Source organism: Passer domesticus, chromosome 29, assembly GCF_036417665.1.
Source record: "Passer domesticus isolate bPasDom1 chromosome 29, bPasDom1.hap1, whole genome shotgun sequence".
Taxonomy (NCBI): Eukaryota; Metazoa; Chordata; class Aves; order Passeriformes; family Passeridae; genus Passer; species Passer domesticus.
In genome coordinates, this window is record NC_087502.1 from 379,230 (window position 1) to 483,800 (window position 104,571).

Consider the following 104,571-nt stretch of genomic DNA (forward strand, 5'->3'; position numbering starts at 1 on the left):
CTGTGCTGTGTCACTGATGTCACTGGGAGCACTGGGATGGACTGTGCTGTGTCACTGGTGTCACTGGGAGCACTGGGACATGCTGTGCTGTGTCACTGGTGTCACTGGTGTCACTGGGATGGACTGTGCTGTCACTGGTGTCACTGGGAGCACTGGGACATGCTGTGCTGTGTCACTGGTGTCACTGGGAGCACTGGGATGGAGTGTGCTGTCACTGGTGTCACTGGGAGCACTGGGATGTGCTGTGCTGTGTCACTGGTGTCACTGGGAGCACTGGGATGGACTGTGCTGTCACTGGTGTCACTGGTGTCACTGGGATGTGCTGTGCTGTGTCACTGGTGTCACTGGGAGCACTGGGATGGACTGTGCTGTCACTGGTGTCACTGGGAGCACTGGGACATGCTGTGCTGTGTCACTGGTGTCACTGGGAGCACTGGGATGGACTGTGCTGTGTCACTGGTGTCACTGGGAGCACTGGGACATGCTGTGCTGTGTCACTGGTGTCACTGGGAGCACTGGGATGGACTGTGCTGTGTCACTGGTGTCACTGGGACGTGCTGTGCTGTGTCACTGGTGTCACTGGGATGTGCTGTGCTGTGTCACTGGTGTCACTGGGAGCACTGGGATGGACTGTGCTGTGTCACTGGTGTCACTGGGAGCACTGGGATGGACCACACTGGGGTTCCTGCGAGCCGGGGGTCAGCCTGAGGCACGTTACTGGTGTCACTGGGAGCACTGGGAACCCTTCCCTCTCGGTTGTTTGGTTTCCATGGCGACTCCCCAAACACGGGCGGGGGCGGCTCCCCTGGGGGGGGCGGGGAGGGCGTGGCCCAGGCCCCGCCCCCGGCCCCGCCCCCCCCCCCGGGCCACCCCGCCCGACCCAGAGCGAGAGCGCGGCGGGACCGGCCGGAGGTGCTGGGGCGCCCGGGGGGGCTGGGGGGGCGCTGGGGGCACAGCAGGGTCCGGGGGAACTGGGGGAACTGGGGGGTAACTGGGCGGGGATGGGCAGGACTGGGGGCACGGAGAGAACTGGGGGAAACTGGGGGGGATTGAGGGCACTGGGAGGGACTGGGGGGCACTGGGAGAGCTGAGAGGGGCTGGGAGGGACTGGGAGGGACGGGGGGGAACTGGAGGCACTGCGGGAGCAGGGGGAACTGGGGGGAACCGGGGGGCCGCTGGGGGAAGTGGGGAGGGACTGGGAAGGTACTGGGGGAACTGGGGGGCACTGTGGGAGACTGGAGGAACTGGGTTGCACCGGGGGGCTCCATGGGCGGCTCTGGGGGAACCGTGGGAATTGGGGGACTGAGGGGGACTGGGAATCACCGGGAGTTACTGAGCGGGTCACTGGAGGTGACTGGAGAGTCACTGGGGGTTACTGGGAGGTGCTGTGGTTTGGGATGTCTGTGTGTCTGCAGGAATGTCCCCCGGGTGTCCCTCATGTCCCCCACAACTGTGCCTGTGTTGCCACGGGTCTCCCTGTGCCCCCCTCGTGTGTGTCGCCGTGTCCCTCAGGTGTCTCCAGAGATGTTCCTGTGTCCCCTGCTGGTGTGCATGTATCCCCGAGGATGTCCCCAGTGGTGTCCCCACTGTGTATGGGTGTCCCCTACGGATGTCTCTCTTCCCCCTCTGTGTCACTGGGGTGTCCTCCAAGATGTCCCTGTCCCCCTGCATCCCCCCACCGGTGTCCCCTGTGCTTCATGTGTGACCCCAGGGTGTCTCCCCCTCCTCCCCGTGGGTTGTTTCCCTCGGACGTCCCCGTCGCTATGTCCCTATGTCCTTTATTGGTGCCTGTGTGTCCCCACGGATGTCCCCATGGATGTCCCTCCCTGTGCCTGTGTGCCCTAGCTGCCTCCACAGGTGTCCCTGTGTCCCCCCAACGTGTGCCTGTGTCCCGCCATGGGTGTCCCCACAGCTGTCCCTGTGTCTCTCCACGGTGTCCGTGTTCCCTCTGGGTGTCCCCATGTCCCCCTGCTTTCCCCCAGGACGATGCCGGTGACCCTGGAACTGCGGCTCCTCCTGCTGGCACTGGCGCTGCGGGGGGAGGCAGTGTCCGCCTCCGTGTCCCCCCCCGAGTCGCCCTCCGTGTCCCCTGCCACGTCTCCCCCCGAGTCGCCCTCCGAGCCGTGCGGGGCGGCGCTGGCGGATGTGCTGAGGCGGCTGCGGGAGCTCGAGGGACACGTGCAGGCACTGAGGGGACACTGTGGGGACAAGGGCGGACCCCAGGCCGGGACAGGTAACAGGGGAAAGTGGGGAGAACACCGGGGAGCCCCAGGCTGGGACAGGGGAACACAGGGAGGGGGACACAGGGGACATGGGGGAACATGGGGCTCATGGGAACAGTGAGGGGACATGGCAGAACCCGAGGCTGGGACAGGTAACAGAGATTAGTGACATGGAGGGGACACAGGGGCAGGCGAGAATGAGGGACAGGCGGGACATGGGGGGTCACTGGGGAGTCATTGGGGGGTCCTTGGGGAGTCACTGAGGTGGTTATTGGTGGGGACATTGGGGTCATGATGGTCCTTGTGGTCATTGGGGGCATCAGTGGGGGTCCAGCTGGGGGTCAGTGGGTGTCACTGCTGGGGTCAGTGGGTGGTTACTGGGGTGGCACTGCTGGGGTCAGTGGGACGTTACTGGGGTGTCACTGCTGGGGTCGGGGGTGTCAGTGGGAGGGATCACTGGGGGGGGGTCACTGGGAGGTCACTGGTGGGTGATGGGGGGGGTCACTGCCAGGGTTAGCGGGGGTCACTGGGAGGTCACTAGGGGTGTAAAAGGGGGCCAGTGCAAGTCACTGGCAGCCATCAGGGTCACTGGGGGGGGTCACTGGGGGATCGGTGGGGGGTCACTGGGGGTGTCACTGCTGGGGTCAGTGGGAGGTGATTGGGGGTGTAGAAGGGGGCCGCTGTGAGTCGCTGGGGGTCGCTGGGGGTGTCACCGGGGTGTCATTGGGGGTCACTGGGGGTGTCACTGGGGGGTCGCTGGGGGTGTCACTGGGGGTCACTGGGGGGTCACTGGGGGTGTCACTGGGGTGTCATTGGGGGTCACTGGGGGGTCGCTGGGGGGTCACTGGGGTGTCGCTGGGGGGTCACTGGGGGGTCGCTGGGTGTCTTTGGGGTTTCACTGGGGGTCGCTGGGGAGGTCACTGGGGGGTCGTTGGGGGTCACCCCTGTGTCCGTGTCCCCCCAGGCCGCTCGGTGCAGCTCTGTGCGCCCCCTGCCGGCGGCGGCTGCGCCTGCCCCGCCCCCTCGGGCGAGGCCCCGCCCCCGGCCCCGCCCCCCGCGTGCCCGCGCGGCTGCAGCGACCAGGGCCGGTGCGAGCGCGGCCGCTGCCGCTGCTTCCCGGGCTTCGCCGGCCCCGACTGCGCCGTGCGCGCATGCGCGCCGGGATGGGGCGGCGCGCGCTGCGACATCGGTGCGTCCCGGTACCCCCGGTACACCCGGTACCCCCCGGTACCCCCAGTGGCCCCGGTACCCCCCGGTACCCCCGGTACCCCGGTACCCCTCGGTGCCCCTCGGTACCCCCGGTAACCCCCGGTAACCCCAGTGCCCCCGGTGCCCTCGGTACCCCCGGTAACCCCCGGTGCCCCCGGTACCTCCGGTATCCCCGGTACCCCCGATACCCCCGGTACCCCCAGTGCCCCTCGGTGACCTCCCGTCTTCCCCACCTCGTGCTCCCCCTGGGGCGCCCGCGCGTGCCCCTGGATGGGAGGGGTACCTGCTGTGCCGTCGGTGGCTGCCCAGTGCTCCCGGTGCCCCCCAGTGCTCCTCCAGTGACTTCCCAGTGCTGCCACCTCAGCGCTCCCAGTGTTCCCCCTCCTCCCCTCCTGCGTGCACCAATGCTGTGTGCAGCCCTGCTGTGGCACCAATGCATACTCAAGTGTTCGCCAGCGCCCTTCAGAGTTCCTGCAGTGCTCCCATCCCAGTGCTCCCAGTACACCCCCGCTGCTCTCCCCGTCCAGGCGGGCTCTCGTGCCACCTCAGTGTGTCCCCAAGTGTCCCTGTGTGCCACTCCCAGTGCCCCTCAGTGCCGCCTCGTGCCCCATCCCTGAGTGGCCCCATCCCGTTGTGTCCCCAGCGTGTCCTAGGGTGTTCCCAGCATGTGTCCATCCCCTACACGCCCCATCCCAGGGTGTCTCTGTGGTGTCCCCATCCCACGGGTGTCCCCATGGTGTCCCTGCACTGTCCCCTCAGAGGTGCCCTGGGTGACACCACGATTGGCCTCCCGCACCCCAACGTCCCTGCGCATCACCTGGCCCCAGCCCCTCATTCCTCCTGATGGCTACCGAGTGACACTTGTCCCCCTGGTGAGTAGGACACTGGAGACATGTGGGTGGGGGCACTGGGATGGGACAGGGACAGGAGGGGATACACAGGGGAACAGGGACATGGAAGGGGCAAGACCCCAGTGCCACCCGTGTCGCCACAATGGGAAGACCCCAGTATGTCCTGAAATCATCCCCATGTGTCCCCAAGGCGTCCTCAATGGTATCCCCTACGTGTTCCAAGTGTGTATAAGCCCCCACAATGTGTCCTAAACATGTGCCCAGTGCATCCCCCCAGCATGACCCCAACGTGACCCCAGTATGTCCCAGTGTGTCCCCAGTGTTCCCTGTTGTGTCTCCACCACGTTCCTGGTGTGTTCCCATGGCGTCCACAATGTATCCCTCAACACACTCCCAATGAGTCACCACACTGTCCTCACTGTGTCCCCAACAAGTCTCCAATGTGTCCCTCAAGTTCCCAACACGTTCCTAAGGTGTCCCCAGTGTGTCCTCAATGTGTCCCCAGTGTCTCCCCGTGGTGTCCCCGTGGTTTCCCCCCCATCCCCTCACACTGTCCCCGTCCCCAGGATGACCCTGTGGCCATGACAACGCACGAACTGCCCAGCTCTGCTGTTGCCTTCTCAGTGACAGGGCTGTCTCCAGGCCGCCCCTTCGAGCTGCTGGTCCAGGCCCGGCGGGGGCCGCACCTGGGGGCACCCGGGGTCCTGCGTCTGCGCACAGGTGGGGACACTTGGGGACACCACAGGGAACAGGGAAGGGGGTGGGGCGACAGGAACAGGGGTGAGGGTGGGAGTGGCATGGGGATGAGGATGGAGAGAGCCTGGGGTCCTGCACCTGTGCACAGGTGGGGACGCCTGGGAACAAGGCAGCGGGCACAGAGATGGAGTTAGGGACACAGCAGGGACAGGAATGGGAGTGGGGATGGAAGGAAAGGCATGGGGACGGTGGGTGGCATAGGGACAGGGACAGGGACATGGTGTACAGGCAGTGGGAATGGGGATGGCACAGGAATGGGGACAGTGATGACATGGGGTCACCATGGGGGCAGGGACAGCAAGAGGACAAGGATGGGGTGGGGACTGGCATGGGCATGGAGACAGTGGTAGCACAGTGTCATCGTTAAGGGGACAGCCTAGATGTGTGATCAGGAGCGTCACGGGGTGGTGACAGCATGGGGACAGTGTGACATTGAACAGAGATGGGCTGGCACAAGGATGGGGTTGGGGATGGTGATGGCAAAATCAAGGGGGTGGGGACAAGGATGGGAACAGGGATGCCAGGGAAAGAGGGATAGGGTTATAGCCATAGGCATGGATACAGGGGGTAAGATGGACATGGGGACAGGGGTGGAGATGACCCAGGGATTGGGACAGGGATGTCTCCCAGGGACTCTCTGTGACAGATTGGTGACATGGGTCCCCTTTGTTCCACAGCACTCATCCCGTCTGTGCCTCACTATGAGGGGTCCCCGGGGTCGCCTCAGGGCTCCCTGGGGTCCCCAGCAGTGGCACCATCAGTCCGAGGGCCCCCAGAGTCCCCAGGATCCCCAGGGTCACTGGGGTCCCCAGGGTCACACGTGTCACCCGTATCACCAGACTTGTCCTTGGGGTCACCCGGGTCTTTGGGGTCACCAGCACCCCACAAGGTTCCAGCATCTCCAGTAGCTCGAGGGTCCCTGGGATCCCCAGCACCTGCAAGGTCATCAGTGTCACCAGAATCCCCAGAGTCACCAGCATCACCAGAATTCCCAGGATCATCAGTGTCACCAGATTTCTCAGTGTCCCCAGAGTCCCCAGAGTCTCCATTGCCCCCAGAGTCCCCAGAGCTGCCATGGTCCCCAGAGTCCCCAGTTTTTCCAGGGTCTCCTCCACCCCCGTGGTCCCCAGTGTCCCCGTGGCCCCCACTGTCCCCAGGCATCCCCTCCCTGCAGGACCTGGTGGCCCGGCTCTCCACGTACAGTGGATCCCTGCTCCAGCGTCTCGAGAGCCACCTTCGGGCCACCAACTTCCCACTCCGTGGCAACCAGACAGTGCCAGGGGTGGCCCGTGCCATCCTGGCCTACATCCTGCGCCGGCACCCAACCCTTGGGAGAGGACAGGGACCCACAGGTGGATGTCACGGCGGGGACAGAGCCAGGGGGGTGTGGGGACACTGGGGAGGGAGAGCGGGGAAAGGATGCCTCAGGGATGGAGGGTACAAGGGGAGGGACATCCTGGAGAGAGGAACAGGGGGAATGGGGAGAAAGGAACATCACAGTGAGGGGAATGCAGGGAGGTGGTTGGGGAGATTGTGGGAGTGGGACAGGACAGGGAAGGAACATTCCAGGGAGGGTAGGATGGAAGGGATGGGAGAAGGGGAACAGGGAAGATGGGGAGGATGGGTGGAAGGGACATCCTGAGAAGGAGGAGGATACAGGAATCAGGGGGAAGGACATCCTGGGGAGGGAAATGAGAGAGATGGGGTGGCGGGGCTGTCCTGTAACACACTCTCTGGGGGCAGGGGAAGGTGGAAACCAGGAGCCAGTGCTGGAATGGGGGGACATGGATGGGATGAAGCTGATGGAGCCATGGACGGACGTGGGGAAAACAGGTACTGATGTGGGGGTGATGGATGGGATGAGCGCAGGTGTTGCACTTGATGACCCTTGTGGGTCCCATCCAATTCAGAAGATTCTGTGATTCTGTGATACCTGGGATGGAGAGAGGAGGAATGGATGGATGGATGGATGGATGGATGGATGGATGGATGGATGGATGGATGGATGGATGGATAGCACATGGATTGGAGAGATGGAGAGCCTGATGAATGGAGACATGAATGCAGGAGGGGATGGAGGGATAAGGGAGGGATACATGGAGGGAGGGCGGGAAACATGGATGGCCATGTGAATGGACAGACAGATGCCTGTGCCCACACTGTTCCCTCTCCATTGCAGTCAAAACCGAGCCAGAAGAGCTGCGTCCATCCCGGCCAGTCCTGGGTGACCTCAGTGTCACCAGCATCACCCCCAGCACCATGCAGCTGCAGTGGAATGTCCCTGAGGGCTCCTTTGACTCCTTCATGCTGCAGTACCGGGATGCCCAGGGCCAGCCCCAGGCCCTGCTCATCGATGGCAGGTCCCACTCAGTGACAGTGCCGGGGCTGTCCCCTTCTCACCGGTACCGCTTCCATCTCTATGGGCTGCGGGGTGAGAAGAGGATTGACCGTGTCTCCATTGATGTCATCACAGGTGAGGGTGGATGGATGAGTAGATGATGGATGGAGGGATCAATATATCCCATCCTATCCTCACCTGCTATCAAGAACCCACTGACATCATCATCACACATCATCATCCATCATCCATCACCCATCCGTCCACCCAAGCTGTCCCCAGTTTCCCCCAATCCCAAGTGCACCAGCTTGGGGATGGAGGACAGGTAACAGCACAATAGGGTGGATAGATGGCTGGAGGGAGGGAGGGAGGGAGGGAAGGAAGGAAGGAAGGAAGGAAGGAAGGAAGGAAGGAAGGAAGGAAGGAAGGAAGGAAGGAAGGAAGGAAGGAAGGAAGGATGGTGACTATGATGGGTAATGATGGATGGTGATGATGATGATGATCAATGGTGAATGGATGATGGGTGTTGGGGCAATTTGCTGGAGGTTTGATGTATCGAATCAGTGGTTAGGTTGCTGGATGATCCAAATGAGTGAGACGTTAAAGAATCAATTGAAAGGAAAGGTGCCTGCAAAGAACCGTGCTTAAATGGATGAGATGACGATGAAAGCCAGAATGAATGATCCAGGACATGAAAGTGTGGATGGGTGTTTGGATGGACACACCTATCACCATCCCCTCTCCATCACAGCTGCAGAAGAGCCAGAGGAGCTGTCCTTGCCCTCAGAGGAGCCCCAACATGAGAAATCCCAAACTGAGGCCCCTGCATCTGATGCATCCCCAGCACAGGCAGCACTGGGGGAGCTGAGAGTCACCAGCATCAGCCCCGACTCTGTGCAACTGCAGTGGAGCATCCTCGAGGGCTCCTTTGACTCCTTCATGCTGCAGTACCGGGATGCCCAGGGCCAGCCCCAGGCCCTGCCTGTTGATGGAGAGTCCCACTCAGTGACGGTGCCAGGGCTGTCCCCATCCCGCCGGTACCGCTTCCACCTCTATGGGCTGAGGGGCAGGAAGAAGATTGATCATGTCTCCACCGAGACCATGACAGGTAAGGGAGAATGGTCAGAGGGGGGAGGGTGGGTAGATGGATGGATGAAGAATGATGGGTAGGTGGAAAGATGGAGGGATCAAGGGATGGAGGATTGGGTGGGTTGAGGAAGACGTGGAGGAGGTGCAAGAGTGGATGGATGGATGGATGGATGGATGGATGGATGGATGGATGGAGCATCATAGTTGTTGGGGGCATTTTCTTGGTGGTTTGACATATCAGAGCAGTGACTGGGTGGTTGGATGACCCAGTACAAGGTGAGATTAAAGAACAAGTTGAAGGAAAAGGTGTATGGTATGTTTGTGAATGAATGGATGGGTTGGTTGGTGGGTGGTGGATGTTTGCATGGACACTGCCATTCCCACACCCATCACTATCCACTGTCCACCACAGCTGCAGCAGAGACAGAGGAGCAGCCCCTGCCCTCACAGAAGCCCCAACATAAAAAACCTCGAACTGAGTCCCCAGCATCTGAGGCACCCCTTCTGCAGGCGGTGCTGGGAGAGCTGAGAGTCTCCAGTGTCACACCCAGCTCTGTGCAGCTGCACTGGACTGTCCCCAGTGGCTCCTTTGACTCCTTCACGCTGCAGTACCGGGATGCCCAGGGCCAGCCCCAGGCCCTGCCCATCGACGGGAGGTCAGACTCAGTGATGGTGCCAGGGCTGTCCCCATCTCACCGGTACCGCTTCCACCTCTACGGGCTGCAGGGTAGGAAGAAGATTGACCATGTATCCACTGAGGCTGTGACAGGTGAGGGAGAAGGTCAGGGGGGTAAGGGTCCATAGAGGGAGGGATTAAGGGATGAGGGTATGGGTGGGTGAAGGAAGGGGTAGAGAGGTGCAGGAGTGGAAAGATGGAGGATGGATGGATGGATGGATGGATGGATGGATGGATGGATGGATGGATGGATGGATGGATGGTGTTTGGATGGATTGCATGGATAGATGCACAGTTAAGGTGAGACATGGATGCATTGATGGATGGATTGTTGAATGGACAGAGGAAGAGATGAGGAATGGGTGGATGATTGAAAATGAATGGTGGTTCCTGAGTGAGTTAGTTGGTTGGGTAGATTGAAGGGTAGGGGGATGGTGGGGAATGCATGGATAGTGATGGATGATATATCGATGGAGGGTGGCCTCCTGGGTGGATTGGATGGATGAATGCTGAAGGACACATGTCTGGACAGGTGCACATGCAGCTGAGCCCATGGCTGGTTTTTGCCCTGAGTGAGGGTGTGATTATAGGGGAACAGGGGTGTAAGACTGTATTCAAACCATATTCAAATAGGGTTGTATTCAAGGACTGACTGAAGGAAACAAGGTGGATGGATAAATGAATGGATGAAGATGGATAATGGATGATAGCTGTTGGAGCAGTTTGACCGTGGTTTTACATGTCAGATCAGTGGGGGGGGGTAGTTGGATGACCTAATGCATGGTGAGATTAAAGGAGTTGAAGGAAAATGTGCTTGGTATGAACTGTAGTTACATGGACGGATATATGATGAGTGCTGGAATGAATAGTCCTGCAGATAAAAGTGTAGATGGAAGGATGTATGCATTGATTGGTGGGCAGGGGGATGGATGATTGGAGGGCCACAGGGATTGCCATGCCATCATCCATTGCAGGCGCAGAAGAGCCCGAGGAGATACTCCTTCCCTCAGAAGAGCAAAAACATGAGAAACTTCAAACTGAGAAGCCCCCATCTGAGGCCCCCATGGTGCAGGCGGTGCTAGAGGAGCTGAGAGTTTCCAGTGTCACACCTGACTCTGTCCAGCTGCAGTGGAGTGTCCCTGAGGGCTCCTTTGACTCTTTCACACTACAGTACCGGGATGCCCAGGGCCAGCCCCAGGCCCTGCCCATTCATGGAGGGTCCCGATCGGTGACGGTGCCAGGGCTGTCCCCATCCCGCCGGTACCGCTTCCACCTCTATGGGCTGAGGGGCAGGAAGAAGACTGACCGTGTCTCTATTGACATTATCACAGGTGAGATGGGAGGTCAGTGACATGGATGGATGGATGGATGGATGGATGGATGGATGGATGGATGGATGGATGGATGGCAAGAGATCCCACTCCCATTCCATCCCCAAATGTCAGTGAGCATCCACTGACATGGGCATTGTCCAATCAACCATTGACCCTTCCACTGTCCTGCTGACCAACATTTGCCATCCACTATCATCACCATCATCATCATCATCATCATCATCCATTTATTATCTATCATTATAATCCATAATTTTTATCTACCATGTATGAGCACTACTGCCATCATCATAATTTATAAATCATTATCATCATTCATCAGTCATCTTCCATCCATCTGTTCTTCCATCCACTTCATCTGTCAATGATAGATGGACAAATGAACAGAAGATTGTCCATGGGAAATGGGGTCGGAAGGAACAGAGGTGTGGAGGGATGTAGGAAGCAAGAACGAGAGCTCAATGGATTTGGGTGGAGGTTGGGATGGATGGATGGATGGATGGATGGATGGATGGATGGATGGATGGATGGACGGTCTGGTAAGTAGTGGGATGGACATTTGGAGGGACACAGGCATTTCCACAGTCATCACCATCCCCTCTCCAAAGGAGCTACAGAAGAGCCAGAGGAACCGCCCCTGCCCACAGAGGAACCACAGCATGAGAAACCCCAAACTGAGGCCCCCCCATCTGAGGCCACTCCAGCAAAGGCAGTGCTGGAAGACCTGAGGGTCTTGAGCGTCACCCCCAGCTCTGTGCAGCTGCACTGGACTGTCCCCAGTGGCTCCTTTGACTCCTTCATGCTGCAGTACCGGGATGCCCAGGGCCAGCCCCAGGCCCTGCCTGTTGATGGGGGGTCTCGCTCGGTGACAGTGCCTGGCTTGTCCCCGTCCCATCGGTACCGCTTCCACCTCTATGGGCTGCGTGGAGGCAAAAGGATTGACCATGTCTCTACCGACACTGTCACAGGTGAGGCTGAAGGTCAAAGGGATGGGAGGATCACAAAATGGAGGCATCAAGGGATCCCATGCCCATCACATACTCACCAGCAAGCAGCCATTGACTCAGCACCATCTGATCAACCATCAACCCTTCCACCAACCTATTCACTTGCCCCTTCCATCATCCAACAATCCACCATCAGCAACAGCAACCATCAATTATCCCTTGTCACCCATCATCTTCCTCTACCATGTATCTCCATCACCATCATCCATCAATTATCATGCATCCATCTATCCTGCCATGCTTCCCTCATCCTCTATCCATGATGAATGGATTGAATGATGGATGAATGAAAGATTGTCCATGGGAAATGGGAGTGGGAAGGGTAAAGGCAAGGAGAGATGTGATTAGAAAGAGACAAAGAGATTGATATGGAATTGTCTAGGAGATAGTGTTGTATGTTGAGTGTGTGATGGGAAGAATGGATGGATGGATGGATGGATGGATGGATGGATGGATGGATGGATGGATGGATGGATGGATGGATGGATGGATGATCGAATGGATGGACAAATGGGTGAATGGATAGATTGGTTGGTGCGTGGTGGGATGGACATTTGGAGTGACATGTGGATGCCCTTGCTTTTTACAATTTCCTCTCCAATGCAGCCAGTGAAGAACCCTTGCCCTCAGAGGAGCCCCAGCAGGAGAAGCCCAAAACTGAGTCCCCAGCATCTGAGACACTCCCAGCAAGAGCTGTGCTGGGGGAGTTGAAGGTCACCAGTGTCACACCCGACTCTGTGCAGCTGCAGTGGAACGTCCCTGAGGGCTTCTTTGACTCTTTCACACTACAGTACCGGGATGCCCAGGGCCAGCCCCAGGCCCTGCCAATCGATGGAGAGTCCCGCTCAGTGATGGTGCCAGGGCTGTCCCCTTCCCAGCGGTACCACTTCCATCTCTATGGGCTGAGGGGCAGGAAGAAGATTGACCACATTTCCACCGAGGTCATGACAGGTAAGGGGGGAGGAAGTCTGGGTATAAGAATGGATGAAGAATATTGGATAAATGGAGACATAAAATGGTGATGAGCGGGAGGAATAGGTGTTTGGAGGAAGGAATGAGTGGTGGAGGAGTGGATGGATGGATAGATGGATGGATGGATGGATGGATGGATGGATGGATGGATGGATGGATGGAAGCCAGAATGAATGGTGAAGAATAAGGAAATGTGGAAGTGTGGATGGATGGATGTTTGGATGTAAGCAGCCATCAACATCCCTTCTCCATAGGAGCTGCAGAAGAGCCAGAGGAACTGCCCCTGCCCACAGAGGAACCGCGGCATGAGAAACCCCAAACTGAGGCCCCCCCATCTGAGGCCACTCCAGCAAAGGCAGTGCTGGAAGACCTGAGGGTCTTGAGCGTCACCCCCAGCTCTGTGCAGCTGCACTGGACTGTCCCCAGTGGCTCCTTTGACTCCTTCATGCTGCAGTACCGGGATGCCCAGGGCCAGCCCCGGGCCCTGCCTGTTGATGGGGGGTCTCGCTCGGTGACAGTGCCTGGCTTGTCCCCGTCCCATCGGTACCGCTTCCACCTCTATGGGCTGCGTGGAGGCAAAAGGATTGACCGTGTCTCTGCCGACACTGTCACAGGTGAGGCTGAAGGTCAAAGGGATGGGAGGATCACAAAATGGAGGCATCAAGAGATCCCATGCCCATCACATACTCACCAGTGAGCTGCCATTGACTCAGCGCCATCTGACCAACCATCAACCCTTCCACCAACCTATTCACTTGCCCCTTCCATCATCCATCCATCCATCCAGCATCAGCAGCACCACCCATCAATTATCCATTGTCAAGCATCATCTTCATCTACCATTTATCTCCATCTCCATCATCCTGCTATTGTCATGCATCCATCTATCCTGCCATGCTTCCCTCATCCTCTATCCATGAAGGATGGATTGAATAATGGATGAATGAAAGATTGTCCAGGAGAAATGGGGTGGGAAGGGTGAAGGCATCAAGCCATGTGATTAGAAAGAGACAAAGAGATTGATATGGAAGTGTCTAGGAGGTAGTGTTGTATGTTGAGTGTGTGATGGGAAGAAGGACGGACGGACGGACGGACGAATGGATGGATGGACCATCCAATGAGAGACACATGGGTGAATGGATGGATGGATTGGTTGGTGGGTGGTGGGATGGACATTTGGAGGGACACATGAATGCCAGTGCCCATTACCATCTCTCCAATGCAGCCAGTGAAGAACCCTTGCCCTCAGAGGAGCCCCAACAGGAGAAGCCCAAAACTGAGTCCCCTGCATCTGAGGCACTCCCAGCAAGAGCTGTGCTGGGGGAGCTGAGAGTCTCCGGTGTCACAGCCGACTCTGTGCAGCTGCAGTGGAACGTCCCAGAGGGCTCCTTTGACTCTTTCACACTACAGTACCGGGATGCCCAGGGCCAGCCCCAGGCCCTGCCAATCGATGGAGAGTCCCGCTCAGTGATGGTGCCAGGGCTGTCCCCTTCCCAGCGGTACCGCTTCCATCTCTATGGGCTGAGGGGCAGGAAGAAGATTGACCACATTTCCACCGAGGTCATGACAGGTAAGGGGGGAGGAAGTCTGGGTATAAGAATGGATGAAGAATATTGGATAAATGGAGACATAAAATGGTGATGAGAGGGAGGAATGGGTGTTTGGAGGAAGGAATGAGTGGTGGAGGAGTGGATGGATGGATGGATGGATGATGGAAGCCAGAATGAATGGTCAAGAATAAGAAAATGTGGAAGTGTGGATGGATGGATGTTTGGATGTAAGCAGCCATCAACATCCCTTCTCCATAGGAGCTGCAGAAGAGCCAGAGGAACTGCCCCTGCCCACAGCGGAACCGCGGCATGAGAAACCCCAAACTGAGGCCCCCCCATCTGAGGCCACTCCAGCAAAGGCAGTGCTGGAAGACCTGAGGGTCTTGAGCGTCACTCCCAGCTCTGTGCAGCTGCACTGGACTGTCCCCAGTGGCTCCTTTGACTCCTTCATGCTGCAGTACCGGGATGCCCAGGGCCAGCCCCGGGCCCTGCCTGTTGATGGGGGGTCTCGCTCGGTGACAGTGCCTGGCTTGTCCCCGTCCCATCGGTACCGCTTCCACCTCTATGGGCTGCGTGGAGGCAAAAGGATTGACCGTGTCTCTGCCGACACTGTCACAGGTGAGGCTGAAGGTCAAAGGGATGGGAGAATCACAAAATGGAGGCATCAAGGGATCCCATGCCCATCACATACTCACCAGCGAGCAGCCATTGACTCAGCACCATCTGATCAACCATCAACCCTTCCACCAACCTATTCACTTGCCCCTTCCATCATCCATCCATCCAGCATCAGCAGCACCAACCATCATTATCTACTGTCATTCATCATCTTCCTCTACCATGCATCACCATCACCATCATCCATCTATTGTCATGCAGCCATCTATCCTGCCATGCTTCCCTCATCCTCTGTCCATGAAGGATGGATTGAATAATGGATGAATGAAAGATTGTCCAGGGGAAATGGGGTGGGAAGGGTGAAGGCATCAAGCCATGTGATTAGAAAGAGACAAAGAGATTGATATGGAAGTGTCTAGGAGGTAGTGTTGTACGTTGAGTGTGTGATGGGAAGAAGGACGGACGGACGGATGGATGGATGGATGGATGGATGGATGGATGGATGGATGGACCATCCAATGAGAGACACATGGGTGAATGGATGGATGGATTGGTTGGTGGGTGGTGGGATGGACATTTGGAGGGACACATGAATGCCAGTGCCCATTACCATCTCTCCAATGCAGCCAGTGAAGAACCCTTGCCCTCAGAGGAGCCCCAACAGGAGAAGCCCAGAACTGAGTCCCCTGCATCTCAGGCACTCCCAGCACGAGCAGTGCTGGGGGAGTTGAAGGTCTCCAGTGTCACAGCCGACTCTGTGCAGCTGCAGTGGAATGTCCCAGAGGGCTCCTTTGACTCCTTCATGCTGCAGTACCGGGATGCCCAGGGCCAGCCCCAGGCCTTGCCCATCGATGGCGAGTCCCGCTCAGTGACAGTGTCAGGGCTGTCCCCTTCACAGTGGTACCGCTTCCACCTCTGTGGGTTGCAAGGCAGGAAGAAAATTGATCGTGTGTCCACGGAGGTCATGACAGGTAACGGGAGAGGAAGGCTGGGTAGATCTGTGGATGAAGAATATTGGATATGTAGAGGGTTGAAGGAATGAAGGGATGGAGGAATGGGTGGCTGCAGGAAGGGGTGGAGTGGTGGAGGAATACAGGGAAGGGTGGAATGATGGATGGATGATGAAAGCCAAAATGAATGGTCCAGAATATGGAAATGTTGAAGTGTGGATGGAGAGGTTGGTTGGTAGGTGCTGGTTGGATGTTTGGATGGAAGCAGCCATCACCATGCCCTCTCCATAGGAGCTGCAGAAGAGCCAGAGGAACTGCCCCTGCCCACAGAGGAACCGCAGCATGAGAAACCCCAAACTGAGGCCCCCCCATCTGAGGCCACTCCAGCAAAGGCGGTGCTGGAAGACCTGAGGGTCTCGAGCATCACCCCCAACTCTGTGGAGCTGCACTGGACTGTCCCCAGTGGCTCCTTTGACTCCTTCATGCTGCAGTACCGGGATGCCCAGGGCCAGCCCCAGGCCCTGCCTGTTGAAGGGGGGTCTCGCATGGTGACAGTGCCTGGCTTGTCCTTGTCCCACCGGTACCGCTTTCACCTTTATGGGCTGAGAGGCAGGAAGAAGATTGACCACATTTCCACCGAGGTGGTGACAGGTACGGGGGAAGGTCTAGAGGAGGAAGTGTGGGTGGGTGTATGGATGAAGAATAATGGATATATGGAGAGATGGAGGGATGACGGGACTGCGAAATGGATGATTGGAGGAAGGGATGGAGTGGTGGAGGGATGGAGGAATACAGGAATGAATGGAAGGATGGATGGATGGATGGATGGATGGATGGATGGATGGATGGATGGATGGATGGATGGATGCATGCATGCATGCATGCATGGATGGATGGATGCTAGAATGAATGCTCCAGAATATGGAAGTGTGGATGAATGAGTGGGTTGGTATCAGTGGTGCATGGATGTTTCAGTAGAAGCTGCCATTAGCATCCCTTCTCCATAGGAGCTGCAGAAGAGCCAGAGGAACTGCCCCTGCCCACAGCGGAACCGCGGCATGAGAAACCCCAAACTGAGGCCCCCCAATCTGAGGCCACTCCAGCAAAGGCAGTGCTGGAAGACCTGAGGGTCTTGAGCGTCACCCCCAGCTCTGTGCAGCTGCACTGGACTGTCCCCAGTGGCTCCTTTGACTCCTTCATGCTGCAGTACCGGGATGCCCAGGGCCAGCCCCAGGCCCTGCCTGTTGATGGGGGGTCTCGCTCGGTGACAGTGCCTGGCTTGTCCCCGTCCCATCGGTACCGCTTCCACCTCTATGGGCTGCGTGGAGGCAAAAGGATTGACCGTGTCTCTGCCGACACTGTCACAGGTGAGGCTGAAGGTCAAAGGGATGGGAGAATCACAAAATGGAGGCATCAAGGGATCCCATGCCCATCACATACTCACCAGCGAGCAGCCATTGACTCAGCACCATCTGACCAACCATCAACCCTTCCACCAACCTATTCACTTGCCCCTTCCATCATCCATCCATCCTTCCATCCATCCATCCATCCATCCATCCATCCATCCATCCATCCATGCATCCATCCATCCATCCATCCATCCATCCATCCATCCATCCATCCATCCATCCATCCATCCAGCATCAGCAGCACCAACCATCAATTATCCATTGTCACCCATAATTTTCCTCTACCATGTATCTCCATCACCATCATCCATCAATTATCATGCATCCACCTATCCTGCCATGCTTCTCTCATCCTCTATCCATGAAGGATGGGTTGAATGATGGATGAATGAAAGATTGTCCATGGGAAATAGTGGTGGGAGGCATGAAGGCATCAAGCCATGTGATTAGAAAGAGTCAGAGAGATTGATGTGGAACTGTCTAGGGGGTTGTGTTGTATGTTGGGTGACTGATTGGAAGAATGGATGGATGGACGGATGGACGGATGTATGAACAGATGGACAGATGGATGAACAGATCGATGGACAGATGAGTGGATGGATGGATGGATGGATGGATGGATGGATGGATGGATGGATGGATGATCCAATGACGGACACCTGGGTGAATGAATGGATGGATTGGTTGGTGGGTGGTGGGATGGACATTTGGAGGGACATGTGGATTCCCTTGTTTTTTTCAATTTCCTCTCCAATGCAGCCAGTGAAGAACCCTTGCCCTCAGAGGAGCCCCAGCAGGAGAAGCCCAAAACTGAGTCCCCAGCATCTGAGACACTCCCAGCACGAGCAGTGCTGGGGGAGTTGAAGGTCTCCAGTGTCACAGCCGACTCTGTGCAGCTGCAGTGGAATGTCCCTGAGGGCTCCTTTGACTCCTTCATGCTGCAGTACCGGGATGCCCAGGGCCAGCCCCAGGCCCTGCCCGTTGATGGACAGTCCCGCTTAGTGATGGTGCCAGGGCTGTCCCCTTCCCATCGGTACCGCTTCCATCTCTATGGGCTGAGGGGCAGGAAGAAGATTGACCATGTGTCCACTGAGGTTGTAACAGGTGAGGGAGAAGGTCAAGGGGAGGAAGGGTAGGTGGGTATATGGATGAAGAATATTAGATATATGGAGAGATGGAGGGATAAAAGAATAGAGGGACGGTTAAGTGGAAGAAGGCATGGAGTGGTGGAGGGATGGAGCAATAGAAGAATAGATGGAATGATGGATGGATGGATGGATGGATGGATGGATGGATGGATGGATGGATGGATGGATGGATGGAGGGATGGATGGATGGATGGATGGATGGATGGATGGATGGATGGATGGATGGATGGATGAATGGATGGTTGCTAGAATGAATGGTCCAGAATATGGTAGTGTAGATGATTGAGTGGGTTGATATCGGTGGTGGATGGCTATTTGGATGTAAGCTCCCATCAACATCCCTTCTCCATAGGAGCTGCAGAAGAGCCAGAGGAACTGCCCCTGCCCACAGAGCAACCGCAGCATGAGAAACCCCAAACTGAGGCCCCCCCATCTGAGGCCACTCCAGCAAAGGCGGTGCTGGAAGACCTGAGGGTCTTGAGTGTCACCCCCAGCTCTGTGCAGCTGCACTGGACTGTCCCCAGTGGCTCCTTTGACTCCTTCATGCTGCAGTACCGGGATGCCCAGGGCCAGCCCCAGGCCCTGCCTGTTGATGGGGGGTCTCGCTCGGTGACAGTGCCTGGCTTGTCCCCGTCCCATCGGTACCGCTTCCACCTCTATGGGCTGCGTGGAGGCAAAAGGATTGACCGTGTCTCTGCCGACACTGTCACAGGTGAGGCTGAAGGTCAAAGGGATGGGAGGATCACAAAATGGAGGCATCAAGAGATCCCATGCCCATCACATACTCACCAGCGAGCAGCCATTGACTCAGCACCATCTGATCAACCATCAACCCTTCCACCAAGCTATTGACTAGCCCCTTCCATCATCCAACAATCCACCATCAGCACCAGCAATCATCAATTATCCATTGTCATCCATCATCTTCATTTACCATTTATCCCCATCACCATCATCCATCAATTATCATGCATCCATCTTTCCTGCCATTCTTTTTTCATCATCTATCCAACAAAAATGGATTCAGTGATGGATGAATGGAAGATTGCCCATAGGAAATGGAGGAGGGAGATATGAAGGCATGGAGAGATATGATACGAACGAGGCAGAGAAGTTGATATGGAACTGTCTAGGGGGTTGTGTTGTATGGTGGATGGTGTGAAGAATGGATGGATGGATGGGTGGATGGATGGATGGATGGATGGATGGATGGATGGATGGATGGACACATGGGAGAATGGATAGCTTTCTTGGTGGATGGTGGGATGGACATTTAGAGGGACACATGGATGCCAATGCCCTTTACAATACCCTCTCCTATTCAGCCAGAGAAGAGCCCCTGCCCTCAGAGGAGCCCCAACAGGAGAAGCCCAAAACTGAGTCTCCAGCATCTGAGGCACTCCCAGCAAGAGCAGTGCTGGGGGAGCTGAGAGTCTCCGGTGTCACAGCCGACTCTGTGCAGCTGCAGTGGAATGTCCCTGAGGGCTCCTTTGACTCCTTCATGCTGCAGTACCGGGATGCCCAGGGCCAGCCCCAGGCCCTGCCTGTTGATGGGGGGTCTCGCTCAGTGATGGTGCCAGGGCTGTCCCCGTCCCAGCGGTACCGCTTCCACCTCTATGGGCTGAGGGGCAGGAAGAAGATTGACCACGTTTCCACCGAGGTTGTGACAGGTAAGGGAGAATGCCAAGAGGAGGAAGTGTGGGTGTATGTATGGATGAAGAATATTGGATATATGGACAGGTGAAGGGATTAAGGGATGGAGGGATGAACGGATGGAGGAATGGGTGATTGGTGGAAGGGATGGAGTGGTGGAGGGATGGAGGAATACAAGGATGGATGGATGGATGGATGGATGGATGGATGGATGGATGGATGGACGGACAGCAGATTTATGGCTGACCATTTTGCTGGTTTGTGCCCTGGGTTTGGGAGGTGCATGGCAATAAGAGTGTGTATGGTGGATTGGATTCAAGGACGGACTGAAGGAAACAGGCTTGTTGAAGACAGATATTGCATGATGGTTTGTAGGGCAGATTCACGGTTGCTTGACAGATCAGATCAGATGGCTGTTTGGGTGCTTGGATGATCAAATGGAGGGTGAGATTAAAGAAGGTGTTGAAAAAAAACATGTGTGAAAAGAAATATTACTGGATGGATGGATGGATGGATGGATGGATGGATGGATGGGTTGATGGATGGTTGCTAGAATGAATGGTCCAGAATATGGTAGTGTAGATGATTGAGTGGGTTGATATAGGTGGTGGATGGCTATTTAGATGTAAGCTCCCATCAACATCCCTTCTCCATAGGAGCTGCAGAAGAGCCAGAGGAACCGCCCCTGCCCACAGAGGAACCGCAGCATGAGAAACCCCAAACTGAGGCCCCCCCATCTGAGGCCACTCCAGCAAAGGCGGTGCTGGAAGACCTGAGGGTCTTGAGTGTCACCCCCAGCTCTGTGCAGCTGCACTGGACTGTCCCCAGTGGCTCCTTTGACTCCTTCATGCTGCAGTACCGGGATGCCCAGGGCCAGCCCCAGGCCCTGCCTGTTGATGGGGGGTCTCGCTCGGTGACAGTGCCTGGCTTGTCCCCGTCCCATCGGTACCGCTTCCACCTCTATGGGCTGCGTGGAGGCAAAAGGATTGACCGTGTCTCTGCCGACACTGTCACAGGTGAGGCTGAAGGTCAAAGGGATGGGAGGATCACAAAATGGAGGCATCAAGAGATCCCATGCCCATCACATACTCACCAGTGAGCAGCCATTGACTCAGCGCCATCTGATCAACCATCAACCCTTCCACCAACCTATTCACTTGCCCCTTCCATCATCCATCCATCCATCCAGCATCAGCAGCACCAACCATCAATTATCTACTGTCATTCATCATCTTCCTCTACCATGCATCTCCATCACCATCATCCATCAATTATCATGCATCCACCTATCCTGCCATGCTTCCCTCATCCTCTATCCATGAAGGATGGGTTGAATGATGGATGAATGAAAGATTGTCCATGGGAAATGGGGGTGGGAAGGGTGAAGGTCTGGATAGATGTGATAAAATAGAGACAGAGAGATTGATGTGGAACTGTCTAGGGGGTTGTGTTGTATGTTGGGTGACTGATTGGAAGAATGGATGGATGGATGGATGGATGGATGGATGGATGGATGGATGGATGGATGGATGGATGGATGGATGGATGGATGGATGGATGGAGGGATGGATGGATGGATGGACGATCCAATGAAGGACCCATGGGTGAATGGATAGATTGGTTGCTGTGTGGTGGGATGGACACTTGGAGGGGCACATGTGTTGTCATGCCCTTTACTATCTTTTCTCCAATGCAGCCAGTGAAGAACCCTTGCCCTCAGAGGAGCCCCAGCAGGAGAAGCCCAAAACTGAGTCCCCAGCATCTGAGACACTCCCAGCAAGAGCTGTGCTGGGGGAGTTGAAGGTCACCAGTGTCACACCCGACTCTGTGCAGCTGCAGTGGAACGTCCCTGAGGGCTTCTTTGACTCTTTCACACTACAGTACCGGGATGCCCAGGGCCAGCCCCAGGCCCTGCCAATCGATGGAGAGTCCCGCTCAGTGATGGTGCCAGGGCTGTCCCCTTCCCAGCGGTACCACTTCCATCTCTATGGGCTGAGGGGCAGGAAGAAGATTGACCATGTGTCCGCCGAGGTTGTAACAGGTGAGGGAGAAGGTCAAGGGGAGGAAGGGTAGGTGGGTATATGGATGAAGAAGAATGGATAGATGGACAGATGGCGGGGTAAAAGAATGAAGGGATGGTTAAGTGGAAGAAGGCGTGGAGTGGTGGAGGGATGGAGCATTAGAGGAATAGATGGAATGATGGATGGATGGATGGATGGATGGATGGATGGATGGATGGATGGATGGACTCAGTGGTGTGTTGCATGTTTGGAGAGACAGAGGGATTCCTATGCCCATCACCCTCCCCTCTTCATTGCAGCTGCAGAAGAGCCAGTGTAGCTGCCCCTTTTCTAAAAGTAGCTCTGAGCTGGGAACCCCCCGTTTGACGCTTCACCACCTAAGACACCTCTTGTCCGTGAGGTTCTAGGAGTTCTAAGATTTTCCGGTGTCACCCCCCAGCTCTGTGGAGCTGTTGTGGAGTGTCCTTGAGGACCTGTTTGACTCCTTTATGCTGTAATACTGGGATGCCCAGGGCCAGCCCCAAACCCTGCTGGTCAGTGGTGAGTCCCACTCAGTTACAGTGCTGGGGCTGTCTCCCTCTCGTCTGTACCACTTCCACCTGTGTGGGCTGCATGGAGGCAAAATGATTGACCATGTCTCCACTCATGTCATAAGAGGTGACAGGAAATCTTAGAGGGGAGACCCGTTGGAGAGATGTTTGTAAAGGTGGAGAGATTGACATGGAGATGGATGGAGAGATTGATGATGGATGCATTTGTGTAGTGTTGGGTGGAATCATGGGGAGAAGGATGGACAGATGAACACAAGGATCATTGGGTGCCTGGAGAACTGGGTGGTGATGGGACCAGTGGAGGGTTGGGTGGATAGATAAATGGTAACTGAACACACTGATGAATAGGCGGGTAGCTGAAGAAGTCTTCATGGATGGACTTTGAGATTCCACTCTGAACACTGGGTTTGAGATTGATGCATGGATGTGTGGATGTATACAAGGATGATGGGGGTTGTTGGTCAACAGGCAGGTAGGAAGTATCAATCATTAAGTGGATGTTTTCTGGGACTTGTGACTGTTAGGTGATGGATGGTAATGTGGAGGGGAAGGAGCAATGGGTAGAATTGGGCAGGGAAGCTAGAGACAACTTGGAGATGAAGAGATGGCTGGGACCATGGGAGGGTGGTGCGATGAAGACATTGATGTTGTTTGGATGGATGGATGGATGGATGGATGGATGGATGGATGGATGGATGGATGGATGGATGATGGTGGATATTGGATGAATCAAGATGATGGTTCATGTTGATTATGACAATGATGAAGATGGTGGATGATGGCAGATGCTAATCAGTGAGTCCATGGAAGAGTCAGTGATTGATTGAATGGGGCTGGGGTAAATGGGTGCTCAGTGATGGGTGAGGAGGGAATGGTGAGAAGGGACTGGGATGAAATGTTGGATGATGGATTCTGGATAGTTGGGTGGATGATGGATGAATGTTTGGATGGACCTACCGATGCCCACACCCATCATTGTCCTCTCTCTGTTGTTTCTGCAGGCAACCCAGAGGATCTGCCCCCATCCTCAAAGGACCCCACAGATGAGGCATCCACAACTGAGGCCCCTACAGCTCAGGACCACAAACCTGAGCATTCCCAAACTGAGGCCCCCTCAGCACAGGCAGTGTTGGGAGAGCTGAAGGTGTCCAGTATCACACCTGACTCTGTGCAGCTGCAGTGGAGCGTCCCAGAGGGCTCCTTTGACTCCTTCATGCTGCAGTACCGGGACGCCCAGGGCCAGCCCCAGGCTCTGCCAATCGATGGCGGGTTGCACTCAGTGACAGTGCCAGGGCTGTCCCCTTCCCACCGGTACCACTTCCACCTCTATGGGCTGTACAGAGGGAAAAGGATTGACCACGTTTCCATCAACGTCAACACAGGTGAGAGGGAAAGTCAGAGGAAAGATGGGAGGAGAAATAGATGCAGGGATCGAGAGGTAGAGACATCAAGGGATGGATGAATCAAGGGTTTCCATTCCCATCCCATCCCCATCCCACATCAAGCACTTTTCTAGTCTGTCATCATCCAGTCAACCATCAATCCTTCCACTGACCTATTGAACAACATCTGCCATCATCCATCATTGTCATCGTCATCCATCATCATGATTCATCATCAGCTATCAACTATGCATGACCACCAGTAATATCCATTATCACCATCCTTCTTCATCATCATCATCATCATCATAATCATCGTGATTTGCCATCCATGAAGGAGAACTGAATGGTTTTACAGATTCCAGTCTGGATGTTGGGTGGGTTCCTGTCCAAATTGAAGGAAGTAGGTGAATGGGTTGATGGGTGTTCGGGAAGGTGGGATGGATGGATGCATGGATGGAGGGAGGGAGGGTTCCTGCTGTCCAGATATGTGTCTTGATGGACAGAAGATTGTCAATGGGAAGTGGGGACTGGGAGGGGTGGAGTCAATGTGGGAATGTGGAGGAAAACAAACAGAGATTAATGTAGTATTGGGTGCAGGGTTGGCTTGGCTGTTGGGTGGGTGGTTGGATGGATGAATGATGGATGGATGGTAGTGATTGACGTGGTGGGGGGATGGTTGGATAGATGATGGATGGACATATGGATGAACATGTGGACAGCCACAGCCATTGCTGTCCCCTCTGCATGGCAGCCACAGACAAGCAAGAGGAGCCACCCTCCCCCTCAGAGGAGCCCCAAACTGAAGCCCCACCAACTGAGGACAACCAACCTGAGCACCCCCAAACTGAGGTCCCCCCGGTGCAGGTGGTGCTGGGGGAGCTGAAGGTCTCCAGTATCACACCTGACTCTGTGCAGCTGCAGTGGAGTGTCCCTGAGGGCTCCTTTGACTCCTTCATGCTGCAGTACCGGGATGCCCAGGGCCAGCCCCAGGCCCTGCCCATCGATGGCGGGTCTCGTTCGGTGACAGTGCCAGGGCTGTCCCCTTCCCGCCGGTACCGCTTCCACCTCTATGGGCTGCAGGGCAGGAAGAGGACAGACCGTGTCTCCACCGACATTATCACAGGTGAGGGGGAAGGTCAGAAAGTGAAAGGGTTGGAGAGGTGGCTGTAAGGATGGAGAGATGGAGAGATCAAAGGATCCCATGCCAATCCCATCCCTACCTGCCATTCAGTACCTACTGACACCAGCATCATCCAATGAACCATTGACCCTTCCACTGGCCTATTAGCCAACTCAGCATCATCCATCATCATCATCATTATTTAATTGGATGGATCCATTATCTGTCTATCACCAATCACTGATCCCTCCATTCCTAGGTGGCTCCACTTCTCCCCAGTTTCCCAGACTGGTAGTGGAGGAAGTGTGGGAGTGTTAGCAAGGTAGAGGGATGGATGGATAGATGAATGATTATGTTGATGATGCTGATGATTGTGATGATAAATAGATGATGATTATGGGTGATGGAAGATGGATAAACAATGGATAGTGCATGGACAATGGAATGGATGGACAATGGATGGATGGATGGATGGATGGATGGATGGATGGATGGATGGATGGATGGATGGAAGTGATGGATGATGGATGGATGGGTGGTTGGATGGATGATAGATGGACTTGCTGATGGACAAGCAGATGCCCAGGACCATCAGTATCCCCTCTCCATCACATCTGCAGCCAAGACAAAGGAGCTGCCCCTGACCTCAGAGGAGCCACCCCTGACCTCAGAGGAGCCCAAAACTGAGGCCATCTCATCTGATGCCCTGCCAGCACGGGCAGTGCTGGGGGAGCTGGAGGTCTCCAGTGTCACACCTGACTCTGTGCAGCTGCAGTGGAGCGTCCCAGAGGGCTCCTTTGACTCCTTCATGCTGCAGTTCCGGGATGCCCAGGGCCAGCCCCAGGCCCTGCCCATCGATGGCGGGTCTCGTTCGGTGACAGTGCCAGGGCTGTCCCCATCCCGGCAGTACCGCTTCCACCTCTACGGCTTGAAAGGTGGAAAAAGGATTGACCACATGTCCACTGATGTTGTGACAGGTGAGGGGGGCTCAGGCTCCATCTGCACCCATGGTGCATCGAAGCTCTCATATGGTCTTTCAAGCTTTGGGAGTCTGGGAAGTGCTTCTGGGGCTTGAGATGGCAGTGGGAATGTGGAGGCCAGAGGGATGGAGAATACAGGGATGTGTGGAGCCATGGAGAGATGGGGGATGATGGTTGATCATGGATGATTGATGATCAGTTATGGATAATGGTGGGTTGTTGGTCAATAGGTAGGTGGAAAGATCATTGAACGGATGCTTCTGGGACCACTGGGATACATCCATCCATCCATCCATCCATCCATCCATCCATCCATCCCCCCATCCATTTATTTTGTCTACCCAAACATTCCTCTGTCCATCCATTCATCACCCTTTCTAGTGTTCAACCATCACCCACAGCATCCATCTTCTGGTACATATTTGGATACCCCTTCCTTCCTTCCTTCCTTCCTTCCTTCCTTCCTTCCTGCCTTCCTGCCTTCCTGCCTTCCTTCTTTCCTTCCTTCCGCCACTTCCGCCACTTCCGCCACTTCCTTCCGCCACTTCCTTCCTTCCTTCCTTCCTTCCTTCCTTCCTTCCTTCCTTCCTTCCTTCCTTCCTTCCTTCCTTCCTTCCTTCCTTCCTTCCTTCCTTCCTTCCTTCCTTCCGCCACTTCCTTCCTTCCGCCACTTCCTTCCTTCCGCCACTTCCTTCCTTCCGCCACTTCCTTCCTTCCGCCACTTCCTTCCTTCCGCCACTTCCTTCCGCCACTTCCTTCCGCCACTTCCTTCCGCCACTTCCTTCCGCCACTTCCTTCCGCCACTTCCTTCCTTCCGCCACTTCCTTCCGCCACTTCCTTACTTCCTTCCGCCACTTCCTTCCACCACTTCCTTCCTTCCGCCACTTCCTTCCGCCACTTCCTTCCTTCGCCAATTCTGCCATTTCTGCCACTTCCTTCCTTCCACCACTTCCTTCTGCCACTTCCTTCCCCCATCCCTGTCTTCCTCATTCCCTCCATCCACACACCTTGTCCCCATCCCACTTTGATCCTTCCTCCATTCCAGCTCCATCCATACTTCCCCACATTTCCCTGCATGGTTGCACCAATTGCACCTTTCTACCATCCCATTCCCATCTGCCATTGAGTAAACGCTGACACTGGCACCATCAAATCAAACACTGACCCTTCTAATGACACAGAGACTGTCATCCTCCATCATCACCATCCATCATCCATCTGTCATCTGTCTAACATCCATCATCCATCTTTCCTCCCCCCCAAACTCCCCCCATCCTACACCCCAGCACTGGGGAGCTGGAAACAGCTCAGGGTTGGAGTGATGGCAGATTGGTAGATGATGAGGATGGAGGGGTGATGGATCAGTGGATGGGGGCTCCTGGCTGGTTTGGATGATTGATGCTGAATGCACAGGTGGCCAGATGGGAGCATGTGTGGTTGAGCCTGTGGCTGGTTTGTGCCCTGGGTAAGGGCAGGGTGTTGGGGTGGGGGTTGGGAGGTGAGGGCAGTTAAGGGGGATGGAGGAACAGAGTTTAGGACTGACTGAAGAAAAGGGAATCGGTGAAGGATGGAAGAATAATTGATGATGAATGGATGGATGGATGGATGGATGGATGGATGGATGGATGGATGATGATGATGGTTGTTGGGGCAGGCGGTTTCATGGATCCAGTCTACTGTTTGATTATTGAGTGATTCAATGGAGGAAGAAGCTAAAGAATCAGTTGTAGGAAAAGCCACACTGAAAGCCACGTGGTTGGATTGAGGGGTGGTGGATGATGGATACTGGAATGAATGGTCTAGGAGATGGAAGTGTGGATGGATGGATGGATGGATGGATGGATGGATGGATGGATGGATGGATGGTTCAATGAACATGTCAATTCTCAGGCCTGTCGTCATTCCTTCTCCATCACAGATGCAGCAGTGCCAAAGCAGCTGCCCCTACCCTCACAGGAGCCCCAACCCGAAGACACACAACCTGAGCAGCCCCAAACTGAGGCCAGCCAGGGACATGTGGTGCTGGGGAAGTTGAGGGTCTCCAGTGTCACCCCCAACTCTGTGCAGCTGCAGTGGAGTGTCCCTGAGGGCTCCTTTGACTCCTTCACGCTGCAGTATCGGGATGCCCAGGGCCAGCCCCAGGCCCTGCCCGTTGATGGCGGGTCTCGCTCTGTGACAGTGCCAGGGCTGTCCCCTTCCCGGCGGTACCGCTTCCACCTCTATGGGCTGCGGGACAGGAGGAGGATTGACCGCGTCACCACCGATGTTGTCACAGGTGAGGAGGAAGGTCAGAGGGTGGAAGGATTGGGGAGATGGAAGTAGGGATGGAGAAATTAATGGAATGATGGAGAAAAAGGTGGATTATGGATGGATGCCTGGAGGGTTGGATGGGCTCATGAGTAGAAGGATGGACATGAACATCGTTGGATGCCTGTAGAAATGGATAGTGCAAGGGTGGATGGAGGGCTGGGTACATGGGTGATGGATGACGCGGGTTGTTTGTCTGTAGGCAGATGGGACAATCATCAATCATTGAGCAGATGGTTTTTGGGACTTGTGACTGCTAGGTGATGGATGGTGATGTGGAGGGGAAGGAGCAATGGGTGGAATTGGGCAGGGAAGCTAGAGACAACTTGGAGATGAAGAGATGGCTGGGACCATGGGAGGGTGGTGTGATGAAGACATTGATGTTGTTTGGATGGATGGATGGATGGATGGATGGATGGATGGATGGATGGATGGATGGATGATGGTGGATATTGGATGAATCAAGATGATGGTTCATGTTGATTATGACAATGATGAAGATGGTGGATGATGGCAGATGCTAATCAGTGAGTCCATGGAAGAGTCAGTGGTTGATTGAATGGGGCTGGGGTAAATGGGTGCTCAGTGATGGGTGAGGAGGGAATGGTGAGAAGGGTCTGGGATGAAATGTTGCATGATGGATTCTGGATAGTTGGGTGGATGATGGATGAATGTTTGGATGGAACTACCGATGCCCACACCCGTCATTTTCCCCTTTCTGTCATTGTTGTAGCTGACCCAGAGGATCTGTCCCTACCCTCGATGGACACCCCAACTTGGGGCCCCCCAGCTGAGGATCATGAAACTTCACATCCCGAAGCCGAGGCCCCTCCATCTGCGGCCCCCTTGGCACGGGGAGTGTTGGGAGAGCTGAGAGTCTCCAGTGTCACACCCAGCTCTGTGGGGCTGCAATGGAGTGTCCCAGAGGGCCGATTTGACTCCTTCATGCTGCAGTACCGGGATGCCCAGGGCCAGCCCCAGGCCCTGCCCATTGATGGCGGGTTGCACTCAGTGACAGTGCCAGGGCTGTCGCCTTCCCGGCGGTACCGCTTCCACCTCTATGGGCTGCGGGGTGGGAAGAAGACTGACCATGTCTCCACTGACATCATCACAGCTGATGGGGAAGGTCAGAGGATTGAGGGCAGGTGGATGGATGGATGGATGGATGGATGGATGGATGGATGGATGGATGGATCTTTGGATGCCCATGTCCATCATTATCCCCTTTCCATTGCAGCTGCAGCTGTGCCAGAGGAGCTGCCAGTGCCCTCAGAGGAGCCCCAAAATGAACAACACCAAACTAAGGCCCCATCTGCAACCACTCCAGCACGGGCAGTGGTGAAGGAACTGAGAGTCTCCAGTGTCACACCCAACTCTGTGCAGCTGCAGTGGAGAGTCCCCGAGGGCTCCTTTGACTCCTTCATGCTGCAGTATCGGGATGCCCAGGGCCAGCCCCAGGCCATGCCAATCGATGGAGAGTCCCGCTCAGTGACAGTTCCGGGGCTGTCCCCTTCCCATCGGTACCGCTTCCACCTCTATGGGCTGAGGGGCAGGAAGAGGGTCTACCATACCTCCACTGAAGCTGTTACCGGTGAGGGGAATGGTCAGAGGAGCAGATGGATCACAGTATGAATGGATTAAGAGATCATGGCCATCTCATCTCTACCTGCCATCTATTACCACAGACCCCAGCACAAGCCAATCAATCATCAACCCTTCTACCAACCTATTGACCAGCACCTGCCATCCTCCACCATCATTTTCATCATCCTCTTTATCTATCATCCATCATCATCACCATCATTATTATCATCTTCCATCATGATCATGATGATTGAAGAACTGAATGGTTGAATGGATTCTGGACTGGATTGTGAGTGGATTTCTTCCCAGGTTGATGGAAGAAGGTCAGAGATGGATGAATGTTTGGATGGAACTGGGAAGTAGAGATGGATGGTGCATTCTTGGTGGGTGGTTAGATGTCCTGAAGGATGGAAGATTGCCCATGGGAAATGGATGATGGAAGAGGTGAAAGCTTGAGTGGATATAGAGAGAGTTGGAGAGATGATCGCAGGATTGTTTAGGGCATTGGGTTGGATGTTGGGTGAGATGGATGGAGACATGGATGGATGGATGGATGGATGGATGGATGGATGGATGGATGGATGGATGGATGGATGGATGGATAATGAATGATGGCTCATTTTGTGGATGATGAATGCAGTTTTGGATGGACATGTGGATACCCATCACCATCTCCTCTTCATTGCAGCTGAAACAAACTTGGATGAGCTACCCACGCCTTCAGAGGAGTTCCAACCTGAGGACCCCCAACCTAAAGATCCTCCAGTTGAGTCCCCATCAACTGACACCCCCTCTGCACGGGCAGTGCTGGGGGAGCTGAAGGTCTCCAGTGTCACACCCAGCTCTGTGCAGCTGCAGTGGAGCGTCCCTGAGGGCTCCTTTGATTCCTTCATGCTGCAGTACCGGGATGCCCAGGGCCAGCCCCAGGCTCTGCCCATTGATGGAGAGTCCCGCTCAGTGACGGTGCCAGGGCTGTCCCCTTCTCACCGGTACCGCTTCCACCTCTATGGGCTGAGGGGAGGGGAAAGGATTGACCGTGCCTCTACTGACATCGTCACAGGTGAGGGGGAAGGTCAGAGGGGTGAGGGTGGGTGAATGAAGGGGTGAAGGATGATAGATGGAGGGAGAGATGGAGGGAGCAAGTGATGGAGGAACATGTTGGTGAATGAAGGATATAGAGAGGTACAGGAGTGAGTGGATGGAGGATTGATCAATTGATGGATGGATGATGGATGGAGGGCTCCTGAATTGGTTGGTTGGTTGCTCAGTGGATGGATGGATGGATGGATGGATGGATGGATGGATGACTGGCTGAGCCTATGGCTGGTTTGTGCCCTGGGTGAAGGAGTGGTTGAGTGGAGGGGGGAAGGGGTAGATGGAGGAATGGATTCAAGGACTGACTGAAGTTACAAAGATGGATGATGGATGGATGTTAGATTGGTGATGGATAATGGACAGATAAAGATGGATGATGCATGATGAGTGTTGGGGAAATTTATTGGCGGTTTGATGTATCAGGTCAGCAGTTGGATGATTGGATGAGCCAATGGAAGAAAAGGTTAAAGAATCAGTTGATGTAAAAAAAAAACAAGGGGGTTTTTATTGGTGGAAATCTTAAATCTGAGAGATCCGATGAAGATTATATTTACAGGCTGGAGCAAGTGAATGTATTTTTATGTGATTCTATTGGTTTTGGCAGCAAATTGTTACTTGAACCTTAACACTTGACCTTCACAATTTGAATGAATTACTGTATAAAAATCTTTTGATTAACAAAGCATTCATGTTATCACAACCTTGTGCCATCTTGCTGATAAGGGCAAGAGTTCTGATTTAGGTACTGATTGAGAAACGACCCTTGAACTAGATTTGCATTTTCATTAATTCAGTAGTTAATATTTTTAATTTCATTTCAGATATTATAGAGGCTTCTCAATACAGTTGCCTTTTTAACAAGCTGATAAATGCCTGTTTTGAGAACAAGAATGAAATGTGCATGGAATGAAACATGATTGGATGGATGGATGGATGGATGGATGGATGGATGGATGGATGGATGGATGGATTCTCACACGTATCATCATCCTATGTCCATTGCAGCCACAGCCAAGACAGAGGAGCTGCCCCTGCCCTCAGAGGAACCCCAACCTGAAGACCCCAAAGGAAAAGACCCCCCAGCTGAGGCCACTCCATCTGTGGACCCCCTGGCACGGGCAGTGCTGGGAGAGCTGAAGGTCTCCAGTGTGACACCCAGCTCTGTGGAGCTGCAGTGGAATGTCCCTGAGGGCTCCTTTGACTCCTTCACGCTGCAGTACCGGGATGCCCAGGGCCAGCCCCAGGCCCTGCCCATCGATGGCGGGTCCCGATTGGTGACGGTGCCAGGGCTGTCCCCTTCCCAGCGGTACCGCTTCCACCTCTATGGGCTAAGAGGAGGGAAAAGGATTGACCATGTCTCCACTGAGGCCATCACTGGTAAGGGGCTGCAAGGACTCCCCCAGAGCCCCTCAGGGAATGGAGCTGGAGTGGAGACAGGGCTGGAAGTGGGGCACAGGGGGAGCTAGGAGGAACTGCGGAATGGGGCTGTACTGGGAGAGCCAGAGAAATGAGGGGGTCTAGGGAGCTCGGGGGGCACTGAGGACTGGGAAATTTAGAGGAAAGTGGGAACTGGAGGCAACCAGGGATTGGAGGGAACTGGAGATTAGGGGGAGTGCCACACCTGGAGGGACTCTGATCAGCTGGGGGCTGAGGAACTGGGAACAGCTAGGGGGACTGGTTAGAACTGGGGCCTGGGGCAATTTCGGGCCTGGATGAAACTGTGTGGAACTGGGGAATGGGGGAAACTGGGGTGAACTGGGGCTGGGGTGGAGCTGAGGGCTGGCAAAGACTGAGGGAATCTGGGCACTGGGAAGAATTTTGGGGGTATTGCATGTCTGTGGGAATCTGTGAACTGGGAGGGACTGGGGACCTGGGGGAACTGGAGGAATATGGGGGATTAGTTATTGGGGTGGCTGAGGGCAATTTGAGAGTTGGGGGCATTGGGACAGCTCAGTGGGGACCAGGGAGAACAGTGGGGAACTGAGACTAGAGGGGGATTGGGAGCAGCTGGGACTGAGGGTACTTGGGAGAACTGGGGGAAACTGGGAGCTGGGGATAGCCAGAGGACTGCAGGGAACTGGAGATTAGAAGCAATGTAGCACTGGGAACAACTGGCAGGAGAACTGGGGACTGGGGGAACTGGAGGAACTGGGGACAACTTGGGACAACTGGGGCGTGTGGGGAACTGGGGGAAACAGGAGACTGGGGTGAACTGGGGACTCAGAGGCCTGGGGGCAACTGGGAGGGGATTGTGAGGCACTGGGGGAACTGGGTCTGGGAGGAAGTGAAGGGAACTGTGGACTGAAGGGACTGGGGGAAACAGGTCTGAGGGAGATTGAGGGAAGCTGGGAATGGGGGTGACTGGACAATGAGGGGAAACTGGGTCCGGTGGGGACTGGAGACTAGAGTGGAGCTGGGGACTGGTGAGTACTGGGGGAAACTGGGCACTGGGAAGAACTCGGAGAACTGGGGGAATCTGGGGACTGGAAGTACTGAAGGAAACAGGTCTGGCAGGCATTGGGGGAAACTGGGGCCTGAGGGTGACTGGGGGAGGACTGGGAGAAATGAGGGGTAACTGGGGCATCTCCATTGGGTACGGTGTGTGGGCAGGACTGGGGGGCCTGTGGGAGGGTTTGGGGTATCAGTGGATTGGGGAGGGTTGTAGTGGCAACAGTGGCTTTTGGGGTATCAGTAGGAGATTTGGGGATGTCAGCTGGGCCATCTGAGGTGACAGCATTGTGACCTTCCCCAGGTGCCCCAGGGACCCTCTGGGTGGGCTCTGTGTGGCCCCGCAGTGCCTGGCTGCACTGGGACACCCTGCAGGCCCCCCCTGATGGCTATGAGCTGGAGTATGGCCCCCCCGGCGGACCCCAGCAGGTAACGGTCCCCCAAAGGATCCTAAAAACCCCTAAACACCCAGGGTGTCCCCCCAGTATCTCCTTGGGGGACCCCATAATCCCCTGGATTCCTTCAAGTATCCCAATAACACCCCTGGGGACCCCAATAACACCTAAGGGTATCCCATTACCCTCCTTTGGCAATGGCACCCCAATACACCTCCAGGGGACCCCAATAATGCCTTTGGGCATGTCCGTACCTCCCCGGGGACTCCATTATCCCCCTGGGATACCCCAATACCCCTTGTGCCCCCAGAGCCTGTGGCTGCCTCCCGAGGCTACATCACAGCAGGTGTGGGGGCTGGAGCCGGCAGGACACTATGGGGTGCAGTTGTGGGCCCGAGGGGGAGACCCCCAGACAGCCCCCCTCGAGGCCACCTTTGACACTCGTGAGTGGGGGGAGCCAGGGGGTGTGGAGGGGTCATTAGGGGGGTGCCCCTGGACCCCCGGGTCCTTTTGTGGGGGGTGGGGTTATTGGAGGGGGAAGCTATGTCACCTGGGGGGAGGGCTGGAACTTTGGGGGGGTATCTGGACCCCCGGGTGCTTTTGGGGGAGTGGGGGGGTTCATGGGAGGGGGACACCTGGGGGAGGGGTTGGGTTATGGTGGAGGGGCACCCAAACACCTGAGTCCTTTTGGAAGAAGGGGATTTTTTGGGGGATTGGGGGGGTACACAACCAGACACTTGGGTCTTTTGGGTGTTGTGTCCTGGAGTGAGGGGGGTCCCAGGAATCTGGGTCCTTTGGGGGGGTTACCTGGGGGGTGCCCGGGTCCTTTGTGGGGAGGGGTTGGGTTGGTGGGCAAGGGTGGGTCCTTGAGAGAGGCACCCAGTTACCTGGGTGCTTTTGGGGGGACTGGGTCCTTGGGAAGGGGGTGTGTATCATTTTGGGGGGCTGGAACAAGGACAGCTGGGTCACTGGAGAGGGGAAAACCCATTGCAGGGACACCTGTACCCCTGGGTCTTTTTTTGAGGGGGAACTTTGGCGGGACAGCTGGATCATCTGGGGGCGGCTGAGATCCTGGGGGTGGCACCCAGACACCCGAGTTCCTCAGGGAGGCATTGGGGGGCAGCCTGAGTCCTTTTGGGAGGGTTGGGTCCTTTGTGGGGGGTGAATACTGGGGGTTCGGCTGGGTCCTGGGGGGGGGGGGGCGGTTATTGGGTGGGGAACACCCGACCCCTGGATAGGGGTGGGGCAAATACTGAGTCGGGGATTCTGCGTCTTTTCGGGGAGGGGGCACCAGCACCCCTGAGTCCCCGGAAGCCCCTGGGGTGTCTGAGGGGACCCTCGTGCCCCCCCAGCCCCCCTCCCGCACCCGCACCCCCGGGACTGCGCCGAGGAGCAGCTGAACGGGCCGGGCCCCTCGCGGGAGACCCTCATCTTCCTCCGGGGGGACCCGGCCCGGCCCCTCCGCGTCTTCTGCGACATGGAGACGGACGGCGGCGGCTGGCTGGTGGGACTGGGAGCACTGGGGGCACTGGTGGGGGGAGCTGCTGCAGGGGGCTGTAGGAGGGTCTGTGGAGTTCTGGGGAGGGGGAAAGAGGGGCTTTGGGGGCAATAGAGGGTCCTGCAGGGTGCTGAGGAGCATTGGGGAGGTTGAGGGGTGATGGGGAGGCACTGGAAGGGGAACTGGGGGGCATTGGGAAGGGCTGGGGGCATTCTACTGAGTTTGTGGGAGGGAAATAGGGGTCAGGGGGGCCAGGGGGGTTTTGGGGTGCCCCTGACTCCCCCCGGCAGGTGTTCCAGCGCCGCCAGGACGGGAGCACCGACTTTTGGCGGGGGTGGGAGTCGTATGCCCGCGGCTTCGGCAACGTCAGCGGCGAATTCTGGCTCGGTGAGGGGGCACTGGGGGGTCATGTAAAAATTTGAGGGGACATGGGGCCAACGGAGGCACTCTGGGGGTTTGGGGGACAGGGGGAACTTTGAGGAGAGCCAGCTGCTGGGGTGGCAGCAGGGAGTATTCGGTGAATAATAATTCCCCCAGAATTTGGGGGCTCCCCAGGGGACCGAGGGGGGGACTTGTAGGATCCAGGGGAGGTCCAGGCAATTGGGAGGCAGGCTGTGGGGTGCAGGGAACGAGGCACTGACCAGGGAGTCCGAGGGGTTCCCCCAAGGGCCTGGAGGGACTTGGGGGGTCCCCAGACATTCAGGTCTGGTCTTGGGGCCCCAGGGGTCCTGGAAGGACTTGGAGGGTCCCCAGGAGTTTCGTGGGGGAGCGTCCTGGAGTTCAGGGTGGCCTCGAAGGGTCCAGGGGGCACCAGGTGTTTGGGGGGGGGGGGGGGGTCCCCAGTATTTCAGGGGACATGCAGGTGGTGGGGGGGACAGGGGAGCTCGGGGGGCCCGCATGATTTCGGGGAGTGCCGGACGATTTTGGGGCACAGGCAACGAGGCGCTGCACGAGCTGACGAGCGCGACGCGCACGGAGCTGCGCGTGGACCTGCGCACCGCCCGCGACGCCGCCTTCGCGCTCTACCGCGACTTCGCCGTCGGCGGCGCCGAGGAGCGGTACCGGCTCCGGGTGGGAGCGTTCAGCGGCACCGCCGGTGCGCACAGCGGGCTCCCGGGGACGCTGGGGAGCTCTGTGGCTCCTGGAGGGATTTTGGGTCCCTGGGGGTTTTGGGGCCTGGCAGGGGTCTGTGGAGTCCCTGGCGGGTTTGGAGGTCCCTGGTGGGTTTTGGGGTCCTTGGGGTGTTTTGGGAATCTTTGGTGCCTTTTGGGGCCTCTGGGTGGGGGGGGGGGGGGTATTGGGGTTTCTGGTGGGTTTTGGTGGTTCCTGGTGGGTTTGGGAGGTCCCTGACAGCGCTCCCCACAGGAGACGCCCTCTCCTACCATTCGGGCAGCCCCTTCTCGACACGGGACCGGGACTTCCGAGACCCTCGGGACCGCCGGGACCCCTCGGGGCGGCCCCGGCCCCCACCCTGCGCCGTAGCCTATGGGGGAGCCTGGTGGTACCGCAACTGCCACTATGCCAACCTGAACGGGCGCTATGGGACCCCCCGAGACCACCAGGTACCGGGGCGAGGGGGGACCCAGGAGCAGGGGACTGGGGGGGGATGGAGTGGCTATGAGGGAATTTGGGGGGGGGTCTAAGGGGGCTTTGCAAGGGGCTGGTGGGCGTTTTAAGGGGCTGCAGGAGGCTGGGGGGGGTCTATGGGAATGAATAGGGAGGTCTAGGGGGCCTTTGGACGGACTATAGGACTATGGGGGTTTGGGGATATATGAGGGAACCTGTGGGGGTCTCTAAGAGTCCACAAGGGTCTGTGAGAGTCTATAGGGTTTCACAGGGCTCTGTGGAAAACAGGGTCTATGTGATTCTGTAAGGCCTGTGGAGATCTGTGAGGGTTCATGAGTGCCCATAGGAACCTATGTAGGTCTGCAGGGATCCATAGGGTCTGCAGGGGTCTCTCTGGTCTGTGGAGGTCTGTGGGAGTCTATGGGAACTTCACAGGGGGTCTCTGGAAGTCTACAAGGGTTCTAATTCCCCTTCCCCACAGGGCATCCACTGGTTCCCCTGGAAAGGTTTCAATGTCTCCATCCCCTTCACCGAGATGAAGCTGCGGCCGCAGCGTGGCTGAGGGGACTGGGGGGTCCCCTGAGTGCTGGGGCTAAGGAATACCAGAATCTGGGGGCCCCCTGGATGCTGGGGGGTCCCACATGGGATCTGGGGCATTCCAAAGGTGAAACTTTTATTGGGGGGTAAATAAAAGCTGATGGTGACTCCCCTGTCCTGTGGTGAACCAGGAACTGGGGTGGGAGAGAGCACGGAGTCAGACTGAGGTCAAAGTCATTCCAGAGTCAAGGTCATCCCTTTGGTGAGGAGGGCAGCTCCAAATGGTCCTTGCAGTTCTGGTCCCAGTGTTGCTTGAAGTGCTGGACCCGATCCCCCACTGGCCCTGGAGATGCTGAGATGTCCCAGCCTGGGCAACATGAACATGTGGACAGGGATGGGGTAGGATGGGATGAACCATCCAATGAAGCCAGAAAACAGAGGTCACAGGGTCAGGGAAAACAACTCCCTGCAACACCCTGGGTATCCTCGAGACTCAGAGATGGATCTGGGTTGTGGTCATGCCATGGTCACCTCATGGTTGTCTCCTGGTCATGGTTGTGTTGTAATCATCTGGTGTCAAAATGATCCCATGGTCATGTCCATTTCATGGTCATGTTTATCTCAAGGTCACTCAGCTCCTGACCTGGAGTGGGAATTCAATCCCTGACCTAGGTGAGGGTCCAGTCCCTGATCTGGGGTGGAGGTTCTGTCCCTGGGTCATGGATCCCTTCTTGCAGCTCAGGATTCCTGGGGTCCTTTATCTCATGATAGAGACACGCCCTCAATTCTTGTAGCATTGGGAAAAGCTCCAGCAATTGGGGCTCCATGAGCAGCTAAATCTCACTGAGTGCATGCCCTGGGGTCCCACCAAAACTGCTCCAGAAGCAGGGATGGAATCTGCACAGAAAGGTGCTGGAACAGGTGACAGGCAGCCACAGCTGCATCTCTCAGGACCTCATGTCCTGATGGCTTCCTGCTCCAGAGGGATCCTGAACTGGGCTCCAGCCTGACCCCAGCCTGAGGGGCAGACCCTGCTCGGGGCCAGCGCTGGGCCGAGGGCAGGGCAGGGCCATCCCTGGGGCCAGGGGCTCTGTGGGAGCTGTGTCCCAGTGCCAGCCCAGTCTGGAGCCACAGCCCTGCTGGGGCAGAGCCCCGGGTCCCGATGTGTGGGACAGCTCAGCAGAGCGGGACTGGGGTAATCCAGCAGGACACAGTGGTCCTGGGTGGGACAGTGGGGCCGGGCAGGGGATCTTCCCCGGGGCCTGGAGCAGTTTGGGGCTGCAGTACTGGGAATGGGCTGGAGCTGTGCACTGTGACCACCCCAGCACTGTCCCAAGCCCAGCCCTGGTGTCCCAGGGCCACTATTCCCCCGTGCTCTCCAATGCACCTCCAGAGCCTGGAGATCCTTGTCATGCAGGTGTTTGCATTGCCTGTGACCCTGTTGTCCTCCTACCTTCCTGTTTTCCCTGATCCCAGGGTCCTGGTGTCCCAGCAAGAGGGGTCAGTGCAGCACCCCCATTCGGCCAAGGGATTTGACAGGAGTAAGGGGTGACACATGGAGATGTCGGGTTTGAGGCTGGGGTCAGCTCCAGGGGAGCTCTGGATGGAAGGGCTGTGCTGGGAGACGATGGGCCCTGGAATGGGGGGATCTGTCCCTGGGAGCTGCTGGTGGGTGGCTTCACATTGGATCTGTGGGCTCAGCAGCATGGCCATTGCTCAGAGATGGTCTCCTCAACCCCAGCCTCGCCCAGAGCCTCAGCCTTCCAGGGAAAGCTGCTCCATGCACGAAGCTGGGTGTTTGGAAGGGTCCATGGGAATCCTTCCTGCTGGCGTCAGCACCTCTGGAAGGATCCCCTGCGCCCAGCAAGAAAGGAAACAGACAGTACCTCTGCTAGCAAGGACACACCCATATGGAAATGTAATATTTAGGATCTAGTGGCTCAGGATCCCATGTTTTGCCTCCCTGTAAGTGTACACATCTTTCACAATAGATAGAAAACCACAAGACCGAACGATGTCACAGGGTCCATGTTGTGATCTGACGCTGCCTGGATGAGAGGTACCCAGCAAAGCTCCTTTATGACGCATCTTCTCAGCAAAAAGGGCAGAGAAAATATAAGGAAAGGCTCGTGCGTTGAGATAAGGAGGGGGAGAAATCTCTCACTGATCACTGGGAAAACAGACTCGAATGGGGAAATTTACCTAAAGTTACTGCCAAAATCATCAGAGGATACTGAGAAGTAAAACAAGCCCTACAAGCACCTTGCCCCCAGCCTTCCTTCTTCCTGAGCCCTCCCTCCTCCCCATGCGACGATCATTGTCTCTCCAAGGACACAAAAATGAAACAACAAAGAGTTTTAATAAAATCAAAGGAACACTCAACTCCTGTAGAAAATAGAGCATGAAAAGTAAAACCTGGACATTAGAAACACAAAAGGAACAGAACTAACAAAAGCCGTGGTCCCTTTCCTTCCCCTCCCCATAAATCAATGCCTCGGGGGCTGACAGGAGCCCAGGACAGCCACAGGGAGCTGCGTCTCCCTGAGCACACACCCAGCAACACCCTTCCAAGTGATGCAGGTCCAACAATGCGTCCAAAGCCCGAAGAGCCCCGGGACCTCACCAGCAGCACAGTCACCTCAAACCTCACCTGACACACACCACTGGGAACCCCAGCCATGGAGACTCTCCAAAATGCTGGATCATACATCAGGGTAGGCCAGAACGTCCCAGGCTCAACTGGACACCTGCGAGAAGCAAAAAACATTCCAGCTTTAGGGCCAGGCTGACAAGATGAGCCACTTCCCTCATGCACACTCCCACCTGGAGCTGCACCAGACCAGCTGCACACGCAGAACCTGCACAGCTCTGCCAGCACACAGGGGCTCAGGGACACAACGAGACAACATTCCCACATACACCTGGACAAAAAATGCCACACCATGGAATTCAGGCCATGTGAGAGCCCCTCCTGGCCACAAAACCCACAACTCAGCACACCTGACAATGGGACAGATCCCAACCGGGACCACTCTCCTCAAGCTGGGACAAAGTCTGCCATGACCAATCAATCCCACAAGAGGGAAAAGCTCCACTGCCGGAGGGATCGGGGGCTTGTCGGGCCTCAGAGTAATTCTAGAGCTAAAGCGGTGAGAGACATCAGCTCCGCTCAGATAATACATGCCAGCACTCATCCCGGGCACCACAACTGCCTCCTCCTGCTCCTCCTGGGGCCCTCCCAGCCCGGAGCCGCCGCTCCCAGCGCGGGACGCTCCCTGCGCCTGCAGCCGGGCCCCGCCAGCGCAGCCCTTGCAGCTGCCCCTTCCACGGCCCCGCCACAGCACCAGCAGGGGCTCTGCCCGGGGGCTCCGTGCTCCATCTGCCTCCAACCCCTTCCAACCCCATCCCCTTTTCTTCCCTTCTTTGACAGACAGAAACATTGCACTCAAGCACCCAAAGTTTGCAGGGAAGAATTTTTTGCCCTTTATGGCTCAACTCTGGAAAGATGCTGCAACCACTCAAGCCCACGCCTCCCTGTGGATGCCTCCTGAGGGCAACTTTGGACTGTGACTTCAGTCACCTAACAAAACCTGAGATACATAAAGGGGACACTTGTTTATGGATCTGAGGTCCACAGAGAAATAAAGAAGACTGAGAGATAATCAAGTATCCTTCAGAAAACCAAACCCGGCAGCTGTCCTGAAAAGCAGCTCTGAGTGGCTTTGGCATGGTGGAGGCCATGGCCCACACACCCAATCCCCTGAGCTTTGCACACACTCCCACCAGCCAAAGGCTTGGAGGAGAGGTTATCAGTGTCTGCCACAACTTCTGGTCAGAGGCAGTGAACAGCCATCGTCCCTTACACAAAACAGCTCACTTGTAAATCCCACAACTCAGGCAGCCCAAACACAAGGGACATTAACTTGAAGGGCAGCTGAGGAGTGGCTGGAAACTATCAAAGATTTCCAAAGCCCCTCAGACTCATTTTCATCTCCTGAGGCCATTACCAGACCACGGGATGGGATGCAAAGCGATGCAAGAGATGCAGAGTCTGTTGGGAGACACTGTGTCAAAATTGCCACCAACCTCATACCCTTCCTTAGGGAGGTACCTGGCCATTCCCACCTGGCTGTCATAATAATCCAGTGGATCACACGCCCAGCAACACCTTCCCACATGATGCACATCTCACTATGCATCCAAAGAGCCCTGGACACCAGGAACACATCACCACCTGAGTCACCCCAAACCTCACCTGACACACACCACTGGGACCTCCAGCCATGGGAACTCTCCAAAAATGCTGGATCATACATCCGGGTAGGCCAGAACGTCCCAGGCTCAACCGCACACCTGCAAGAAGCAGAAAACATTCCAGCTTTAGGGCCAGGCTGACAAGATGTGCCACTTCCCTCCTGCACACTCCCACCTGCAGCTGCACCAGACCAGCTGCACACGCTGAACATGCACAGCTCTGCCAGCACACAGGGGCTCAGGGACACAACGAGACAACATTCCCACACACACCTGGACACAAACTGCCACACCATGGAATTCAGGCCATGTGAGAGTCGCCCTGGGCACAAGACCCACACCACAGCCCACCTGACAATGGGGCACATGCTGACTGTGATCCCTTTCCTCAATCTGGGTCAAAGTCGGGCATGAGAAATCGATCTCACCAGAGCGAAAAGCTCCACTGCCAGAGGGATCAGGGGCTTGTTGGGCCTCAGAGCCATTCTAGAGCTAAAGTGGTGAGAGACATCAGCTCCGCTCAGATAATACATGCCAGCGCTCATCCCGGGCACCACAACTGCCTCCTCCTGCTCCTCCTGGGGCCCTCCCAGCCCGGAGCCGCCGCTCCCAGCGCGGGACGCTCCCTGCGCCTGCAGCCGGGCCCCGCCAGCGCAGCCCTTGCCCGCCGCTGCAGCCAGCGCCGCTGCCGACACCCAAAACCCCCCCGGCCGCGCCCGCCCCGCCACGGCCCTTCCCGCCGCCCCGCCTCGGCCCCGCCGCCATCGGCCTCAGCCTCCTCCCGCCCCGCGCCGCCTCGCCCGCTCCGCCCTGCCCCGCGCCCTTCCAACAGCGCCGCGCTCGCCCAGCGCCCGCGGCACCGCGTCCCGGCCACCGGCCCCTCCGCAGCCCCGCCAGCCCCTCCTGCCCCGGGCCCGGCCCGCACCACGCGCCCGCTGCCGCCGCCCGCTCCGCTCCAAGGGACATCCGGCCGCGCCGGGGCGGGACGAGCCGGCACAGGCACCCGCCCTCAGCCGCCTCCAACGCCTTCCACCCCCAGCCCCCTCTCCTCCCGTCTCTGACAGACGGAAACATTGCACTCAAGGGCTCAAACTGCGCTAGGAAGGATTTTTTGCCCTTTATGGCTCAACTGTGGAAAGATGCTGCTACCACTGAAGCCCACCCCTCCCTGCACATGCCTGCTGAGGGCAACTTTGGACTTAAGCCGCCTAAGGGAGCCTGAGATAGATACAGGGGAGATTGGTTTTTTATTATCTCAGGTCTAGAGAGAAGGAAACAAGGCTGAGGGAGAAGCAAGTATCCCCCAGAAAAGCAAACGCAGCAGCTGTCCTGAAAATCAGCTCAGCGTGGCTTTGGTGTGGTGGAGGCCATAGCCCACAGACCCAATCCCCTGAGCTTTGCACACACTCCCACCAGCCAAAGGGCTGGAGGAGAGGTTATCAGTGTGTGCCACAACTTCTGGTCAGAGGCAGTGAACACCCAACCTCTCTTACACAAAACAGCTCAGTTGTAAAACCCCTAACACAGGCAGGCCAAACACACATGGGACATTCACATGAAGGGCAGATGAGGAGGGGCAAGAAACCATCAATGACCTCCTAAGCTCCTCAGACTTTCATATCCTGAGGCCTTTACCACAGCACTGGATATGAAGCAAGGTGATGGAACAGATCCAGTGCCTGCTGGGAGACACTGTCTCAAACTTGCCACCCCCACCTCGACCCCCTACCTGGGCAATCCCACCTGACTGTCATCAATAATAATCCACTGGTGTCATTATCTTCTCCCGGTAATCCATTTACAACCTCTTTGGTTTGGCTACCGGCGGATCCCTGGCCATGCCCATCAAAAATACCCACCTGCAAAACCAATGACGACAGGGTCAGTGTAGATAACTGGGACCAATGGATTTCTCATTTTCCTATAGCACCGCAGGAACCCCAAGAATTGGAACTCTTAGGCTCAGTGATGGCGGATGCGTGCCTTAGGTTTAAGCATAAAAGTCAGCTGCCAGCCAAGAACTATTCTACTATTGTAACTTCCAGCATGGCCATTTACCGTAATGCAACAGCCTGGTGCAATTATACCACAAAGAGGGTGTCAATCTCATCAAACGACCCTATTCAATTACCAGCAGGTTACTTTTTAATATGTGGGGACCATGCTTGGCCGGTGTCCCATCGATGCTGAGCGGAGGCCATGTACAATTGGATGCTTGTCTCTACTCACACCCAATACGTCCATGATCTTGAATATGAGCCGCCACTATCATAGAATTAAAAGAATAGGCCAGGCATTTACTGCTGACTGCAAAGACAATGTAACATTTTGGTCTCCAGGGGCAATAGTGGCAGCATCCTTTTTGGCTCCAGGGCTATCAGCAGCAGGTGCCCATGCCATTTTAAACAAGCTAGGATGCTGGCTTGCTAAACAAACTAAGGCCACTTCTCTGGCACTTTCTAGCCTTTTGCTTGATGTTGATTCTGTTCAGCATGCAACGCTTCAGAATAGAGCTGCAATTGACTTCCTTTTACTGGCACAAGGCCATGGTTGTGAAGAATTTGAGGGCATGTGTTGCATGAACCTCTCTGATCATTCCCAGTCCATCCACTCCCAGCTCTCTGAGCTGCGAAGCTTAACTGGAAACTTACAGGTAGAATCCGGCTCTGGTATTGATGAGTGGCTCAAATCTTTAGGCCTGGGAACATGGTTACGCTCTATTGTTAGAGTCAGCATTATAGTAGGCATTATAGCTTTGTTGGTAGTGTTAGTTTTGCCTTATTTTTGCATGTGCTTACAGAACATGGTTCAAAGAATGAGACTTGCTCCATCTAATCAGACCATGCTTGTGCAACAGAAAAACAGGGGAAGTGTGGAGGATTTTGTGAACAGCTGGCTAGCTGACAAAGGTCACACTGACATAATACCGTTAGTTAAGGAAGAAGGACACAGGTATAGGAGCCAGCAGTCAGTGTCTAAATCAGGCAAGGGCACTGTGCCCTTGGTGCAACATCAGGATGGGGGAGAGGATCATTAGTTAGAAATACGAAGAAAAGATGAGAATAGCTGCAACATAGTAGTCACAAGAATGCTAAGGCAGGCGTAGTTAGCTGATAAGTAACTAACCAATAAATGAGCTCGCTTTTTGCAATATGTATTAGCCTCATTAACACCAATATAAATGTATGTGCCTATCAATAAAGTTCTGAGATTTTCTGATCACTCATATTGAGTGCTGCATTTCTTCCGCCGATCTCAACACACTGGACACATGGGGGGATCCTCACCACCAAGACGACTAGATGGAGAGGCCCAAAGGGATGCCCTTGCCATTCATGGAGCACTGATATTTTCCACCTAATCTGTCACCATGTTCCCTTCTCCCTTCCCTTTTTCCATTTCTGTCTCATTTACAGTTAAGAAAATCCATACTATTGACTTTGGCTTACGGTCTTGTTTGTACCTCAATTCGGGCAGAGGCTGGTCCTCAAAACATTTAATTCCTTCCCCTGCCCCACGCCTGCCATCCCTCACATGGCACACAGCTCTCCACCAACTTCTCCACAGTGGCTCCCTTTCCTCACACTGCTCCAAGTGCACAGGCACCTCCTCTCAACCTCTCACAGCAAACAGCTCACCCAGCTTCCCAAAGAACAGCAACTTCCAGACCTTTCCAGGCTGGGAAGAAGGAAGGCTGCCTCTTCTGCAATTAGGGATATCCATGGCTTGGCTTTGCCTTCCCCACAGTGCCCCCCCCAGCCGCTCAGGTCTCTCTCCCTGTTTGTTTACTCCCTGTAAGTAAGGGGTGGGTGGGAAGCAGGGACAGGGCCTCAGAGGACACCAGCGTGGGACAGCACCGCCCCTGTGACATGGGACACAGGACACCCATCAGTGGGGCCTGGGAACACCTCCTGTGTGACTCAGGAGCTGTGCCACCAGGGAAGGGACAGGGAACACTGTCACTATGGACACAACCCTGTGACACCCTGCTGAAACCACGGCCAACGTCCCCCTCAGCACCACTTCCTCCCTGCACACACCTCAGGCTCAGGGGCATTTCCCAGTCACACTCGGGATGAGGATGCCTGTGGCTCCCAGGATGTATATTAAAGAACTGGAAAAGAAGGGCCACATTCCCTTTGGATACACAGCAACAAATACTCAACCTGGAATTTGCACAAACACAAAAGGACACCAACTAACAATCGCCCTGACACCTTTCCTTCCCCTCCCCATAAATCAATGCTTCGGGAGCTGACAGGAGCCCAGGACAGCCACAGGGAGCTGCGTGTCCCTGAGCACACACACAGCAACACCTTCCCAAGTGATGCAGATCCGACAATGCATCCAAAACCTAAAGAGACCCAGGACCTCACCAGCACCTGAGTCACCCCAAACCTCACCTGACACACTTCAGCAGGACCTCCAGCCACAGGGGCTCTCCAAAATGCTGGATCATACATCCGTGTAGGCCAGAACATCCCAGGTTCAACCGCACACCTGCAAGAAGCAGAAAACATTCCAGCTTTAGGGCCAGGCTGACAAGATGTGCCACTTCCCTCCGGCACACTCCCACCTGCAGCTGCACCAGACCAGCTGCACACACTGAACATGCACAGCTCTGCCAGCACACAGGGGCTCAGGGACACAACGAGACAACATTCCCACATACACCTGGACACAAACTCACACACCATGGAAATCGGGACAGATGAGAGCCTCTCATGGGCACAAAACCCACAACTCAGCACACCTGCCAAAGGGGGAGATCCCAACCGGGACCACTCTCCTGAAGTTGGAACAAAGTCTGCCATGACCAATCAATCCCACAAGCAAGAAAAGCTCCACTGCCAGAGGGATCGGGGGCTTGTGGGGCCTCAGAGTAATTCTAGAGCTAAAGCGGTGAGAGACATCAGCTCCGCTCAGATAATACATGCCAGCGCTCATCCCGGGCACCACAACTGCCTCCTCCTCCTCCTCCTGGGGCCCTCCCAGCCCGGAGCCGCCGCTCCCAGCGCGGGACGCTCCCTGCGCCTGCAGCCGGGCCCCGCCAGCGCAGCCCTTGCAGCTGCCCCTTCCACAGCCCCGCCACCGGCACCAGCAGGGGCTCTGCCCGGGGGCTCCGTGCTCCATCTGCCTCCAACGCCTTCCACCCCCAGCCCCCTCTCTTCCCGTCTTTGACAGACAGAAACATTGCGCTCATGGGCTCAAACTTTGCAGGGAAGGATTTTTTGCCCTTTATGGCTCAACTCTGGAAAGATGCTGCAACCACTCAAGCCCACGCCTCCCTAAACATGCCTCCTGAGGGCAACTTTGGACTGTGACTTCAGTCACCTAACAGAACCTGAGATACATAAAAGGGACACTTGTTTATGGATCACAGTTCCAGAGAGAAATAAAGAAGACTGAGAGATAATTAAGCATCCCTCAGAAAGCCAAACCCAGCAGCTGTCCTGCAAAGCAGCTCTGGGTGGCTTTGGCATGGTGGAGGCCATGGCCCACACACCCAATCCCCTGAGCTTTGCACACACTCCCACCAGCCAAAGGGCTGGAGGAGAGGTTATCAGTGTGTGCCACAACTTCGGGTCAGAGGCAGTGAACAGCCATCGTCCCTTACACAAAACAGCTCACTTGTAAATCCCACAACTCAGGCAGCCCAAACACAAGGGACATTAACTTGAAGGGCACCAGAGGAGCGGCTGGAAACTATCAAAGACTTCCAAAGCTCCTCAGACTCATTTTCATCTTCTGAGGCCTTTACCAGATCACTGGATGGGATGCAAAGTGATGCAAGAGATCCAGAGTCTGTTGGGACAAACAGTACCAAAATTGCTGCCCCTCTCATCTGCTTCCTTAGGGAGGTACATGGCCATTCCCACCTGGCTCTAATGAATTCACTGGAGCATACCCCCAGCAACGCCTTCCCACATGATGGACATCTCACTATGCATCCAAAGCCCAAACACCCCCGGAACCTCTACAGCACCACAGTCACCACAAACCTCACCTGACACACACCACTGGGACCTCCAGCCATGGGAACTCTCCAAAAATGCTGGATCATACATCCGGGTAGGCCAGAACGTCCCAGGCTCAACCGCACACCTGCAAGAAGCAGAAAACATTCCAGCTTTAGGGCCAGGCTGACAAGATGTGCCACTTCCCTCCGGCACACTCCCACCTGCAGCTGCACCAGACCAGCTGCACACACTGAACATGCACAGCTCTGCCAGCACACAGGGGCTCAGGGACACAACGAGACAACATTCCCACATACACCTGGACACAACGAGACAACATTCCCACATACACCTGGACACAAACTCACACACCATGGAAATCGGGACAGATGAGAGCCTCTCATGGGCACAAAACCCACAACTCAGCACACCTGCCAAAGGGGGAGATCCCAACCGGGACCACTCTCCTGAAGTTGGAACAAAGTCTGCCATGACCAATCAATCCCACAAGCAAGAAAAGCTCCACTGCCAGAGGGATCGGGGGCTTGTGGGGCCTCAGAGTAATTCTAGAGCTAAAGCGGTGAGAGACATCAGCTCCGCTCAGATAATACATGCCAGCGCTCATCCCGGGCACCACAACTGCCTCCTCCTCCTCCTCCTGGGGCCCTCCCAGCCCGGAGCCGCCGCTCCCAGCGCGGGACGCTCCCTGCGCCTGCAGCCGGGCCCCGCCAGCGCAGCCCTTGCAGCTGCCCCTTCCACAGCCCCGCCACCGGCACCAGCAGGGGCTCTGCCTGGGGGGCTCCGTGCTCCATCTGCCTCCAACGCCTTCCACCCCCAGCCCCCTCACTTCCCATCTTTGACAGAGAGAAACGCAGCGCTCAAGGGCTCAAACTTTGCTAGGAAGGATTTTTTGCCCTTTATGGCTCAACTCTGGAAAGATGCTGCAACCACTCCAGCCCACCCCTCCCTGCACAGGCCTCCTGAGGGCAACTCTGGACTGTGACTTCAGTCACCTAACAAAACCTGAGATACATAAAGGGAACTCTTGCTTATGGATCTCAGGTCTACAGAGAAGGAAAGAAGACTGAGAGATAATCAAGTAAACCCCAGAAAGCCAAACCCAGCAGCTGTCCTGAAAATAGCTCAGGGTGGCTTTGGCGTGGTGGAGGCCATGGCCCACAGACCCAATCCCCTGAGCTTTGCACTCACTGCCACCAGCCAAAGGGCTGGAGGAGAGATTTGCGGTGTGTGCCACAACTATTTGGTCAGAGGCAGTGAACAGCCATCCTCCCTTGCACAAAACGGAGCAGTTCCAAATCCCCCTACCCATTTAGGCCACACACAATAGACATTAAAGTGAATCATGGCTCAGGAGCAGTGAGAAACCACCAAAGACCACCAGAGCTCCTCAGACTCATTTTCATTTCCCGAGGCCTTTACCGGACCACTACATGTGCTGCAACAGATCCAGACTCTGTCGCGAGACACAGTACCAAACTTGCCACTTCCTTCAAGCCCTTCTCTGGGCAGTTATATGGGCATTTCCAGCTGGCTGTAATAAATAATAATTCACTGGAGCAAACCCCCAGCTACAGCATCAACGTGCTGCAGAATCTGACTATGCATCCAAAGCACCAGGAACACACCAGCATCACAGTCACCCCAAATCTCACCTGACACACACCACTCCTACCTGCAGCCATTGGGACTCTCAAAAATGCTGGATCATACATCTGGGCAGGCCAGAACATCCCAGACTCAACTGGACACCTGCAAAAAGCACAAAACACTCCAGGTTTAGGGCCAGGCTCAGCACAGGTGCCACTTCCCTCATGCACACTCCCACCTGGAACTGCACCAGACCAGCTGCACACACTGAACATGCACAGCTCTGCCAGCACACAGGGGCTCAGGGACACAACAAGACAACATTCCCACACACACCGGGTGATGAACTCTCAAACCATGGAATTCGGGACAGGTGAGAGTCACCCCTGGGCACAAAACCCACAACTCAGCACACCTGACAATGGGGCAGATTCCAACCAGGACCCCTCTCCTCAACCTGGGACAAAGTCTGCCATGAGGAATCAATCCCACAAGTGGGAAAAGCTCCACTGCCAGAGGGATCGGGGGTTTGTGGGGCCTCAGAGTAATTCTAGAGCTAAAGCGGTGAGAGACATCAGCTCCGCTCAGATAATACATGCCAGCACTCATCCCGGGCACCACAACTGCCTCCTCCTGCTCCTCCTGGGGCCCTCCCAGCCCGGAGCCGCCGCTCCCAGCGCGGGACGCTCCCTGCGCCTGCAGCCGGGCCCCGCCAGCGCAGCCCTTGCCCGCCGCTGCAGCCAGCGCCGCTGCCGACACCCAAAACCCCCCCGGCCGCGCCCGCCCCGCCACGGCCCTTCCCGCCGCCCCGCCTCGGCCCCGCCGCCATCGGCCTCAGCCTCCTCCCGCCCCGCGCCGCCTCGCCCGGCCCGCCCGCTCCGCCCTGCCCCGCGCCCTTCCAACAGCGCCGCGCTCGCCCAGCGCCCGCGGCACCGCGCCCCGGCCACCGGCCCCTCCGCAGCCCCGCCAGCCCCTCCTGCCCCGGGCCCGGCCCGCACCACGCGCCCGCTGCCGCCGCCCGCTCCGCTCCAAGGGACATCCGGCCGCGCCGGGGCGGGACGAGCCGGCACAGGCACCCGCCCTCAGCCGCCTCCAACGCCTTCCACCCCCAGCCCCCTCTCCTCCCGTCTCTGACAGACGGAAACATTGCACTCAAGGGCTCAAACTGCGCTAGGAAGGATTTTTTGCCCTTTATGGCTCAAATCTGGAAAGATGCTGAAAACACTGAAGCCCACCCCTCCCTGCACAGGCCTCCTGAGGGCAACTTTGGAATGATACTTAAGCCGCCTAAGTGAACCTCAGATTAATCAAGGTGACGGTGTTGTTTAATTATCTCATGTCTAGAGAGAAGGAAACAAGACTGAGAGATAATCAAGCATCCCTCAGAAAACCAGACCCAGAAGCTTTCCTGAAAACCAGCTCTGGGTGGCTTTGGCATGGTGGAGGCCATGGCCCACACACCCAATCCCCTGAGCTTTGCACACACTCCCATCAGCCAAAGAGCTGCAGGAGACGATTTTGGTGTGTGCCACAACTTCTGTTCAGAGGCAGTGAACAGCCATCCTCCCTTACACAAAACAGCTCAGTTCCAAATCCCACAGCCCAAGTAAACCACACACAATAAACATTAAAGTGAAGGGCGCCTGAGGAGCGGTGACAAACCATCAAAGACTTCCAAAGCCCCTCAGACTCATTTTCATCTTTTAAGGCCTTTCCCAGATCGCTAAATGTGATGCAACAGATCCAGAGTCTCTTGAGACAAACGGTACCAAAATTGCCACCTCCCTCAAGCCCTTCCCTGGGCAGTTATATGGGCATTCCCAGCTGACTGTAATGAATAACAATCCATTGGAGCAAACCCCCAGCAACACCATCGAGGACCTGCAGGATCTGACTATGCATCCAAAGCACCAGGACCTCAACAGCACCTTAGTCACCCCAAATCTCACCTGACAAACCCCTCTGGGAACCCCAGCCATGGAGACTCTCCAAAATGCTGGATCATACATCTGGGCAGGCCAGAACGTCCCAGGCTCAACTGGACACCTGCAAGAAGCACAAAACATTCCAGCTTTAGGGCCAGGCTGACAAGATGTGCCACTTCCCTCAGGCACACTCCCACCTGCAGCTGCACCAGACCAGCTGCACACACTGAACATGCACAGCTCTGCCAGCACACAGGGGCTCAGGGACACAATGAGACAACATTCCCACATACACTCGGACAAAAAATGCCACACCATGGAATTCAGGCCATGTGAGAGACCCTCCTGGCCACAAAACCCACAACTCAGCACACCTAGCTGTGGGGCAGATCCCAACTGGAACCCCTCTCCTCAAGCTGGGACAAAGTCTGCCATGAGCAATCAACCCCACAAGAGGGAAAAGCACTGCAGGAGGGATCGGGGGCTTGTCGGGCCTCAGAGTAATTCTAGAGCTAAAGCGGTGAGAGACATCAGCTCCGCTCAGATAATACATGCCAGCGCTCATCCCGGGCCCCACAACTGACTCCTCCTCCTCCTCCTGGGGCCCTCCCAGCCCGGAGCCGCCGCTCCCAGCGCGGGACGCTCCCTGCGCCTGCAGCCGGGCCCCGCCAGCGCAGCCCTTGCAGCTGCCCCTTCCACAGCCCCGCCACCGGCACCAGCAGGGGCTCTGCCTGGGGGGCTCCGTGCCCCACCTCCCTCCAACGCCTTCCACCCCCAGCCCCCTCACTTCCCATCTTTGACAGAGAGAAACGCAGCGCTCAAGGGCTCAAACTTTGCTAGGAAGGATTTTTTGCCCTTTATGGCTCAACTCTGGAAAGATGCTGCAACCACTCAAGCCCACCCCTCCCTAAACATGCCTCCTGAGGGCAACTTTGGACTGTGACTTCAGTCACCTAACAAAATCTGAGATACATAAAGGGGACACTTGTTTATGGATCTCAGGTACACAGAGAAGGAAGGAAGACAGAGATAATCGAGTATCCCCCAGAAAGCCAAACCCAGAAAGTTTCCTGAAAATCAGCTCCGGGTGGCTTTGGCGTGGTGGAGGGGATTGGCCCACAGACCCAATCCCCTGAGCTTTGCACACACTCCCACCAGGCAACGGGTTAGAGGAGACGCTTTTGTTGTATACCACAACATCTGGTCAGAGGCAGTGAACACCCATCCTCCCTTACACAAAACGGCTCAGTTACAAACCCCCAACCCATGTAGGCCACGCACAACAGACATTAATGAGAAGGGCGGCTGAGAAACTATCAAAGACTACCAAAGCTCCTCAGACTCATTTTCGTCTTCTGAGGCCTTTACCAGACCTCTGGATGTGATGCAATGTCATGCAATAAATCCAGAGTCTGTTGCGAGACACTCTGTCACAATTTCTGCCCCCCTCATCCCCTTCCATGGGTAGAGATCTGGGCATTCCCACCTGCCTGTCATGAAAAACAATCCATGGGAGCACACACACAGCAACACCTTCCCTCGTGATGCAGATCTCACAGCACATCCAAAGCCTCAGGACCTTGCCAGCACCACAGTCATCCCAAATTTCACCTGACACACACCACTGGGAACCCCAGCCACAGGGGCTCTCCAAAATGCTGGATCATACATCTGGGCAGGCCAGAACGTCCCAGGCTCAACCGCACACCTGCAAGAAGCAGAAAACATTCCAGGTTTAGGGCAAGGCTGACAAGATGTGCCACTTCCCTCCTGCACACTCCCACCTGGAACTGCACCAGACCAGCTGCACACACTGAACCCGCACAGCTCTGCCAGCACACAGGGGCTCAGGGACACAACGAGACAACATTCCCACACACACCGGGTGATGAACTCTCAAACCATGGAATTCGGGACAGGTGAGAATCACCCCTGGGCACAAAACCCACAACTCAGCACACCTGACAATGGGGCAGATTCCAACCAGGACCCCTCTCCTCAACCTGGGACAAAGTCTGCCATGAGGAATCAATCCCACAAGTGGGAAAAGCTCCACTGCAGGAGGGATCGGGGGCTTGTGGGGCCTCAGAGTAATTCTAGAGCTAAAGCGGTGAGAGACATCAGCTCCGCTCAGATAATACATGCCAGCACTCATCCCGGGCACCACAACTGCCTCCTCCTGCTCCTCCTGGGGCCCTCCCAGCCCGGAGCCGCCGCTCCCAGCGCGGGACGCTCCCTGCGCCTGCAGCCGGGCCCCGCCAGCGCAGCCCTTGCCCGCCGCTGCAGCCAGCGCCGCTGCCGACACCCAAAACCCCCCCGGCCGCGCCCGCCCCGCCACGGCCCTTCCCGCCGCCCCGCCTCGGCCCCGCCGCCATCGGCCTCAGCCTCCTCCCGCCCCGCGCCGCCTCGCCCGGCCCGCCCGCTCCGCCCTGCCCCGCGCCCTTCCAACAGCGCCGCGCTCGCCCAGCGCCCGCGGCACCGCGTCCCGGCCACCGGCCCCTCCGCAGCCCCGCCAGCCCCTCCTGCCCCGGGCCCGGCCCGCACCACGCGCCCGCTGCCGCCGCCCGCTCCGCTCCAAGGGACATCCGGCCGCGCCGGGGCGGGACGAGCCGGCACAGGCACCCGCCCTCAGCCGCCTCCAACGCCTTCCACCCCCAGCCCCCTCTCCTCCCGTCTCTGACAGACGGAAACATTGCACTCAAGGGCTCAAACTGCGCTAGGAAGGATTTTTTGCCCTTTATGGCTGAACTTCGTAAAGATGCTGCTACCACTGAAGCCCACCCCTTCCTGCACATGCCTGCTGAGGGCAACTTTGGACTTAAGCCGCCTAAGGGAGCCTGAGATAGATACAGGGGAGATTGGTTTTTTATTATCTCGGGTCTAGAGAGAAGGAAACAAGGCTGAGGGAGAAGCAAGTATTCCCCAGAAAACGAAACCCAGCAGCTTTCCTGAAAATCACCTCTGGGTGGCCTTTTCGTGGTGGAGGCCATAGCCCACAGACCCAATCCCCTGAGCTTTGCACTCACTCCCACCAGCCAAAGGCTTGGAGGAGAGGATTTTGGTGTGTGCCACAACTTCTGGTCAGAGGTGGTGAACACCCAACCTCTCTTACACAAAACAGCTCAGTTGTAAAACCCCTAACACAGGCAGGCCAAACACACATGGGACATTCACATGAAGGGCAGATGAGGAGGGGCAAGAAACCATCAATGACCTCCTAAGCTCCTCAGACTTTCATTTCCTGCGGCCTTTACCACAGCCCTGGATATGAAGCAAGGTGATGCAACAGATCCAGTGCCTGCTGGGAGACACTGTCTCAAACTTGCCACCCTCCCCTCGACCCCCTACCTGGGCATTCCCACCTGACTGTCATGAATAATAATCCCTTGGACCCATGGGGGGATCCTCACCAAGATGACTAGATGGAGAAGCCCAAAGGGATGCCCTTGCCATTCATGGAGCACTGATATTTTCCACCTAATCTGTCACCATGTTCCCTTCTCCCTTCCCTTTTTCCATTTCTGTCACATTTACAGTTAAGAAAATCCATACTATTGACTTTGGCTTACGGTCTTGTTTGTACCTCAATTCGGGCAGAGGCTGGTCCTCAAAACATTTAATTCCTTCCCCTGCCCCACGCCTGCCATCCCTCACATGGCACACAGCTCTCCACCAACTTCTCCACAGTGGCTCCCTTTCCTCACACTGCTCCAAGTGCACAGGCACCTCCTCTCAACCTCTCACAGCAAACAGCTCACCCAGCTTCCCAAAGAACAGCAACTTCCAGACCTTTCCAGGCTGGGAAGAAGGAAGGCTGCCTCTTCTGCAATTAGGGATATCCATGGCTTGGCTTTGCCTTCCCCACAGTGCCCCCCCCAGCCGCTCAGGTCTCTCTCCCTGTTTGTTTACTCCCTGTAAGTAAGGGGTGGGTGGGAAGCAGGGACAGGGCCTCAGAGGACACCAGCGTGGGACAGCACCGCCCCTGTGACATGGGACACAGGACACCCATCAGTGGGGCCTGGGAACACCTCCTGTGTGACTCAGGAGCTGTGCCACCAGGGAAGGGACAGGGAACACTGTCACTATGGACACAACCCTGTGACACCCTGCTGAAACCACGGCCAACGTCCCCCTCAGCACCACTTCCTCCCTGCACACACCTCAGGCTCAGGGGCATTTCCCAGTCACACTCGGGATGAGGATGCCTGTGGCTCCCAGGATGTATATTACAGAACAGGAAAAGAAGAGAAACATTCCCTTTGGATACACAGCAACAAATGCCCAACCTGGGATTTGCACAAACACAAAAGGACCCAAATAACAATTGCCCTGACACCTTTCCTTCCCCTCCCCATAAATCAATGCTTCGGGAGCTGACAGGAGCCCAGGACAGCCACAGGGTGCTGCATATCCCTGAGCACACACACAGCAACACCTTCCCAAGTGATGCAGATCCGACAATGCATCCAAGGACCGAAGAGCTCCGGAACCTCTCCAGCATCACAGTCACCACAAACCTCACCTGACATACACCACTCCGACCTGCAGCCATGGGGACTTCCAAAAATGCTGGATCATATATCTGGGCAGGCCAGAACGTCCCAGGCTCAACTGGACACCTGCAAGAAGCACAAAACACTCCAGGTTTAGGGCCAGGCTCAGCACAGGTGCCACTTCCATCCTGCAAACTCCCACCTGGAGCTGCACCAGACCAGCTGCACACACTGAACCCGCACAGCTCTGCCAGCACACAGGGGCTCAGGGACACAATGAGACAACATTCCCACACACACCGGGTGATGAACTCTCAAACCATGGAATTCGGGACAGGTGAGAATCACCCCTGGGCACAAAACCCACAACTCAGCACACCTGCCAATGGGGCAGATTCCAACCAGGACCCCTCTCCTCAACCTGGGACAAAGTCTGCCATGAGGAATCAATCCCACAAGAGGGAAAAGCTCCACTGCCAGAGGGATCGGGGGCTTGTGGGGCCTCAGAGTAATTCTAGAGCTAAAGCGGTGAGAGACATCAGCTCCACTCAGATAATACATGCCAGCGCTCATCCCGGGCACCACAACTGCCTCCTCCTGCTCCTCCTGGGGCCCTCCCAGCCCGGAGCCGCCGCTCCCAGCGCGGGACGCTCCCTGCACCTGCAGCCGGGCCCCGCCAGCGCAGCCCTTGCAGCTGCCCCTTCCACAGCCCCACCACCGGCACCAGCAGGGGCTCTGCCCGGGGGCTCCGTGCTCCATCTGCCTCCAACGCCTTCCACCCCCAGCCCCCTCACTTCCCATCTTTGACAGAGAGAAACGCAGCGCTCAAGGGCTCAAACTTTGCTAGGAAGGATTTTTTGCCCTTTATGGCTCAACTCTGGAAAGATGCTGCAACCACTCAAGCCCACCCCTCCTTGCACATGCCTCCTGAGGGCAACTCTGGACTGTGACTTCAGTCACCTAACAAAATCTGAGATACATAAAGGGGACACTTGTTTATGGATCTCAGGTACACAGAGAAGGAAGGAAGACAGAGATAATCGAGTATCCCCCAGAAAGCCAAACCCAGAAAGTTTCCTGAAAATCAGCTCCGGGTGGCTTTGGCGTGGTGGAGGGGATTGGCCCACAGACCCAATCCCCTGAGCTTTGCACACACTCCCACCAGGCAACGGGTTAGAGGAGACGCTTTTGTTGTATACCACAACATCTGGTCAGAGGCAGTGAACACCCATCCTCCCTTACACAAAACGGCTCAGTTACAAACCCCCAACCCATGTAGGCCACGCACAACAGACATTAATGAGAAGGGCGGCTGAGAAACTATCAAAGACTACCAAAGCTCCTCAGACTCATTTTCGTCTTCTGAGGCCTTTACCAGACCTCTGGATGTGATGCAATGTCATGCAATAAATCCAGAGTCTGTTGCGAGACACTCTGTCACAATTTCTGCCCCCCTCATCCCCTTCCATGGGTAGAGATCTGGGCATTCCCACCTGCCTGTCATGAAAAACAATCCATGGGAGCACACACACAGCAACACCTTCCCTCGTGATGCAGATCTCACAGCACATCCAAAGCCTCAGGACCTTGCCAGCACCACAGTCATCCCAAATTTCACCTGACACACACCACTGGGAACCCCAGCCACAGGGGCTCTCCAAAATGCTGGATCATACATCTGGGCAGGCCAGAACGTCCCAGGCTCAACCGCACACCTGCAAGAAGCAGAAAACATTCCAGGTTTAGGGCAAGGCTGACAAGATGTGCCACTTCCCTCCTGCACACTCCCACCTGGAACTGCACCAGACCAGCTGCACACACTGAACATGCACAGCTCTGCCAGCACACAGGGGCTCAGGGACACAACAAGACAACATTCCCACTTTCACCTGGCAATGAATTCTCAAACCATGGAAATCGGGACTGGTGAGAGTCACCACTGCGCACAAGACTCACAACTCAGCACACCTGACAATGGGACAGATCCCAGCCAGGACCACTCTCCTCAAGCTGGGACAAAGTCTGCCATGACCAATCAATCCCACAAGAGGGAAAAGCTCCACTGCAGGAGGGATGGGGGGCTTGTGGGGCCTCAGAGTAATTCTAGAGCTAAAGCGGTGAGAGACATCAGCTCCGCTCAGATAATACATGCCAGCACTCATCCCGGGCACCACAACTGCCTCCTCCTGCTCCTCCTGGGGCCCTCCCAGCCCGGAGCCGCCGCTCCCAGCGCGGGACGCTCCCTGCGCCTGCAGCCGGGCCCCGCCAGCGCAGCCCTTGCCCGCCGCTGCAGCCAGCGCCGCTGCCGACACCCAAAACCCCCCCGGCCGCGCCCGCCCCGCCACGGCCCTTCCCGCCGCCCCGCCTCGGCCCCGCCGCCATCGGCCTCAGCCTCCTCCCGCCCCGCGCCGCCTCGCCCGCTCCGCCCTGCCCCGCGCCCTTCCAACAGCGCCGCGCTCGCCCAGCGCCCGCGGCACCGCGTCCCGGCCACCGGCCCCTCCGCAGCCCCGCCAGCCCCTCCTGCCCCGGGCCCGGCCCGCACCACGCGCCCGCTGCCGCCGCCCGCTCCGCTCCAAGGGACATCCGGCCGCGCCGGGGCGGGACGAGCCGGCACAGGCACCCGCCCTCAGCCGCCTCCAACGCCTTCCACCCCCAGCCCCCTCTCCTCCCGTCTCTGACAGACGGAAACATTGCACTCAAGGGCTCAAACTGCGCTAGGAAGGATTTTTTGCCCTTTATGGCTGAACTTCGTAAAGATGCTGCTACCACTGAAGCCCACCCCTTCCTGCACATGCCTGCTGAGGGCAACTTTGGACTTAAGCCGCCTAAGGGAGCCTGAGATAGATACAGGGGAGATTGGTTTTTTATTATCTCGGGTCTAGAGAGAAGGAAACAAGGCTGAGGGAGAAGCAAGTATTCCCCAGAAAACGAAACCCAGCAGCTTTCCTGAAAATCACCTCTGGGTGGCCTTTTCGTGGTGGAGGCCATAGCCCACAGACCCAATCCCCTGAGCTTTGCACTCACTCCCACCAGCCAAAGGCTTGGAGGAGAGGATTTTGGTGTGTGCCACAACTTCTGGTCAGAGGTGGTGAACACCCAACCTCTCTTACACAAAACAGCTCAGTTGTAAAACCCCTAACACAGGCAGGCCAAACACACATGGGACATTCACATGAAGGGCAGATGAGGAGGGGCAAGAAACCATCAATGACCTCCTAAGCTCCTCAGACTTTCATTTCCTGCGGCCTTTACCACAGCCCTGGATATGAAGCAAGGTGATGCAACAGATCCAGTGCCTGCTGGGAGACACTGTCTCAAACTTGCCACCCTCCCCTCGACCCCCTACCTGGGCATTCCCACCTGACTGTCATGAATAATAATCCCTTGGACCCATGGGGGGATCCTCACCAAGACGACTAGATGGAGAAGCCCAAAGGGATGCCCTTGCCATTCATGGAGCACTGATATTTTCCACCTAATCTGTCACCATGTTCCCTTCTCCCTTCCCTTTTTCCATTTCTGTCACATTTACAGTTAAGAAAATCCATACTATTGACTTTGGCTTACGGTCTTGTTTGTACCTCAATTCGGGCAGAGGCTGGTCCTCAAAACATTTAATTCCTTCCCCTGCCCCACGCCTGCCATCCCTCACATGGCACACAGCTCTCCACCAACTTCTCCACAGTGGCTCCCTTTCCTCACACTGCTCCAAGTGCACAGGCACCTCCTCTCAACCTCTCACAGCAAACAGCTCACCCAGCTTCCCAAAGAACAGCAACTTCCAGACCTTTCCAGGCTGGGAAGAAGGAAGGCTGCCTCTTCTGCAATTAGGGATATCCATGGCTTGGCTTTGCCTTCCCCACAGTGCCCCCCCCAGCCGCTCAGGTCTCTCTCCCTGTTTGTTTACTCCCTGTAAGTAAGGGGTGGGTGGGAAGCAGGGACAGGGCCTCAGAGGACACCAGCGTGGGACAGCACCGCCCCTGTGACATGGGACACAGGACACCCATCAGTGGGGCCTGGGAACACCTCCTGTGTGACTCAGGAGCTGTGCCACCAGGGAAGGGACAGGGAACACTGTCACTATGGACACAACCCTGTGACACCCTGCTGAAACCACGGCCAACGTCCCCCTCAGCACCACTTCCTCCCTGCACACACCTCAGGCTCAGGGGCATTTCCCAGTCACACTCGGGATGAGGATGCCTGTGGCTCCCAGGATGTATATTACAGAACAGGAAAAGAAGAGAAACATTCCCTTTGGATACACAGCAACAAATGCCCAACCTGGGATTTGCACAAACACAAAAGGACCCAAATAACAATTGCCCTGACACCTTTCCTTCCCCTCCCCATAAATCAATGCTTCGGGAGCTGACAGGAGCCCAGGACAGCCACAGGGTGCTGCATATCCCTGAGCACACACACAGCAACACCTTCCCAAGTGATGCAGATCCGACAATGCATCCAAGGACCGAAGAGCTCCGGAACCTCTCCAGCATCACAGTCACCACAAACCTCACCTGACATACACCACTCCGACCTGCAGCCATGGGGACTTCCAAAAATGCTGGATCATATATCTGGGCAGGCCAGAACGTCCCAGGCTCAACTGGACACCTGCAAGAAGCACAAAACACTCCAGGTTTAGGGCCAGGCTCAGCACAGGTGCCACTTCCATCCTGCAAACTCCCACCTGGAGCTGCACCAGACCAGCTGCACACACTGAACCCGCACAGCTCTGCCAGCACACAGGGGCTCAGGGACACAAGACAACATTCCCACACACACCGGGTGATGAACTCTCAAACCATGGAATTCGGGACAGGTGAGAATCACCCCTGGGCACAAAACCCACAACTCAGCACACCTGCCAATGGGGCAGATTCCAACCAGGACCCCTCTCCTCAACCTGGGACAAAGTCTGCCATGAGGAATCAATCCCACAAGAGGGAAAAGCTCCACTGCCAGAGGGATCGGGGGCTTGTGGGGCCTCAGAGTAATTCTAGAGCTAAAGCGGTGAGAGACATCAGCTCCACTCAGATAATACATGCCAGCGCTCATCCCGGGCACCACAACTGCCTCCTCCTGCTCCTCCTGGGGCCCTCCCAGCCCGGAGCCGCCGCTCCCAGCGCGGGACGCTCCCTGCACCTGCAGCCGGGCCCCGCCAGCGCAGCCCTTGCAGCTGCCCCTTCCACAGCCCCACCACCGGCACCAGCAGGGGCTCTGCCCGGGGGCTCCGTGCTCCATCTGCCTCCAACGCCTTCCACCCCCAGCCCCCTCACTTCCCATCTTTGACAGAGAGAAACGCAGCGCTCAAGGGCTCAAACTTTGCTAGGAAGGATTTTTTGCCCTTTATGGCTCAACTCTGGAAAGATGCTGCAACCACTCAAGCCCACCCCTCCTTGCACATGCCTCCTGAGGGCAACTCTGGACTGTGACTTCAGTCACCTAACAAAATCTGAGATACATAAAGGGGACACTTGTTTATGGATCTCAGGTACACAGAGAAGGAAGGAAGACAGAGATAATCGAGTATCCCCCAGAAAGCCAAACCCAGAAAGTTTCCTGAAAATCAGCTCCGGGTGGCTTTGGCGTGGTGGAGGGGATTGGCCCACAGACCCAATCCCCTGAGCTTTGCACACACTCCCACCAGGCAACGGGTTAGAGGAGACGCTTTTGTTGTATACCACAACATCTGGTCAGAGGCAGTGAACACCCATCCTCCCTTACACAAAACGGCTCAGTTACAAACCCCCAACCCATGTAGGCCACGCACAACAGACATTAATGAGAAGGGCGGCTGAGAAACTATCAAAGACTACCAAAGCTCCTCAGACTCATTTTCGTCTTCTGAGGCCTTTACCAGACCTCTGGATGTGATGCAATGTCATGCAATAAATCCAGAGTCTGTTGCGAGACACTCTGTCACAATTTCTGCCCCCCTCATCCCCTTCCATGGGTAGAGATCTGGGCATTCCCACCTGCCTGTCATGAAAAACAATCCATGGGAGCACACACACAGCAACACCTTCCCTCGTGATGCAGATCTCACAGCACATCCAAAGCCTCAGGACCTTGCCAGCACCACAGTCATCCCAAATTTCACCTGACACACACCACTGGGAACCCCAGCCACAGGGGCTCTCCAAAATGCTGGATCATACATCTGGGCAGGCCAGAACGTCCCAGGCTCAACCGCACACCTGCAAGAAGCAGAAAACATTCCAGGTTTAGGGCAAGGCTGACAAGATGTGCCACTTCCCTCCTGCACACTCCCACCTGGAACTGCACCAGACCAGCTGCACACACTGAACATGCACAGCTCTGCCAGCACACAGGGGCTCAGGGACACAACAAGACAACATTCCCACTTTCACCTGGCAATGAATTCTCAAACCATGGAAATCGGGACTGGTGAGAGTCACCACTGCGCACAAGACTCACAACTCAGCACACCTGACAATGGGACAGATCCCAGCCAGGACCACTCTCCTCAAGCTGGGACAAAGTCTGCCATGACCAATCAATCCCACAAGAGGGAAAAGCTCCACTGCAGGAGGGATGGGGGGCTTGTGGGGCCTCAGAGTAATTCTAGAGCTAAAGCGGTGAGAGACATCAGCTCCGCTCAGATAATACATGCCAGCACTCATCCCGGGCACCACAACTGCCTCCTCCTGCTCCTCCTGGGGCCCTCCCAGCCCGGAGCCGCCGCTCCCAGCGCGGGACGCTCCCTGCGCCTGCAGCCGGGCCCCGCCAGCGCAGCCCTTGCCCGCCGCTGCAGCCAGCGCCGCTGCCGACACCCAAAACCCCCCCGGCCGCGCCCGCCCCGCCACGGCCCTTCCCGCCGCCCCGCCTCGGCCCCGCCGCCATCGGCCTCAGCCTCCTCCCGCCCCGCGCCGCCTCGCCCGCTCCGCCCTGCCCCGCGCCCTTCCAACAGCGCCGCGCTCGCCCAGCGCCCGCGGCACCGCGTCCCGGCCACCGGCCCCTCCGCAGCCCCGCCAGCCCCTCCTGCCCCGGGCCCGGCCCGCACCACGCGCCCGCTGCCGCCGCCCGCTCCGCTCCAAGGGACATCCGGCCGCGCCGGGGCGGGACGAGCCGGCACAGGCACCCGCCCTCAGCCGCCTCCAACGCCTTCCACCCCCAGCCCCCTCTCCTCCCGTCTCTGACAGACGGAAACATTGCACTCAAGGGCTCAAACTGCGCTAGGAAGGATTTTTTGCCCTTTATGGCTGAACTTCGTAAAGATGCTGCTACCACTGAAGCCCACCCCTTCCTGCACATGCCTGCTGAGGGCAACTTTGGACTTAAGCCGCCTAAGGGAGCCTGAGATAGATACAGGGGAGATTGGTTTTTTATTATCTCGGGTCTAGAGAGAAGGAAACAAGGCTGAGGGAGAAGCAAGTATTCCCCAGAAAACGAAACCCAGCAGCTTTCCTGAAAATCACCTCTGGGTGGCCTTTTCGTGGTGGAGGCCATAGCCCACAGACCCAATCCCCTGAGCTTTGCACTCACTCCCACCAGCCAAAGGCTTGGAGGAGAGGATTTTGGTGTGTGCCACAACTTCTGGTCAGAGGTGGTGAACACCCAACCTCTCTTACACAAAACAGCTCAGTTGTAAAACCCCTAACACAGGCAGGCCAAACACACATGGGACATTCACATGAAGGGCAGATGAGGAGGGGCAAGAAACCATCAATGACCTCCTAAGCTCCTCAGACTTTCATTTCCTGCGGCCTTTACCACAGCCCTGGATATGAAGCAAGGTGATGCAACAGATCCAGTGCCTGCTGGGAGACACTGTCTCAAACTTGCCACCCTCCCCTCGACCCCCTACCTGGGCATTCCCACCTGACTGTCATGAATAATAATCCCTTGGACCCATGGGGGGATCCTCACCAAGATGACTAGATGGAGAAGCCCAAAGGGATGCCCTTGCCATTCATGGAGCACTGATATTTTCCACCTAATCTGTCACCATGTTCCCTTCTCCCTTCCCTTTTTCCATTTCTGTCACATTTACAGTTAAGAAAATCCATACTATTGACTTTGGCTTACGGTCTTGTTTGTACCTCAATTCGGGCAGAGGCTGGTCCTCAAAACATTTAATTCCTTCCCCTGCCCCACGCCTGCCATCCCTCACATGGCACACAGCTCTCCACCAACTTCTCCACAGTGGCTCCCTTTCCTCACACTGCTCCAAGTGCACAGGCACCTCCTCTCAACCTCTCACAGCAAACAGCTCACCCAGCTTCCCAAAGAACAGCAACTTCCAGACCTTTCCAGGCTGGGAAGAAGGAAGGCTGCCTCTTCTGCAATTAGGGATATCCATGGCTTGGCTTTGCCTTCCCCACAGTGCCCCCCCCAGCCGCTCAGGTCTCTCTCCCTGTTTGTTTACTCCCTGTAAGTAAGGGGTGGGTGGGAAGCAGGGACAGGGCCTCAGAGGACACCAGCGTGGGACAGCACCGCCCCTGTGACATGGGACACAGGACACCCATCAGTGGGGCCTGGGAACACCTCCTGTGTGACTCAGGAGCTGTGCCACCAGGGAAGGGACAGGGAACACTGTCACTATGGACACAACCCTGTGACACCCTGCTGAAACCACGGCCAACGTCCCCCTCAGCACCACTTCCTCCCTGCACACACCTCAGGCTCAGGGGCATTTCCCAGTCACACTCGGGATGAGGATGCCTGTGGCTCCCAGGATGTATATTACAGAACAGGAAAAGAAGAGAAACATTCCCTTTGGATACACAGCAACAAATGCCCAACCTGGGATTTGCACAAACACAAAAGGACCCAAATAACAATTGCCCTGACACCTTTCCTTCCCCTCCCCATAAATCAATGCTTCGGGAGCTGACAGGAGCCCAGGACAGCCACAGGGTGCTGCATATCCCTGAGCACACACACAGCAACACCTTCCCAAGTGATGCAGATCCGACAATGCATCCAAGGACCGAAGAGCTCCGGAACCTCTCCAGCATCACAGTCACCACAAACCTCACCTGACATACACCACTCCGACCTGCAGCCATGGGGACTTCCAAAAATGCTGGATCATATATCTGGGCAGGCCAGAACGTCCCAGGCTCAACTGGACACCTGCAAGAAGCACAAAACACTCCAGGTTTAGGGCCAGGCTCAGCACAGGTGCCACTTCCATCCTGCAAACTCCCACCTGGAGCTGCACCAGACCAGCTGCACACACTGAACCCGCACAGCTCTGCCAGCACACAGGGGCTCAGGGACACAATGAGACAACATTCCCACACACACCGGGTGATGAACTCTCAAACCATGGAATTCGGGACAGGTGAGAATCACCCCTGGGCACAAAACCCACAACTCAGCACACCTGCCAATGGGGCAGATTCCAACCAGGACCCCTCTCCTCAACCTGGGACAAAGTCTGCCATGAGGAATCAATCCCACAAGAGGGAAAAGCTCCACTGCCAGAGGGATCGGGGGCTTGTGGGGCCTCAGAGTAATTCTAGAGCTAAAGCGGTGAGAGACATCAGCTCCACTCAGATAATACATGCCAGCGCTCATCCCGGGCACCACAACTGCCTCCTCCTGCTCCTCCTGGGGCCCTCCCAGCCCGGAGCCGCCGCTCCCAGCGCGGGACGCTCCCTGCACCTGCAGCCGGGCCCCGCCAGCGCAGCCCTTGCAGCTGCCCCTTCCACAGCCCCACCACCGGCACCAGCAGGGGCTCTGCCCGGGGGCTCCGTGCTCCATCTGCCTCCAACGCCTTCCACCCCCAGCCCCCTCACTTCCCATCTTTGACAGAGAGAAACGCAGCGCTCAAGGGCTCAAACTTTGCTAGGAAGGATTTTTTGCCCTTTATGGCTCAACTCTGGAAAGATGCTGCAACCACTCCAGCCCACCCCTCCTTGCACATGCCTCCTGAGGGCAACTCTGGACTGTGACTTCAGTCACCTAACAAAACCTGAGATACATAAAGGGAACTCTTGCTTATGGATCTCAGGTCTACAGAGAAGGAAAGAAGACTGAGAGATAATCAAGCATCCATCAGAAATGAAACCCAGCAGCTGTCCTGAAAATAGCTCAGGGTGGCTTTGGCGTGGTGGAGGCCATGGCCCACAGACCCAATCCCCTGAGCTTTGCACTCACTGCCACCAGCCAAAGGGCTGGAGGAGAGATTTGCGGTGTGTGCCACAACTATTTGGTCAGAGGCAGTGAACAGCCATCCTCCCTTGCACAAAACGGAGCAGTTCCAAATCCCCCTACCCATTTAGGCCACACACAATAGACATTAAAGTGAATCATGGCTCAGGAGCAGTGAGAAACCACCAAAGACCACCAGAGCTCCTCAGACTCATTTTCATTTCCCGAGGCCTTTACCGGACCACTACATATGCTGCAACAGATCCAGACTCTGTCGCGAGACACAGTACCAAACTTGCCACTTCCTTCAAGCCCTTCTCTGGGCAGTTATATGGGCATTTCCAGCTGGCTGTAATAAATAATAATTCACTGGAGCAAACCCCCAGCTACAGCATCAACGTGCTGCAGAATCTGACTATGCATCCAAAGCACCAGGAACACACCAGCACCTGAGTCACCCCAAATCTCACCTGACACACACCACTCCTACCTGCAGCCATTGGGACTCTCAAAAATGCTGGATCATACATCTGGGCAGGCCAGAACAACCCAGACTCAACTGGACACCTGCAAAAAGCACAAAACACTCCAGGTTTAGGGCCAGGCTCAGCAGAGCTGCCACTTCCCTCCTGCAAACTCCCACCTGGAGCTGCACCAGACCAGCTGCACACACTGAACCCGCACAGCTCTGCCAGCACACAGGGGCTCAGGGACACAACGAGACAACATTCCCACACACACCGGGTGATGAACTCTCAAACCATGGAATTCGGGACAGGTGAGAGTCACCCCTGGGCACAAAACCCACAACTCAGCACACCTGACAATGGGGCAGATTCCAACCAGGACCCCTCTCCTCAACCTGGGACAAAGTCTGCCATGAGGAATCAATCCCACAAGTGGGAAAAGCTCCACTGCAGGAGGGATCGGGGGCTTGTGGGGCCTCAGAGCCATTCTAGAGCTAAAGCGGTGAGAGACATCAGCTCCGCTCAGATAATACATGCCAGCACTCATCCCGGGCACCACAACTGCCTCCTCCTGCTCCTCCTGGGGCCCTCCCAGCCCGGAGCCGCCGCTCCCAGCGCGGGACGCTCCCTGCGCCTGCAGCCGGGCCCCGCCAGCGCAGCCCTTGCCCGCCGCTGCAGCCAGCGCCGCTGCCGACACCCAAAACCCCCCCGGCCGCGCCCGCCCCGCCACGGCCCTTCCCGCCGCCCCGCCTCGGCCCCGCCGCCATCGGCCTCAGCCTCCTCCCGCCCCGCGCCGCCTCGCCCGGCCCGCCCGCTCCGCCCTGCCCCGCGCCCTTCCAACAGCGCCGCGCTCGCCCAGCGCCCGCGGCACCGCGCCCCGGCCACCGGCCCCTCCGCAGCCCCGCCAGCCCCTCCTGCCCCGGGCCCGGCCCGCACCACGCGCCCGCTGCCGCCGCCCGCTCCGCTCCAAGGGACATCCGGCCGCGCCGGGGCGGGACGAGCCGGCACAGGCACCCGCCCTCAGCCGCCGCCACCTCCCTCATGCCCTGCCCTTCGTCTCTCCCCTCCCTTCCGCTCCAGCGATGGAGGTTGCTGTGCTCGAGACTTCCCGCATGAGAACGTGGGGCGGAACCGTGCGCTGTGAGTCCATGCCCAAGCACTCCATTAGATGTTTAGTTTTCATCTTTTTCTTACCTGCAGCTCTCCAGGCTTGTGGTAAGCCTCCCCTCTGGGCACGAAGCCTTTTCCAGGTGCCTGCCTCACTTGGCCGTGGTCTCCCTGTTCCTCAGCACTGCTGTGACCAAATCATGGGGGAAAGCTTTCTAACACAAATTCCTATATTAAAAGCAGGTGTAGCTTTATTTTGGTGCTGGGATCACAGGGTCCCAGCTCTTTTACACACCAGTTGGCATCTATGGGTGTCCAGAGCTACCAGTAAATCCAGCCCGGTATGGCTGCAGCCTCTCCCTCAGCAGTTTCAACCTGCCATGGTAAGCAGGTGTCTCAGAGCCATGCAGACACATAGACAGACACACACGTGCCACCAGCAAGGCAGTCACTCACAGCTGTCCTGCAGAGGACCTCCATCCCACACCAGCGTCTACCCCATGACCACAATCCCTTATCCCAGGATCAGCATCCACTCCATGCAAGTGTCCCATCCCCGATCCTGGAACCAGCATTCATCCTGTGACCGTGATCCCTTACCCACAATGGGACTAGTGCCCACCCCAAAAGTGTGATCCCCTAAAGCAGGACCAGCACTGACCCTGTCAGTGTGATCCCTTATCCATACTGGGACCTGCATTCCCTCTTCCAGCCACATTAATGCTTTCTGCACCTGGACTGTCTCTAAACCCCCCTGCACCAGCTTGTACCTGGCTCACAAATCTCAGGAGCTCATTCCTTCCAGAAAGGTTATTGATACTGGTCTAGAAGGCACCTGGAAAAAGCATCTCAGTTCTGCCCATGTTTTCCTGAAATTGCTCCCTGCAGCAGGAGGGGTTGTCCCTGCTGGTGGGGTTGTCCCTACAGATGTTCAAGCACCTGAAGCAGCTGCAGCTGTTTGTGACTAGGAGAGCAGATATTACCTATGCCATTACCTTTCCATAGGGATACAGAAGCTCCCTACCTGCCTCTGTGATTCTGGGGTGTGTGATCCTGGTTAGTGAAACCCAGTGAAATCTGTGCTGCTCATTGGAAAACCCACCTGAACCTTTCTCTTAAATTTGATGGAGAAATGTCTCTGCATCCAGGGGCTGTTGTGGTGATAAATGAGGAGTATTGAGGTGTGCAGGAACTGTACAAGTAAGGGACAAATAATCCATGGACAGAAGTTGGGCTGCTCTGGAGTTGAACTCTCAGTTGCAGTCAGGAATGTGACCTGTGGAGCAGAACCTGCAGTGCTGCACAGGGAATGTTTAACAGCCCCCAACTGGCACACCCTGTGGGTTTGAGACTGGATTTAAAACAGGAAGAACATGTAAAAAAATCTTAATTAAACATTGGAAAAACATAAAGTTACAAATTAACTTTTACTTAACTACAGGGAGAAAAAGTTCTAGAATCTTCAAATCCCTAATGTTGGAAAAGACCTCCAAGATCAGTGAGTCCAACCTTTGACCAAACACTACTTCATCACTCAGCCAGAGCACTGAGTGCCGTGTCCAGTCATTCCTTGGACACCTCCATGGATGGGAACTCCACCACCTCCCTGGGCATCCTCTTCCAAGGCCTGACAACCCTTTTCATGAAGGAATTCTTCCTGATGTCCAACCTAAAACTCCCGTGATGCAGCCTGAGGACGTTTCCCCTTGTTCTGTCCCTTGTTCTGTGGGAGCAGAGCCCGACCACTTCCTGGCTGCCCCCTCCTGTCAGGGGGTTGTGCAGAGCCAGAAGGTCCCCCCGGGTCTCCTTTTCTCCAGGCTGAGCCCCCGCCCCGCTCCCTCGGCCGCTCCTGGTGCGCCTGCCCCTGCCCCTGCCCCGGCTCTGTTCCCGTCTCTGGACGAGCCATTCCACCGATACCGGAGTGAAAAGCCAGCCGCGGTTGGAGCAAAGCCTGTGTGAGACCACGATCAGTTTTTTTTTTAACCTGCTGGTTTAACCCAAAAAGTGGCCAAGGCAGGGACCCAAACTCTCAGTGAGAAACCCGCGAGCGAGACCCGGACGCGTCGCGAGGTGTTTTCACACGGCGAAAGGTTCTTCCCAGGCAAATCAAAGCAGCCGATTCCCTGTGATCCCAACAAAACGGGTCAGAGGAGGGTGAGGGGCGCGGAGCAGACCTCGGGCCGCTGTGTTGGGGGTCACCGCCCTGCCCGGGGCGGGCTCGGCGGTGCCGGGCTGTGGGCGGTGCGGCCGCTCCGCTCCGCCCCGCGCCGGAGCCGCCGCCGCGATGTCCGCGCTCAGCGCCAGCCGGGTGAGCGGGACACGGGGGGCACGGGACTCGGGGGATCAGGGGAGGAGGGACGCGGCCGGGGTCGTGCTGGGGCCGGGGCGGCGCTGCCAGCCTCAGTCCCGGGGGTCCCGAAGCGGCGTCGGGGCACGCTGCCGCTCCTGCGCCGCTCCGTTCCTGCCCCGGGGATCGCTGCCCGCTGCTCCCCCCGGGGTTGGTGCCCGTCCCATTGGAAATTGGGACCATTCCTTTTATCGGGATCCATCGGTCGCCCTCCCCGGGAACTGCGTCGGCGCTTCCAGTTCTCCTCGTCATTCCTGAATTAGGGGAAAGGTGAAGGGCGCCGGCTCTGCCGCGTCCATCCAGTGTTCCTCCAGTGCCCTCCAGTGTCCCCCGCTGGGACGTGGCCACCTGCCTCAAGTGACAGCGGGAGCGGAGGGGGCAACTGTGCCCGAGGGCATGGGACCTAATGGATAATATTCCTGGCACCGGAATTTGGAGTTCAGTGGGGTCAGAGCAGGTGGAAGGCACGAGGAACTGCGTCTGAGTGTGGAGGGGACAGCGAGGCTGATGGAGTGAGCAAGTGCTTGCCCGAACACTTATACAGAGTCCCAGACTGGTTTGGGTGGGAAGGGACCTAAGAGACCACCAGTCCCACCCCACTGACCACTTGGAGGAGCTGGACCAGCTTGCTCCAAGTCCTGTCCCACCTGACTGGGAATATTCCCAGCGTGGGGCACCCTCACTGCTCCAGTGCCTCATCCCCGTGAGAGGTCTTGGGTCTCTTGCCACTCTGTGTTTCCCCTGGGGAGATCCCCCTGCCCAACCCTCACCTTCAGCTGTGCAGGGGTGTTGATGTGCCCAGAGTCATCTCAGTGGTGCCCTTGACCTTGCCCAGCCCTGGGGGCAGTAGAATCACAAGACTGAATATCTCAAACACAAACTTGGCGGCTCCTCTGGGGGTGTGTCACCTTCAGCCTTGTTGAGAATTCTGGGCTTTTCCTAGTTTTGCGTAAACTTTTTGGTGGAGGTGCTGTGTAGGACTGGATCATTCTTAGGGAAAAAAAAACAAACAGCAAAACCAAACCTAAACCAAAGCCCAAGCAAGCAAACCCCCATGATTACAATACCCTTTTTTTCTACCTCATCTTTTTGTCGGTTATATTTCAAACAATGTCTAAAACACTTGGGAGGGTTGTTTCCTGGTGTGCTGCTGTTTTGTTCTCCTTACACACCTGTGGCAGCAGTTTGGTAAAAAAAAACTGAGGCAAAAAAGAGAAAACATGGGTGAGAAAGGACAGCTTTGCAACACTTGCGTCCTGTGAAAACCCCACAGATAAAACTTTTCCTTGTGGACACCCCCAAGCTGTGCACACACGCTGACTCAGTAGCTCAGCATTCCATGCTTGATCCCAGCTCTCCCCACAGTTCACTTTTTGGCTTTACAGATATTTTCAGTGTTCTCTGACAATACCTTTTTTCCCCTCTGTGCCACCTGTCACAGCCTGTGTCCCTTGCTGTGCTGTGAGGCTGCACTGGCACCCTTAGGACAGGGCCCTCATTCCGGTCTGGACTATTCCCTCATTCTCATGGTCTTTTCCTGCTGCAGCTGCTCCGGACCCTGGCTTGGCCCGGCTGGAGGTCGCGCTCCAGCAAACCTGCCCAAAACGTGCAGCAGAGCAAACCTGGGAACGGGTTCAGCTTCGGTGAGTGTGGCAGGGCTGGAAAGGGAGAGAACAGGGAGGGACAAATGGTAGTGCAGAGGGGGGGAAGCAAACAAAGAACCAAAATAAACAGACCAAAAAACCCCACCATAAACCCCAACAAAACAACCAACCAAAGACCCCAAGCGACAGTACTGCAGTTCAGGAGGAACTCCAAGACAGGTTTATTTGGAATAGATTTCTATTCCTTGTATAAAAACTATTTGAAAACCAAAAGCCCTTTTTTTCTCCAGCTCAGGACAACCAGGGCAGGGGGTGATATTTCAGAGACTTTCTTCTTTTTTGTAACTGTCTTGAGCTTTTTTTATTGCACAAATGGCCTCAGCATTGAGCAATGATCCCCTGTTGGGCTTTTAAACCATTAAAATAACTGTAAGCAGTACCATGGGAACATCGTGGGTCTAGGGATGCAACAGAAATTTCTCCACACCTGAGCTATTACAGCAAATCCTCTGGGGCAGCCGCAGATGCTTGACAGATATTTTTGGTAAAAACATTTTATAACCTGGCACCTTCTGCTCCATTTCCAGTAGTTTTTGAATAATTTTTTAATTAATGCTGTCATGGGCATTGCTCAGAGCTCAGGGGGGCTCAGAGGGAAGGAGGAAGTTGAGTTTCTTTATTACTGTGTTGCCTTATTTTTTCAACAGAACTGACAGATGAACAGAAGGAATTCCAAGCAACTGCCCGGAAATTTGCCCTGGAGGAGATAATTCCTGTTGCAGCAGAGTATGACAGGACTGGGGAGGTAAATCCATCTCACAGGAGAAAAAAGCCAGATTTTTCTCTAAACCCAAAATTTGAAATTTTACCTGTGATAATCAACTGTGATTTTTCATTTCAGTATCCCGTGCCACTCATTAAACGGGCCTGGGAGCTTGGGCTGATGAATTCACACATCCCAGAGAGCTGTGGTGAGTGTGATCCCTTTTAATCCCTAAAATAAACCAAAGAAAAGGCCTTGGAGGAGATTGTGGTGTGAAATTGTGGATTACATATAAAATTACCTGTTGCACACAGGAGTAATCCCAAGCAATCTGTGGGCAGGTTGGCACACGTGGCTGTGACAAGGCTGGATGGGATCAGGCGAGGAATTAGATTCTGGTGTGGTAACTTATGGACAGATTTTCTCCCATGATCCCAATTGTTATGATCCCCATGTCAAGAATTCAAGGGTTTACTTTGATCCTTCCTCTGGATGGAGGGATTTAAGGGCTCATTCCTGAGAATCAGTTACCAGTTCAGCTGAGGTGCAGCCGGTGCGTAACCACAGATAAAAATGTTACATTTCAGATTCCCTGAAAGTGGAATTGAGAAGTGTACAGAGCAGGCCCTGTTGGGTCTTTTTGACTGATTTGGTGTATCAAAAACTGAGTTTCTGCAGCAGAGGCTGAGAATCATGGGAAGGTTTGACTCAAGAGCTTTAAAGATCCTCTTGTCTGACCCCCAGCAGTGAGAGGGAGGGGCTGGGTGGGTGGAAAACACTTGAAATTCAGGAATGAATTTCAAAAACTATCAGGTTTCATAGTGGAAAATCATCAGCACAGTTTGGCTGGATATCCCTATATAGCCTGGAAAAGGAGGTTTTGATAGTGGGTGCAGAAAAGTTGTGGCTGGTGTGAAGACTTATGGGAGAAGGTCATGGAACCAAGTGTTCAAATGAAATTCAAAATGGGAAAAGAGACAGGAAAGGGAAGAAGTGATTCAAATTTATTGGGTAAAATGGTGTCTGCTGCACTAATCCCTGCCTCTGGAAAAAGGGATTTGAGGGATATAATTGATAGTTTTGAGAGACATCAGAGCCCATGTAGCCATTTTCCACCTCCCAAGAACTTCCCAGAGAATGCTCAGATGTAAAGCAGTGACAGATCCTGGTGGTACCTTCTGGCCATTTTATGCCACTTGTCCCACCTTGAGCACAAAATTAACCCCTCTGAGAATGGTGAAATGGGATTTTTAATCATCTGATTTCGATGCAAAGAAACAAAATAACAAAAGTATCAATCTGGCAGCATGCTGTTTTGCAAGGTGTTCCCAAGGGATATCATCTGATGGAACTTGGTGCATAGGGGAGATGTTTGGGATAATAAATGCTTGCAAATCATTAATATTCTGTACTTGAGACCCCCCTGAGTCCCCTCCTGTCCCCCCACAGGTGGGCTGGGGCTGGGCACCTTTGAGGCATGTCTGATCACAGAGGAGCTGGCATACGGATGCACTGGGGTGCAGACAGCCATCGAGGCCAATTCCCTGGGGGTGAGTCCTGCACCCATCTGGAACTGGGGGTGGGGCCCTCAAACTGGGCTCTGGGTCCTCCAAACTGGGCTCTGAGCCCTTGAGGTGGTGGGTTAATGCTCTGAACATTCTATTCCAGCAAATGCCTGTGATCATCGCTGGGAATGAGCAGCAGAAGAAAAAATACTTGGGCAGGATGACAGAGGAGCCTCTGATGTGTGTGAGTGTGACCAGGGAATCCTATTGATTAATTAATTAATGACAGAGGAAGCCCTGATATGTGTTTGATCAGGAAATCCCATTACTTCAGTAATTAATTAATGACAAATGAGCCTCTCATGTTTGTGTGACCGGAGCCGGTCACTGCCCACATTCCACAAGGATTTTGTGGTTTCCCAAACCCAGAATGTGTATCCCTTGGCATCTGGGGGTTGTTCTTCCAGGCTTACTGTGTGACGGAGCCCGGCGCAGGCTCGGATGTGGCCGGGATCAAAACCCGGGCGGAGAGGAAAGGGGACGAGTACGTCATCAACGGGCAGAAGATGTGGATCACCAACGGAGGGAAGGCCAACTGGTGCGTTCCTGTTGTGGCCATACTGCTCTGTCCTGGGGTTTCTTTAAGGGTGTGCCGCAAACCAGAGGGTTCCAGTGTGTCAGCAGTTCACCGGGAGGAGGCACCAGCAGCCCCAGTGCTGCGGGTGCCCAAAGAGGGAACGGGCTAATGACAGCAGAGCTCGATGATGCCACAGCTCCAGGCAGAATGCCGCTGCTCGTTTGGGCTGAAACCAGATGCAGCTCCCTCTGCTTTCCCTTTGGAACAGACTCGGAGTCAACTCCAAAGTGCTCAGGTTACCGAGCCCTGACCTGGCTCCCAGACAGGGATCAGCTGCTTCTGACTCAGCTGGGAACGCCTCCCACTCCAAGGCAAAACAGAAAAACTCTAGGATTTAATTATCTTAAGGTAATACATTTCCTAGGAGTCCCAGAGCCCAGGCTGTGCTGCAGGGTCTGGGGAGGGCAGCACAGACCCTCCCTTGGGGCTAACACTCACCCCACCCCAATACTCAAACACTTCTCAGTTCAAGAGGAAAAACTTTATATATTTATTTATGAAAGTTAGGATTCCTCACAGTTTAACTTCTTGCCCGAGGCAGAACCATCACAGAGACTCTCCCAACACATTCCTGACCCTCCTAAATGGGATTTACAGCAATTACTGACACAAAAACTTCATTTACAAATGATACTAGGAAGAATAAAATTGAAATATTTTCAATTGACAGGAAAAGGCCTTGCACACAGTGCTGCATTCCCCGTACAATAATCCTTAAGAGATGTGCTGGGAATTGGCTTATTTTGGGCTATTTGGGAGGCTGGGTGGTATATTGAGACAGCACATGGAAAAGGTGGAGAAGCTTTGCAGGTTTACCTTAGGGAATTTCATTAAACCTTGATTTTGCAGGAAGAGATGTCCAGACAACACTGACATTCTTGCACTCCTTCCCCCTCATTTGTTTTCTCTTTTTTGAAGGGCTGATTAAAAAGGGTTGTTACCTTACCACTTGATTTCTTGTACAGTACCAGTATGGACAAAACCACTCAGCATTTTTGCCATGAAGTGTCTGATGTTGGGGATGAGCTGAACCCCCATCTCTGTCCTCCCCAGGTACTTCCTGCTGGCCCGCACTGATCCTGACCCCCGGGCCCCAGCCAGCAAAGCCTTCACGGGCTTCATCGTGGAGGCCAACAGCCCTGGGATCCAGATTGGCAGGAAGGTAATCATCAGGAATTTTTGCTCCTTCCTGAACCAATAGCACAATGAATTGCTGTGAAAGGAAAATAGCTGAATCTTGTCAGTGCTGATAGGTATACTGGAATTCTCACAGTTCCTAGAAACTGTTCAAAAGACACATTTAATAATTATATTTACATATATATATATATATATATATATATATATATGAAGTTATATGTAATTATACAATGTATAATTATATGTAATATATATAATTAGATATAATGACAATAGAATTATAATTGTATGAATTCAGATAAAGAATTACTCAGAAGGACCTAAAGCAGATAATTTTGCCCAGCTGCAAAAGAACCTTTGAGAACATGGAATTGCTAAGGATGTCCAGGGGGAGTGAAGGTGTTGGCAGAACTTTCCCAGAAATCACCCAATTTGCTGCAATTTCAGCTGTTCCTGCCCAAGTAAGGCACCATGGAGGCCCTGATTTTCTATCTTTTTGCTTATATTTGGAACCTGAAAACCTGATTTATTTATGAGTTTGTCTTTTGGCAGCACAGCTGGGTCTTGCATCTGTTGCAAGTGGGTTCTTGACTGTTTTCTCTCCCACTTGAGAGAATAGATTTATATGTAGAATTGAGTCCTCCAGAGGATAAATTGAACCAGAAAGGGCGAAAGGAGGGATTCCAGCCTCAGAGTTGATCTCCCACATGGAGGCAGTGACCCGCTCAGGTGTGACAGGTCAGGGACTTACTGGGCTGGGGAGGCCAAACCGTTATTTCTTGTTTCTCTGGTGCGTTTTAGCTAAATCAGAAGTGTTTTTTTAAGGTAAAAAAAGCTTCCTTTATTCTTTAAGTGAGCTAAAGGATGGAATTGGTTGTACCTGGGAAGAATCTGATCCCGTGGCACCTCCCTTTTGCAGGAGCTGAACATGGGCCAGCGCTGCTCGGACACGCGCGGGATCGTCTTTGAGGACGTGCGAGTCCCCAAGGAGAACGTGCTGATCGCGGAGGGCGCTGGCTTCAAGATCGCCATGGGCGCCTTTGACAAGACCAGGCCCCCGGTGAGTCCCAGGAATGGGCTGTTCCCAAAGCAAAAGGGAATTTCTGCTGCTCATCCCGCACTGTGCCCACCCAGGTGGCAGCAGGGGCCGTGGGGCTGGCGAGGCGAGCGCTCGACGAGGCCACGAGGTACGCACTGGAGAGAAAAACCTTCGGGAAACCCATCGTGGAGGTGCGTTGATGTCGTGGTTGAGATGGTCAAAATACAAAGCAAACACACTCCATTTTCAGAAGGCTTCACACCTGTTTTTATTATAGCATGCATGCTTTTTACACATTCTTACAAAACTCCTAATTTTACACTTTCCTCATTGGTCAGGAAAGACAAACAAAGTGCTTATTGGAACAGACAGTTGCAGGTTTTTCTTATTTATCCTTCTTTCTTCCTTGGTTTCTATGTCACTGACCTTGGTAGAAAATTCTTTCAGGGGTAAACATGGATCCTCTTATAAAACTTCTCTCTGGCTCACAGAAGTCACTGTAAAACCTCTTCCACATATTTAGAGTTACACGTGGGAACGTCTGATCCAACACGGATCCCAGTTCCATAGAACTCCTTGAACACAGCTTCCCAAGGGCACTGACTTTGCAAATTAAAAAATGAAGGTAATATTAGGGAAGATTTATTCCCAGAAAGGCCTGGCTCTGGTGGAGTCCCTGTCCTTGTGGCACTTGGGGACACATTTTAGTGATGACCCTGATGGTGCCAGGGTGAGACTTGGCCGTGGTGATCTTAATGGTCTTGTCCAACCCCAATGATTCCATGATCCTGTTATGAATGAAATTCTATATGTCTAATTCAATAAACAACAAAGTTTAATTTAGCAGCAATTTTAATTGAGCAGCAATTTTATATAAAATAATATAATCAAGCAGATACAAAGAAATTTGCAGTGGTTTGGATAAAGCATAAGTAAAACCAATTGATTGGGGTACTGGGAGAGCTTTTCACCCTGCCTCACAAAGGCAAAAGAGTCCAAATACAACTTATATACTGTATGCTAATACATATTCATCAATATTTTCCCGTAAATCTCTTCCTATTTTCGATTCTTGAAATCTACATCACCATACAACGCAGCACATGCTCCGTTTGTTTCTAAGGGGTTTTCTTTGGCTTTTGGTGGTCACACCTGATGAAGGCTTCTCATCATCTTCACTGTCCTTTGAACATGTGCCCCAAGTTTTGTGTTATAGAAGCCACCATTACATTCCAAAAATAAGCTGTATTATTTCCAAGATACCTGGAATCATCCCAATTTTGTCCATTTCAAGGCTCATTCTTTAATTATCCTGAGACCTATTCTGTTTTGGGATTTTGCTTATCTCAAACTACATCCTGTTCTCATGAACATCTGAAAACATCTGTTTTGTGACACTAACTACATATCCTTTACATCTATTAGTTTTTAACAAGTGTTTTCTAAAATACTGATATAGTTACAATTGTTAGCACGAGTCACATTCATTTATGACAATCCTAAGCAGAAGGCTCCTTCCCCCGTGGTGTCACAGCCCTCTGAGGCTCACCCGGTGGTCTCCACTCTCCCAGCACCAGGCTGTGGCATTCCTGCTGGCGGAGATGGCCATGAAGGTGGAGCTGGCCCGGATGGGGTACCAGCGAGCAGCCTGGGAGGTGGATGCCGGCCGCCGCAACACCTTCTACGCCTCCATCGCCAAGGCCTTCGCCGGGGACGTCGCCAACCAGGTGGCCACTGATGCTGTGCAGATCTTTGGGGGCAATGGCTTCAACACAGAGTATCCCGTGGAGAAGCTCATGAGGGATGCCAAAATCTATCAGGTGAATGGGACAGAGCCAGGGGTCTTGATGGCAATGCGGGCACTCAGTACAAAGTAATTAATTGCTGATTAATTGCAATCGGGATAGACAAAAAAGGCTAAAAAGATTTGGAGACTGAAAGTCATTAAATCAAGGAGTTCTCAACTTACCACTCACTGGGCAGGTGCTTGGCTGAGATGTCACCAGCCTTGAGGCCCATGGACTAATTAATTAGCATTAGTTACCCTCTGTGTGCTGCAGAAACAGCCATGGGGCACAGCCCATGGTGATTCACTTCTTCAGATATTTATTTATTGGTTTCTTTTCCAAAAAAACAAAACATGGACATATTTCCTCATTTTCAGCCCACAGACACCCCTAATCCCCAGGGCTTTTTCTGCATTGTTATTGTCAAGAAATTATCCCATGCCAGAATTCCTCTGCTGGCTCAAGTTAGTTATTCAGCAGGAACGAATTAATTTCCTTAGGAAACCCAGTGACCTTCACCTTTTCCCTCTTTCCAACATTAACCATGACTGCCTGGAACTGATCCAAACAGGTCTCAGGGAACACACATGGGCGCTGACCTGTCAGCAAGTGACCACAGCAGCTGAGATTTCAGGTGGTTGACATTCCTTTTACAGCTGACTTTAAAATTCCAACTGTTCTCACCAGCCAGGAATTTTTCCCTCTCCAAGGACAGAAAGCAGATGTTTGGAATTGAAAAGTTCTCAGTCCTGATTTCAGTCCTCAGAGAGGAACTGTACAAGAACAAGCTGTGAGACTTTGTCAGAATTGGGCTCTTTTCCCATTTTAGGGGTTTTTTTCCACCAAGATCCTCTATCACACAGCTCCATCGTCAGTGCATGGCCAGGCATGCTGAAGTTTTGAAATTGTTCAAATTACTCTGATTTTGTGTGAAATTTTTGGGCATTTTTCCTGTTCCCCTGCATCCCTGCAAGAACTTGGGAAAGGGGTTGGACCTTAAAATTCCAGCAGCTTTACTTGGAGAAATTTTGTGCAGTTTGGAGAATACTATCCTGATTTTGTGACTGCAGAGAAACTGGATTTGCAGGTATTGGAGTGATTTGCCAAAGCAACTTCAGGCAGGTGAAACACTGAAATCCCCAAATTCTGCTGTCCTGGAGCTGCCCTGGGCTCTGCCTGGGGGATCCATGGATCTCTCCTGTGCTGGGCACACGCAGGAGTTTGGATACCTGGGGAATCCCTGAATCCCTCCTGCACTAAACACACACAGCTGTATGGGTTATTGTCTCTAACAGGTCATTGTCACCCTCATTTTTCCAAGCTGTCCCTTCCTGGCCCTTGCAGGCACAGGGAGGGGTCACAGGTGTGCAGACTCTGGTCAAACACCTTTCCCAGCTGCTGGCTCACCTGTCTCTGGTTTTCCCTGCAGATTTACGAGGGCACGGCACAGATCCAGCGAGTGATCATTGCCCGAGAGCACCTGGGCAGATACAAGGCCTGAGGGATGCGGCAGCTCCAGGCCGGGTATTCCAGGGAAAGGGATTGTGCTGCATTTCTCCATTAGAAAAACATGGGAAAACCCCTTTTCCATCAAACTCCTGTTCTTCTGCCTGATCCAGCACAGGTTCTGGGACCCCATCCATCCCCTGGCCCATCCCACTGATTGACCATCCCAAACATCCCTAAATCCCACAGGGATGCCATCACTTTTTCCAAATCTCCCTTTGGCTTTCAGCAGCAAAGGAGACAAAACCCTTCCCCAGCAAACCTGGATGAGCAAAGAGTGAGCCAAATTCTCATTTTGTAAAATTTATTTTTGCCAGTGAGAGCAAAAATCCAGCACGTCCCAGGAGTAAGATTTGGGATGTTTCCATGTTTCTAGTGGCACTGATCTGCTCCCTTTGTTTATTCCTGGGGCTTGGATGATGGCAACTGGATCAACCTCAGGGAACCTAAAAAACCTGACATTTCCTCCTGTAGAAGGGCCCAGCTGGCTCTGGCACTTGGGCTCCAGGGCCCCAGTTCCCAAGATCCATAGGAAACACTGTAGGTTTGGAGCCTATCAACTAAAGAAAAACTAAAGTGAATCTATGTTTCTCGTGCCTTGAACCAGAATTCCTTGTGATGGGTGAATGGTAGTGATGGGGTGTGAGAGGGGCTACGTATGTCCTGGGAGGAAAGGAGAAGGATGGGGCAATGGGAACGTGAACTAACTGAGCCTGTGGAAAAGTGTGCAGGAAATGAGCTGGGTTTGGGATTGCAGTGTGGGCTGAGCTGGGCATTGCCCTGACAGCCTGATACGGGCCAGGAAAACAAGACTCGTGTGGTGCAGAGGATTTCCCTGGAAAAAGGCTGTTCTGCAGTCACTGCCTGGGCCCAGTAAATGCTGTTGGTGTTGACGGGGCAGGAGCGGCTGATCCCACACTCCTCACACGCTCTGGTGGGATCCACTGCCGTGTGCTGGTCCCAGCACGGGACGGGCTTTTGCGGGGAATGGGGTGGGCTGGGAATGGACAGGGGAGGATGGAATGGGGATGGGAATGGATGGGGACTGTGCAGAGAAGCCACACTATGAAAAGCCAAAGGATACATAGGAGTCCTGCAACTTCATTTGAACAAAGGGAGAGTCCACTGGGACATACATCTGTGGGGAGGCGGGTGTCTGTCTCGGTTCTGGTTTTTATTCTAAACTCCCGATTGTGTGTTGCCCTCTTCCTTTCCCCACTGGCTGAGTACCAGGAAGGTACAGCCTTCCCAAACTGCTTACCACATATCCCTCCTTGAACATGTGCCACCATTTCCCCCTGAATTCAGAAGCTCAGGCTGTCTGGGTTCTTCAGACCCACCAGAAGTTCAGACCATCTGCATTACACTTCTGTTATAAATAAGAAGCTTGACTAGGCCAATACTCAAGAAGCAATCAATTTATTAATTAATATGGTAAAGTATGAGCAATACAGCACTGGGTACAGTGGGGGAAATTTTCCCTCCAACTGCACGCCGATAGTTGGGGCTTACAGATATTTATAGGGGTTTTCATAAGCTTTCTCGGCAGTTTCTATTCCAAATTTTTATGTCACGATTCTATACACTACTGTGATTTAGTTTTTCTCAGGTTGTATCCCAGAAAGGAGTATCCCCAGATAGTGGGGGTCTGGCTTCAGAAAGACGAAAGAAGTCTCCCAGCTGGTGAGGTCCAGGTTCCAGTTGTGGGTCCATCATATAATTACAAGAACTATAAATCTCATACCAGTGATGTCCAGCTTCCCTTGGTCAAAACTAGTAATCCTTGAGCTGATATTCATCTTCCTATCTCAAGCTGCTTTTCAATGTTTTGTTAAGGCATTGAGATAAGCAGGTTTCCTTTTTATGTATTCTAAAGCTATAGTTTCAAAGATCCTTACTACAAGCAATATTCTAAAATTATACTTCAAAAGGTTATTATTGCAAACTCTTTTTAGCTACAAGCCGAAAGTTCCTGTCAAACAACAACATCCTTAAAGCTTTATTTCAAATACTCCTAAATCAACTTAAGACTTATAAAGGTTAATTGCAAACCAAGGATAGGTTCAAAGGCCTTCTTCCATGCTTTACTTCCTCAGTTATTTATTAGAATTGTCTTTATAACTGTCCCGTGGTCAGTTTCCACACATATCACAATCACAGATACACAGGTTGCCTGTATGTACCTGAAACCAAACACAGCTTTGTATTTCACACTTCCATTTGTCCTATTACTCTACAGTTCAGGAGCTCAAACTCTTTGGGTCAAGTGGCTAGATTCTGTAACAGACTTGCCAGGGTGGATGTTCACAGATATTACGACCCATTTAGAAGACATTAACACCATTTCTGTGATAGTAGGGAAGAACCCAACACCCATTCTTTCCACATCGAGTTTTTTGTGAAGACATCAGCACCATTATTCCCACCAGGACGAAGCAGTTGGGATGGGGACAGAGGCAGTGGGGATGGAGTCGGCTGGCGTGGACAAGGTTACCAAGGGAATGGCGGCTGAGATGAGGATGGAGGCGGATGAATGGAGACGGTGTGGCTGATAAAGGGGGAAGGAGGACGATGGAATGGCGATGAATGCCATAGAGGCGGCTGGAAGGCGATGGCGGCGGTTGCGCAGGGGATGAGGGAGGTGGCGGCGGCTGAGGGCGGGTGCCTGTGCCGGCTCGTCCCGCCCCGGCGCGGCCGGATGTCCCTTGGAGCGGAGCGGGCGGCGGCAGCGGGCGCGTGGTGCGGGCCGGGCCCGGGGCAGGAGGGGCTGGCGGGGCTGCGGAGGGGCCGGTGGCCGGGGCGCGGTGCCGCGGGCGCTGGGCGAGCGCGGCGCTGTTGGAAGGGCGCGGGGCAGGGCGGGCCGGGCGAGGCGGCGCGGGGCGGGAGGAGGCTGAGGCCGATGGCGGCGGGGCCGAGGCGGGGCGGCGGGAAGGGCCGTGGCGGGGCGGGCGCGGCCGGGGGGGTTTTGGGTGTCGGCAGCGGCGCTGGCTGCAGCGGCGGGCAAGGGCTGCGCTGGCGGGGCCCGGCTGCAGGCGCAGGGAGCGTCCCGCGCTGGGAGCGGCGGCTCCGGGCTGGGAGGGCCCCAGGAGGAGCAGGAGGAGGCAGTTGTGGTGCCCGGGATGAGTGCTGGCATGTATTATCTGAGCGGAGCTGATGTCTCTCACCGCTTTAGCTCTAGAATTACTCTGAGGCCCCACAAGCCCCCCATCCCTCCTGCAGTGGAGCTTTTCCCTCTTGTGGGATTGATTACTTATGGCAGACTTTGTCCCAGGTTGAGGAGATCTGCCCCATTGTCAGGTGTGCTGAGTTGTGGGTTTTGTGTCCAGGAGAGGCTCTGACCTGTCCTGAATTCCGTGGCCTGGGAGTTTGTGTCCAGGTGTATGTGGGAATGTTGTCTCGTTGTGTCCCTGAGCCCCTGTGTGCTGGCAGAGCTGTGCATGTTCAGTGTGTGCAGCTGGTCTGGTGCAGTTCCAGGTGGGAGTGTGCAGGAGGGAAGTGGCACCTGTGCTGAGCCTGGCCCTAAAGCTGGAATGTTTTGTGCTTCTTGCAGGTCTCCAGTTAAACTCAGGACATTCTGGCCAGCCCAGATGTATGATCCAGACAAAATGCGTGATCCTGTCTGGGCCTGGAGTTGGATCCAGCTGCTCCTGGCTCCTCTCAGGCTTCTGGAAAACCAGGGCATCCCTCCTTCACCCTGTGACCCAACGGAAGGGGCTTCCCCATAAACCCCCACAGCTTCCTGAGGATATGGCAGTGCACAGCACAGGGTGTCACCCACTCCTGGAGAGCTGGGAATGCACAGCACAGGGTGTCACCCACTCCTGGAGAGCTGGGAATGCACAGCACAGGGTGTCACCCACTCCTGGAGAGCTGGGAATGCACAGCACAGGGTGTCACCCACTCCTGGAGAGCTGGGAATGCACAGCACAGGGTGTCACCCACTCCTGGAGAGCTGGGAATGCACAGCACAGGGTGTCACCCACTCCTGGAGAGCTGGCAGTGCACAGCACAGGGTGTCACCCACTCCTGGAGAGCTGGGAATGCACAGCACAGGGTGTCACCCACTCCTGGAGAGCTGGGAATGCACAGCACAGGGTGTCACCCACTCCTGGAGAGCTGGGAATGCACAGCACAGGGTGTCACCCACTCCTGGAGAGCTGGCAGTGCACAGCACAGGGTGTCACCCACTCCTGGAGAGCTGGGAATGCACAGCACAGGGTGTCACCCACTCCTGGAGAGCTGGCAGTGCACAGCACAGGGTGTCACCCACTCCTGGAGAGCTGCCAGCTGAGTCCCTGGAGCAGAACTGGGGGTTGCTCTTGCTCCAGGGACAAGCTGTGGGATGGCTCAAATCCTAGTGATTCTGGGAGCTCTTGGATCCACCCTGTAGCCCTGGCAAGTTTTCCCTTGCAGTCAGCCACACTTAATTTTGGGTGTTTGTGCTGCATGTGTGCTCACCCACACCTTGGGGTGCCTTGGGATCCACCTACACCCTCAGAGGCTCTGGGGTGCCCTGGCTTGTGCTGGGGATGTAAAGAAAGCAGAGCCTCCTTGGGGAAGATGCCCCCAGTGAGAAATGGGGAACAGGAGCTTGTGTGGCTGTGCCCAGAAAGCTGGGAGGGGTCTTGGGAAAGGGGTGATGGTACAAGAGACCAGCAGAACCCTTCCAGGGAGGAAGCAGCTTGGACATTCTTTAAGGAAGCTGGGCCCTGGCACCACCACTTCAGGTGCAGGGGATGAAGGAAGCAGGTGGAGCTGCTCTTTTATGGGTCCTGCTCCATGGGATCTGACAGTGGCCAGCCCACGGGATCAGCACTGTGGAAGAGCAACTGGGAGGGTGCTCAGGGCCAGTGCTGCTCCTCAGGGCTCCCCTTGTCCCCCTCCTGGGACAGGATTAGGATTTGGAAGGGATGTGGAGCCCCAGCTCTGCTCCAAGCCTGGCACAGCTGGGAATTGCAGTGCAGGTGCTGCACGGCCCTTGGCCAGACTTGGAATCTCCTCTTGCTGCCAGATGAGCCACATGGCTCCTTCTCCTCCAGCCCCAGCTTCTGCCAGGCCTCCTCCAGCACCCCCCAGTCCCTTGCTAGCTGCTCCTCTTTGGCTTTCAGTACGTGGCACTGGAATTTCAGCTGTGCCTTTTGCAGGCATGGGCTGGGAGACTCCATGTGTCCCCTGCCCTGTCCTGGGCACTCATGACATCCCATGGCTTGAGATCCTCAAACTCAGATCTCAGCCCTCCTCACCTGGGGTTTGAGCCTCTCAGTCTGGAGTTTGGGATCCTCATACTAGGGGTTGGGACCCTTGAACTCTTGTTGTGCACGAGGGTTCATTCCCTGCCTGCCAGTTTCCACCCCAAACAGAGGGATTTCTTATTTTTCATAACAGTTTCTCAGGGAGGAGCTGGAGCTGTCTGCAAAAGGCTGATCCCAGTCTGACCAGCAGGACTGGCACTGGTTTGGAGTAGGGAGTCAGTGGGTTGGTGATCACAGCCCTGTGTTTTGTTGGTTGTAAAGTGGCTGGTTTTGCACTCAGTGGTGGATTTTGGGGGTCACACCCGGATAAAACTGGGGGAGGTGTAGGCGAGGAGCTTATTTGGAGGTACAGAGACAAAAGGGGCGTGGGGGGACCCCAGGGTGGGCTTTGGGATCTCCCTTGAGTGGGCGAGGGGGTCGGAGGGAGCCCAGGTCGAGCTTTGGGGTTTTTGGGCTGGATTTTGTCACCTTGGGTGCTGGCGCCCCCTGGCGGCTGGAAGGACCCAGCTTGGGGTGCTGCTCAGTGGGGGAGGGGCGGCTTTGGGAGGGTCCTTCCCAAATGGGGCATGTGATGGGAGAACCCTGGAGACCCCAGGAGGCAGATTTGGGGTCCCCTAGTGGGGTGTCCTGGGCGTTGGTGCCCCGTGGTGACTGGGAGGACACAGCGTTTCCTGGTCCCCCTCACCGGGGCTGTGGTTTGAGGGTGGGTTCTGGGGATCCCCAGGACATATTTTAGGATTTCAGGGTGGGTTTTGTGGTGGGTTGAGGGGTCCTGGATGGATTTGAGGGTTCCAGCATCTGTAGTGCAAAGTCCAGGGCAGGGGCACTGTCAGTCAGACCCCAATGGACACTACGTTGATGTGAGGCCCCAAAAACTGGGGGAAGATCCCCAAAACAATCCCCCTGCTGGCCTCTGCTGTGTGCAGCTCCTGGGAGACATCTTCCACCCTTCCCCAAAAGTTGGGTGTGTGCTGGACACCCCCTGAAATTGGGGTGTGTTACAGCCCAAATCTGTCCAATTGGAACCCCCCCCCCCCAAACAAAACCACAATTTCAGGGGCTACTCCACCCATTGGCCTCCAACATTGGGGTGTTCTCGCCCTAATCCTCAAAATCAACACTTATGACCACAAAATTGGGAGTCCCCCAAACCAGAAACCTCCTGAAATCTGCCCCGTGGGGGCTCCCCATGACCCACTGATCCCCAGTATTACAGTCTGAGCATCCAGAAAAACTCCAAATTCCAGCTCTCCAACCCACTGGCCAACAAAATTAAAGTTCTCTCCCTCTAGCACCCTCTAATCCAGGGTGCAAACCCTTAGTAAATGCCTAAAATTGGAGTACTCAACCCAGAACACCCCAAAATTGCAGTTCCTCCACTCAAACCCTCCAATCCAAGCATTTCCTACCCACCGTTGCCCAAAACGGTGGTCCCCTCACCCCCCCCCCAAAAAAAACAAACAAAAAAACCAAACCACCCAAAACTGGAGTTTTCCAACACTTTGACCCGCAAAGATTGTGTTCTCCCCCTTATCTTTGAGGCTGCTCCATATTTCACAGTAGATTGCCTCCAGTTTACTGGTTCAGCCTTATGCCTTAGAGTCCCCCATTTTTGTCACACCCTTGATTTTGGGGTCTCATCTGGGGGGATGTGCATAGCCTGGATCTGTGTGGTTACTCCCCACTTTCCAGGGGTTTCCCCCTGATTTTCCCCCGATCTATCTCCCATTTTTACAATTCAAGACCCTATTTTTGGGGTCCAGTCTCACCATCGCTGGTCCCCCTCCAGTTTTGGGGCTCACCTGTGGGGCCAGGTTGTCCAGCAGGATGATGTCAGCCCCAGCCCCCGCAGCCGCCAGCGCCTCCTCCACCCTCGAGCACTCGACCTCCAACCAGCGGGTGAAGCCCCCGGCCCGGCGCACCCCCAAAATCATCTGGGGAACAGGGGGGTCAGGGGGAGCCCCAGATCAATGCCCAATCCCTCAGACCAATATGGGGTGGGGTAAAATGGGGGCTGTCCCCAGTCATTGACTCAAAATTAGGGTCCCCCATCAACCGCCAGCATGGATCCCCACAAATTTACATCTCGTCCCGAGATTCCCCCAATTCAAGGGTGTCCACTGACCCCAAAGTTGGGCTTCCTCCACCTATGACCCCTCCCTCCCAGTTCAGGGGTTCCCCCCCAAACTGGGACCTCCCCTATGCATCCCCCCCCCAGTCCAGGGGTCCTCCCCCATCCGTCCATGCCCAGAATACCCCAATCCAGGAGTTTGTCCCAAAATTGGTACCCCCTTCAAGTATTGGTGCTTCCCCACCACCCTTGAAATTTGGGGTACCCCAAACCATCACTCCCTCCAAAACTGAGCCCCCTTCACCAAAACACCCCATTCCTCCAAACCTCATGTTCCCCCTATCCCACACCTCCCAAACTGGGGTTGTCATGCCTACCACCAGTTCAAGGATCCCCCACCCATTTACCCCCAAACTGGGGTTCCTGCACCCCCAGTCTTTGGGGTCCTCACTTAGCACCCCACAATCCAGGGGTCCTGCCCATCAGGTGGGCAGGCTGTTTTTTGGGCAGGTTGATGTTCACATCCAGGCCAGTGGTCGGTTCTCTGACGGGCTGTGGGGGACATCTGGACATTGTGTCTGGCAGTGGGGCAGGAGCTGCTGAAGCCACCGCCTTCCGAGAGTGTCCTCGTGGAGAAGGGACAGCTCAGCGCTCCTGGCGCTCGCAGCACACGTTGGACAGGTAAGAAAAGCAGATGGGAGGGGTTCTTTGTATGGGATTCCAGTGGAGTTTATTCACAGCACACTGAAGGCAACCAGGGACAAAGAACCACAGAGGGTCCTGGGTTATAAACAGGGTGAGGGAGGTGGAGCATCAGTGCTGAGAGCCAATGGGTTGAGGGAACAGGAGCGGTACAGAGGTGGGAATAAGGTGTAGTAGGTGGAGCAGTAAGAAACCAGCTCGAATTGGGAAAGCAGGAGCAGGGAACATTCTAGAACTGAGGAGGAGAAAAGGCATGATGCAACTGGGAACATTAACATAAAGGCACAAGGAACTGTTGGAGAACATCTTGTGCTGCCCTGACTTAAAGGGGTGTTTCTTACCAAGGCATCCCTGCTTCAGCATCCCCTTCCATGTCTTGGGGTGCAACAACTGGGGGATCCCCATGGGGAGAGATTGGGAGGTCATCACGGGGAGGGACATGGTGGGAACAGAGGATGGATGGAGCCCTTCCACCAGATGTTTACCCAGGGCAGCATCTGGTTCTTCAGCAGGTTGGGAGGGACATTTGGGGCATTAAGAGGTCATCCTTGGGGGCAAAGGGGGATGAGGGGCACCAGAAGGACACTGGGGGACATGGTGGTGAGAGACATTCAGGCCAGAGATTGGTTCTCTGTGAAAAATGCCTATTTTATGACTGGCTTTTTGCAAATATTAAAATGAATATTATATGTGTTATGTTAGAAAGTTATGCTGTATTAATTTTCTTAAGTAGTGTGTTAAATATAGTTTTAGGTTATAACATAATGTTAAAATAGAAACTATGCTATGTAGGATACTTTTTTTAAAGAGGCAAGATAGCAGCCACAGGATACCTAATTCTTTCAGAGAAAAAGAATTTATTGCTCACTTATCAGAAGAAACTTCTTCCCACCTAGCTCGGCCCTGAAGATGCCTTTAGGATTCAGTTAGGATTCAGAGGAAGAAGTTGACATTGACCAGACAGAATCCTTTGTTTAAATGGAATTTATGCATCATGTATGAAATGTATGAATATGCAACAGGCTATTATTTATTTTAAGGGTTAATCCTCTGTTAAAGGTATGTCCTTTTTTGGGCTTATTTTGCCCAGAAAGAGGTACCCGACTGTCCATAACCCTTTGTTTTTATAGTCTCATATTGTCCTAATCCTGATTGTCCAAATTTTCATTACTCAAATTATATTACTATTTTTATAACCATTTTATTACTATTAAACTTTTAAAATTTTAAGCCCAAGTGATTGGCATGTTTCACATTCTCCAGTGGGGAGTGGGGAGCCCAGTGGGGGCTCATCAGGGACATCTGGGGGTCACCATGGAGGTGGGGCACAGAGCAGGACATGCACAGGGGATGGAGGGTGGGGGAGGGAGGTGGGTTGCTGTGGGGGAGGACATGGGGGAGCACATTGAAGGGACACAGGGACATCATGGAGGGCATGGTGGGGATGGTGATGATGGTGATTGTGGTGGTCATGTGATGATGACGATGGAGTGTTGAAGATGGGGGTGGTGATGATGATGGTGCTAAGTGATGAAATGATGATGCTGTTGATGAAAATGGTGATGGTGTCAATGGTGTTGGATGATAACAATGGAGGTGATGGGATTCACTGGGGTGTTGATGATAAAGACTAAGGTGTGGATGATAGTGATGATAATGGTGACAGTGATGGTGATGATGACGATGGTGTTGTCAGTGTCCTGGTGATGGTGTTGGTTGTGTTGGAGTTGGCTGTGGCAATGATGGTATTGATGATGAAGATGATGGTGAGGGTGATGAAGATGATAGAGGTGATGATGGTGTTACTGGTGTCATGGTGACAGTGTCAAGGGTGTTGGATGAGGATATTGGTGTTGGATTTTAGCACAGTGCGGGTGATGGCATGAGTGATGAAGATGAGATATGTGGTGATGATGATGATGATGATGATGATGATGATGATGATGATGATGATGATGATGATGGAGGTGTGAATAGTGCCATGGTGTCAGTGCTGTGGATGAGGAGGATATTGGTGATGGATTTCACCATCAGCATTTCATCATGGCAGCATGAGGGACGAAGGTGAGGTATATGGTAGTGATGATGATGATGGCGCTGTGAGTAGTGTCACGGTGATGGTGTCAATGGTGTGGATGAAGAAGGTGACAGTGATAATGGTGCTGCTGGTGTTGTGGTGATGATGACAGAGGTTGATGGTATTGGGTGCTGATGATGGATGTATGGGTGATGAAGATGTTCTGGGGGAGGAGGTTGATAGAGGTGGCTGTGGTGATGAAGATGATGGTGTTGATGAAGGCCACCCCTGCTACTTTTTGAGGGCATTTCACATCTCGGTGGGGACCAGCACTGACAGCACCCTTGGAACTGGAGCCTCAAAGATGTTGCAGTCCAGACCCTCAAAGACCACGTTGTGCTCTGGGACCTGCAGGAAGTGGGGCTGGAGGGGGGTCACCAGGGGGTCACCAGGCAGGAACACTTAGGGGACACCTTGGGGACATCCAGGGAGGACCCCTGAGGGCTGAGGATGCTCCACTGGTGTTGGGATTAAGGAGCAGCAGTCACCCGTGCCAAGCACTGTCACCACAGGAGGACTTTGCCATGAGACAAGCGCAGAATGGAGCACCCCAAGATAAGGTCAAAGTGGGACAATTGTCCTGGGGTCATCTCCAACCTTGGGGGAGGTAAACGAAGCCAGGAGAGCAGAATGGATCCTTGGTGATGTGTGGATGGGTGGAATGTAGGAAAATAGAGATAGTGATGAAGGTACTCTCACCCCTAAGGAGTTACAGCTGTGCTACTTATCAAGAATTAGGAAGAGGCCTGCCCTTAATAGGTCACAGCCAGATCCACTTAGGATGGGTATTGTAAAAGAGTAGGTTGCCTGGTCGAGGAGGAAGATGGAGTTGGTTGGCTGAGAAGAAGGAGTCAGTGCTGTGAGGAGCTGCCCATGAGAAATCACCAAGTAGGTACAAAACCTTGCAATAAGATGGCAACAGTGGTGGACAAGGAAATCCAATGCAGTACCAGTGCTTGAATCCACTCGGACTGGGTCAAAGGGAATTCCAGAGGGGCAGATGGTGACCACCGACTCACGGCCACCCAACCCAGAAACTTCCAGCTGAAGAGAAGAGACAGCCTGAGCTGGGAGTAATTAGCACCCAAGGCCAGGGAATTGTTGAACCTGTGGCACTGGAGAGCTGTGTAGCCCATGAGCACCAATTCCTTAGTTTGCTAAGAGTTGGATAAATGGACAAACAGAGAAAAGTTCAGAATGACCTCAGGACCCCCCACCATGGAGAAGCTCTGGGGGAGCAAGGATCAACAGGATGCTGCTGGATCCATGGCTGGTGCCGACCTTCTGACTGATCTCCCTCCCTGCCTTCTCCCTTTCTCGCCCTCCCATTTTATTGTTCAGTAAATTCCATGCTCTTGACTTGGGCGCATGGTCCCATTTGCCCCTGAATTTGGGCAGAGGCACCTCAAGAATGGGATCTGAACAGCTGGAGATCCTTTCATTGACCTTAACCCCCTCATTCCCAACACCCATGAGCCCAGGAGTGCTGATCCTTGGGCAGGGAAGCACTGTCACTCCCAGACAGACCAGAGGATCCAGGACTCCAGGCTTCTGTTCATGATCCACTCCTGCCCTGACCCCAACCTCTGCTCCCTGGGGATGCACTGGGAGTGCCCCAGAGCCCTGGGCAGAACCTGTTTCCCTCTGTGTCCCAAACCCTGGGGACCCCAGAGGTGGCTCTGGGTGCCCCTTGTCCCTCCCAGCTGTGGGGGGACATTCCAGGGTGTCCCAACCTGCCCTGCCCAGGACACCAGGTTGGTGGGAAGGAAAAGGGACGCCTGGGATCCCCCAGAGTCACTCTGTTCATGGTGGGGGAGAAACTGGAGACTCCCAGGGCTGAGAGGGGGGGCACAGAACACACAAGGACACGGGAACACACACATGGACATGGGAACACACACAGGGACATGGAACATGCACAGGGACATGGGAGCACACACAGGGACATGGGAGCACACACAGGGACATGGAACATGCACAGGGACATGGGAACACACACATGGACATGGGAACACACACAGGGACATGGAACACACACAGGGACATAGAACACACACAGAGACGTGGGAACACACACATGGACATGGGAACACACACAGGGACATGGGAGCACACACATCGATATGAGAAAACACACATGAATACACAGAGTTGCTTTGCTGAAGGGGTTTATTGATTATTGCAGGGAAATTCCTAGGGCTCCCAGGGCATCAGGGGGGTTATCCAGGGATGATCATCTCCTCATGCCACTGGAGAAGGACAGGACGCCAGTGTCACTACCAGTTCCAGACCTGAAAGGCAGAGCCCAAATGGTGACCAGCTGTGTCCACAGGGACATGAGAGGTCCCTTGTTCCCATCCCTCCCTCTGCAGGGACCTGCAGCAGGAGAAGGGATTTGGAGCCCCTGATATAGCTGGGACAGGACTTGGCTCCTGAGATGCCAGAGCCCCGCAGCCTGGAATATCCCAAAACCTCCCAGAGCCCTCCCTGCTCCCACAGGGACACTGGGTGTCCCCAGAGCCCCCCAGTGCAAGGAAAGCCTTGGGGACAGCTCTGTCCACCTGAGCCCAGGACACAGATCAGGGACAGCCTCTGCCATCCCCAAGCTCTGCCCACCCCAGAGGGCTCAGGGATTCACCCTGGTCCCCGAGGATCTTTTGTGGGGCTGGAGACCCCCCCGGATTGCTCACCGGGGCATCCAGAGGGGCAGCCGGACATCATTCCTGCAGAAGCTCCACCTGCTCCGCCAGGGAGAAATGTTGGGTTAGAGCCACACTGGAGGATACTGGGGCATGTTGGGAGATACTGGGGCAAGCTGGGGTGTACTGGGGCAAAGAGGGGTGCCCTGGGATGCACTGGGGTGCCCTGGAGTGTCATGAAGCTCTGAGCCCAGCAGAACTCCAGGTACCCACCTCAGACCTCTTCCCGCCTGAAAGGAATTTTGGTTTCTGGAGAGAGATGGGGAGATGTCACTGGTCACTGGGGTGTCCCCAGTCCCAGCCGGGCATGAGGACACCCAAGAGGGCCCCAGTTCCCACACTGGTGCCCCAATTCCAGGACTTACCTTAATGCATCCACCTATACCTCCTACAATGCCTGACTGCAGAAGGAGAGCAAAGGTTTAGTCTGGATTGGCTCTTGTGGGGCTTAGGGGTCACAGGGGTCCCCAGTGTCCATGGCTGCCCCTGGCCAGAGGGGTAAATCCCTTCTGCTCCCCCCTGTCCCACTGGGGCCAGTTTCAGCTGATCCCTGTTCCTGCAGGGGACACGGTGGGGATGGAGACAGGAGAGCGAGGGGAATGTGGAGGGGACGGAGTGGGACGGGGGGGCCTCAAAGACAGTGAGCTGGGGAGAGCTGGGGACCCCAAGGGATGGGGCTGGGGTTGTTGAAGGGATGGGAATTGGGGAATGTGGGTGGGAAGGCAGGAATTCCAAAGGGGAGGCACCATGGGGGCTGAAGTGGGCGGTGGGTGGGGCAGCAGAAAGCTGGGGCAGTGTCCCCAAAATGGATGGGTTTGGGAGGGGCTTTGGGAGTGGTGGTCAAGGAGGGGATTTGGGGACACCACTGTCATGGAGAAGGAGAAAGGACTGGAGGGAAAGGGGACAGGAAATGGACAGGGCATGATGCTCTTTGGGCTTGACTGGTGTGCACTTGGATGGGTGGGAATACAGGGAGACCCTGGGAAGGTGCAGCCTTGGGAAGCTCTGGGGTGCACTGGCATGCCCTGGAGGGTCGTGGCCATGAGAGGGGAGGGTCTGGGCCCAGCAGAAGAACTCAGGGTACCCACCTTGCCGTCACCAATGCCACTAATTCGCTGTGGAGAGACCATGAGATGTCACCAGTCACTGGGGTGTCCCCAGTCCCAGTAAAGGTCGGTGGTGACCAAACTGCCCCCCAGTGCCACACAGGTGCACCCAGCTCCAGGACTTACCCCGGCACATATAACACCACTGCCCTCCATCGAGGCCTGGGGAAGGAGAGCAAAAGGTTGTTCAGGGTTGGCCCTTGTGGGGCTGGGGGGACACAGGTGTCCCCAGCCCCACCTGGCCCATGGCTGTCCTCTGTTCTGAGCAGGGGGTGCCAGGGGATCTGGGGAAGCCACTGCAGGGTGAAAGGCAATGGACTGAGGGGAAAGACTCCAGGAAGAAAACCCTGGGAATCATCAGGGCGTGGGGGGGGGCATTCCCACTTTGTGCCTGGCTTGGAACTGGACCAGTTCAGCCCTGTTTGGCCATGGTCAGCCCAGTCTGTGCTTTAATGCTCTTGGTCCCACTTCAGCCTAGTTTGGGATTGGCCTTTGTCCTTGGGGGGCAAACAGGAGATGCTGCAGAGATGCCCAAGGGGACCAAAAGGATGGGATGGGATGGGATGGGACGGGACGGGACGGGACGGGACGGGATGGGATGGGGAGGCCCAAAATGACGGGATTTTGGCGGGGAGCAGAACAGGAAAGTGCCAGGGCCCTCCCAGGAAGGAGCTGGGCCCCAACATCCCGTGGGGAAGCCGGGCTCTGGCAGCAGGAGTTGAACTGCAGGAAGGGGAAGGACAGAGGCAATCGTGGCAAGGAGGAAGCGGCAGCGCCCGGGGCTGGAGAGGCTGGGGCAGCCCCTGGGTTGGGAAGAGCCCCCAGCCCTGAGCCCACCCCGTGGCCTTGGAGCCTCACCTTGCTCTGTGCTGGGAGGCACAGCAGGATGGAGAAGAGCAGGGCCACGCTGAGCACAGCTACCTTCATCTTCCTCTCACTCTGGGCAGCAATGCCTGAGGCTGCAGCAGGTGAGGAGCACCTTTATCCCTGCTGGAACTCCTCCCTGCACCCTCCCTGACAGCCCCCAGGCCAAAGCCCGGCTTGGCACAGCCCCCAGCCCTGGCCACAAGCCCAGCCCTGGCACAGAGTCCACCCCACCTGTGGCACGGATCCAGCCCCCTTGCCCGGCATCCCTCCAGCTTCCTGCACAGGGCAGCTGCCCCTGGAAGGGCCCAGGCACCTGGGGGGCCAGGGGGGCAGGCAGGGAGCCAAAGGCATCTGGGGACCCTGTGGGGACAACCCCCAGTCCAACACAATCCATCCTCCAACACCCCCAGTGCCAGATCCCCCATCTCCTGCTGCCCCTCCCCTCCCAGAGCTCTCTCCCCTCGAAAGAGTAGTGCTCAATGGCTTAGTGTCTGGATGGAGTTATCAGTGGTGCCTCTCAGGACCTGTAGTGGGACCAATACTCTTTAATGTCTCTCTCAGTGACATAGGCAGTAGAATCAAACGTGCCCTTAGCAGGTTTTCAGATGTCACCAAAAGGAGTGGTTTGTTTGACCTGCCTGAGAGGATGCCAGACAGAGGGATCTGGACAAGCTTAAGAAGTGGGACACCCCAGAGCTGAACCTGGCCCCAAACCCAGCATGGCTGAGCAGAATTGTCCCAGTTCCCATTCCAGCCCCTTGGCTGAATGGAGGGGCTGGACTGGCCCCTTTTCCTGGGCGCCAGGGCCCCGGGATCAGGGAAAACGAGGAGGAGTGAGGACTGTGGGGTAACAGGCCATGGGAACAGCTGAGTGACTGGGATCTCCAGGCTCTGGAGGCACTGGGGAATGGTGGCACAGGGACACCAGGGCTGGGCTTGGGGCAGTGCTGGGGTGGTCACAGTGCACAGCTCCAGCCCATTCCCAGCACTGCAGCCCCAAACTGCTCCAGGCCCCGGGGAAGATCCCCTGCCCAGCCCCACTGTCCCACCCAGGACCACTGTGTCCTGCTGGATCACCCCAGTCCCGCTCTGCTGAGCTGTCCCACACATCGGGACCCGGGGGCTCTGCCCCAGCAGGGCTGTGGCTCCAGACTGGGCTGGCACTGGGACACAGCTCCCACAGAGCCCCTGGCCCCAGGGATGGCCCTGCCCTGCCCTCACCCAGCGCTGGCCCCGAGCAGGGGTCCCTTCCTGCCCGAGGGTCCCACGCTCCTGTCCCAGCTCAGAGCCCCTGTCAGGGTGACCTCCCAGGGCACAGATCAGGGACAGTCCCTGGCAGGGCTCCCAGGAGCTGCCAGTGCCTCCAATCTCCACTGACATTCCGTGACATTTCCAGGAGATGTTCCCTCCTCACGGGACACTGCCCACACAGAAGGGACCTGTTGTGGGACAGGTGGGAAAACCCTTCAGGCCCCTGACTTGACTGTTTGCCTTGGATTTTCCTGAGCAGCCAGCAGTGACCTGGAAGATTTTCCTTTTGCCTGTTGGTGCTTTGTGCCTCCTTTGCTGGAGAACTGAGGAGTGCTGACCTGGAGAGGCCCAGTGGAGGTGAAGTTGCTCAACAGACGAATTTACAGCCCCTGGACTCCAAAGGGGCCATTCCATCTGATCCCAGCCATGGGGTCATGGAACACCTCATGGAAAAGCGATGCAATTGTGGGTGCCAGAATGCTGCACCCCCTGGGGCTGGAGCTGCAAAGGTGTGGAGGACCCCAGCACAGGGAAGGGAGAGGCCATCCAAGGGCTTTCCTGCTCATCCCCACATTCTCATTCTGCAGCAGAGCTGCTCCTGCACACCAGAGCCCAACCCTGCAGCACTGGGTACTCACCAGAGCACCTGCTGGGGGGTCCTGCACAAGCCCAGGTTGCTCCAAGCCCCATCCAACCTGGTCTTGAACACTTCCAGGAGTGTGGCAGCTCACTGCACCTGACCAGCCTGTGGCAGGGCCTCACCACCCCCATCATCCAAAAGCTCCTCCCTATGTCAAACCCAAACCAAAGCTGTAGCACTGTAAGGCCACCCCCCTTTGTCCTCTCACTACAGACCAGGTTTCAACTCTCTCTCCATCTTCCTTAGAGCCCCTCTTCCATATTTCTCAGGGTTTAACCCCAGTGGGCAGCTGAGGCCGCACAGCCCTTCACTGATGGCCCCTCTGGTGGGATTCTGGAGAGACTTGGGAGGGTAAAAGTGAAAGAACTCATGGGTTCAGGTAGTGGCAGTTGAACAGGGAAAGTGAAAGCTGCTCAGACAGCCAAAGCAAAACTCGGATTTCATTCCCTGCTTCCCAAGGGCACAGATTCTCATGAGAGCAGGGCTCCACCTCACGTAATATCTGCTTGGGGAGACAGACGCCAGGACTGTGAAGCTGCCTCCATCTCCAGTTCTTGCCCCACTATTTTTGCTGGGCATGGTGTCCTGTGATCTGCACTCTTCCCTGGGTCAGTTGGGATCAGCTGTCCCAGCCATGTGCCCTCCCACATTCCTGGGCACCCGAAGCCCACTCACTGCTGGCTGGGAGGAGCAGACCAGGCCTCAGGGCTGTGCTTGTGCTGATCAGCAGCTCCTGAACATCTCTGTGTTCCCAGCTCTGTTCCCACTGCATGCCCAAAGCAGCCCCTCCGAGCAACTCTGGAAGAATCTGTCCCTCTCCCATTCTCCCAATCCAATCCTTCTTCCCGACTGCCATCCACTTCCAAACCCTCCAGCAGCCCATGGGACAGGAAAAGGGTGCTCTGGTTTTGTGTTCTGCCTATGACGCTGTGTGGAGAAGTATTTTCATGAGACCCAAGCTGGGGCTCACAGGCTGGTGGTGAAAACTTGGTTTGGGTTCTGAAGCTAGTGGAGGTTTGCCTGAGCCACCATCAATCCCTGGGGTCCCTGGTTTTGTTTCCAGGATGATCCTGTCCCAGCTCAGAGCCCCTGTCAGGGTGACCTCCCAGGGCACAGATCAGGGACAGTCCCTGGCAGGGCTCCCAGGAGCTGCCAGTGCCTCCATTCTCCACTGACATTCCGTGACATTTCCAGGAGATGTGCCCTCCTCACGGGACACTGACCACACAGAAGGGACCTGTTGTGGGACAGGTGGGAAAACCCTTCAGGCCCCTGACTTGACTGTTTGCCTTGGATTTTCCTGGGCAGCCAGCAGTGACCTGGAAGATTTTCCTTTTGCCTGTTGGTGCTTTGTGCCTCCTTTGCTGGAGAACTGAGGAGTGCTGGCCCTGGAGGGACCCAGGGACCTTTCCTGGCCCTGGACACAAACTGTGCCATTCCGGATGATCCCAGCTCTGGGTTCATGTGCTCCTGTTCTGGGTCAGAAGCTCATTGGAACACAGAAATGTTCCCATTTTGGTGTCTGATGGAGAGATGAATTAGAGAAGTGACCAGCGGGAGTCTGCGGTGCAGCTGATCCATCCTGGACTGTGTCCCTTCCTCTGCCTGAGCAGGACTGTGAGCAACTTGGAAAATTTCTGATTTTCCTGTCATCCTTTCAGTGGCATTTTTCCATACTCATGTTCCAAATAAATTCCTGGCCTGGCCATTCTCCCCAGGCTGTGACCACAGGGAGGTGTTGTGGTGGGTCACGGGGAAAAGAGGAGCCTGTTCTCCCCACATTTACATTTCCCTTCCAAATCTCCCAGAGCCCTCCAGTTCCCAAACTCCCTCAGTAGCTGCGGTATGGGGGAGAGGGACAGGACAGGAGCAGGGGTCTCAGTCCTTTTGTACTAGTTTGGCTGGCTGGTGAACAGTTGCTGGCCATAGCAATGCCTTTCTGGGTCTCCCCATCAGTTTCTCCACCTGTGCCGTGCTCCTGTTCCCGCTGGAATTGTGACAGGTGGGTTTGGGCTGCAGTCCCTTTGCTCCTTGGGAGCTTTCTGGGAAGTACAGTAAAATCCTGGCCTTGATCTTTGTCAGGCATTGGAGCTCTGTGCTGGGCCATGCCTCTGCTTTGGGGATGGAGACAATTCCCAATATCACTTTTTGCCTTTTGTTCTCCAAGATGTTTTCAGCGGAGGACACACAGCCTGGCACCTGCCCCACCTGTGGCTCCACTGTAGATGTGCTCTCCCTGATTCCAACAATTCTTCAGTGTCTTGAACATCCTTGTGAAACTACATCCTCCTGGTGGTGCTTCTCAAGAAGGGTTTCCCAGCTTTTCTTGAACACTTCACCAACTCTTCAGGAGGTTCACCAACTCTTCAGGAAGATCCCCCAGGGATTCGCCCCACCCCAAAGCAGTGTAGTCGTGGCTGACAAGGTGGGGAAACACAGGCAGGTCGCTCTGAAGGTTGTCACCTCCAGCAGTCTGGGACTTCAACCCAAGCCAGTTCAGGAGGGAGGGAGTGTCATGAGGCTCAAACCAAGGGAGTCCCAGCACCAACTCTCTCTGACACAGCTGGGCCCATCCTGCCCCTGCTCCACGTCCAGGGAAGGAAACAGAGCAGCTTTGGATCTCCAGACACACAAACACCAGCCCTTGGTTGCACTGGCGGCCCTGGAGCCAGGAAGGATCCATGGAAACACAGGTTGACTTGGGAGAGATGCAAAAAGATTTCAGCCACTCTGGAAGAGCAGACCCTCAGCTGGTTACTCCAGTGGCAGATACTAGGGCCAGAGTAAGGAACTTGAGGATACAGAGGCCAGCTGGGGATTCCTTGCTGGAGATACAGGAACTGACAGTGGGATCGGGAATGGGGCAGTGCAGGAATGTGACCCCTGTTGATGGAGTGACCAAATTATTCTTTATCTGCTTAAAAAGGAAAAAAAGCCCAATTTGGCACTAAGACACCTCATGGGACCTTTTGGACTTCACTTCAGACCTGGGGCTGTCCAATTGGACAGAGGCCAAGATGTACTGCCTAGGTAATTCACTAGAAAAAGAAGAGAACAAAGGAAATATTTGTTTTTTGTGGGATGTCTTAGCAGGAGCAAGAACCTCTTGCCCCGGCTCGGTTTTTCTCTGTAAGTGCTTTGTTATTTTGTCTTTTATTAAATATTTTTCTGTTTCCAACACTGCCTGGGAAGCTATTCTGCTAATTTTATGCTGTTCAGGGTAGCTGAGCTATCTTGGGTGTGATAGGTTCTCTGAGAGCTCATAAGAGCTGGCTCAAGGAGAAACCCATCAGGGCAGCAGTCCTCAGCCTCCAGTAGCAGCTCCTGCTCACTGGGAAGGACAGGAATCTCTTTGAACAAGATCTCGTGAGTGAGCTCCTGGTGAGGGATGTACCAGGATCCGAGGGAATCACCTGTAGGGGAGGCAATTTACAGCAACCCGGAGAACAAGCAGCCATTCCAACACCTGGATGGAATCCAGTAAATGCTGTCTAGGCAGAGAGAGTTTGTGCAAAATGCACTGACTGATGTTGTTCACCAAGAGTGTGGGGATAATGAGCTGGACAGGACACCCAGCTCCAGGAACTGGGAATGTCCCCGCCTCCCTTGGGAATGTGTCTCAGCTGTGGAGAAACTGTCCCTACAGTTATCCCAGCTTTTAAGGAAGGATTTTTCCTGCTCCTATTGACCATTGTCTCAGCTATGAAGAATTTCTGCTCAAGGGAAGGGCACTCATGACACAGCCCATGTGTCACCCCTGTGGTTCTGTCTGTGGGACAAGGGGTTGGACATGAGCAAGTGGGATGGGGAACCTCCCTGGAGACTGGAAGCTTGAGTACAGAACTTGGAAGGGGAAAAAAAAAGCCAGACAGCATTTCTCCAGGACAATCCCAGAATCCTAGGATCACTGCAGTTGGAAAAGCCCTCCGAGACCCACAAGGCCACCCTGTGACTGATCCCCACCTTGTCACCAGTGAGTGCCACATCCAGGTGTTCCTTGGAACCCTGCGGGATGGGGATTCCATCATCTCACTCAGCAGCCCCTTCCAACTCCTGACAGCGCTTTCCATGATGGAATTCCTCCTGATGTCCAACCTAAAACTCCCCTGGCACAGCTTGAGGCTGTTCCCTCTCAACCTGTCCCTGTTCCCTGGGAGCAGAGCCCGACCCCACCTGGCTGTCCCTCCTGTCAGGGAGTTGTGGAGAGTGAGAAAGTTCCTCCCTGAGCATCCTTTCCTCTAGGTTGAATCCCCCTGGCTCCATCAGACACTCCAGGTGCTCCAGCACCTTCCACAGCTCTGTTCCCTTCCCTGGACATGCTCCAGCTCCTCAGTGTCTCTCCGACCATGAGGACCAGAATTGGACACAGCCCTCAAGGGGCCTCAGCAGGAACAGCACAGGGACTGTCACTGCCCTGCTCCTGCTGCCACCCCTTGGCCTCTGGCCCACCTGGGCAAACCTCTGCTGATGTTCAGACACGTCACCAGCAGCCCCAGGAGCTTTTCCAGTTTTCCAGCCTGTCTGCGCCAGCCTGGAGCATTCCATGGAGTTGTTGTGACCCCAGTGTGTGACCCAGCACTTGGCCTTATTGACCCTCATGCCTTTGGCCTCAGCCCATGAATCCAGCCTGCCCAGATCCTTCTGCAGAGCCTTCATCCCAGCAGCAGATCCACAGTCACGCCCAGCTTGGTGTTTTCAATGAATTTAGAGCTGCTAGACTCAATCAGCCCTGAGCTCTGTTCCAGTGAAGTGCTGATCTGGGAAAAGAAGCCCATCAACTCCCAGCTGGGGTCATCTGGAATGGCCCCTTTGGAGTCCAGGGGCTGTAAATTCCTCTGCTGAGCAACTTCACCTCCACTGGGCCTCTCCAGGGCCAGCACTCCTCAGTTCTCCAGCAAAGGAAGCACAAAGCACCAACAGGCAAAAGGAAAATCTTCCAGGTCACTGCTGGCTGCCCAGGAAAATCCAAGGCAAACAGTCAAGTCAGGGGCCTGAAGGGTTTTCCCACCTGTCCCACAACAGGTCCCTTCTGTGTGGTCAGTGTCCCGTGAGGAGGGAACATCTCCTGGAAATGTCACGGAATGTCAGTGGAGAATGGAGGCACTGGCAGCTCCTGGGAGCCCTGCCAGGGACTGTCCCTGATCTGTGCCCTGGGAGGTCACCCTGACAGGGGCTCTGAGCTGGGACAGGAGCGTGGGACCCTCGGGCAGGAAGGGACCCCTGCTCGGGGCCAGCGCTGGGTGAGGGCAGGGCAGGGCCATCCCTGGGGCCAGGGGCTCTGTGGGAGCTGTGTCCCAGTACCAGCCCAGTCTGGAGCCACAGCCCTGCTGGGGCAGAGCCCCGGGACCCGATGTGTGGGACAGCTCAGCAGAGCGGGACTGGGGTGATCCAGCAGGACACAGTGGTCCTGGGTGGGACAGTGGGGCTGGGCAGGGGATCTTCCCCGGGGCCTGGAGCAGTTTGGGGCTGCAGTGCTGGGAATGGGCTGGAGCTGTGCACTGTGACCACCCCAGCACTGCCCCAAGCCCAGCCCTGGTGTCCCTGTGCCACCATTCCCCAGTGCCTCCAGAGCCTGGAGATCCCAGTCACTCAGCTGTTCCCATGGCCTGTTACCCCACAGTCCTCACTCCTCCTCGTTTTCCCTGATCCCGGGGCCCTGGCGCCCAGGAAAAGGGGCCAGTCCAGCCCCTCCATTCAGCCAAGGGGCTGGAATGGGAACTGGGACAATTCTGCTCAGCCATGCTGGGTTTGGGGCCAGGTTCAGCTCTGGGGTGTCCCACTTCTTAAGCTTGTCCAGATCCCTCTGTCTGGCATCCTCTCAGGCAGGTCAAACAAACCACTCCTTTTGGTGACATCTGAAAACCTGCTAAGGGCACGTTTGATTCTACTGCCTATGTCACTGAGAGAGACATTAAAGAGTATTGGTCCCACTACAGGTCCTGAGAGGCACCACTGATAACTCCATCCAGACACTAAGCCATTGAGCACTACTCTCTCGATGCGACCATCCAGTTCAGTTGGATGTTTCTTAACTGCCTCTGTGTGTTTATCTGCTAAGTGGGTCCTTAGCTTTATGTGACAAAATTAGCTTTCTTCCCAAGCTCCGAGAGGGAAGGGGCAGCAGGAGATGGGGGATCTGGCACTGGGGGTGTTGGAGGATGGAATGTGTTGGACTGGGGACTGTCCCCACAGGGTCCCCAGATGCCTTTGGCTCCCTGCCTGCCCCCCTGGCCCCCCAGGTGCCTGGGCCCTTCCAGGGGCAGCTGCCCTGTGCAGGAAGCTGGAGGGATGCCAGGCAAGGGGGCTGGATCCGTGCCACAGGTGGGGTGGACTCTGTGCCAGGGCTGGGCTTGTGGCCAGGGCTGGAGGCTGTGCCAAATCGGGCTTTGGCCTGGGGGCTGTCAGGGAGGGTGCAGGGAGGAGTTCCAGCAGGGATAAAGGTGCTCCTCAGCTGGCACAGGCTCACCCAGCGCTCCCCAATCCAAGAGGAAGATGAAGGTGGCTGTGCTCAGCGTGGCCCTGCTCTTCTCCATCCTGCTGTGCCTCCCAGCACAGAGCAAGGTGAGGCTCCAAGGCCACGGGGTGGGCTCAGGGCTGGGGGCTCTTCCCAACCCAGGGGCTGCCCCAGCCTCTCCAGCCCCGGGCGCTGCCACTTCCTCCTTGCCACGATTGCCTCTGTCCTTCCCCTTCCTGCAGTTCAACTCCTGCTGCCAGAGCCCGGCTTCCCCACGGGATGTTGGGGCTCAGCTCCTTCCTGGGAGGGCCCTGGCACTTTCCTGTTCTGCTCCCCGCCAAAATCCCGTCATTTTGGGCCTCCCCATCCCATCCCGTCCCGTCCCGTCCCGTCCCGTCCCGTCCCGTCCCGTCCCATCCCATCCCATCCCATCCTTTTGGTCCCCTTGGGCATCTCTGCAGCATCTCCTGTTTGCCCCCCAAGGACAAAGGCCAATCCCAAACTAGGCTGAAGTGGGACCAAGAGCATTAAAGCACAGACTGGGCTGACCATGGCCAAACAGGGCTGAACTGGTCCAGTTCCAAGCCAGGCACAAAGTGGGAATGCCCCCCCCCACGCCCTGATGATTCCCAGGGTTTTCTTCCTGGAGTCTTTCCCCTCAGTCCATTGCCTTTCACCCTGCAGTGGCTTCCCCAGATCCCCTGGCACCCCCTGCTCAGAACAGAGGACAGCCATGGGCCAGGTGGGGCTGGGGACACCTGTGTCCCCCCAGCCCCACAAGGGCCAACCCTGAACAACCTTTTGCTCTCCTTCCCCAGGCCTCGATGGAGGGCAGTGGTGTTATATGTGCCGGGGTAAGTCCTGGAGCTGGGTGCACCTGTGTGGCACTGGGGGGCAGTTTGGTCACCACCGACCTTTACTGGGACTGGGGACACCCCAGTGACTGGTGACATCTCATGGTCTCTCCACAGCGAATTAGTGGCATTGGTGACGGCAAGGTGGGTACCCTGAGTTCTTCTGCTGGGCCCAGACCCTCCCCTCTCATGGCCACGACCCTCCAGGGCATGCCAGTGCACCCCAGAGCTTCCCAAGGCTGCACCTTCCCAGGGTCTCCCTGTATTCCCACCCATCCAAGTGCACACCAGTCAAGCCCAAAGAGCATCATGCCCTGTCCATTTCCTGTCCCCTTTCCCTCCAGTCCTTTCTCCTTCTCCATGACAGTGGTGTCCCCAAATCCCCTCCTTGACCACCACTCCCAAAGCCCCTCCCAAACCCATCCATTTTGGGGACACTGCCCCAGCTTTCTGCTGCCCCACCCACCGCCCACTTCAGCCCCCATGGTGCCTCCCCTTTGGAATTCCTGCCTTCCCACCCACATTCCCCAATTCCCATCCCTTCAACAACCCCAGCCCCATCCCTTGGGGTCCCCAGCTCTCCCCAGCTCACTGTCTTTGAGGCCCCCCCGTCCCACTCCGTCCCCTCCACATTCCCCTCGCTCTCCTGTCTCCATCCCCACCGTGTCCCCTGCAGGAACAGGGATCAGCTGAAACTGGCCCCAGTGGGACAGGGGGGAGCAGAAGGGATTTACCCCTCTGGCCAGGGGCAGCCATGGACACTGGGGACCCCTGTGACCCCTAAGCCCCACAAGAGCCAATCCAGACTAAACCTTTGCTCTCCTTCTGCAGTCAGGCATTGTAGGAGGTATAGGTGGATGCATTAAGGTAAGTCCTGGAATTGGGGCACCAGTGTGGGAACTGGGGCCCTCTTGGGTGTCCTCATGCCCGGCTGGGACTGGGGACACCCCAGTGACCAGTGACATCTCCCCATCTCTCTCCAGAAACCAAAATTCCTTTCAGGCGGGAAGAGGTCTGAGGTGGGTACCTGGAGTTCTGCTGGGCTCAGAGCTTCAT

General features: G+C 55.4%; 3 protein-coding genes, 1 long non-coding RNA gene and 12 other non-coding genes across 37 annotated transcripts; 4 read left to right on the plus strand and 12 right to left on the minus strand.

Annotated features, from left to right (window-relative positions):
• The first annotated feature begins 892 nt into the window (after nt 1-892).
• On the plus strand, nt 893-37,439 carry LOC135287339 (tenascin-X-like). Of its 4 annotated transcripts, XM_064400678.1 has the most exons (39): nt 893-912; nt 1,983-2,233; nt 3,187-3,411; nt 4,191-4,303; nt 4,849-5,002; nt 5,716-6,390; nt 6,782-6,871; nt 7,218-7,511; nt 8,128-8,484; nt 8,878-9,234; nt 10,116-10,472; nt 11,084-11,443; nt 12,089-12,433; nt 12,709-13,068; nt 13,680-14,024; nt 14,263-14,622; nt 15,249-15,593; nt 15,864-16,223; nt 16,580-16,939; nt 17,744-18,088; nt 18,485-18,844; nt 19,458-19,802; nt 20,442-20,801; nt 21,482-21,826; nt 23,359-23,739; nt 24,494-24,865; nt 25,483-25,839; nt 27,761-28,117; nt 28,883-29,275; nt 29,387-29,740; nt 30,422-30,793; nt 31,834-32,205; nt 33,581-33,705; nt 33,982-34,114; nt 35,024-35,175; nt 35,460-35,556; nt 36,104-36,265; nt 36,535-36,731; nt 37,217-37,439. In XM_064400678.1, exons 2-39 carry the CDS (start codon nt 1,987-1,989, stop codon nt 37,295-37,297), a joined length of 11,364 nt encoding a protein of 3,787 aa, XP_064256748.1. In that variant the 5' UTR covers nt 893-912; nt 1,983-1,986; the 3' UTR covers nt 37,298-37,439. The 4 variants fall into 4 exon arrangements, with proteins under 4 accessions (XP_064256748.1, XP_064256749.1, XP_064256750.1 ...); XM_064400679.1 differs by lacking the exon at nt 25,483-25,839; XM_064400680.1 differs by lacking the exon at nt 11,084-11,443.
• A 2,173-nt stretch (nt 37,440-39,612) lies between these two features.
• LOC135287363 (uncharacterized) lies at nt 39,613-67,165 on the minus strand. Of its 19 annotated transcripts, none has more exons than XR_010351070.1 (12): nt 62,543-64,514; nt 61,630-61,715; nt 60,033-60,129; nt 57,142-57,227; nt 55,542-55,638; nt 52,642-52,727; nt 51,044-51,140; nt 47,534-47,631; nt 45,930-46,026; nt 43,256-43,385; nt 41,528-42,018; nt 39,613-40,019 (listed from the first exon to the last, which is right to left on the minus strand). XR_010351070.1 is itself a non-coding variant. In XM_064400718.1 (11 exons), exons 1-11 carry the CDS (start codon nt 62,986-62,988, stop codon nt 40,008-40,010), a joined length of 1,332 nt encoding a protein of 443 aa, XP_064256788.1. In that variant the 5' UTR covers nt 62,989-64,514; the 3' UTR covers nt 39,613-40,007. The 19 variants fall into 19 exon arrangements, 7 of the variants coding, with proteins under 7 accessions (XP_064256788.1, XP_064256789.1, XP_064256792.1 ...); XR_010351069.1 differs by having other exon boundaries at nt 42,452-43,385; XR_010351073.1 differs by lacking the exon at nt 47,534-47,631 and having other exon boundaries at nt 39,981-40,019; nt 41,528-41,625; nt 41,878-42,018.
• On the minus strand, nt 40,391-40,474 carry LOC135287507 (small nucleolar RNA SNORD45). Its single transcript, XR_010351175.1, has one exon. It is a non-coding gene; the product is annotated as a small nucleolar RNA SNORD45 (small nucleolar RNA).
• Nucleotides 46,398-46,481, minus strand: LOC135287505 (small nucleolar RNA SNORD45). Its single transcript, XR_010351172.1, has one exon. It is a non-coding gene; the product is annotated as a small nucleolar RNA SNORD45 (small nucleolar RNA).
• On the minus strand, nt 48,036-48,119 carry LOC135287506 (small nucleolar RNA SNORD45). The gene has a single exon (XR_010351174.1). It is a non-coding gene; the product is annotated as a small nucleolar RNA SNORD45 (small nucleolar RNA).
• Nucleotides 49,628-49,711, minus strand: LOC135287508 (small nucleolar RNA SNORD45). Its single transcript, XR_010351176.1, has one exon. It is a non-coding gene; the product is annotated as a small nucleolar RNA SNORD45 (small nucleolar RNA).
• Nucleotides 51,509-51,592, minus strand: LOC135287498 (small nucleolar RNA SNORD45). The gene has a single exon (XR_010351166.1). It is a non-coding gene; the product is annotated as a small nucleolar RNA SNORD45 (small nucleolar RNA).
• On the minus strand, nt 53,099-53,182 carry LOC135287509 (small nucleolar RNA SNORD45). Its single transcript, XR_010351177.1, has one exon. It is a non-coding gene; the product is annotated as a small nucleolar RNA SNORD45 (small nucleolar RNA).
• On the minus strand, nt 56,010-56,093 carry LOC135287502 (small nucleolar RNA SNORD45). Its single transcript, XR_010351169.1, has one exon. It is a non-coding gene; the product is annotated as a small nucleolar RNA SNORD45 (small nucleolar RNA).
• On the minus strand, nt 57,599-57,682 carry LOC135287510 (small nucleolar RNA SNORD45). Its single transcript, XR_010351178.1, has one exon. It is a non-coding gene; the product is annotated as a small nucleolar RNA SNORD45 (small nucleolar RNA).
• On the minus strand, nt 60,498-60,581 carry LOC135287503 (small nucleolar RNA SNORD45). The gene has a single exon (XR_010351170.1). It is a non-coding gene; the product is annotated as a small nucleolar RNA SNORD45 (small nucleolar RNA).
• On the minus strand, nt 62,087-62,170 carry LOC135287499 (small nucleolar RNA SNORD45). Its single transcript, XR_010351167.1, has one exon. It is a non-coding gene; the product is annotated as a small nucleolar RNA SNORD45 (small nucleolar RNA).
• LOC135287504 (small nucleolar RNA SNORD45) lies at nt 64,989-65,072 on the minus strand. The gene has a single exon (XR_010351171.1). It is a non-coding gene; the product is annotated as a small nucleolar RNA SNORD45 (small nucleolar RNA).
• A 2,283-nt stretch (nt 67,166-69,448) lies between the features above and the next one.
• LOC135287376 (medium-chain specific acyl-CoA dehydrogenase, mitochondrial) lies at nt 69,449-80,123 on the plus strand. Its single transcript, XM_064400734.1, has 12 exons — nt 69,449-69,522; nt 71,108-71,204; nt 71,873-71,970; nt 72,067-72,136; nt 73,378-73,478; nt 73,597-73,677; nt 73,901-74,031; nt 75,124-75,232; nt 76,130-76,270; nt 76,345-76,440; nt 77,821-78,069; nt 79,466-80,123. The coding sequence occupies exons 1-12, from the start codon at nt 69,499-69,501 to the stop codon at nt 79,535-79,537; spliced, it is 1,269 nt and encodes a 422-aa protein (XP_064256804.1). The 5' UTR covers nt 69,449-69,498; the 3' UTR covers nt 79,538-80,123.
• Nucleotides 80,124-80,544: 421 nt separating this feature from the next.
• LOC135287425 (uncharacterized) lies at nt 80,545-88,797 on the plus strand. Its single transcript, XR_010351103.1, has 3 exons — nt 80,545-82,281; nt 83,093-87,546; nt 88,414-88,797. It is a non-coding gene; the product is annotated as an uncharacterized LOC135287425 (long non-coding RNA).
• Nucleotides 82,654-82,737, plus strand: LOC135287500 (small nucleolar RNA SNORD45). The gene has a single exon (XR_010351168.1). It is a non-coding gene; the product is annotated as a small nucleolar RNA SNORD45 (small nucleolar RNA).
• Nucleotides 88,798-104,571: the final 15,774 nt, after the last annotated feature.

Bases quoted from the DNA above. Each gene is read 5' to 3' on its own strand.
- LOC135287376 (XM_064400734.1), top strand. From the start codon at position 69,499: ATGTCCGCGCTCAGCGCCAGCCGG. The intron at 71,205-71,872 runs GTGAGTGTGGCA...TTTTTTCAACAG, and splicing joins TGGGAACGGGTTCAGCTTCG to AACTGACAGATGAACAGAAG. The intron at 71,971-72,066 runs GTAAATCCATCT...TTTTCATTTCAG, and splicing joins AGTATGACAGGACTGGGGAG to TATCCCGTGCCACTCATTAA.
- LOC135287339 (XM_064400678.1), top strand. From the start codon at position 1,987: ATGCCGGTGACCCTGGAACTGCGGCTCCTCCTGCTGGCACTGGCGCTG. The intron at 9,235-10,115 runs GTGAGGGAGAAG...CATCCATTGCAG, and splicing joins ATCCACTGAGGCTGTGACAG to GCGCAGAAGAGCCCGAGGAG. The intron at 23,740-24,493 runs GTGAGAGGGAAA...TCTGCATGGCAG, and splicing joins TTCCATCAACGTCAACACAG to CCACAGACAAGCAAGAGGAG.
- LOC135287363 (XM_064400717.1), bottom strand. From the start codon at position 62,988: ATGGCCTCCACCACGAAAAGGCCACCCAGAGGTGATTTTCAGGAAAGC. The intron at 61,716-62,542 runs GTGCGGGCCGGG...TGCTTCTTGCAG, and splicing joins GCGGCGGCAGCGGGCGCGTG to GTGTGCGGTTGAGCCTGGGA. The intron at 57,228-60,032 runs GTGAGGTTTGTG...TGCTTCTTGCAG, and splicing joins GTCGGAGTGGTGTATGTCAG to GTGTGCGGTTGAGCCTGGGA.